This window comes from Haliotis rubra, unplaced genomic scaffold (genome assembly GCF_003918875.1).
Source record: "Haliotis rubra isolate DU_JTF1 unplaced genomic scaffold, ASM391887v1 Scf851, whole genome shotgun sequence".
Classification (NCBI taxonomy): Eukaryota; Metazoa; Mollusca; class Gastropoda; order Lepetellida; family Haliotidae; genus Haliotis; species Haliotis rubra.
The window spans coordinates 231,811-375,989 of record NW_025767581.1 but is presented as its reverse complement, the minus strand read 5'-3'; the positions used below and the strand labels follow the sequence as shown (position 1 = coordinate 375,989).

Below are 144,179 nucleotides of genomic sequence, written 5' to 3'. Positions count from 1 at the left end.
CTTGCGGATGTACATAGGTGTAGGCTTAGATGTACTCTAGGTGTGCTGTGGATGGGCTTGCGGATGTACATAGGTGTAGGCTTAGATGTACTCTAGGTGTGCTGTGGATGGGCGTGCGGATGTACATAGGTGTAGGCGTAGACATAATCTAGGTGTACTATGGATGGGCGTGCGGATGTACATAGGTGTAGGGTTAGATGTACTCTAGGTGTACTATGGATGGGCGTGCGGATGTACATAGGTGGAGACTTAGATGTACTCTAGGTGTACTGTGGATGGGCGTGCGGATGTACATAGGTGTAGGGTTAGATGTACTCTAGGTGTACCGTGGATGGACGTGCGGATGTACATAGGTGGAGGCTTAGACATAATCTAGGTGTACTATGGATGGGCGTGCGGATGTACATAGGTGTAGGGTTAGATGTACTCTAGGTGTACTGTGGATGGGCGTGCGGATGTACATAGGTGGAGACTTAGATGTACTCTAGGTGTACTGTGGATGGGCGTGCGGATGTACATAAGTATAGGCTTCTATGTACTCTAGGTGTCCTTTTGATGGGCGTGCGGATGTACATAAGTGTAGGCTTCTATGTACTCTGGGTGTACTGTGGATGGGCGTGCGGATGTTCATAGGTGGAGACTTAGATGTACTCTAGGTGTACTGTGGATGGGCGTGCGGATGTACATAAGTATAGGCTTCTATGTACTCTAGGTGTCCTTTTGATGGGCGTGCGGATGTTCATAGGTGTAGGCTTCTATGTACTCAGGGTGTACTGTGGATGGGCGTGCGGATGTACATAGGTGTAGGCTTCTATGTACCGTAGGTGTACTGTGGATGGGCGTGCGGATGTACATAAGTAGGCTTAGATGTACTGGAGATGTACTTTAGGTTTAATGTGGATGGACGTACGGGTGCATAGTACAGTACGGATGTACTGGAGATGGACGTGCGGATGTACATAAGTGTAGGCTTAGATGTACACTAGGTGTACTGTGGATGGACGTGCGGATGTACATAGGTGTAGGGTTAGATGTACTCTAGGTGTACTGTGGATGGGCGTGCGGATGCACATAGGTGTAGGCTTAGATGTACTCTAGGTGAACTGTGGATGGTCGTGCGGATGTACATAGGTGAAGGCTTAGATGTACTCTAGGTGTACTCTGGATGGACGTGCGGATGTACATAGGTGTAGGCTTAGATGTACTCTAGGTTTACTGTAGGTGTACTGCGGATGAACGTGCGGATGTAGGTGTTAGATGTACTCTATGTGTACCGTGGATGGACGTGTGGATGTACATAGGTGTAGGCTTAGATGTACTCTAAGTTTACTGTGGATGGACGTGCGGATATACATAAGTTTTAGGCTTAGATATACTCTAGGTTTACTGTGGATGGACGTACGGCTGTACATAGGTGTAGGCTTAGATGTACTGTAGGTGTACTGTAGGTATACTGTGGATGGACGTGTCGATGTACATAGGTGTAGGCTTAGATGTACTGTAGGTGCACTCTAGGTGTACTGTGGATGGACATGCAGATGTACATAGGTGTAGGCTTAGATGTACTCTAGGGGTAATGTAGGTGTACTGTGGATGTACATGCGGATATTCATAGGTGTAGTCTTAGATGGACTGTAGATGTACTCTAGGTGTACTGTGGATGGACATGCAGATGTACATAGGTGTAAGCTTAGATGTACTCTAGGGTATTGTAGGTGTACTGTGGAGGTACATGCGTATATTGATAGGTGTAGGCTTAGATGTACTCTAGGTGTACTGTAGGTGTACAGTGGATGGACATGCGGATATATATAGGAGTAGGCGTAGGTGTACTCTAGTTGTACTGTGGATGGACGTGCGGATGTACATAGGTGTAGGCTTAGATGTGATGAAGGTTAAAACACGGGCGTGGCTCTACTGTGGTATAACTGTGTACGAATGTGAAGGCGGACAATGAGTTTAGGTTAGATGTACTGCGTGTGTTGGTAAGATGTAGTGTGTTTAGGCTAGATGCTTCGTGGCTGTAGATTAGATGTACTGCGTATGTCGGTTAGGTGTATTATGGGTTTTGGTTAGATGTACTATGTACTAGAACGATATCAATCGAAACAGAAGAGCGATAGTACCTGGTCTAAAGAAATATATCAATCTGTTCAGAAGATTTAGGATGACTGTTCAGAATGTACAGGGAAAAGATATGACTTTTGTTACTGAATGTTTAATGACAAAGATTTTCTTCATACTACCAATTTATCAGTTTGTGTGAAAACTTGGTGTAAAACGGGAGTCAAATAATGACTGCTGTGACCTATTTGAACCGATGCCATTTGGAATAATTTCAAGCTATAAACCATTAAATTAGAACTGTCACTGATGTCTGGACCGGTTTGTAAACCTTCATCTCTTTCCATACAGTGTACGATGCAAACTACATAATAAATATGTGTCGATGAATCACTCTCAAATCGTGACGAGTCCAAGATGATGATGACTCAAATGCATGCAAAGCCAAGTCAACTGCCCACCTAACATATCGTACAATCGAAACGGAATAGAGGCCCACTCACAGAAAGTCCTGTAAAGTAACTTTCAGCAGAGTGTAATGCCCGAGTAACTGATCTCCATTCCTGAAAAGTAATGGAGCCCCAGCCCATTATGTTTAAGGAATGGTAAGTTGCGAGGATATTACCCTACTTAAATTACATTCAAAATATTGGTAATTTTAAAAGTCAAATGAAACGAACTATCAAAGTCTTACATTTGAAACTGGTACAGATCGCTCCATTCCTGAAAAATAATGGAGCGAGCAGACAATGGAATAACGTCACAAATGTAATTTTATGTCTGTTTCAGGTCGTTGGTCTTGCTCTTCTTGCCGTGGGGATTTGGGTCAGACTTGACCCGAATATAAACTTGTATTTGCGGGAAGAAGACATGGCTCACATTGTTGCCTACGGCTTCATCGCAGTCGGTATCATCATCACAGTTGTTGGCTTTTTCGGATGTTGTGGGGCACTCAGAGAGAGCCAGTGCCTGCTTGTGTCTGTGAGTAGATTCTGTGAGGATATATTGGTCGAAGGTTTTCTTTATCTAAATATACGTGGGAAAATGTATGTCATTGTCTCTTTGCCATCTTGACGCCTTTACTATATCAAAATATTATTATCAAAAGAACTAAACGTAATATTGCGACTCTCCGACAATTTGACCATTTCTCGTCTTTCAATAAGGTATTGAGGGAAATAAATATATGAAGTGAGGTGAAATTGGTTTTAACGTTGTGCTTGAGAATATTTCGCTCATATGACGACGTGCATGCGTGTGTGTATGTGTATGTGCGGCTGCTTGTACTAGCCCAGACTTAAGCTGGTTTTATAATGCCAGCCCACTGAGATACCACGCCGTAGCGAAGCATGAATACCCCACTCGGACACATTATACTGACTCCGAGCCGACCAGTCCTTGTTGTACCCATTAATGCCGAGCGCCAGGCAGGGACCAACAAGTACCATAGTTTAAGGTCTTTTGGTATGACGCGGTCGGGAATCGAACCCGCGACCTTCCGCTCTCCGGGCGGACGCTCTAACCACTACACCACGAAGGTGGTCATAAATAAATATATGAACAGAAGCTGAAGCGTTTCGTACTTATTATCAGCCTTTTACTGATATATAGTTTCACCTTTTTTACAAGAGTTTACAAGAGAAAGACCCCCGAGCTGTTTATTGTCACACAATGTGAGTTATTGTTCGAAAGATGCCGCAGGATGGAGGTGTAGAGCCATTTGACTGATATTGTTTTGGTTTAACGCGGTCTTGAGAGTGTGTGTGTGTAGGTGAGTGAGTGAGTGAGTGAGTGAGTATGGGCTTACACCGCTTTAAGGAATACTTCAGCTATATTGTGACGGGAGAATGAAATGGGCTTTCCACGTTGTACGCATTTGCGGAATCGAACATTCGACGTGTCTAAAGAAGAACGCTGTAACTACAAGGCTACCCCACCGCCCCCTATGAAAGGCATAGTGGAGCACGGGTATGGGGGAGAACGGGTGGAGCATGGGTTGGTGGAGCACGGGTATGGGGAAGAACAGGTGGTGCATGAGATTGGTGGAGCACGGGTATGGTGGAGAACGGGTGGAGCACGGGTTTGGTGGAGCACGGGTATGGTGGAGAACGGGTGGAGTACGGGTATTGGGGAGAACGGGTGGAGCATGGGATTGGTGGAGCATGGGTATGGGGGAGAACGGGTTGAGCATGTGATTGGTGGAGCACGGGTATGGTGGAGAACGGGTGGAGACACGGGTTTGGTGGTGCACGGGTATGGTGGAGAACGGGTGGAGCAGAGGGTTTGGTGGTGCACGGGTATGGTGGAGCATGGGTTTGGTGGAACACGGGTTTAAGGGAGCACGGGTATGAGGGAGCACGGGCAAAGGGGAACATGGTTATAAGGGAGCACGGGTATAAGGGAGCACGGGTCTAAGGGAGCACGGGCCTAAGGGAGCACGGGCCTAAGGGACCACGGGCCTAAGGGAGCAATGGTCTAAGGGAGCATGGGTCTAAGGGAGCAATGGTATAAGGGAGCACGGGTATAAGGGAGCACGGGTATAAGGGAGCAATGGTATAAAGGGAGCAATGGTATAAGGGGAGCACGGGTATAAGGGAGCACGGGTATAAGGGTGCACGGGTATAAGGGAGCACGGGAATAAGGGAGCACGGGAATAAGGGAGCACGGGTATAAGGGAGATTGGTATAATGGAGCATGGGTATGAGGGAGAATGGGTATAAGGGAGAATTGGTATAAGGGAGCAATGGTATAAGGGATCACGGGTATGAGGGACCACGGGTATAAGGGAGCAATGGTCTAAGGGAGCACGGGTATAAGGGAGCAATGGTATAAGGGAGCATGGGTATAAGGGAACATGGGTATAAGGGAGCACGGGTATAAGGGTGCACGGGTATAAGGGAGCAATGGTATAAGGGAGCAATGGTATAAGGGAGCACGGGTATAAGGGAGCACGGGTATAAGGGTGCACGGGTATAAGGGAGCAATGGTATAAGGGAGCATGGGAATAAGGGAGCACGGGTATGAGGGAGATTGGTATAATGGAGCATGGGTATAGAGGAGGATGGGTATAAGGGAACATGGGTATAGAGAAGGATGGGTATAAGGGAACATGGGTATAAGGGAGCAATGGTATAAGGGTGCACGGGTGTAAGGGAGCAATTGTATAAGGGAGGAATGGTATAAGGCAGCACGGGTATAAGGGAGCAATGGTATAAGGGAGCATGGGTATAAGGGAGCACGGGTATAAGGGAGCACGGGTATAAGGGAGCATGGGTATAGAGGAGGATGGGTATAAGGGAACATGGGTATGAGGGAGCATGGGTATAAGGAAGCAATGGTATAAAGGGAGCACGGGTATAAAGGGAACAATGGTATATGGAACAATGGTATAAAGAGAACACGGGTATAAAGAGAACACGGGTATAAGGGTTCACGGGTATAAGGGAAAAAAAAGGAGGGTAGAGCATGAGTATAAAGGGAGCAATGGTATAAGGAGCACGGGTATAAAGAGCTGGTGTATAAAGGGACAATGGTATAAGAACATGGGTATAAGGGTTCCACGGGTATAAAGGGGAAAAAGTAGGAGGGAGCATGAGTATAAAGGGAGCAATGGTATAAAGGGAGCACGGGTATAAGGGAGCTAGTGTATAAGGGAGCAATGGTATAAGGGAGCACGGGTATAAGGGAGCTAGTGTATAAGGGAGCAATGGTATAAGGAGCATGGGTATAAAGGAGCATGGGTATAAGGGAGCATGGGTATAAGGGAGCAATGGTATAAGGGAGCAATGGTATAAGGGAGCACGGGTATAAGGGAGCATGGGTATAAGGGTTCACGGGTATAAAGGAACAATAGTATAAGGGAACATGGGTATAAAGGGAACAATGGTATAAAGGAGCACGTGTATAAAGGGAGCACGTGTATAAAGGGAACAATGGTATAAGAACATGGGTATAAAGGGACATGGGTATAAAGGGGCATGGGTATAAGGAGCACGGGTATAAAAGGGAGCAATGGTATATGGGAGCAATGGTATAAGGGAGCACGGGTATAAGGGAGCACGGGTATAAGGGTTCACGGGTATAAGGGAAAAAAAGGAGGAGGGAGCATGGGTATAAGGGAGCAATGATATAAGGGAGCACGGGTATAAGGGAGCTAGTGTATAAGGGAGCAATGGTATAAGGAGCATGGGTATAAAGGAGCATGGGTATAAGGGAGCATGGGTATAAGGGAGCAATGGTATAAGGGAGCAATGGTATATGGGAGCAATGGTATAAGGGAGCACGGGTATAAGGGAGCACGGGAATAAGGGAACATGGGTATAAGGGAACATGGGTACAGAGGAGGAAGGGTATAAGGGAGCACGGGTATAAGGAAGCAATGGTATAAGGGAGCAATGGTATAAGGGAGCACGGGTATAAGGGAGCAAGGGTATTAAGGTTCACGGGTATAAGGGAGCAATAGTATAAGGGAGCATGGGTATAAGGGAGCACGGGTATAAGGGAGCACGGGTATAAGGGAGCAATGGTATAAGGGAGCAGGGGTATAAGGGAACACGGGTATAAGGGAGCATGGGTATAAGGGAGCACGGGTATAAGGGAGCAATGGTATAAGGGAGCACGGGTATAAGGGAGCAATGGTATAAGGGAGCACGGGTATGGTGAAGCACGGGTATAAGGGAGCACGGGTATAAGGGTGCACGGGTATAAGGGAGCAATGGTGTAAGGGAGGATGGGAATAAGGGGGCATGGGTATAAGGGAGCAATGGTATAATGGAGGATGGGTATAAGGGAGCACGGGTATAAGGGAGCAATGGTATAAGGGAGGATGGGAATAAGGGGGCATGGGTATAAGGGAGCAATGGTATAATGGAGGATGGGTATAAGGGAGCACGGGTATAAGGGAGCAATGGTATAAGGGAGCACGGGTATGAGGGAGCATGGGAATAAGGGAGAATGGGTATAAGGGAGCAATGGTATAAGGGAGGATGGGTATAAGGGAGCAATGGTATAAGGGAGCATGTGTATAAGGGAGCACTGGTATAAGGGAACATGGGTATAATGGAGCACGGGTATAAGGGAGCAATGGTATAAGGGAGCATGGGTATAAGGGAGCATGGGTATAAGGGAGCATGGGTATAAGGGAGCAATGGTATAAGGGAGCATGGGTACAAGGGAGCATGGGTATAGAGGAGGATGGGTATAAGGGAGCATGGGTGTAAGGGAGCAATGGTATAAGGGAGCATGGGTATAAAGGAGCAATAGTATAAGGGAGCACGGGTGTAAGGGAGCAATTGTATAAGGGAGGAATGGTATAAGGCAGCCCGGGTATAAGGGAGCAATGGTATAAGGGAGCACGGGTATAAGGGAGCAATGGTATAAGGGAGCACGGGTATAAGGGAACACGGGTATAAGGGAGCACGGGTATAAGGGAGCACGAGTATAAGGGAGCACGGGTATAAGGGTGCACAGGTATAAGGGAGCAATGGTATAAGGGAGCACGGGTATGGTGAAGCACGGGTATAAGGGAGCACGGGTATAAGGGAGCACGGGTATAAGGGAGCACGGAGTATAAGGGAGCACGGGTATAAGGGTGCACGGGTATAAGGGAGCAATGGTATAAGGGAGCATGGGAATAAGGGGGCATGGGTATAAGGGAGCAATGGTATAAGGGAGGATGGGTATAAGGGAGGAATGGTATAAGGGAGGATGGGTAAAAGGGAGCATGGGTAAAAGGGAGCATGGGTATAAGGGAGCACTGGTATAAGGGAACATCGGTATAAGGGAGCACGGGTATAAGGGAGCAATGGTATAAGGGAGCATGGGTGTAAGGGAGCATGGGTATAAGGGAGCATGGGTATAGAGGAGGATGGGTATAAGGGAGCATGGGTGTAAGGGAGCAATAATATAAGGGAGCGTGGGTATAAGGGAGCACGGGTATAAGGGAGCACGGGTATAAGGGAGCATGTGTATAAGGGAGCACAGGTATAAGGGAGCATGGGTATAAGGGGGCAATGGTATAAGGGAGCACGGGTATAAGGGAGCACGGTATAAGGGAGCACCTGGGTATAAGGGAGCACAGTATAGGGAGCACGGGTATAAAGGGAGCACGGGTATAAAAGGGAGCAATGGTATAAGGGAACACGGGTATGGTGAACTTGTACGGGTATAAGGGAGCACGGGTATAAAGGGAACACGGGTATAAGGGAGCACGATTATAAGGGGCACACGGGTATAAGGGTGCACGGGTATAAAGAGAACAATGGTATAAGGGCATGGGAATAAGGGGCATGGGTATAAAGGGGAGCAATGGGTATAAGGAGGATGGGTATAAGGGAGCAATGGTATAAGGGAGGATGGGTAAAAGGGAGCATGGGTATAAGGGAGCATGGGTATAAGGGAGCACTGGTATAAGGGAACATGGGTATAAGGGAGCACGGGTATAAGGTAGCAATGGTATAAGGGAGCATGGGTATAAGGGAGCACGGGTATAAGGGAGCACGGGTATAAGGGAGCACGGGTATAAGGGAGCACGGGTATAAGGGAGCATGTGTATAAGGGAGCAATGGTATAAGGAGCATGGGTATAAGGGAGCATGGGTATAAGGGAGCATGGGCATAAGGGAGCACAGGTATAAGGGAACAATGGTATATGGGAGGAATGGTATAAGGGAGCACGGGTAAAAGGGAGCACGGGTGTAAGGGTTCACGGGTATAAGGGAAAAAAACGTAGGAGGGAGCATGGGTATAAGGGAGCAATGGTATAAGGGAGCACGGGTATAAGGGAGCAATGGTATAAGGAGCATGGGTATAAAGGAGCATGGGTGTAAGGGAGCATGGGTATAAGGGAGCACGGGTATAAGGGAGCAATGGTATAAGGGAGCAATGGTATAAGGGAGCAATGGTATAAGGGAGCACGGGTATAAGGGAGCACGGGTATAAGAGAGCATGGGTACAGAGGAGGAAGGGTATAGTGGAGCACGGGTATAAGGGTGCACGGGTATAAGGGAGCAATGGTATAAGGGAGCATGGGTATAAGGGAGCAATGGTATAAGGGAGCAATGGTGTAAGGGAGCATGGGTATAAGGGAGCAATGGTATAAGGGAGCACGGGTATATGGGAGCATGGGTATAAGGGAACAATTATATAAGGGAGCAACGGTATAAGGGAGCACGGGTATAAGGGAGCATGGGTATAAGGGACCAATGGTATAAGGGACCAGTGGTTAAGGTAGCATGGGTATAAGGGAGCACGGGTCTAAGGAAGCAATGGTATAAGGGAGCAATGGTATAAGGGAGCAATGGTATAAGGGAGCACGGGTATAAGGGTTCACGGGTATAAGGGAGCAATAGTATAAGGGAGCATGGGTATAAGGGAGCACGGGTATAAGGGAGCACGGGTATAAGGGAGGAATGGTATAAGGGTTCACGGGTATAAGGGAGCAATAGTATAAGGGAGCGTGGGTATAAGGGAGCATGGGTATAAAGGAGCATGGGTATAAGGGAGCAATGGTATATGGGAACATGGGTATAAGGGAGCATGGGTATAAGGGGGCATGGGTATAAGGGAGCATGGGTTTGGGGAGCACGGGTATAAGGGAGCACGGGTAGAAGGGAGCACGGGTATAAGGGAGCATGGGTATAAGGGAGCATGGGTTTGGCGGAGCACGGGTATAAGGGAGCACGGGTATAAGGGAGCATGGTTACGATGTTGACAAACCTTGACGTCAAATTAGGAATAATCTTAGTTTCTTGCACGTGTAAGGGAAACAGGTCTTCGAATTGCGGCACCGGATACGTTGAATTATGTGTGTGAATGGTTTGCATTTAAGTCCGCTTTGGACAGTATTCCTTATAACGAGGTTTCAGCTTAATGTGGGAGGATTGTCCGAAACAGTGCTGGTCTAAAATGCTTAGCACTTTGGTGGGAAACCCCCAGCTCTTGTTAATCGATGGTTGTATTTCTCTTCTAGTTTTTCATCAGCCTGGCCCTCATCTTCATCTCTCTTGTTGGGCTTGCGGTTCGCCTGTTTTTGATGAAGGACATGGTGTCTGATGTGGTGAGCAGATAGTTTTCCGTGAGCTGTTATTGTGCACAATAACATTTAGTGAGTAGGTTGGCTTTAAGGCCATGAATATGTAACTCATTAATTATTTAATGAAACCAAACTATCAGTGAAAAATAACATATATTTTAATCATCAGGCCACTTATATGACACATGCAACACACTCTGTTTTGTTTGAGGTATTTCTTTAGGTAATTTAACACCTCCAAAGTTATTTTGGGTGCCAGAAAAGGCAATTGTACTTCACAATCAAAATCCGTATGTCTTATTTTTGTGGACCAATGAATGACTTGTTTCTTGTCGATTAGTCGTTGTAAGCCAGAACTGAACCACCGCCCCCGTCAGCTCCTTGTGTAGACAGGTGCCCAGTCAAAGCATTTATATAGTTCAAACATTAACGATAAGAATGTATTAAATATTTACTCCAACTTTCGTACGTCTTCAGTTCTATTTTATCCCTTCACAGGTTAAAAGCGCATTTCAAGCACTTCTTGACGAAAAGGTTGAGACGTACTCGACGGATAGACACTCAATGGAATTCATGGACTCCATTCAAAATGAGGTGACCAGTCATATCTCATCCATGTGGCTCCTTATTTCTTCTTTCACTCTGCATTATGATTATGGTAGCTTGCTGTTTTACATTTACACCGCACTCAGCAATCTTCCAGCTATATGACAGCGGTATGGAAATAATCGTGTCTGGACCAGACAATCCAGTGATTGACATATGAGCATCGATCTACGCAATTGGGATACGATGGAGGGGAGGGGAGGGGATGGGGAGGGGATGTAAGGGTACAGTTGTCTCCGGGTTGTTGTCCTGATACCATATATTTCTTGACTCCTAGTTGTTGATTTGTTGCAGCTGGACTGTTGCGGTTCATCAATGGGTGCTGGGGATTACATTATCAACATTCAAATCCCTTCCAGCTGCAGATTTCAAAACTACCAGACTGTAAGTATTCAAAACAGGGCAAATACAACATGTGACAGTGTTGTGATTAAATATAACAGTCAGTTGGGCACACACACAGGCACGCACGCACACCCAAATAACATTTACAAATATATATACAGTCTTGCTGTAGACTAAACTAACGATTCGTCCCTATATATGTAATATTGGTAGTAACAAATAAACCCATCTAAATTGAAACGGAGAACCAGTGGGTTAGGAAATTCAGATCCTGAGGAAATTTAGACTTGCTTTATTTAGGGCTTCAGCACTGCAGGGAGGGCGAGGCAGTAGGGGAAATAATGTGTTTCTGGGACTGTGAGACATAAACCATGGGTATAAATCTTTAAACATTGCCTCCTTAATGTCACATGTCATGTTCAGCTACTGTTTGATGTTTAATTCGTTCTTGTTACAGCCATGTCTGGACAAGATGGTCACGCCATCTTTAGCAACCTTGATAGTATTCATCCCGATAATATGTGCAATTCCTGTGGTGAGTATAAGTATTTTGAGTGCGGGAGTTTTTCATAGCTAAAAACCTTGCTTACGAAGGACAGTAAATGAACTGGTAGTACAATACAGATATGTGTTTAAAACCAGTGAGAAAACAACGCTGGGATTCAGTTATGATGCCATTTTTAACACATTAACTGACATTAATGATCCATCTGTATGGATTATCCAATGAGTAATCGTTTTACTAATGATAATACTGATAATACTGAAATAATAATAATAATACTGAAAATTTATATAGCGCTAATAGTCAATATAGGATAATTGAATACCGGTTCAACATGTTTCTTGAAACCTGCTAAAATCATCCTTTTCTCACCAATTGCTGTCGTACTTTATCAATGTAGAATAGCCACAGCGCATACACACATCTAATGAGGTCAAAAACTACAAGAAAGCCTTTGGTCTTTTTAGGTTATGCAGATCCCATGGGGCTAATCTACCCTTTATTTCCTGAAATGAGACCACATGCATGCCCATAGTAATATGGTATACCGAAGACAAAGGCTTTGATATACACGTATAGTGAGAGAGTGAGGTAGTTTGGTTTTACGCCGCTTACAGCAATATTTCAGCAATATCACGGCGGCGGGCATCAGATATGGGCGACACACATTGTACCCATACCGGGAATCCAAACCGGAATTCAACTCTTTAACCACTATGCTACCCCTCCAGCCTGGAATACTGAAAAACAAATCCAGAATACGTATATTGTTACAACTCCTGCTAATCACATTATAATATGTAATGTTGCTAAGGACATTTTCTATTCGTAATACCCACAGAAGTCTACGATAAATAATTATAACTTGTTTACTTGACAGATTGTGGGAATGGTGTTCGCGATGGTGCTGTGCTGTGCTATCAGAAAACAGGGGTAAGTCCAGATGATGCCTTGTTACCTTTGAATTGTCGAGAACTGTCTGCGGGCATACGCTTAGGGGTAGTTTCAACTGATAATGTTTTCTTATGGTTCCTTTAACTCTAAGAAAGTAATCTATCTTTGGTATATTTTTGTTCGCGTGTATGAATACATGACACGTTTTTATGGATGGCAACTTTCTTTTATTCTTTATACAACGTTCTAGAGCTTAATCTTGCTCCTTCACCAGGTGAATGCTGAGTCAGTGCACAGAGTGAATATATATCGATAAAACATGTTACACAACGCAAGGTTGGATATGATATAATCACGAAGCCAATTACGTTAAACTTGTAAATGCCTGTATGGTGTTATCGTAACAAAGGTGAGTGTCACAAATACACATGATTCTACAGAAAATGTGTTTCGTCAGAGACAGACCTCCCAAAAGACAGACCGTTTAAAATAACACATTTTATGGTTGATTGCATAAGGCTTTAAGCTGTACCCTTGATAATAATGGTATGTGCCCAGATAAAAAAGACAATATTAAGTATTAACTATAGTTTTAGCAATTCATGTAATGAATTATGATTTTTAAATTAAGACATATTGCATCAACATATATGCACATCAACATGTACTCGCCAGATCACATTTATTTGTGAATATTATCAAAAATAATAATATATATACATGAACCTATCAAACATATGAGACCAAGCACCATAATATTTTACATCACATGTTTTGTCAGTGCACAGATAACACTTATTAGAAAGTCACTTGAATATCATCATTTTCTCCTTTCACCTTGCTCTTTGCATACAGGTAGCCATCTTAGCTGAAACAAGTGATGGATTGCAAAAATCTTTGAATGTGTTTGACCAGTATTGTAAAGAATTGAAACATAATGTGAATTTAGATGTCAGTGATGAACTTCACTTTTTATTATACTGTCCAGCACTAAATGTCCAGTGTCTCTATATGTGATTTTTTAGAAAATATAATTTCGTTTCTGTTCTGTTCTGTTCAGTAAAAGGATTAGTAATATGATACTATACTCTGTAGTGACTCTGGGTCAGCTCATGAATTAAATAGGGGTGGACAGCATGGCTCAGCTAATTAGTGTAATTATTGAGTCTGTCTTATCGGTGATCTGTCTTTTGGGAGGTCTGTCTTTCTCCCCCCCCCCCACAAAAAAACAAACAACAACAACAACAACAACAACAAACTTTGAATCTTGTCATGGCTTTCACGTTAACCGACGTCTTTGTCCAAATCTCTCCTTCAAGTATCAACGTATCTCATCAACATTGACTCTATATTCATTCTTTCAGGTACTCCCCTTAATCCTCGGCTTTTCGTATGAAGATGTGCATTCTTCACAAAAGAGATTTCATGGACATCGTCGTGTTTCCAATGGCATTTGTAATCACCCGCGTAACTTCCGCATGCATATTTGTGTCTACTTTGCTGATAAAGGATATAACACGATCTAGTGTTGTTCGCCACCAGCCTCCTGTGCGCGTGCCAGAACGACACGATTGGTGACATTTGTCAGTAAACGTCAATGTCCCAATGGTTTTGATGGCATTAAATCGGGAACGTTGTATGAGATAACGTCAAAAATCATACTAGTCATTAGTGGGTAAGTGAGTGAATGAAAAGGTACACATTCTACACCTGGAGTTCAACAGTTCAGGTGTTGCAGATATGCGAATGGGTTACTACCAGATCGACTACTGGTCGGAACGCTGCCAAGACACGACTTGATCCGAATCGAAAGCCAACCGAAAGCGATCCTCTGGCCAACCGAAATCTACGACTGAGTCCATAATCTGTCGGTGATAAGTACAGTTGATGGTGAGACATCTTTACCCGAAGCAAGTATTTCATTGTTCACTAGCTTACGAAAACAGTGAAATTTAACAAGGAAATGTAGAGGAGCGTCAAATTCGTTAAGGTGATCTTTGTGAATTTATACCGTAATACAACGCTTTGTTGTCCGTTGTAATTTCCTAGTTTTTCATTACAAATAATTTCAGAAGTTATATTTTGTATCTGATGAATATTTTATTGGTGAACGATTACCGTTGCTGCTGTAACCCTGTCAACTTTTCGAAAGGAGTCTTTTACTCGTAGCGTATCTGTATCACATATGGGTACTTTGTGGGGAAGCTGCTTGTGCTTAGTTCTTGTTATGACCTCCATCCTTCAGGTATGACGTTATCATTAAATGACCTTCAGGTATGACGTCATCGTTGAATGACCTTTTAGGTATGACGTCATCGTTGAATGACCTTCAGCTGTGAGTAAACTCTATAACATTAAAGTTGTGTCAATTTCAACAGGTGAGGCCGACTGTTATACATCCTTTTTATCCGGGGAATTAGATAGCTATCTCTGATAAATAATTTTGATCCATTCGCCGCTTTGCGGAAGTGACGTCTCAACTCCAACAATCCTACTCCAAGAAGGGAGCCTCCCAGATTTCCTCTTGCTCAAGAGAGTAATGTGATTGTATGGCTGTTTTAAGTGTCTTATTTGCCTCAGTTATAAGCAATATTAGCAAATGGGTCCTAGTTATTTGTCAAAATAGAATATATGTATAGATACATTGATCGATGACATCTCTTATAGTTCTCATTTTGTGAGGACAGTGTCCTAATGGCAGTGATGTAAACATTGTACCTTAATTTTAAACATTGTGTTAAAGCAGAATCGTAACAGATTAAACAACATCAGAATAGGAACGCCTTAAGCACAATTACCCGTACAGTTTTGTTTGTTGAAATATATATGCTACCTGTACATCGATCAGTAGACTAATGCTTAGTCCCTGAATATATATAATTTTGATAGTGACAAACAAGCCCATATAAATTGAAAAGGAGACCCAGGGAGACCAGAGACTCAGACTTGCTTTATTTAGGGCTTTAGTACTGCAGAGTGGGCTTGGCAGTAGAGAAAATAATGTGGTTCAGGGACTGTGAGACAGACAAATCGATCAGTAGCATGCATGTTTGTCGTTTTCACACATGGACACAATTTCTACTCCAGTGGCCTGGGATTTTTTGTGGCCTTCGTAACGTAAAAAGCATTGCTTGAAATATTAACAACGGAACAAATATTAGCTGACATCCGTTTGTCTTGTTTTCATGAGCAGTGACCTAACGCGAGGGATGTAGTATTGCTCAGTATTCGGTGTTTATGATAAACTTCTTTCTGTTTACTGGGTTGATCATGAAACGATGTGTGTGGTGAATCAGATTCATATGCACTGAACTTTTCAACTTTTTGTACATACAGCGACCTGTATTTTTTTACCTAATCTTCATTTTTTAAAATATGCATTAAATATTGTGACTCTTCTTTACGTCTTGTTTTTCATATCACACATTTTACCCACAATGCTTGACTGACAAAACACACACAGCATAAAGTGACGGTGTTTTGTTTGGATACTTTGGGGATATAGGGCAGACAAACCTAAAACCGTAATCAAGGTTAAGGTCATATTCGAACACAGGTTAGGATAGAGGGTACGACAAATGGACACAGATCTTCACATCTAATTTCAAACACAACTTCAAAAAAAACTCCCACCTAACCCCAGCATAGTACGTACCATGCAGTTTCCATGTAGGACCCGATTCTGTTGATGGACGCACGCACGTGGCCATGCCTGTGTAGATAGGTGAGGGAGTTTCATTTCACGCCGCACTCAGCCATATTCCAGCTATATGACGGCGATCTGTGAATAGAGTCTGGACCAGAAAATCCAGTGATCAACATCATGAGCATCGATCTGCAAAATTGAAATACGATGACATGTGTCAACGAAGTCAGCGAGTCTGACCACCCATTCCTCTTACGACAAGCATGGGTTGCTAAAGACCAATTCTAACCCGGATCTTCACGGGACCCTGATTCTGTCCTGCTGGCCGTCATGTTGTTTATATATTGTCCACTGCGGCGTTAAACAACATTCATTGACGCTTTCACATTAGGGGAAATATTTTACGTGCCTGACGAGAGGAACCTGTCGTGCTCCGGTTATCCCTCTCTATTTTCAATTTTATCACTATATGTCATTTAGAATCTAACATGTGGAACAGTGAAGTCCGTGACCCTGGCATTGACATTGTTTCATCCACGTATCACATGCATATCATGCATAAGGCATATGTGGAGGGGATTACCATGAAGCTATACATCCTCTGGGTGTTGCCGAGATTGATGGCTAGACAGAGATTCCTGTATGGATACAAGTGGAGCTAATAGCCGCATACAGCGGGCGTAAAGTAAACACAGACATAACACACACAGACATGTACATAAATACATGCATGGCGAGTGCTTGGGTTAGGAGCGGGTGAGTGAGTGAATAAGCGAGTTAGGTGGGTGGGTGAGTGTTTAGGTGAATGAGTGAGTGAGTGCTTGGGTGGGTTGTTGAGTGTTTGAGGTGGGTGATTGAGTGTTTAGGTGGGTGAGTGAGAGAGTGGGTCGGTGAGTGATTATGTTAGTGACTTAGTGAGTGCTTGGGTGGGTGATTGAGTGTTTAGGTGGGTGAGTGAGAGAGTGGGTCGGTGAGTGATTATGTTAGTGACTCAGTGAGTGCTTGGGTGGGTGATTGAGTGTTTAGGTGGGTGAGTGAGTGCGTGGGTGAGTCAGTGATTGGGTGGGTGAGTGAGTGAGTGAGTGCCACTTGGTTAGTTGGATATAACTCTGCTTTTAACATTATTTCCGTTAGATGACAGCTTGTCAGCTTAGAAAGACTAAAGTGAAGACGTATACCACCCTGTATGAATCGACCAGTGTGAAAGCCTTGCGTATTTCAGAACATGTTCCCTTTGCGACACTTTTCTATGATATTGTTTCGTTTAGCTGTAATAGATCAGAAAGCTAGAAAATAGCACACACACATGCTCGTTTTTATTATTTAAAAACAACAAAACTTTTAAACGGTTTAAAAATGAATATTCCAGCTGTTTGTATACTTATATTGTTAATATGTCTTTTAAAAACAAAACAAAATAACGATAAAAGGTTTGATTATGAATATCCCAGCAGTTCGCATGTTTTATTACCCTCTCTATATAAATCTTTTTTTATCAAAACATATTACAATATGTTTAGGAGGTCTTTGTTGCCGTTCCGATAACAGGTTAAAAGAGCACAATGCAGTCAATCATTCCATGTTCAAAGTCAAATAGTATACGGTAAAGCCTCTCTTATCTGGTACCTGGTGAAATCAGGATTGGAAATCTGGATTGACACATTTCAGGACAAACGAAATCTTGGGTCCGAAGCAACATCCATCTGTGATACATCCTCAATCACCAAGGGACCCATATTCTGGTAAATACAATGTGACGTCTCCTCATGTGACGTCTCCGACATTATACTGTATCTGGTATATGTCCGATAATAGCCGGAGTGCCCCAAGGATCAGTCCTTGGACCTCTTTTATTCTTAATATACATAAACGACATAGTTGATGGAATCGAAAGTAATATACGCCTTTTCGCAGACGACACATCACTCTATGTAATAATCGACGATCCCCATACGAGTGCATTTATTCTTAACTCAGATTTACACAGAATATCTAAATGGGCGGAAACCTGGCAAGTAAAATTTAATCCAAACAAAACTGAAACTATCCAGTTTTCACACAAAACGAAACCTTCTACGAAACCTCCCCTCTCGATGAATGGTACCCCTATAAATGAAGTGCAGATTCATAAACACTTAGGCATTATTTTTCAGGAAAACCTCCTTTGGCATTCCCACATTAATGAAATGATAAGGAAAATTAGCCCTATGATTAATTGCCTTCGTAGTTTTAAATATAGACTATCACGCAAAATTCTCGAAACAATGTATAAATCCTTTATCTTACCTCTATTTGACTATTGCTGTCATCTCTGGGGCAATTGTACAAACGAACAGTCCTTGTCACTAGAAAACATTCACTTAGATGCCTTACGCACAATATGCGGTGCAGTTAGAGGTACGAGCCATGCGAAACTATATCATGAGACAAACCTGACTTCCTTATCGAAACGGAGAGAAACTTCAAATTAACATTATTTTACAAAATGGTAAACCATATGGTACCTGACTATCTTTGTGATCTTGCTTAAGGGAATGTTTCTGATAACAGTAACTACAATCTTAGGAACAATGAAAATTATCAGACTCTAAGATGCAAATCGACTAATTATGCCTAATCGTTTTTGCACGATACAATTAAACTGTGGAATGACCTACCTACAAATGCTACAAACGCTTCCTCCTTTGTACAATTTACAAATTCAATCACACCACAAGTTAATACCAACACAATGATCGATCTAAATTTCGGTAGCCGATTTTGTCAAATAATACACTGCCGCCTCAGGTTGGGATGCAGTGACTTAAACAGTGATAAGTATAATCGTTTCATTTCTGATAATGCTTCTTGTTCCTGCTCACAAGATTATGAGGATGTACTCCACTATTTTTTCATGTGTCCTAAATATAATACCATTCGATACGAATCGTATTTCTATGTGAAAGGTTTCTCCCTGCGGGATGTGCTAAATGGCAACAACTCAGCATCTCATCAGACGAATATGGATATTCTACGGTCAGTCCATCAATTCATTATTACATCAAAACGTTTTGATTCATAAAGTTTTGTAGTGTCTCTTTTTTTTAATTTGTATCAACTGGCCAAGAAACAAAACCAAGATAACTAGTTGATATCCACGATTGTTATCATTCAGAGATAACTTGATATAACTACTATAGATATGTACAACATTATGCACAAATGTGAACCTTCACATGTATTATGGAGCGGCATTAAAATAAGCCATTTAGGCTTGTTTGCCAATCCTTTTTTTACTTCTTGAATATAATAAAATATGTTTAAACCATATGTCTGTATTCTTTACTATCATCACAATCATCACCAGCAGCAGCAGCAACACAGAATGTCAGGGACGACATACATGCAAACGAGTTATTGTCGTAGGGACGAGAGCATTTAGGCACCTGTTTAGTTTCCTCTCTTCTGAGTGAGTGAGTGAGTGAGTTAAGTTTTGCGCCGATTTTAGCAATATTCCAGCTATATCACGGCGGGGGACACCAGAAATGGGCTTCACATATTGTACCCATGTGGGGAATCGAACCCGGGTCTTTGGCGTGACGAGCGAACGCTTTAACCACTACGCTACCCCACCGCCCCTCCTCTCTTCTGGATCTTACTCAGAGTTGGAATTGGTCTTTAGCAACTCGGGTGGTCAGGTTCGCTGACTTGGTTGACACATGTCATCGTATCCAAATTGAGTAGAACGATCCTTATGCTGTTGATCACTGGATTGTCTGGTCCAGACTCGATTATTAACAAACCGTCGTCATATAGCTGGAATACTGAGGAGTGCAACGTTGAAAAACAACCAAACTAAACCTGGATCTTACTCGTGCGCGTCAAACAATAAACAATCCATTTAATCCGAACATTATATATTGACATTCCGGATATTTTCTTTTGGGATTTCTTTACATAATTACTGGGCATTACCATGTACCCGTGATTTAGTAATCTGGAAAATTGGGAAAATTTAATGGGACAGATAACGGTTGCATCTGGAGTGATGAGGTTTAATTGTCTGTTTAGTTAGTGGGAGAAGACCGTGATTGTGCACAATACAATTCACCTGCTGTTGGACAACTACTTTATATCCCAAAGAACTGTTACATGCGGCCTAATTTACAAATTTACCACATTATCACTGAAGAACATATGCTCTATAACACTATTTAAATACAATGTTATGTAAAAGTGTCTAAGTCTCTTGATCGTATCATTTAGAACTTTATTGAATAGTTTTACCAGTAGTATGTGACCGCCTCCGTGGTGAAGTGGTTAGAGCGTCCGCCCAGGAGAGCGGAAGGTCGCGGGTTCGATCCCCGACCGCGTCATACCAAAAGACGTTAAAATATGGCACTTGTTGGTCCCTGCCTGGCGCTCGGCAGTTATGGGTACAACAAGGACTGGTCGGCTCGGAGTCAGTATAATGTGTCTGAGTGGGGTATTCATGCTTCACTGCGGCATGGTATCTCAGTGGGCTAGCACTATGAAACCAGCTTCAGTCTGGGCTAGTACAAGCAGCCGCACAAACACATACACACGCATGCATGTCGTCATATGAGCGAAATATTCTAAAGCACGACGTTAAACCCAATTCCACCAGTAGTATGTATATACATTGTGTGAACTGAAACAAGATGGACTGGTTGTTTGCCGCCGCACACGCGCTCTGTGAATTCCCGAGTCAACCAGAAGTCTAGACTAACTACTAGTCTCTGAAATGTACATATGTGTACAGAAAATAAACCCAGTTTATAAAAAAAATTAAACTATAACGAAAGGAGCCCTGAAACTGTGGAAATCTAGCATGGGTTTCCTTGGATATGTATGTTTCAGGGTCTGTATGACAGACTACCAGCAGCCCACCACACAATCCAGTGGATCATAGAGCCGGACCACCCATTACTCGTACTTTGAAACTCTCTCTTTCTCTCTCTCTCTCTCTCTCTCTCTCTCTCTCTCTCTCTCTCTCTCTCTCTCTCTCTCTCTCTCTCTCTCTCTCTCTCCGATTGCCTATCCCTCCGTCACTCATCCTCTCTACCTCCACCCCTCCGTTTCTCTCTCCGTTTCTCTCTCCATTTCTCTCTCACTCCCTCCGTTCTCTCTTTCTCTCTCTCTCTCTTAAGTAAACTGTATGCTAAATATCATATAGCTGGGCACATCTTTATACATCTGTGTGGTTCTTGTTGTCAAATACACATTCTTAATATTAATCTCTCATATAATTTTCTTTAAAGACAATATGACATTATTCAAAGACTAAATGACTAATGTTTGAAGACCTCTTTATATATATATATATATATATATATATATATATAATGTATATAATATCCCTTGGTTTATACTACTTGAGTGAATATTTCTGTGTGCGTCCGTGTGAATTTGTGTGTGTCACAACACTGGGATGGTTATCGGGCGAACACGTAAGGGACGTAACTCTTCGGGGACTAGTCAGGTTCTCCGGTTCAGTTCAACCATGTTCTATTTCAGATGAACCAAGCTGTTTGTTGCGGAACGTGAGTGACCATTGATTCAAGCTGCTGTCTTATGTCAGCACGATTCCATCACAGGTTTTATACCGTGTACAATGTACAACCACCCCATGTCACGAACGTGTCACCAATGCTTCTGTATAGCCTGACCATCCATTTGTCTGTAACGTCCATGTATCACCGTTAGCCAACACTCACGTAGGCAACTTACCTTTCTTGTTTTGTATATCCTAAATCAGGACCCAGCCCTAAACGAGCGACTACAGAGCCACAACCTGGTGTCTCTAGAGAGTATACGCTATGATGTTTCACTCCCCAAACCGCCCTTTCATTAAAGCAAGCTAGGTAAATTTGCAATATGGGACGGTAGGGCAGTTGTCATACTATGGCTCTGCCAGTGAGTGAGTGAGTGGGTGGGTGGGTGGGTGAGTGTGTGAGTGAGTGAGTGAGTGAGGTTTTACGCTGCTTTTCAGCAATATTCCAGCAATATAACATCACGGCGGGGGACACCAGAAATGGATTTCACACACTGTACCCATTTAGGGAATCGAACCCGATTCTCGGCGTGAACGTGTTAACAACTGGTCTACCCCACCGCCAAACAATTACAGGAAATATTCGTTTAATGTTATAGCGAAGTGATTACAAATGTTCCCGAAGCAACATGAATATCTCTAAGTCGTGTATAAAACTGATATCTTCCTTAAGTTGCATTTAGAAGCTGACATGAGGAAGAGGAACCACTTTTATGGATAGATAACTTCTTTATAGCAAGAGCTGCTACGTGTAGGTGTAGATGCTAACACCGTTATCAAGCAAGTGTTCCTCTTTAAAAATGATATGTTGAAGATATTTCCCCAATCTTGTCATGAGCTATCCGTGTAAACATTCGATACTCATGATATTTGACAAAAAGCCCACTGCTCTGACGTATCACCATAGATTAGGGCAGATAAAGTTATATCACTGATGGAGCTTTTATTTTCATAAATAGAGTTTCATCATAAATAAACAGTTCATGTATATATATAGAATTTTGTATCGTTTTGTGTCGCAAGAAATAGCTTATCTTTCAATGAGGGAATATTTCAATTACACCTCACAAAATTGAATTCGTTCTAAAAACCGTTATTCTTGGTGCTTGTGCATTCTTGTTACCGTTGTTTATGAAATTCCACGTAAAGGTTGTTAATTTCAAGGGAAATGTGCATCATATCAAGACGAGAGGCAGCAACTTTGACAGCTATTTGGACCGAACCTCGACAGGAGGGTGTGCAACATCTCCATTGTGCTTACATCGTCTATACCTATACGTTGTTCAACACAGACTCATGGCGGCCGGGAAGCCTTTGATATATGTCTGGCAGCCTAAATTACCTCACTTCCGTGAAATCAGCGATACAATAGTAGCGTATCTGAAACCTGCAACGTGTCGCTCATGACGTGAAGCGCGCACCATGACGTGGGTTGTGAACTCCAATACACGAGATACGTGCTCACGGCACGGTATTCATGACGTAAGATGGACAGTGTATGACGTGGATTGCGTATATTATGACGAAAAATGTGCTCTTCCTTCTTCACTCGTGCATGATCGAGTGAGTGAGTGACTATAAAATGCAAATCACCTCGGCAATATTTCATCCTTATTACGACAAGAAAAGTATATATAATTAAAGAAAACTGTATCAAAGTACTCATCATCACAGAATAATAACAATATGATTTGAAAGATGACCTTCAAATATACTGAGTCAAAAAAGAAACTTCACATTCTTTCTTCAGGGCACTATAAAAGAACAAGAGATTGTAAGATGGTTAAATTGTTATTATTTCATTGCTGAGATCTGTGTGATGTACTCGATACATTGACAGTGCCATAATCAGTTCCATTAGGCTACACCGCCGTTCCAAAACATGGGTATACAGAATGTCAAGTCACAAGAATAAAAATGCGAAATGTCTCAGTTCAGTATCGTGTATGGCCGCCCCGCTCATTCACCACTGCCAAGCACCGTCTCTTCATCGACTGCCTGATGATTGTCAACACGTGGTTGGGGATTCTGCGCCATTTCTCTTGCAAGGCAGCGCCAAGTTCCTGCAAATTCTGAGGTTGGTTCCTAAGACCACGAAGCCTTCTCCCAAGTGCATCCCAAACGTGCTCTATTGGATTAAGGTCAGGGGACCTCGATGGCCAGTCCATGACGTTGATTCCAGCGTTTTGAAGGAAATTTCGTGTCAACATCGCGGTATGCGACCGAGCATTATCATGCTGGAACTGTAGACCTGGGCCATGAGCCGCCATGAAAGGAACGAGTTCAGGGGTGAGCACCTGAACAGAAGTAGGGAACGGTTGTTCCCACAGAAGGCACCCCACACCATACAACTTCCGCCCCCGAATCTGTCGACTTCCTGTACACAACACTGGGCATACCGTTCACGACGTTGTCTCCAGACTCTATGCCTGCCGTCCGCGAATCTGAGGGTAAACCTGGATTCATCGCTAAAGACGACGGAGGTGACGTTGGGTCCAAGGCTGTACTGAATGCTAAGCCAATAGATACATAGTAAGTCTAGATGAGCGGAGAGGACTCCAGTCTGTAACAGGAATATTTATATTTCTTTAAAATTATCATTTGAACTATTAATTATTACCTTAGAGACTTGTGCAAGTCTACAGCTAAAGTTAGGCCACCATACTGGGGTCCGCCAGATATTACAATACCTATGGTGCTTGCGGGGTGCCCCAGCAGGAGTTACCTGCGGTTACTTGTGATAGTGAGCCAGTTTAGCCGAAAACTAGAACAAACCGTTCTTCGTGGGATCCTAATTTCAATAGAAGGTGTGTACTGTGTACACATGATGCATACATCGTGATACGGAATGCATAATTGATGGAAGCCGTACTCCATGGCTGATGCTTTCTGTATGGTGTGTGATATGTATGTCATGACGTGTCATGCTTTCTCTGTCACTCATGTCATTCTCTCTCTCCGGTGTACTTTCTTTTATACGTCGGTATTGATTAACAATACAGCACCACGCAAACACAGTACACACACAATGTATCAATAATCTATCTTTAACGTATGAATGAGTGAGCGAGTTTAGTTTGACGCCGACATTAGCAATAGTCTAGCAATATCACGACGGGGGACACCATTGTACCCATGTTTTGATTCGAACCCGGGTCTTCGGCGTGAAGAGCGAACGCTTTAACCATTTGGCTACCCCACCGCGTCTTTAACGTTTGACGGGACTGGGGATGGAACCACCAATTATTCGCTCTCGACTAGACAGTGGAGACGACGCACACTGTAGGAAATGACTACTAAACGAGAAAAAGACACAGTACGTTACATGTTATCTACACCATGACCTTCCCACGCAATATGCACCGTAACAATAGACCGTGAGAATGTGTATCAGGATAGCGTATCGATTCTCAAGCTGTTGACAGTACTGTGAGACATGGTGAAATATTAATGATAATTCATGCAACTTGATATGAAGGTTATACTTGCGTAGCGAACACTGTCAACGGTTGGCTGGATGTAAAATCGTTACCTCGAGTAAAGTATATATAGGCATGCCATGTAGACATAGATAACGGCTTGTTCCGTGAATATTAAACTAATTGGGGATTTTTTCTTGCTTACATTGTTACATCGTTGCATGGTTACATGAGATATGGTGGTATAGAATCAGTATAGATGAACACAATGAGATTTAAGGTGTCTCTTACTCATGCGCGCCATGCATCGATGCCAGATTCATGCCCGTACTTTGGTCTGTATATAGAAGATGTATTCTTTATTGCTAAGAAACCTTAATGCATGAAGTGCAAATAGTGACAGGTTCTAACCATGCAGGCTCTTATGAAAGCCAGATTAGTGGAATAGTTTATTTGTAACTATTTATTCATTGAAAGTGTCGGGGATATGGTCGACAAGTGGTAGAATGATTCCGGTTCGACTGCCCACATGGGTACGATGGTTAAGCCTACTCCGTGATGTTGTTGGAATACTGCGTAGAATTGTGGTCAGTTAATGCTGAAAGCACGGAGTGTGACTCACAGTTCTGGACGTCACACCATGGACACAATCAAATGGCATGTACAGACGACACATAATGAACACAATCAAATACCGTACACAGACGACACACCATGGACACAATAAAATGGCGTGCACAGACGTCACATCACCAAAACAATCAAATAGCGTGGACAGAAGACACATCACCAACACAATCAAATAGCGTGCACAGACGTCACACCATGAACATAATCAAATGGCGTGCACAGACGTCACATCACCAAAACAATCAAATAGCGTGGACAGAAGACACATCACCAACACAATCAAATAGCGTGCACAGACGTCACATCACCAAAACAATCAAATGGCGTGTACAGACGAAACATCACCAACACAATCAAATAGCGTGTAAAAACGTCACATCATGAACACAAAAAATGGCATGTAAAGACGTCACATCACGAACGGCGTGGACACGTCACACATTATAAATACGCCATGACATGGTATGCCTTGGTGATGACACAGACTGAACACTGACACACTGCAACAACCTACACACACGTGTTCAACCACCTGCATACACGTGTTCGACTACAACACAACGCAGTAACAGCATGTTCCCTATCTCTCGTTTGCTTAAAATCAATTGTTCGTCTCATTCTGCCTGTCCTCAACCTCATCATAGCGCCAATAGAAAACACATAAAAGCATGCTCGTTAGACTATTCCCATGTACCAATCAATGCTGAGAGAAGCATGTTGATTTCGCCCTCTCAATCACAACGTGGACAGTTAACGCGGGGCGTCGATAAAGGGAGATAACCGATAATGACAACAGGCATAAACATGCACACAACGTGCACTCTATTTATCCCCCAGGCCTATTGTCTCAGTGTTTGTCTGACATTGCTGTTAGCTGTTTGTTAATCTCCTCGTATGCATCAACATCATATACATCAAAAGACTTCACCTGCTGTGAACCTACAACCAGGAAGAAATCGAAATAACTATGCAAGTACAACACTGAACACATCTCTGCGGGATAGTTGTTATGGTAGGGACCAGACTGGGATATGCACATATACACATGTACTTCGTTTCAAAAGTTTAGTCTCATTAGTGTAAATATAGACACCTACTTCAGGCAACTGTTCTAAACTAAATTTTGCCAAATATTATATACTGATTAAAGGTACTGTTTACACATGAACTGATGTATTGTAAAACAAATTCGTAATGTTGAAAAGATTATTGCCATGAGTACAATAAATGATAAAAATCAGTGAAAATTGGCGAATTCTTAACAAAACTTTACACCAAAACGCAGCTGTTCACATGCACGATATTTGCACATGCTTTTCAGCAATTTGATGCATGATTCTCGTGCAATTCATCTGCATTAAGTTTGCAGTTGGTTCCCAAAAATTAGTGGAGAAATCAATCTACGATGATGATTTTAATGGGGGTGGGGTGGGTGGGGGTATCACCCATTTTGTTCTGGGGAGGTAGGTCACCTATTTTGTACACATGTACTAGGGGCGGGCGGAGAGGGTCAGCAATTTTGTACATAAGGATATTTAAAATTATGCTTTAAAATTAGGGGGTGGTGGGGGCATTGATTTTGTACATGACATGCAGAGTCAGTCACTTGCTTTGCACATTCACATTGTACATGCTACTCCATAAACATCATCATTATCCCATCTGATAATCTGTTAAACTTTACAACGCTGTTTTCCTTTCATTAGGTATTATAACAATGCATACTGTATATCGTGTATGACTGCCCACTCGGATAGTGTATCAAGTAGAGCATTAAACTGTTGCATTATATTGTGTACCTGGATATATATCGTGACTAATGTATTTTGTGTAGTTATTTTATATGTTTGCTGTTCCTGGCATACATGTACTTCTATAAATGATTGTAACGTGCTATAAAACGTGATTGTATTTATTTTAGAGAAAATTTATTTTACAAAATGACTCTGTGGTGGACTAATAACTCACGTTTCTTCCCTTGCGTCTTGTGTTGTGTGTGGGTTGGATGTGCAATGGTCTGATCTTGATGTATAGCCAAGTATGGTAAATACGACGACGCCATTCACACTGATGAACAAATATCACTAACATGTTGTACTTTTCAGGGAAACAATCTTAAAATAGGCATAACATTACAAAAATGAATATTAGGTGTCTCGCTTCATTTGACTCTTAGGGACGTTGGGGTAGCCTCGTGGTTAAAGCGTCCGCTCGTCACGCCGAAGATCCGGGTTCGATTCCTCACATGGGTACAGTGTGTGAAGCCCATTTCACGTTCCCCCGCCGTAATATTGCTAAAATCGGCGTAAACCAAACTCACTCACTCATTTGACTCCTAAATCAGCTGCGGTGGGACGGGAACAGTGTCACTACGTCAATGAATGAACGGGGGAATGAAATGTGAGAGTGGTATTGTGTTAGAACGTACCGCAACTTCTTACGGTCGACATGTCATTTTTTTATTTGTTCAGTTTTTAATTTGAATTGTGGAATTAAGTTGTATGAGAAACATACTACGTTCACTGAAACTATGCCTTGATGACAATGAAATGAACATCTCGACTGTTCCCTTTGGTTTTGGCTTACTGGATTTATCTGTGAATACCCTTAACAACCTTTTTAACAAAGCGCCGTTATTAGAAACAGTAACAGCTCTACAGTAAGGAGCAAAATTATATCTGACGTGGTATCATCGATAGAGACAAATTGTGTGGCGGGGTTTGACCATGCTTGCCTACTGTGTCGAATACGCTATATCCTTGCCGGCAATTTGTGGTTAATTTAATTAGTTCTGTATGCGTGTTGACGTGGAACAGGCCATTATTTCCAACAAGCAGGTGTTAAAATCAGATCAGGCTTAAAATATATAGGTATATGTTAACATAGAAGTGTGAGAAAAAGTAACGGAATCTGAGGTCATTGGTGTGAAAAGTCACCTTAAATATTTATGTGAACTGTGAGAGCGAGTGCTGCCACACGGGTGTCGCGAACACCTGGTGTCACCTGAGATGTTAAGTGATCCATTCATGTCATCTTCACTGTTGCCTTTTACCCCTAACGGAATCTGTGTCGTTAGATTATCGGTAGCAGCTGTTCTTTGGCGATGACGGTTTGCTTAAAATACTCAGCTGAAACGATAATCTTTGTAGCGATAACGATACATATTTCGATATTGACGTCACGATTCCTGAGATCTCGTTACTTGATACTGTGAGAATATACTTCCACAATTAAATGAAAAACATTTGATGTAAACCAGTTATTAAAGTGACGAGCTCGTCAGTAATGTCGTACAATATACGTTTACACAGTATGACGATGCATCAACCAATTATTACATCATTACATCCCTACAATACGTTCACACAGTATGACGATGCATCAACCAATTATTACATCATGACATCCCTACAATACGTTCACACAGTATGACGATGCATCAACAATTTATTACATCATTACATCTCTACAATACGTTCACACAGTATGACGATGCATCAACCAATTATTACATCATTACATCCCTACAATACGTTCAAACAGTATGACGATATATCAACCAGTTGTTACATCATTACATCCCTACAATACGTTCAAAGAGTATGACGATGCATCAACCAATTATGACATCATTACATCCCTACAATACGTTCTCACAGTATGACGATGAATCAACCAATTATTACATCATGACATCCCTACAATACGTTCACACAGTATGACGATGCATCAACCAATTGGTACATCATTACATCCATACAATACGATTACACAGTATGACGATGCATCAACCAATTATTACATCATTACATCCCTACAATACGTTCAAAGAGCATGACGATGCATCAACCAATTGGTACATCATTACATCCCTACAATACGTTCACACAGTATGACGATGCATCAACCAATTGGTACATCATTAGATCCCTACAATACGTTCACACAGTATGACGATGCATCAACCAATTATTACATCTTTACATCTCTACAATACGTTCACACAGTATGACGATGCATCAACCAGTTGGTACATCATTACATCCCTACAATACGTTCACACAGTATGACGATGAATCAACCAATTATTACATCATTACGTCCCTACAATACGTTCACACAGTATGACGATGCATCAACCAGTTGGTACAACATTACATCCCTACAATACGTTCACACAGTATGACGATGCATCAACCAGTTGGTACATCTTACATCCCTACAATACGTTCTCACAGTATGACGGTGCATCGACCAACTGGTACATCATTACATCCCTACAGTACGTTCACACAGTATGACGATGCATCAACCAGTTGGTACATCATTAGATCCCTACAATACGTTCACACAGTATGACGATGCATCAACCAATTATTACATCATTACGTCCCTACAATACGTTCACACATTATGACGATGCATCAACCAGTTGGTACATTATTCCATCCCTACAATACGTTCACACAGTATGACGATGCATCAACGAATTGGTACATCATGACGTTATGATTTAAATTCAAATAGTTCTTGTTACGAGAGTGCAAACCTATTGCAACCTTTTCTTCGCAAAATCTAAAATTTCTAACACGCCACAGTATCGATGCAATGGTATCTTTTCATGAAAGTAGCAAAATATAACCACTATATGGTTATGTTCTCGGATTCCACGTCAAATGATTTAGATTTAGCTACGTATGGATTGAGATACAGAAGTTATCTTAAAATCACAAAATAAGTCTTTTAGAACATGTTAAATTAAATTCTAATGAAATAGACAGAACCTTCAACGAACACCCAGGCCTACACATCAAGTATTTATATGTACACACGTGTGTAAATGTGCCACTCACAGTGACAGATAATCAATGGAGATATGTTTCTAGTCTGCTGTAGTTACTTCTCATCAATATACGCAGCCAAACGTGACAAAAACACATTCGACAGCGTCAGAATGTGTTTACTTGAGCGAAAAATCCATTTCAACCAGTATTTCAACAAAGGTTTTTTTCTACTATTTTGCGAAGGTCTGTTGGAGAAACCTACAAGGAAGAAAATATGACGTAGAATTTTTAAGACTAGAAATTTTTCATTTCGCTTTACACACCAATTCATTGTATATAAAGTGTCTAAATGGTAGAGATTTTCGAGTCTGGACCAGACAATCCAGTGCTTAACATCATGAGCAACGATGCATGCCGTCATGGAATGAACCAAGTCATTGATCTTGATATCTCAAGCCATAGACCAACGCTTAGTATCTGAATATGTATAATTTGGACAGAATAAAATAAAATTATCCTTTTAAACTGAATCGACCAAATGTGTGATAATTCAAGCCATCCCGTTATCTCTTATCAAAATTATATTGCTGCAAAGTTTTACTCTGTTCCGAGTTGCCTGTCGGGAGGATTTTTTAAAGTTTAAAATGGTCTGAGAACATTGGACTAACGCCGACATGTTAAAATTAAACAAGAACTTGGAAAAACATGTCGACATGAAGGTATTACGAGAAAGATGACTACGTTTGAGGTAAAATCGAGCATGGTTTTCTTATAAGATTTGAAAAAGCGTAACATGAGAATTCAATAGGTATTTGACCAAAAATTATGTTTGATGCCATTCCATGATTTTGACTTGTATCATATGCTAACGTCTTATTAGAGTGAGTTTAGTTTTACGCCGCTTCTAGCAATATTCAAGCAATATCACGGCTGGGGACACAAGAATGGGCTTCACACATTGTACCCATGTGGGGAATCGAACCCGGGTCTTCGGCGTGACGACCGAACGCTTTAACCACTAGGCTACCCCACCGCCCTGTCCTGTTAGAGAACAATTGAATCGCCTTTGCATGTGAATGGCAGGTGCCATCGAAGATTGGGTGTATGTCCACCCTTTGGCAAGAGTTTGGTATCACCATGCTCATCAACACTCGGCGTTTAGCAGAGAATGTGAGTATGGACAGAGGATCTCCTTTGTTCAACTTATAGGGACATTCACCTTATTATGTACGTGCTTGTGTGGATACTAAGTCTCGTATCAATCAGTACTAAAGCTGGTAAGACCCTTAGATGGATACCCAACTTAGACATATTGTACAAAACCAGACTCTCTTCCTTGGACCCCCTTAATGGTGAAAGCCAGGCACTGTAGCAATGACGCAGCCCGGGGTTCGAACCAACGACATTTAGTTCTCTTGGCAGACGCATCCACTGTGCCACGGAGTAGGCATAAATTGTGTGGAGGCATAAATTGTGTAGAGGCATAAATTGTGTAGAGGCATAAATTGTGCCAACCTTGGGTCAGCTCAAGAACAGTGTTCAGTCGGGAAAGAAAAAACATCGTAACTATGGCAGTTGTGGAAAATTCCAGAACAGAGCATGTGATTTACCAATGTTAATAAATCGCGAGAATGCTGCATAATTTGTGTTTTATTCAGTTTTATCAAGTTGCCGTCTGTCCAAACAGGAATCCTGTCTCTGAATTTGGCGACGGATAGGAAGTTGCTTAAAAGAACACATACAGCAAACTTTCGATAAGCTTCCAACTTTCCAACTGCCACATCCACAGAACAAAATTCAACACTTCTTCAAGCAGGCTCAGGAATATAAAATAACAGCGAATTATCAGTCTTGATTATTTATTATATATGACGACACCAGGTGTTCGAAACACGAGAGAGCATGTCCTGCCTCACCGATAAATTGCGTCACACACAATTTGTATCATGAAAAAGTTCTTCTCTAACCCTAATTCCCACAAACGCAGCCAGGCAGCGACTGTACATCATTGAACCGTTAGAAATAAAGGCACGTTGATAATATTGCAAAATTCAAATTTGTGACCTGTTTGAGTGAGTGAATGAGTTTAGTTGCACGCCGGTTTTAGCAACATTACGGCAATATCATGGCGGGGGGACACTAGAAAAGGGTTCCAAACATTGTACCCATGCGGGAATCGAACCCGGGTCCTCGGCGTGACGACCAAACGCTTTAACCACTAGACTACCCGATCGCGCCGTGACCTGTTGGAAATTAAATTACCCGTTAGTACAACTGCCTCTGTTACTAATAGCATGTGTGTATACATGTGTTTGTTTGTTGTTAAAAGCCGCATTCAGCAATATTTCAGCTGTAGGAACATCGATATACGATGACAACCACATCACAGAGCCTGGCTTACAGATCAATCAAGTTGCCCCATACGACCAGCATAGGTTCCTGATGATCAATCCTGGAATCCCCACGGACAGATTTCAATACAAACATTGTGTGTACCATGCATTCCATGTAGCTTTAACGGCCTTGTTTGTGTGCGCTAGCCTTGGAAATACGGATATCATAAACTAAAAAGAAACAAGGAAATAAATAAAATTTCCGTACTTTGTCTGTTATTAAAACAATTCGATTAAAAGTGAACAGACTGATGCTGTTTGTGCTTGCTCAACATTATGTCGTCGCTGCCATGACAACCCAGTGTAAACAAAGACAAACACGCTGAGATGAAAGAAGGAGATTTTCTGATGAAGCATTGATTGGCGGCCAATGATGTGCAGATATCGGCAATAAGTGCTGTGTACAAGCACGATTGGGTTAAACGAACTTTCCGCATGACAAGAAGCAGGTTAGCTCGGTGGTCAGCGGTCATGTTGGGATCAGTTGCTACGGATCTCGTATGATTAATGTAAATACAAATCGCCAGATGTTTTCGTATTCGTATGTGGAGATTTGTTTGACCCCACGGTGATCATGATACATCCTTCCTATGCGTAATTGTACTTATATATTACGTACATGTATATTTTAGTGAGGGAATACACACACACACACACACACACACACACACACACACACACACACATACATACATACATACATACATATATACATGTGTTTTTGTACGTGCGTGCGTGTGTGTGTGGATAGATATACACCACAATAACAAAAGAACGTTCTATTTACAAGAACAATCTCTTCCAAGACCTGTGTCCATTGTGCAGTTAAGACTACTAGTATATCATGAATGTGTCACAAACACATGCATAGGCATGGCATTTCTTCAACTAAAACACGGGAACATTTGGAACAAGTACATGTAGGGAATTGCATCGAACATACATTTTGTCGTATATGCCTCCATTTTGAAATGTCGGCATGTTCAGCATAAAATCTTAACTAAAGCCTTGAATGTTGAAAATGGTGTTTGGGAACTTCGCAGAAAGAACTGTGAAAGGTAGACACTAAAGACTGGAGCTGTGGTAGCACTGGCGTGTGTGAGTGAGTGAGTTTAGTTTTACGCCGCTTTTAGCAATAGTCCAACAATATCACGGGGGGAGACACCAGAAATGGGCTTCACACATTGTACCCATGTGGGGAATCGAACTCGGATCATCGGCGTGACGAACGGACAATTTAACCGCTAGAAAGTTTCATTCGTTCATCTTGTCAAACACTTTTGCGAAAAGTTATTTCCTGTTACCCTGCATCGTTATCCACATATGTTCATATGAAACAGGTGAGGAAGTTGTGCTGTCTTCGTACGTCCAGCTCAGGTGGGTATGTTGGTGGAATTAACTCGAATAATACATTACGTAACATATGAAAAGGATACAAATACAATTATGTTGAATAAAAACAAGATAATATTAATATGAGTGAGTGAGTGAGTGAGTGAGTGAATGAGTGAGTGAATATGGTTTTACGCCGCTTTAAGCAATATTCGAGCAATATTTATTTCTGGAGTCGGGGGACACCAGAAATGGGCTTCACATTAATATGAGTTACATTAGCTGGAACTATAAAAAGCGTCCACATAAAATGCAAACATACATAATACGAAACAGAAAATGTACAAATGTCTTAATGGTTGTCAGTTTCATTGACCGCCTCCGTGGTGTAGTGGTTAGAGCGTCCGCCCGGAGAGCGGAAGGTCGCGGGTTCGATCCCCGACCGCGTCATACCAAAAGACGTTAAAATATGGTACTTGTTGGTCCCTGCCAGGCACTCGGCATTAATGGGTACAACAAGGACTGGTCGGCTCGGAGTCAGTATAATGTGTCTGAGTGGTGTATTCATGCTTCACTGCGGCATGATATCTCAGTGGGCTAGCACTATAAAACCAGCTTAAGTCTGGGCTAGTACAAGCAGCCGCACAAACACATACACACGCATGCACGTCGTCATATGAGCGAAATATTCTCCACCACGACGTTAAACCAAATTTCACCTCACCTCACCACAGTTTCATTGCGCCCAGGGAGTGGCTGCACAAGGTGTGGGTGAGAGGTAGAGTTGTCTGCATCGTTGTTAGGTGGTGTTGCGGAAACAGATGACTCAGTCGAGTATGTGTGTCGCAATCACGGGATGAGGATTAACAAAGGGAACCAGGTGTACTGGTGATGCAGGGCGGTTACGTGTGAATCATTGTTCCTTCTTCGTTTAAGATGCACAATCGAACAGCACTCCTTGATTGGCAATCAAACGCCGCGGAATCAAATATATTTTACCTATTGAATTACACATTTAAAATTTCCACGCATGTCTTTGAATATACAGATGGAAACGAATAAGGGAACACATGAAAGTACAAGTGTTCCTTTATTCGTTTCCAGGTTTCTTCACAAGGTATGTATTGTACTTTGAGTGAAATTCTGGAAATAAAAAAAGGAACACTTGTACTTTCATGTGTTCCCTTATTCGTTTCCATGAGTATATTTATATATACACTGGTATAGAATTACTGGTAATGTTTTCGAGTCCTTGCCTGGTGATGGTCCCTGCAACACGGAGATGAGTTCTGATTTAATGCACAAGCTCGCATCTATCAATTCAGTTCTTTATTAACCTTAAGTTTTACAACTTATCGGTGGTTACATAAGGCATAAAATAATACCCGGATTAACCATCCAGCAAGCAATCTTCTCTGTCACAGTGAAATTCAAAGTGTTGAGAACAACTGTTAACTGGGGCCAGTTTATGTCCATTGATGACATACATGCGTTGTTTATCATGTGCGCGTTACAACGCACTACTTGATGGCTAAATATAGACGATATCTGCAAATTACCATTGTGTTTTATTGTAGGTTCTTATATTAAAGTGTATTTATGTTTGAGATGGTTATGACAGACAACTTGCCGTGATATTGCTGGAATATGGCTAAAAGCGACGAAATACCATACTCACTCACTCACGTTATAGTGCCACCCGGGGCGGTGGGGTCGCCTAGTTGTTAAAGCGTTTGCTCGTCACACAGAAGACCCGGGTTCGATTCCCCACATGGGTACAATTTGTGAAGCCCATTTCTGGTGTCTCCCGCCGGGATATTGCTGGAATATTGCTAAAGGCAGAGCAAAACCATACTCACTCACTCCCTGGTTATAATGCCACCCTGGTTAGAATGCCCTCAATCTTCCCGGACAAATGTTGGCGTTATGACCAGGGTAGACTATATTTTGGGGGTACATCTGAGGACCATATTGTTTCCAGCACATCCCCGGACTACCTCCCCATCATATCAAATTTACATAAATATATACCGGTACATGTGAGAGTTCCGCTGAGTTCAAGCTCCCGCCTTTGTTAGCGAGAACAATGCCGTAAGAAGAAGGAAGACAATTCCGACAGGATGCACTAATCGAGCGGCTCCGGAAACTGAATCGTGACAGAGAAAGTTAGGAAGTGCAGTCACACTTTCATGACTCTTAGTTTAACACGGGGTTAATGATAAATACACCAGACTTTCCCACGATGCTGTTTGAAACAATTGAGTGCGTGTATTTATATGGGGGGATGAGTGAGTGCGTGCGTGCGCGCGATTGAACGTGTGTATGTGCTTAGGGTAGATGGTTGCATAAGTGTGTGTGACGTGTGGAGTAAGTGAGTGGATTTACTTTTACGCCGCACACCAGCTATATGGCGGGGGTCTATAAATAATCGAGTCTGGACCAGACAATCCAGTGATCAAAGCACGAGCATCGGCCTGCGCAATTGGTGGTGCGTGGAGGGCAGTTGAGGCGTAACTGTGAGGGAGTGGATTTGGTGGTGAAAGAGTGAGTGAGTTTGTGTGTGGCAACAGTGGACGGGTGAATGAGTGTATTTATGTGTGTAGGTGAGACTGGGGATGTCTGAATGAGAGTTAATTTGTGGGTTTGGATTGGTGAATACAGACGTGAAGGTTGCTGAATGGGTTTGTGTGTGGATGAGTGAATGACTGAGTGAGTGAGTTTGGTTTTACGCCACTCATGGCAATTATTCCAGCAATATCACGGCGGGGAACACCAGAAATGGGCTTCACACATTGAACTTATGTATGGAATCGAACCCGGGTCTTTGGAGTGAATGACTGAGTTAGGATGTGTGTGGGGGTTGCTGAGGATTGATGGATGAGTGAGTGTATGTGGAGGAGAGTAGGTGGATGGCTGGATGAATGAGTGAGCATGTGAATGTGGTTGAGAGTGGAACTTTCAACGAGCAACGCCGCTCAAAACAATATCTAAGTTACAAGTCAAACTCTAACTTAGCGAGAATCCGCCTATATTCTCAGGACTCACACGTCCAACGTCAACCTGGTTCATTCCATTGCATTTTGCCTGTAGGGCAGTGTTAAGTAGTCGAGAGTGGTCGGTGGTTGCATCAGACCTAACCATCCACTCCAGAGCAGACTCCTACTCCAGACCGGACCACCCACTCCAGAACTGACCATTCACACCAGAGCTGACTCCTACTCCAGACCTGACCACCAACTCCAGACCTGACCATCCACTCCAGACCTGACCACCCACTCCAGAGCTGACCACCCACTCCAGACCTGGCCACCCACTCCAGACCTGACCACCCACTCCAGACCTGACCACCAACCCCAGACCTGACCACCCACTTCAGACCTGACTTCCCCAGACCTGACCACCTACACCAGAGCTGACCATTCACTCCAGACCTGACCACCAATTCCAGACCTGACCACCAACTCAAGACCTGACCACCCACTCCAGACCTGACTACCCCCAGGCCTGACCACCCACTCCAGAGCTGACTTCTACTCCAGACACGACCACCCACTCCAGACCTGACCATTCACACCAGACCTGACCACCCACTCCAGAGCTGACTTCTACTCCAGACCTGACCACCCAATCCAGACCTGACCACCCACTCCAGAGCTGACTTCTACTCCAGACCTGACCACCCAATCCAGACCTGACCACCCTCCCAGACCCGACCACCCAACTCTCAGACTGACTTCTACTCCAGACCTGACCACCCACTGACCTGACCACCCACTCCAGACACTGACCACCCACTCCAGACCTGACCACCCACCCAGACCTGACTTCACTCCAGACCTGACCACCCACTCCAGACCTGACTTCCCACTCCACTCCCACTCCACCTGACCACCCACTCCAGACCTGACCACCAACTCCAGACCTGACTTCTGACCAGAGACCTGACCACCTGACCACCCCTCCAGACCTGACCATTCACTCCAGACCTGACCACCACCCAGACCTGACCACCCACTCCAGACCTGACTTCCCCCAGACCTGACCAACCACTCCAGAGCTGACTTCTACTCCAGACACGACCACCTACTCCAGACCTGACCATTCACACCAGACCTGACCACCCACTCCAGAGCTGACTTCTACTCCAGACCTGACCACCCAATCCAGACCTGACCACCCACTCCAGACCCGACCACCAACTCCAGACCTGACTTCTACTCCAGACCTGACCACCCAATCCAGACCTGACCACCCACTCCAGAGCTGACTTCTACTCCAGACCTGACCACCCAATCCAGACCTGACCACCAACCCCAGACCTGACCACCCACTCCAGACCTGACCTGACCACCCAATCCAGACCTGACCACCAACAGACTCCCAGAGCTGACCATTCAGCTGACCAGACCTGACCACCCATTCCAGACCTGACCATCCAATCCAGACCTGACCACCCACTTTCTACTCCACCACCAGACTGACCATTCTACTCCAGACCTGACCACCCACTCCAGACCTGACCACCACCACTCCAGACCTGACCACTCTACTCCAGACGCGACCACCCACTCCAGACCTGACCACCAACTCCAGACCTGACCACCAACTCCAGACACGACCACCCACTCCAGACCTGACCATTCACACCAGACCTGACAACCCACTCCAGACCTGACTCCCCCCCGACCTGACCAACTACTCCAGAGCTGACTTCCACTCCAGACACGACCACCCACTCCAGACCTGACCATTCACACCAGACCTGACCACCCACTCCAGACCGGTAGACTTAACCATCCACTCCAGAGTTGACTTCTACTCCAGACACGACCACCCACTCCAGATCTGACCATTCACACCAGGCCTAACCATCCACTCCACACCTGCAGACCTAACCATCCACTCCAGAGCTGACCCCTACTCCAGACCCGACAACAAACTCCAGACCTGACCATCCACACCAGACCTGACCCCCCATTCCAGACCTGACCACACACTCCAGACCCGACCACCCATTCCAGACCTGACCACCCATTCCAGACCTGACCACCCACTCCAGACCTGACCATCCACTCCAAACCCGACCACCCACTCCAGACCTGACCATTCACAGCAGACCTGACCACCTATTCCAGATCTGAGCACCCATTCCAAATCTGACCACCCACTCCAGACCTGACCACCCACTCAAGACCTGACCACCCACTCAAGACCTGACCACCAACTCAAGACCTGAATCCCCAGAGACCAGACCACCCACTCCAGATCGGACCACCCACTCCAGACCTGACCATCCACACCAGACCTGACCATCAACACCAGACCTGACTACCCACTCCAGACCTGACCACCCACTCCTGACCATCCACTCCAGGCCTGACCATCCACTCCAAACCTGACCACCCACTCCAGACCTGCAGACCTGAACATACGCTCCAGACCTGCAGAGCTGACCACCCACTCCAGACCTGACCGACCACTCCAGACCTGATCACCCACTCCAGACCTGACCATCCGCTCCAGACCTGACCACCTACTCCAAACCTGCACACCTGACCACCCACTCCAAACCTGACCACAAAATAGACCTGACCACCAACTTCAGACCTGACCACCCATGTCAGACCTCACCACACACTCCAGACCCGTCCACCACTCGAGACCTGACCACCATCTCCGGAACCAACCACCCATTCCAGATCTGACCACCCATTCCAGACCTGACCACCCACTCCAGACCCGACCACCCACTCCAGACCTGCAGACCTAACCATCCTCTCCAGAGCTGACTTCTACTCCAGACACGACCACCCACTCCAGACCTAACCATCCACTCCAGACCTGACCACCCACACCAGACCTGACCACCCACTCCAGACCTGACCACCCACTCCAGACCTGACCATCCACACCAGATCTGACCACCCACTCTTGACCATCCACTCCAGGCCTGACCACCAACTTCATACCTGACCATCCACTCCAGACCTGACTCCCCCAGGCCTGACCACCCACTCCAGAGCTGACTTCTACTCCAGACACGACCACCCACTCCAGACCTGTCCATTCACACCAGACCTGACCACCCACTCCAGAGCTGACTTCTACTCCAGACCTGACCACCCAATCCAGACCTGACCACCCGCTCCAGAGCTGACTTCTACTCCAGACCTGACCACCCAATCCAGACCTGACCACCCACTCCAGACCCGACCACCAACTCCAGACCTGACTTCTACTCCAGACCTGACCACCCAATCCAAACCTGACCACAAAACAGACCTGACTACCCACTCCAGACCTGACCTCCTACTCCAGACCCGATTACCCACTCCAAACCCTGACCACAAAACAGACCTGACCACCCACTCCAGACCTGACCATCCACTCCAGACCTGACTACCCACTCCAGACCTGACCACCCACTCCAGACCTGACTACCCACTCCAGACCTGACTACCCACTCCAGACCATCCGCTCCAGGCCTGACCACCCGCTCCAGACCTGACCACCCACTCCAGACCCGACAACCCACTCCAGACCTGACTCCCCACAGACCTGGCCATCAACGCCAGACCTGACTACGTACTCCAGACCTGACCACCCACTCCAGACCTGACTACCCACTCCAGAACTGATCACCCACTCCAGACCTGACTGCCCACAGACCTGACCATCCACACCAGACCTGACTACCCACTCCAGACCTGACCACCCCCTCCTGACCATCCGCTCCAGGCCTGACCACCCGCTCCAGACCTGATCACCCACTCCAGACCCGACAACCCACTCCAGACCTGACTCCCCACAGACCTGACCATCAACACCAGACCTGACTACCCGCTCCAGACCTGACCACTCACTCCTGACCATCCACTCCAGGCCTGACCATCCACACCAAACCTGACCACCCACTCCAGACCTGCAGACCTGAACATCCGCTCCAGACCTGCAGAGCTGACCACCAACTCCAGAACCAACCGACCGCTCCAGACCGGATCACGAACTCCAGACCTATCCATCCCCTCCAGACCTGACCACCTACTCCAAAACTGCACACCTGACCACCCACTCCAAACCTGACCACAAAATAGACCTGACCACCAATTTCAGACCTGACCACCCATGTCAGACCTGACCACACACTCCAGACCCGTCCACCACTCCAGACCTGACCACCCACTCCAGACCTGACCACCACCTCCGGAACCAATCACCCATTCCAGACCTGACCACCAATTCAAGACCCGACCAACCACTCCAGACCCGACTCCCCAAAGACCTGACCATCCACACCAGACCTGACCACCCACTCCTGACCACCAACTCCAGACCTGACCATCCGCTCCTGACCATCCACACCAGACCTGATTACCCACTCCACACCTGACCACCCACTCCTGACCTGACCACCCACTCCTGACCACCTTCTCCAGACCTGACCACCCACTCCAGACCTGACCACCCACTCCCAGACCTGACCAGCTACTCCAGACCTGACCACGCACTCAGACCACCCACTCCAGACCTGACCACCCACTCCAGACCTGCACTCCTGACAGACTCCAGACGGGCAGCCAACCACCCTCAGACCTGACCACCCACTCCAGACCTGGACCACTCCTGACCACCAACTCCAGACCTGACCATCCAGGCCTGACCATCCACACCAGGCCTGACCACCCACTCCAGACCTGACCATCCACACCAGACCTGATTACCACTCCAGACCTGACCACCCACTCCAGACCCGACCACCCACTCCAGACTCTGACCATCTTCTCCAGACCCTGACCATCCACTCCAGACCTGACCACCTACTCCACACTGACAGACCTGACCACCCACTCCAAGACCTGACCACAAAATAGACCTGACCATCTTCTCCAGACCTGACCACCCACTCCAGACCTGACCACACCACACCAGACCTGACTACCACTCCAGACCTGACCACCCACTCCAGACCTTGACCACCACCTCACACCAGACCACCCACCCACTCCCAGACCACCCAGACCTGACCACCCACTCCAGACCTGACTCCCCTGACCTGACCATCCACACCAGACCTGACCACCCACTTCAGACCTGACCATCCACTGCAGACCTGCAGACCCGACCACCGACTCCAGAACTGACCACCACTACAGACCTGCAGACCTGACCATCCACTCCAGACCTGCAGACCTGACCACCAACTCCAGAACTGAACACCCACGCCAGACCTGACCATCCACTGCAGACCTGCAGACCCGACCACCGACTCCAGAACTGATCACCCACTGCAGACCTGACCATCCACACCAGACCTGACGACCCACTCCAGACCTGACCACCCGCTCCAGACCTGACCACCCACTCCAGACCTGACCAACTACACCAGACCTGACCACCCACTCCAGACCTGACCATCCACATCAGACCCGACCATCCACACCAGACCTGACCACCCACACCAGACCTGACCATCAACACCAGACCTGACCATCCACTCCAGACCTGACCAGCCACACCAGACCTGACCATCCACACCAGACCTGACCACCAACTCCAGACCCGACCGACCACTCCAGACCTGATCACCAACTCCAGACCTGACCATCCACTCCAGACCTGACCACCTACTCCAAACCTGCACACCTGACCACCCACTCCAAACCTGACCACAAAATAGACCTGACCACCAACTTCAGACCTGACCACCCATGCCAGACCTGACCACACACTCCAGACCCGTCCACCACTCCAGACCTGACCACCCACTCCAGACCTGACCACCACCTCCGGAACCAATCACCCATTCCAGACCTGACCACCAACTCAAGACCCGACCACCCACTCCAGACCCGACTCCCCAAAGACCTGACCATCCACACCAGACCTGACCACCCACTCCTGACCACCAACTCCAGACCTGACCATCCGCTCCTGACCATCCACACCAGGCCTGACCACCCACTCCACACCTGACCATCCACACCAGACCTGATTACCCACTCCACACCTGACCACCCACTCCTGACCTGACCACCCACTCCTGACCATCTTCTCCAGACCTGACCACCCACTCCAGACCTGACCATCCACACCAGACCTGACCAGCCACTCCAGACCTGACCACGCACTCCAGACTTGACAATCCATACCAGACCTGACCACCCACTCCAGACCTGCAGACCTGACAATCCACTCCAGACGGGCAGCCCTGACCACCCACTCCAGAACGGACCACCCACTCCAGACCTGACCATCCACTGCAGACCTGCAGACCCGACCACCGACTCCAGAACTGATCACCCACTGCAGACCTGCAGACCTGACCATCCACTCCAGACCCGCAGACCTGACCACCCATTACAGACAAGACTACCCACTTCAGCCATGGCCACTCACTCATCCACTAAAGAAACGACCACCCACTACAGACCAGTTCATTCAGACGGGAACAGGTGAGGTAGGATGGGTCTTAACGTCGTGTTGAGCATTCCGCGTACATACGTGTTTGAGTGAGTGAGTACGTACGAGTAGTCCTTCAACAAAGGCAGCACGACAAGGAGTAGTTTCGTTGACCTATTCTATTGTCCAACAAGATACGAGTCAAACACATGTACTTGTGTATACACAACATCTATGACAAGGAGTAGTTTCGCTGACCTATTCTATTGTACAACGAGATACGAGTCAAACACATGTACTTGTGTATACACAACATCTATGACAAGGAGTAGTTTCGCTGACCTATTCTATTGTACAACGAGATACGAGTCAAACACATGTACTTGTGTATACACAACATCTATGACAACGTCACGTAGCTACTGGTTTTTTAATCCACATAAGTTTTAAATTCCACATAATAATGCCAGAATGATTAATGCTACGTCATAATTTGGTTTGATTTATATTGGTTGTCCATTTCAAACGACCACTTAACGTTTACATCCGCAAACAAATCTGATTGTATTGCTAATACGCATGTTCCACTTACTCAACAAAGGACTAGGCGTTATAAACCTCAGAGCCATATCCCCCATGTGTATTTATAAGATCCCGTAATGTTATAGGGCAGTGACAGCAGGATTTTACACGGTATTTGCTCATGTCAAATACGACGTGCTGAAAGTGCAAGGAGGTGCATGTCATATCACTGCAAAGACGCCAACGCCCGAGGGTGAAGATGATGATGATTATTAGGAGATATAATGTGCGGGTTTTGATATGATCATGATATGCATTTCGCACCTAGGTTCGGGTTCTGAGCTGGGCACATTTGCGAAGTATATCCTTGGACAAGATACTTAGATCCACATTGCCTCAGTTCACCCAGCTGTAAAATGGGTACCTGTGATGAAGTGCTGGCAATGTGAGCGTTTAGTTCATTGCGTCTAACAGACAGCATGGCTGTATGATTCCCAGGGAGTTGAAAAGTATTGGAAAGTACGATAGTGTCCTATGACCGGGGATAGTAATGTACGTAGCGCCGTGAACAGGCAATGTGCCTGGATATGAGCGCCATATAAGGGGACTATTACACGGTCCAGTCATAAAAATTTAGTGTTAAGGGTGGTGTCAGCTTGCTGTCTATCTATTTGTCGAAACCAGGACTTAACCTTTTTTTCTTCTTTGTGTGTGTGTGTGTGTGTGTGTGTATGTGTGTGTGTGTAGCTTGTATTGATGGCTGAGGGAGTGAACGTACATATGTAGCCGAGTAAGTGGATGGCTGGATCAGTGAGAGAGCGTGACACTGTTGGTGAGTGTGGAAGGTTCTACGAGTCACGCAGCTTTGAACAATATTTCAGTTATAAGTTGAACTGATTCATATCGCGAAAATCCGCCTCTATTCTCAAGACAATCCTGGTCATGCTTGTCGTAAAAGGCGACTATGCTTGTCGTAAGAGGTGACTAACGGGATCGGGTGGTCAGGCTCGCTGACTTGGTTGACACATGTCATCGGTTCCCAGTTGCGCAGATCGATGCTCATGCTGTTGATCACTGGCTCGATTATTTACAGACCGCCGCCATATAGCTGGAATATTGCTGAGTGCGGCGTAAAACTCACTCACTCACTCACTCAAGACAATCCTGGACTCGTCTAACAACTGGGGTACCCTTGTCCCCAGTAAGTTCACAATTATCAATGAATCAATGTTTATCGTTTCACGGCCACTGATCCACAATACGTACAATCACTACAGTACGATGTTAGCGCGCATGCACACTTACATAATATCAAAATGTTAAGAAATTCTACGAGCATTCGTAATTGAATAGTCTATCGGTGTTTTCAGTTACAGATAATTACTTAATAACAACCCAATTACATAATGTAATTAATACATGGTACAACCTTTTGTGGAGGTAATCAATACATATCAGGCTTATTGCGTAATGTAATTAAAACAGGGTATGGCCGTATTACTTATGTAATTATGTCTGGGGTTGGCAAATCTTTATACAGGGATTTTCGACTGTCATTACAGTATGAATAATTTGTCTCGACATCTTCATTATTGCACGGATAGTTTCTAACATTTTGTAATCCTAGATAGTAAATATACTTTTCTTGAGAAGCAGCCTTTCTAAGTCCACCGTGGTTAGTATCGTGTAAACATGACTCACAAGAGTAGAACAAAACGGGCAAAAGTAGGAATTTCTATGATAAAGTTCTGAAGCAGGTTTTACTCAGAAACATAACAATTACTACTTTGCGTGTGTAGATGTGTATTATATCTTACCATAGTCTCCTCATATATTATTTCCATGTCATTATACCACATGATTTCTAAAATTGTTATAATGTACATCATTTATGTGTGAAATGTATCTATATTTCTTGTACCTACTGTGTAAATATTTGTAGCTTATAGAATATTGCCACTGTTTCTTCATGGAATGCTATGCAATAAATATCTTATCTTATCTTATCTTATTAATATAAAATGTACGTCAGAATACTGTATTCTGCTTTACTGTTATGAATGTGTTCAGATGTGTACATATTTCAAAGGTACAGAATGCAGTATTTTCATTATCGATGGGTGTGACACTGCAGCGCCCTCTTGCGGTCAGTCCACCACAGTATAAGCTGAAATCCTGTAACGGCCGAGGGACATCCCTCTGTTCATGGACCTCCCCTAGCAACTACTGTGCCACGTGTTAGAGAAGCCTTGTCACTGAATGTCTGTGTAAATATGTACCAACATATCCTGCACCCACTGTAATGTTCCATCTTGAAGACTTTTAGCTAGATTACATATACTACACAAAACACGTTTCAGAACATCAGATATTTTTATATTGCTTTTGTTCTTTAACATTGAAGTGACATCTTGCAAATATCAGTCATTCTGACCTCCAGTGCGATTTGTGAGTTTATTCTGTTTCTATGTTTTGAAGAAACATATAGTCTGTTTCAGGACATACAAATGAGTCTTATCCACGTTTTAGGCAAGATATTTTGTGGACGTACCGGTTGCTCTTAAAATACCATTCCGAGAAAATGACTCGTTCAACACAAATTTAAATATTGGCTTCATTTCGAGAATGACCTTGAGGTTCGGCTAAGTGTGTGATCTCTCGGCAATCTTCGAAATAAAAACACCCTGTCAAGACTGGGGGCACCTGCTTAGTTGGACGCGGTATTTGTTCCTTAATTTGTAATAGAAATATATAGCCTTCCTCTTGATTTCAAAATCATTTGCACTCATTCCTACAAATCCGGTTTGATTAACCATGTACCGAAGTTGTTGGATCCACTTTGTGCCATCTTTATCACAGGGATCTGCCGGCTTCAAACGAATACCACACATAGCAACAAGCCTGAAGCCGAACTGGACCAACCTGCTATTTTTAGACTTCAAGCGTATCACTACGGGCTGACATTACACATTTGCGCAACTGGGAAAGTCGCATGTTCACGCTGACCTCACACAACGCTCAGTTATAACAGTGAAACAGAAAACTCCCATTGTTAATATTTATCTATGTTAGATGACTCGAGTTTTTCAAAGATTTCCCCGTGCGATTCACTGCGGCGCGCCTCGTGACGTCACATCCGTATAATCTGAAGGGCTCTCTCCAGCTCAGTCTGAACAATCGATAGCTCTGTTCAACAAGCCTACATCGGATATACTCGCTGGATCTGTATTTTGTCCTTCGTCTGGATTAAGGATTAACTAATCATGGGTTTAGGAAGCTGTTACACCTGCATCAAGTATTTGATGTTTGCATTCAACTTTTTGTTTTGGGTAAGTGATCAATTTTGCTGACTTGTCTGTGCCCACTAACGAATAACAGTGGTCTTTTTGCTTTGCGACTTTGTGTTCAACTCCGATCGTCTCCTCCGTCACATTGTAACTATGTACAGCGCTTCACGCCGGGCTCTTCTTACAGTCATTCGTGGCAAGTGCGTTTAACTGGATATATTCATCTACGGTGCTAAATTTAACCCACACACTGACTTGCAGCCTTTCAAGGTATCGCGCGACCCACTTTACTCAACAGCCCTTGCCCGGAGATTGTTGTTGTGAAAACGGATCCCATCTTTGCACAGACGATGTCTATCGCAGTTTCGTTTTCACTTACTGGGGTGTGATAGTAGGTCGTGTATTTTGTCACACTGGAAACTATCATTTTCACTTGATAAAAACACTCGCTGGCCTCCATTCGAGATATTACTCACTTTCAAGCAGACAGCTGCGGACGGTTTTGAATGCAAGGCATGTCGTCTGCTTCGACCCGAGTCTATATACAGCACGATAACCATACGGACATCGTGCAGCTCGTGCATTTTGAAAGCAGGTTAGAATTTACAACGGTCGGGATTATTACGGAATTTGTCCTGCGGCAACGCGCGTAGCATTGTGAAAAAGGAGACAGGTTTTTAACGCATGGGTGCTCAAACCTGCCCTGTGTATGCCCGCCATTCGCCGCCCACCTGTGTTCAAAGGCTCCCCTCCCGCCTACAATGGGGGCTCGTTGACGCCGGGTGCCCTGTGGTGAGAGGATGGGGGATAAATCCATGTTGCGTTTAATTAGGCGATCGTTGTTTTATTGGCATTCTTAACTATGACCGCAGCAGTTTTGTTATCTTGAAGTGCGTAACTAGGCTTATGAAATTCTGAGCTGATCGTGGTCTGCTGTTCGCACCTGTATGTAAGCCGGATGCGTTTCTATTTAGTGATCAATACGTGCTTTCAAATTTGAAAAGGAAGTTCTGTCACACTCTAAATGGGTTGTACAATTACAACGGCAATGGTGTTAGTCTAATTATTGATATTAAAGTTTAAGAGAGACATAAAATGATGCTAAAAGTCAGACTGTATTTAGAACGGACTTTCAACCACAGTCCGCACTAGAAACTACGATAAATTCAAAACAAAGGCAAAAATGTGTGAAATTCCACCCTTCCAAGTGAAAAGCGTACATCGACATTCAGACAGTTGTATTCAACTGATACTACTGGTAGCACACGTTGAAATCTACTAAGTGTTTGAAATAAAACTAGCTGTATCAGTTTGAATTTACATTTGATTTACGACAACTGTCGTGTTTACGTTTCTTCAAGTAGTGTATGGTTTGTTTATCCGTGTGGGAATCTAGACTGACATCTGATAGTTCCACTTAGAATACACCTGAGTCTGAACAACCTTATCTTTCGCCCCAGAGACATATGACAGCCGCGCAAGTGATGATGGTATTATTGTCAAGGAAGCAGTTAAGAATGAATTATTGACACCCTTCACATATTTTCATCAGGGAAATGTTTAAGTATGCACATGGGTAGTTTCGAAGTATTTCGAAAGAATACACTGTTTCTGTTTTAATCTATTTTCCACCAGAATGTACATTTTGGAATTTGATTGTGGAAGAAGAAACTAATTTTAATGCACATTTGTCAGAAAGTTAAAGAGCTATAAGTTTCAAAATACTAGTAGTTAAAAAAGGTGAAGCTACCTTGATCATTTTCACATTTGGATTGTTTCACCAACAATTGGAGAATTAACTTGATCAAAACTGGTTAAGAACGAGCGTATTGTCCGATTGTTTTGGAGAAGTATCTGTTCGCAATATATTAATATGAATATGGATAGCAATATATTTATTCCTATTCTGCAAAACGTCATCACTTGCAAGTCAGGGGAGGACATATGGCTCACTGCTGGCCATCCACGCTCACACTAGAGGGTCGGGTGGTCAAGCTTTCTATAAGGCGTGGATGATTGTACGTGTTTTCTGTCACTGGTGTATTTGGTCCAGAGGATAATTGTTATAAAGTATAAAATAATATACTTTTTTGATTGATTGAAACATATTTTATTCAATTAAGAAACGGATTGGGCACAAATTATCCAACTTGAATAAGCCCTCTCCACATAGTTACAAGTGTATATTACAAACAAGTTCAACAAGAGGCAGACAAAGGGTATAGATATGTACAGACAGAGTTATTTAAATCGTTTAGTGTTATGGATGTAGATATGTACACTTTTAAAAACATTCTGATTTTCACTAAGCGAGAGACCTGCATTGCCATTTAAGATGAGATTAATATCAATACATGCTCTATTATTCACTATATTTTCTAAAGATGTTAACATTTGTTCTCTTCGAATTATATATAATGGACATTCAAGAAAATAATGAAAAGCATTTTTACAATTATGGCCACACTGACAAAGTGCATCATTTCTAACATTAATTCTGAATAAATCTTAATTAAGTGTACTTGTCATATATATACTTTTTTGAGCAAGAGAAACTAACAGGTGTGGGTCCCAAGTCCTTATAATGACAGCATGCATGTTCAAATGGCACATTTCCAGTCGTTCTTATGATACATAGGATAGCTTGGCAATGACTATAGGACTAGTGCCAGGTTCTGATTCATTCGACCTGATGGCATAACCCCGAGGTTGGACGTAGAGGTAAACGTCATTATTTCCCAAGGAAATCTGCCAACGCAATGTCGCGCGAGAGCATGTGTAAACTCTATCATGTGAATACGTTGCAAGTGTATCCGGGTCACTATGACTCGCTCGAATTACTGCTGGTGCATTGTGAGCAGGGATAACCATAGACCCACCTTGTACAACGATTCCCCAATGCTATATCGGGATCATGGTCACCTTGATGTAGACGTCTCAGCAATAGTAGTTCGTCTTGTCATAGTTTCGTCTGTCCTGTGGGTTGTTATAATAATTCTAATAATGGTTTGTTGACTGTGAATCCTTTCACGAAGCAACCTTTACTAAGGTTAACATTAACTCCCAGTCTTTAGCATTGCACTAAGGTTACCATAGTGACTTAGTGCTTTGTAAAGGAGGCCCAGTGCGTTTAGACAATAACTTCAAAAGTCTGGAATGAGTCGATGACATCATGATTGACAGGTGAAATGACACCCATAATCTGCCTCCTTGTGCAGTGGGTGCAATGAATGTTATTGTGGGACCCTTGGGAAGTTGTATGTATTGTTTGTTCTGTGGCTATTCTCTACAAGTTTGCCTAGGGTAGCCTCGTGGTTAAAGCGTTCGCTCATCACGCAGAAGGCAGGGGTTCGATTCTCCACATGGGTACACAGAATATTCTGCACTACAGTAGCACAGAACGGCTTCGTACAATATACATGACTACATGTACATTTTAATCAGTTAAAATATATGATAACCATCACATGGTGTTTACGTGTAAAAGAGCCAGGTTTTCATAGCTTTGTTAAGGCACGGGGATCTATTCACTATTCACCCTTGTTTTATGAATTTAAGGAGACAGTAGTAACTATTCATGGGATTAAAGCATCACTAGAGATTGTCATAGAGCGTAATTAGCAGACGAAGGCCTGACAGGAGACAGATTGTAATGTGTAATTACATAATGTTATCAGAATACGGGCGTTACAGAAATTGCATTCTTCTAACCCGGGGTTTGCGGTTACGCCAAAATAAAGTTGTTTAAAAACAAGGTCATCACATAGCCCGGGCGTTTGGCACATTCCACGATGGTGGTACGTACAAGATGAAGTTATGTCAACTTGAATTGCGAATCTCTGCACACAAAGATATTTAGTTAGTGTTGAAATCGAAGATGGTAAATAACATTTTTGAATGTTAGTATCAAATAAGACTGAATAAAGTCATCGCTACAAATTTGACAGAATGTTCGATGAAGGCGTGTAGGCCAAGGGTGTATGTTATGGTAATTAAACACTAGTTTGCGAGTCAGGAAGTGCACACGAGACGGTCTGGTGCGCGTCTATATAAAACTGACAGACCCACAGCTTGTCTCTTTCTGCTTGTTATAAATAGCCAGTCTCATCCTCACACCCTTTACAGTAATGATCAACAGGAAGCGTGCATTCCGGATAGTCAGCCAGTGTTGATATTTATTCCCACAAAACGGAAAACGAAAACATATGCTATATATTTGGAGTCACAGTCGTGGCCATTGAGGCAGTTGCAGTGTGTTGAGGTTGATGTAATAGCAATATTTTAGTCGGTTGTATTCATGTGAAAGCATGAAGCAAATGTTTCCTTTACGTCTCTTGATTAACGCTGCACTCATCAATATTCCTGAAGAATAACGTCGTTCTGGAAACAAAACGAGCCATGACCAGACTACGTGGAGTCCCAGAATATAGAAGATTTTATGGAAACAAACAATTCCATTTAAACTAGAAAAGTAGCCCAGTGAGATGGGAGATTCAGAACCCGGGGAAATCTATCCTTGCTTCATTTAGGACTTTATAGCTTTGCAGAAAGGGCTGGGCAGTAGGGAAAGTAATGTGGTTCAGGGTCTCGATCCACTAAGCGTTCGTAACGTTACGACCTGTCGTAACTCTATAGTTTACCATAGGCCGACTGTCGTAGCGGTACGAAGGTTTTGTGGATCGAGACCCAGGAACTGTGAGACAGACTATAATAATCCAACTATTGACGCCTCTCAAGGCAAGCATTCGTTGCTGAAGACAAATTCTGAACCGGAATTTTAGGGGTCACGTGTTCTTTATGGATAGATACAGGAAGATAATTTAAGGGCAGCTTACATATGTAGAAATCCGAACTGTGACAGGTCAAGCTGCAATACTCATGGGACATGGCGTGTTGAGCATCCTGTTCAGGAAATGTTAAGTTTCTAGTAATTGTTTCGTTTGTTATACAATGAGTAATACATGTACAACCTGGTTTCTGAAACAGATGTGTTTGCAGAGAACTGGGTCAGGTGAGGTGAGGTGAAATTGGGTTTTACGTCGTACTTGAGAATATTTCGCTCATATGACGACGTGCATGCGTGTGTATGTGTATGTGCGGCTGCTTGTGCTAGCCCAGACTGAAGCTGGTTTTATAGTGCTAGCCCACTGAGATACCATGCCGCAGTGAAGCATGAATATCCCACTCAGACACATTATACTGACTCCGAGCCGACCAGTCCTTGTTGTACCCATTAATGCCGAGCGCCAGGCAGGGACCAACAAGTACCATATTTTAACGTCTTTTGGTATGACGCGGTCGGGGATCGAACTGGGTCAGCTTCATCAAGAATTTAAGGAATGCTGAAATCCCGGTGGTCGAAAGGTGTCGGCAATTGCATGGAATAGATATGCGCCAGAACCCAAAGTCGCTGGTTCGAATCCGGTTCGCCTTGAGTATGATTCACTAGTCGTTGTTTTCACTACATAACTGAACGTGTAAAAGCTGCGTCCCTTCATACTTTTAAGTCTGACGCGCTCTGAAATAACTTGGATTTTGAAAGGTAGTGTTAACTCACTCGCTTGAGAATTGGGACAAGATTAAATCGCACTTCAACAGAATGTGATGGGCCACTAAGACGTCCAGCCTTATGTGCCAGGTCCTTAATAATCTAGATTGACCGTGAGTACGATCGTGTCTTTGTGGTAATGATGCACCGTCCTGTGTTTTTCAGGCCACACTGACAGCTATAAAACGGAAAAACTATACAAAACTCACACACGCACATGAAGTGTCAATTAGAAGGGCCGTTACTGCGCTAAAAACAAATTGTTATTGATGAGAAAATGTACTGATGTCGACTCAAGTTCCCGAACGGTGCTGTCTAACAATTCAATTCAAGAAACATCCCCGACAAACTACAACGACATTGAGGCATAGCTACAACACTTGAATAATGTAAATAATTGTTCTTCATATCGATATTCAGTTTACATTACGACAAAAATAGAAACCCACAAAAGAGAGGTCTTACGATCAATACCTTTAGTGTGCGTATCGATTGACCTTGGCGGGACTTGTGGTTCATCCACGTATGACGGGATATCACGCTTATGTGTGATACATCATTTTTCGAACTATATGAGACAGCTGTTGTAATTTCAACAAAGAATAATGCCGCAGGCTTGTGATGTCTCAATGCGCAACAGTGCAAGTCGGATCTAAACTTAACTTAATAAGGTAGTTCCATGATACCATTAAGATACTGACAGTTTGTTGATTTATTTATTGCAGATTTCGAAAGCGATATTCTGCTGGTAATTCTGAGTAAATATTTCAGCATGTAGGTTTAATTTTAATTAGCTTAATGTTCGTTCGACCTTTATGTTATGATTAACATACCGTATCCGGGTATACTGTGTATATTAGGTGCAGTTTTATCTACAACTGTGAGGTATATGTTTGAAATGCTTGTCCTCGTTATAACGCCCTCCAATGTGACTAATAAGCTTAAAGTATGCGGAATCTTGACAAGCATTCATGATGGACGCCCAACCGAACTATTTATGGTTATGGTGTTTGTGCATTATCTCATGACAGGTCATATCGGGCTTGTTCTCTGCGCTGTTGGAATCGTTTCTTACAGATTACTAACTTTCTTGGTCGTTTTATTTGCCTGGTCAGATATATATTACTTTCTTCCTGCAAATTGTATGAGTTGCGGGGTCTCGGTAGGGCATTACATGATTGCCCTTTTCGCTAACACTTTGTGTTACCACGTTTTTCAGTGATCCATACATACATTTTCCGTTGGTATTTTACCTCCTGCGCCAAATGGAATCTGTTTTATCGGATAATGGGGACTGGCTATTCTCTGATGTTGACGTTTTACAGTTTAATGAATAAAGGGGCGCAGTATTGAATATTTTGACGTTGCAAATGGACGCAGTGACGCCAACGCCGACACTGAAGTGCATGCAGGGCACATACCCAAGTTTTACCAGCCCTGATTTAAATCCAAACCTTATCGACAGAGTGCAGTGTTTCAGTAACAGCATGTTCAACACATTAGATGCCTCGAAAACAACTTGAAATAAAAATAAACTATCCATAAATACTCGTGTCATCGGTTAATGTGGTGTAGAATGTGTTCGTCAACGTGTTCTACAATTACAGGATTGAAAGGCTAATCACTGGCGACACTTCCAAGTGTCAGGAGTGTTTTACACGTCGCGCATGCTTTGGACCGAAGAACGTCAGTACCTAATGTGTTGGGCATTATGCAAGGTCACGTCCGACGCTTTGATCCGGGTCAGTTAAAACCCGGGCATTCATCCTCTACAGGCATGTATGGGGATTCAGAATGCCTAGAAACCCATGAGAGGACGTAGGAATGACGATCACACCTTCTTGAGGCTATAAAACAGCATCAAGTCCGTATGCCCTTTGGCTGCGGACTAATCTTCCGAGCCAGTGCGATGAAACCAAGGTTGAAAATTATGCTTGTTAAGCGTGAGGTGACCAAGACTTGGGCGAATTATCAATATGAATCATTTAGGTCGGACCTCGCGGGTTTGAATTCCTAAAATTCACTGTTTAGTACTTGCAACAATATCTTCATGACTTCCGAGCATTAACGTGACTTGCCTATCATAAAAAAAACTGTTGTATCGCCTGTGGGGTAGGGTTAGGTTTGGAAGAGGACGGGGTCAAAAGAATATTTTGACCAACTTCTTCGGGCCTCTCGCTCCTGACAGGCACAGAAGTGAAGTCTGGTATTGGTGAAGGTGGTATCAGCAATATTGGGATGAATGAATGGCTATGATATATTGAAGCATTTCTGGATTTTCCAAGGAAATAAATTCGTTCATCACGCCGAAGATTCAGGTTCCATTCACAACATTGGTATAATGTGTAAGGGGCGGTGGGGTAGCCTGGTCGTTAAAGCATTCGCTCGTCACGTCGAAGACCAGGGTTCGATTCCCCACATGGGTACAATGTGTGAAGCCCATTTCTGGTGTCCCTCGCCCTGCAGATTAGTGTTGGGAATTGGTTGAAATATCACAATCGATGATTGCTTCATTACCAACGAACAATCATCGAAAAGAATTGGTTAGCGTCATTTTTCAGATTTTCCTATCCAGGTTGTTATTGCACATATGTATAACATGATGCAACTCGCTACTTTAAAGTGATGACTTATATATCTTGAACATAAACTTCCTGGGGTCTTCAAGAAGTATTCAGTCATGGCTTTTCAGTTAGTGAAGTGAGTTTTTTATGAATTAAACACGTTTTCAGGCACTGACAACTTCAACGATATGTTCCATTGTCAAGTTTTTCAAAGACTAAAACAGTAGTTCAAAAATCGTTTATGTTCGATTATGAGAAAATGTGATCGATTGCTTGGTCGTTTGGTCACTGCGACCAATCTTCGATTATTTCAATTAATCGGAACACCACTACTTCAGATATTGCTGGAATATTGCAATAAGCCATACTTTTAATGTGTGAAGCCTATTCCAGGTGTCACCCACCGTGACATTGCTGGAATGTTCCTAAAACGGCATGAAACCATACTCACTCACTCATCTGTGGACCTGCTCGTCCCTGTGTGCAGATATACCGCTTCTAAATATGCGAGGGTTATTTCATGAAATTATATGGAACCGTAACCCAACGATGGTTTCGGTTTCACACTGCATTGATATATGTTGCATCAATTGCCACTTCATCTCTGTAATTGATGTATGGTTGGGCATGATCACTTGTAAGTGTTTTTTTCTAAGTGTGTAATGCAATCTATTGTAACGTTTCATCTCGGTGTTTTGTTCACTCTGTCGGTTCTGGCTATCGATGTGCACCAAGCCCTGGCATTATTGCCGTGCGTGCGAAAGCGTTGAAACAGTCAATACGTACATGAAGAAAGCGCAATTATCGTACGTAATTCATTGCGTCCCCAAGGTCGTTGATAGTAGCTTATCGCGAGAACTGTTGGGATTGCAGTCTTGATGTATATTGCTGATCTATCTTGACATATATGATCGATACAGTTTGATCCTTTCCACTGCAAAACAACTTTAGAGAATGTATTAATGGGTCCCCGCTTCTGATGGTTAACGTCACAATAGACGGTTAGTCTCCCTCACAATAGACGGTTACTCTACCTCACAATAGATGGTTAGTTACCCTCACAATAGACGGTTACTCTCCCTCACAATAGACGGTTACTCTACCTCACAATAGATGGTTAGTCTCCCTCACAATAGACGGTTACTCTACCTCACGATAGACGGTTACTCTCCCTCACGATAGACGGTTACTCTCCCTCACAATAGATGGTTACTCTCCCTCACAATAGATGGTTAGTCACCCTCACAATAGACGGGTACTCTCCCTCACAATAGACGGTTACTCTCCCTCACAATAGACGGTTACTCTCCCTCACAATAGACGGTTAGACGGTTAGTCTCCCTCACAATAGACGGTTACTTTCCCTCACAATAGTTACTCTCCCTTAGACGGTTACTCTCCTCACAATAGACGGTTACTCTCCCCTCACAATAGACTGTTACTCTCCCTCACAATAGATGGTTACTCTCCCTCACAATAGACGGTTACTTTCCCTCAAAATAGATGGTTACTCTCCCTCACAATAGACGGTTACTCTCCCTCACAATAGACGGTTACTCTCCCTCACAATAGACGGTTACTGTCCCCACAATAGATGGTTAGTCTCCCTCACAATAGACGGTTACTCTCCCCCACAATAGACGGTTACTTTCCCTCACAATAGATGGTTACTCTCCCTCACAATAGACGGTTACTTTCCCTCAAAATAGATGGTTACTCTCCCTCACAATAGACGGTTACTCTCCCTCACAATAGACGGTTACTGTCCCCCACAACAGATGGTTAGTCTCCCTCACAATAGACGGTTACTCTGCCCCACAATAGATGGTTAGTCTCCCTCACAATAGATGGTTACTCTCCCTCACAATAGACAGTTACCCTCCCCCACAATAGATGGCTTCTCTTCCTCCCATCAGTGGCTGATGATGTTAGGATATTCCTGCTTGCAAGCTATACTGTGTAGGGTAACGATTATGTTTCCGCTGGTGCTGCGTTGTACATAAAGGATTGGTCCTTCATTTTGGGACTTTTGTGTTGACATTGAGGGTGATGTTTCAAGGGCGTGAGTGATTGTGTGTTCAACTCCACATATGATGACAGGGGACACCAGCAATGCAATTACCATATTGTTCCCATTGGGAATCGAACTTCTGTCCTCGGTGATTCGAGTGAACGCACTAACCTCAAGGCTCACTCAGTACCCAATTTCAAGGATGAACATTCAGAAATAGAAGAAAACATGTTATTCTGTAATGTATGGCTGAATTATTGGGGAGAAAGTATGTTTCGTGTTTATTCCCGGCGTGACAGAGAAGTTATTGTTTGTTCTGCAACAACATTTACTTCGCGTACATTCCCTGACACTTCCAGGAGCTGTTGCCATGGTGACAGCATCGAGATGTTATCAAGAATATTTTTGTCTCCCAATCAACATTAATCCCCTGTAGGCATCGATCAGTCCATTGATGACTCGGATGATGGTAGCGCCATTAACACATCTTGCATACTTTCTCAGATGTGAAATGACAGGTTTATCACGGGCACAGATTCTGTCCACATTACTTGGGTTGGTTTATGCAGCACTACATAGGTCAAGTCGACACAGTGTTTATATTTCTGACTTTTGTTTCTTCGTTACAGAAAGAAAAGTGTGGTTTTATGATTTTCCCAACGACATGATGCACAGAAAAGAATATGTTGTGCATCCAACAACCGTTTGGTTCATCATGGCTGATGATATCTGATGGTCAGGCTCGCTGACTTGGTTTATACATGCCATCATACCGCGTGTATATGCTCTTGATGTCAACCTCAGGGTTATTAGTTCCAGACCCGATTATATACGGGCCTCTATCATACTACTGTAAGTGTTGAATGCTACGTTTATATGAACACAAACGCACCGGGTGGAGCCATACATGTGTGTGAATGTTTTCCAACGCAGTCAGTAGTACTGGTCTTGCAAAACCCAATACTGTTAAAGGCTGTTAAAGGCGATAGTGAGCAAACTTCCCCTGTAGGTGAGAAGCTGTTATTGATCGAGTCTGAGCAAGACAAACCAGTGGTAGATATAGGAAGCAACTTCCGACGTCGTCGGGGCACAATTACTTACCGAACAAGTCATCGTACCCATCAATCAGATTTTTTGACATGCCATCATCCGGGTTATCGGGACCAATTCTCCTCAACCTGGAATTTCTACAGCGAAGCTGGGGCGGTGGGGTACCTAATGGACAAAGCGTTTCCTCGTCACGCTGATGAGGAGGGGGTGGATTCCGCACATTAGATTCTGTGCATGAAGCCGATTTCTGGTATCCTTCGCTGGGATGTTCCTATAGTCAGCGCGACACTTATTTATATATACTCTCTTACTCTACAGAAGCAGTATTGCCGATGTGACGTTAAATAATAACTCGCTCACTCACTACAGAAGCAGATATGTGTTGGATGGTAAGGTTATGGATAGTCCACTCAGGGAAATGCATGTATTTCGGTCATAATAATTTCTCACCACCCGCTGTTTTCCGTTGTTCGCTGGGGATTTAGGGTCTCTGCTTGTTGTTCACGGGAAGAGAACAGGCTTGATCGAGGACCGACGTACACAACGTGTGACCTGTTGAAGTCTGTCATCGTATCTCTACGACGTTGTCGTCGTCGTTGTTCATGCTGTCATCAGCTCTGTATCCGCTGAGCTGCTGCTCTGATAATTTGCACAATAAATAAATATATTTGATAATTTGGTATAGATGGAATGTTCCTGATAGCGTCTTCATCCCTCGCTGAATCCTTTCACTTGATTCTCACCAGGAATTCCACGGAACGGTTAGTTCACTAAGACCCCTTTCGCCATCTTTTTAGACCAACAATTAATGTCTGAAATAAAACTATTTCCCAGAACAAAAAACAGTTGTAAATTACCCTCATAACAAAAGAGAAAACAGATAACAACCCAGAAACTGTTCATTTTCAGAAACTCCTTTTGCATGAGATGTAGCGGATATGTTCGTGTCATTCTCTTATGCCGACCTACCACTTGTATTCCATGACTAATATGTACCAACGTTTCCTGTTGAAAACAAATGTCAATTCACTTCGCTCATTGTCTCTATTTGCGTGGAAGAGAAAGCGCCAGCGCCTACGCACAGATATAAAACATGTCGAGTGTGTCTGTATCAGTTACACTACAGATGTTCTCGTATGTCTCAGATAAAGCGCTTCAGTTGCGTTACATCTGACTCACCTCAAGAACGAACTTCGGTTCGTTTGGAAAAAATCACTACGCTGTAATTGATTAGTTGATTCTGCGTGTTTGTACAGTTAAGCAGGTTCTCTATGATATTTGAGGAAACTTGATATAAAGTGTCACGCGTAAAAGGCGACTAACGGGATCGGGTGGTCAGGCCCGCTGACTTGGTTGACACATGTCATCGGTTCCCAATTGCGCAGATCGATGCTCATGCTGTTGATCACTGGATTGTCTGGTCCAGACTCGATTATTTACAGACCGCCGCCATATAGCTGGAATATTGCTGAGTGCGGCGTAAAACTAAACTCACTCACTCACTCGTTACGAGAATACCTGTTACGTATACATAACTTAACCTTACTCGTGTTTGAGGGTTGCCTTACCTTACCATTGTCAAACCTGTAAACATAATCCTTATCAAACACGTATTAGTTACCTTCTCTTGTGATAACAATAGAATGGATCGCGGATGTACACTGGATTATCGAGGATAGCTTGAATGTCGTCATATTTGTTGGGAAGGCGAGTGCCCATTTCCATAAATGTTTTGAATTGCAGTTAAGCACTAAATCATTATAAGGGTATTTACAAAACTGAATTGAATTTTGGCTAGACTTGCTCCTCAACAACCAAGTAAGTGGCGCCCAAGTGGATCGGATGGTGAAGCTCTGAGACATGGTTGCCAAGGGTGTGGCTCATATCGCATGAGATCAATCGCTGGTTTGTCTCGTCCAGATTATTTACAGGCTGACGTCAGGGGCGGTGGGGTAGCCTAGTGGTGAAAGCGTTCGCTCGACACGCCGAAGACCCGGGTTCGATTCCACCCATGGGTACAATGTGTGAAGCCCATTTCTGGTGTCCCCGCCGTGATGTCGCTGGAATATTGCTAAAAGCGGCGTATAAACATGCTCGCTCACTACAGGCACCGTTATCAAGAAGGTGTTCCTACACCGAAACGTCGAACTCATCGCAATAAAGACGTTGGGGAATCGAACCTGGGTCTTTGGCGTGACGAGCGAACGCTTCAATCACTAGGCTACCCGTCCACCCACAAAAAAGCTGACCCTTGATATAGCAGAAATAATGTTAAAGGGTCAATAAACCAGTCTAACTTATGTTTATTACTACCTTGGTGAAATCGGGTCTTTACATTTAATCTGCTTTGTAATGTGTTCAACAAGGCGAATGTAGCTGGCCTTCAACGGTACACAGTTTAGTATCGCATATTGAGCATAATCTCGATCACTCGGTGACTTCAAACACATTTTCGACATAACACCTTTATCACTATGTGGAACAAGCCATTTTATCACGCTTTCAAATGTGATTATGATAATCTTATTTGATATACTTCATTTGCCAGGTTGTTCTTTGTTCCGAGTTGGAGAGTATTAGAAATAATAGGGAGTAAGCCCAACCTGCAGCGTTAATAGCATTACAGTGTTATTCACGTCCTCAGTTTCCCAGTGACCTCCTCCATTCAGTATACGTAACCAGTGCTGTGATAACGTGACTACAGAAGTAGACTATACCACGTGGCTACTTAAACGTTAAGCCCAACCGATTGCATTGTTAATTATGGCATTGTTACACATGGGCGTTGCCGTTGGATACGACCTTGACCGCCGACGTGCAACGTAGACTAATACGTTGAATCGACATTATGTAGCTATCAGAAAGCATTTAAACATCGGACTCTGTCACTGGACAGTCACAAAGTACTGTTCTCTCGACATGTTCATGAGTAATGGCAGGATGTCTACCCCCTGAAGCTTTCTGAATCATTTACAGTTGACACTGATCTCATTTCCATAGCTTCATGTCTGGACAATTGTCAGTGCGGCGTAAAGCAAAACAATCCGTTGTTTCTATTTGATAACCAACAATACGAAAACATGGGAAAATGAACAGGATATGTTGTTTGGATGGATACAAGGATTTGTTACAATCATGTAATAGTGAGTGAGTTAGTTTAGTTTTACGCCGCACTCAGCAATATCCCAGCTATATGGCGGCGGTCTGTAAATAAACGAGTCTGGACCAGACAATCCAGTGATCAACAGCATGAGCATCGATCTGCGCAATTGGGAACCGATGACATGTGTCAACCAAGTCAGCGAAACTGACCACCCAATCCCGTTAGTCGCCACTTACGACAAGCATAGTCGCCTTTTATGGCAAGCATGGGTTGCTGAAGACCTATTCTACAAACATGAATTGGTGATTAAATAACGAGTGCCATGGTCTGTGATTGGGTGGTTGGTTTGTTGCACTCCGCAATATTCCAACTGTATGGAGGCGGTCTGTAAATAAACGAGTCTGGTCCAGACAATCCAGTGATCAACAGCATGAATATCAATCTACGCGATTGGGATACGATGACATGTGTCAACCAAGTCAGCAAGCTCTGACCACCCGATCCCGTTAGTCGCCTCTTACGACAGGCAAGGGTTGCTGAAGATCAATTCTAACCCGGATAGTCACCGGTCAAAAGACCGTTATCAATCCACCCTGGTTACTGTCTCCTCTGGCGATAGTGTAGAAGGTAACAGACGCTTTGCTGGTGTTTATAACAGCACCTGATGATATTCACGCGCGCTTCCAGGCCGGATTACCTCAAGGAAATAGACTGGTTCTGGCAAACAAACCCAAACGTTTTCCGTTTATTCAGCTTTCCTCGAAAAACGAGTTCGTTGTTCACTTGACCCGTGAAGATCCGGGTTAGAATAGGTCTTCAGCAACCCATGCTTGCCACAAAAGGCGACTGTGCTTGTCGGAAAAGGCGACTAACGGGATCGGGTGGTCAGGCTCGCTGACTTGGTTGACACATGTCATCGGTTCCCAATTGCGCAGATCGATGCTCATGCTGTTGATCACTGGATTGTCTGGTCCAGACTCGATTATTTACAGACCGCCGCCATATAGCTGGAATATTGCTGAGTGCGGCGTAAAACTAAACTCACTCACTCACTCGTTTACTTCAAGAGCTATCTTGCCCTATGCATTAATCCTATGCATTAATGAGCTAGGTTTTCGCACCATTACGACGTCTCTGGAGATTGCTAGGTCTGTTTTCAGTCATCAGTTGAAATCATCGCATGAACTTCCTCACCGAATTATTTTCGGTCTACGCAAACGGTTTACCTTTACAGTTATGTGTTTAGTAAAGAAGTAATCTTCTAATATTCACCTGACCATATTTGGTGGTATGTACCAGTAGATATAAAGTTAACTGAACTACGTGTACCAGCAGGTCGACGTCCATATTTAAATGTACATGTCACCAAAGAGGTTGTCAGGGAACTCTCTGACTTGTATCAAAGAGTCTTCGTCTCATTAATCCTACTAAAAACAGATACATTTTATTCGTTTTTCAGCTTCTTCAGTATTACGGAAGTCTCAAAATTGACATTTCTCTCCTGCAGCTGAACAAATCTCAGATGCTGTGAATGTACAGTGGCACTCTCACTGATGAATACTTTTTGCTCCTGAATTTTATCCCGCCTTTGTAAGCATTGCGGAAGTGTACAATGTACTTTTAAGTCAAATCAACCACATCTTCAGGATTAACCCATTTCGGGATTCTAATAAAGAATAAATGAAACGGAATAATGCTCCTTTGTACATGACCAGAACTCCCCAAATTCCAGTGCAGGCGATACAGGTTAACGTGGGTTGGTTCTATCTAGATAGATGAATAGGCCTATACACATGACCAGTTACTGTGTGTGCATAAGGTCAGGTGCAACTGTTTGTGGGGAAACTTGCGGGATCGCCCACAGCAAGCACTGGGAGAACAGTGCACGAATATTGTGCAATGGTATTACGTCATTTTGCTATGGTGTCGTGGACGCCCTAGAAACGGATGGGCTTTTCTTCCTGTAACGCGTTACCTACATGCAGCATGTATAGGGAACATTCACAGTGTGACGGCTTGTATTTATAGGCTTGTCTCCTGTTTATTATGTATTTGTTCCTTGGAAACCGAAAAGCCGTCATATTTGTAGGAAATACATTTTGTAACTCTGAAAGTAAGAGGTAAACTCGTTTGTTTGATGTCTCGGGCGATGCATCTTCGTATACAGAGTTCTGTCCCTTACTCTTACCAGGATCCACTCACATATTGACGGAATTGTGAACACAGTGGTCTCGGGCAGTGCTGGCTTTGCTCTCATATTAAGAGTTTTAAGACCAGTTGCGTATATCGGTGCTCGTAATGTCGGTCACTTGTTTGTCTGGTCCATTCTCGGATTTTACAGACTTCTGGAATATTGCTGAATGCGACGTTAAACAAGAAGTACATGATACATCCGTTTATACGCACCCAGTGGAAACGCCTAATTATTCAAAAGGTTGCATTTATTTTCGGATCAATATGGATATTATCTAATTCTTTTGATATTAAATTGATTCCATCTGGTTCTAATCAGTAATATTATCGACTGGATCCCCATCTCACAATTATCTCTTTGTATTCAGTGAACTGTCTGAGTAAAAGCTCAACAGAAAGATCGTGATTTACGGAAATGAAGTCAATCCGAACACGACATCGAGGTATTTGTTAATATTTACCTTGATTAAATGGCGAGAATCAGTTTCATGTTGCTACATCCTTGACAGAGTAATGTAACCATCAATTTATGTTCAGCCTCCGCAATTAAATATCCCAGCCTATTGAATCTGCCACGTTCCATATTATATGACTAACAATATGTGAACAGCTGTATCACAGGCATCGCGAGTCACATACCTTTGTGTTGAGATTTGTTGTGTTACATTCGTAGTAACGTGAATATCTCGTCGCGTGTTTGCTTCGACGCGTGCACTGAACGGAACTTGCGCGCTTGTGTATGTGTATGTTTTCCTTTTGCGCGGGGAATAGATCAATTGATTTTTTCAATGGAGGGATCAAAGTTATATAAACTATATACCAGCAAATTACTGGAACTGAGGTTGCCATTTAGCTTTGCATAATCCCGTCCGGCAGTTTGACTGCCAGATCGTCATTCGTATTTCTAGGTTTCTAAGCACCGTATGCGTACTCCTGAGTAGCAGTGAAGTGCTTAACGTTTCTGGCACATCCTCCACGCAGTGATATGATATACACAACCTTGAACACAGCTAATTCCCCTATTGCTTGTGTGCCAGGGAACTGTGTCACTGAGCCCAAGGTAGTGCCAGAGAACAGGTGTCACTGAGCCCAAGGTAGTACCAGAGAACATGTGTCACTGAGCTCAAGGTAGTGCCACTTAGGGTTTCACGTTGGTTCCCCACGACAAAATATTTATCTTTTTTGTTTTAAATTCAACGTGATTATGGAGAACTATCTGTCAAAAGCTGAAATCCTCGAAAACCGCTGGTTATATTTGTCTCCTAGACACTGGACCATTTCTTGATTTGTTAGAAACACAATTTCTCCGACAGCAAGGTGCTCGTCAGGTATTTATGTAGACAAACATCGCTGTTCTGTCCTTTATATTCGTCATGCCGAAGACCCGGCCGGGTTCGATTCCCTACATGGGTACAATGTTTGAAGCCCATTTCTGGTGTCCCCCACTGTGATATTGCTTGAATATTGCTAAAAGCGATGCAAACGTTAGTCTTTAACGTTTTTGTGTATACCAGATTTAGAGATCTAGAGAACTCCTGGTTGAAATACTGGGGCAGACAAATTCTTGACTGCCTTTGCTGGGGTGTTAATCTGGCAGATTTAATGTGACGATGGAGTCTGGTTGCCTGAAGTGTTGAACGACATTTGTACTGTTCGAACACCTAAAGGATGGTACGCTGGACGTTCGTTCACATCTGTGACCGAAACACACATCTGTGACATGTATATCTGAAATCCATATGACTCATCACTCGTCACAATGACTGACATTTGAGTGCATTGGACTGCATCGCTGTGTTTACAGAAGTCACGGTCCCAGCTGACAGTGAACAATGCTCTGCCAGACATACGGGATAACTAAACTCCAGCTATAGATTTCAATCCATCTGTTTCCCTTCATCAAGGGCGCCGCCAGTCGTGTTGCATCCCTGAGGCGCATCTGAGATCTGTCTTCACGGTTTCGGGGCGGTGGGGTAGCCTAATGGTTAAAGCGTTCGCTCGTCAAGCCGAACACCCGGGTTCGATTTCCCACATGGGTACAATGTGTGAAACTCATTCCTGGTGGCCCCCGCCGTGATATGGCTGGAATATTGCTAAAAGCGGCGTAAAACTAAACTCACTCCCTCACTGTTCACGGTTTCGAATCCAGGTTCGCGCAGAGTATGTTTTAGGTTTATTACACTCTTCCGCGATCGAAGGGTTCACCAAATCCATAAACGTCTGAGGCTTACATCACTTCGCGATTTCTTGCGTCATCATCCCGGAAGGCTGTGATACAACCGAACTACAGTTCAAAGCGGTGTTAAGCCAAACCCATTCACTTTAGTTCATTCACTGTATTCACCCTGTGAATGTTCCGTTGAGTTTCGATGGGGTGGCCTTGTGGTTAAAGCGCGGGCTTGTTGGCAAGGTGTAAATTCGGTTAAGCCTACATCAACATCTGATGGTTATTTAACGGTTGAATGTCTCTGAGAGTATGCCACACGGTCCACGCTCGGACCATCACATATGTCAGAAGTCACACATTTGTTAGAAAAATATGTTTTATGTATTCACTTATTGCTTTCGGTGGGGTAGCCAAGTGGTGAAAGCGCTCGCTCTTCACGCCGAAGATCCGGGTTCGATTCCTTACACATGTACGTCCGTCGTGATTTAGAATAGTTCTAAAGTGGCGTAAAACCATACTCACTCAATTGTTGAAAGTAACTAACTGACGGGATCCAAATAAGCATACCTTAAATGCCCAAATATCGGTGCCTAAAGTGGATGATAGCATGTGATTAAATGCTCATTAACTAAAATGTTTAGCTGTTGCCAACATATTCTGACTTGAAATCTCCAGCGCGGTTGACTCGAAGAAGCTAGAGGATAAAGCAACTCAAAGCTCAAAGCGGACAACTTGTGGATCTGTGAGCATTCTTTCCAGATCAGTTGTGTCACGAAGGATCCAAGATGGCCCACATTATGATTATTGTCCGACATAAAAGGAATTTGTGACATACTCCTTAACAGTCACATACGTATTCACTTATCACCTTGCTGAACTGTTACCCTGGTAACGGTGGATGGTTTCAATTAGTTTCTTTGAATTTACCTACAGAAACAAACTGGCCTTGTTCACCAAGTATGATTTGTTTTCTATTCAGCTTAGCGTGTGGTTGTCAGTTGTGAAAGCCTCCAGGTTGCGCTGAGCCAAAGCCTCAGTGAATTAAGTCAGTGTTTGGGCAATAACTTTGTCGTTGAAAAATGTTAATGTCTATTATATATTGTGAAACAGCGGTTGGACTGGATGACTGCAGCAGCGGAACATCATTTCATGTCGCGCAGTCGTGTATGTAATGGGTATAAGGAGGGTATCTCGTTGAAAATATCTAAGAGGCGAAGGTTATCCAATATGCGAGGAGTCCCCGCAGCGGTGTTGGGGGAGGATTCGGATGACGTCGTAAACGTCGCTCCATTTCATCCCAGACTACGATACTACGATTTCTGATTACGATACGGCTGTACATCTCGAGCAACGTCTGATCTTGCATTTTTGTGTTCGAACGTGACTCCAGGTTCGTTCAGTTACGAAACGGTGTAGCTGCCATGTGCAAAATCCCGTCTGGGCAGCTCACAGCATTTAAGTTCCCCTCAATCACAACATTTCCCGTCCTCTCCTCACCTACCATCGCATTCAGATCATTTCTATATGGGAAGAATATACCCGTGAAACATGATGACAACGCCACTCTCTCTCCTGTGATATTTCGAAAATCACTATGACAAATGGCAGCATGCTTTATAACGATTCAGATGCCTCATGTGCATCGCCATTACGCAGCTCCTTCATCCGTGAGCACATGCAAACTATACCAGATATACAGGGGACGTAACGCCATATTTCACCGCACCTTCCACCCTTGAACGTGCGGCAGTCGCTGTTTTTAAGCAACCAATCAGTGCCTGGCTTCAACGAGATGGAAGCCAACATGTGTTCTGACCAATGAGAAGTAAGATTACATCAGACGATTATGGGTTCCACTTGACTTAAAGTACAAATTGTTTGTAGATTTGAAAGGTGCGGGTAGCCTAATGGTTAAAGCGGGTTAAAGACCCGGGTTCAATTCCCTACATGGTTACAATATGGTGAAGCCAGTTTCTGGTGTCCCCAGTCGTGATTTCGCTGGAATATTGCTAAAAGCGGCGCAAAACAACATAAACTCACTACTAGATTTAAACAGATTCTTATAAGATATAACAGTACGGAGCCCAAATGTCAGCCTTTTAACTGAACTTTCACTGGAACTTGTACAGCAAAAAGGAGACACTTTCTTGGCAATTCTATCAGGTCATTAAGTACCGCTACTTATGTGATCTTACCACATGAAAAGGGATCGTAAGATTCAGTCATTAAACTCCGTCGCGTCGGCCCGCTTCCAGATTCCTCAAGGAATTAGGGATGAATAAATGAATCACAGTCTATAAATAGCTGTCGGAGTGTGGAAGAATGGAACGTATTCAGCACAGCATCGTCCAGCCACACCAAGCACCTGTTGCCTGAACGTCACTGACTGCACTGATGTGTTTGCTCTCCTGAGTATTACGTATTAGAAGAGACTATATATAGGATGGTCTACTGCGTGGTGTAGTCTGTCATACAGACCAAGAAAGCCCATGCAAGTCTAGAAAATGTGGCAAGTCTAGACTTCCACAGCTTATGAAGAAGGTCTCGGGGCTACTTTTCATTATATTTTTTTTTTCACTTTGAGCTTTTTATCTGTAAAATATGTTCATTTCAGAGACTAGTTGTTAGTCTAGCGTGGTCTCTGGTATTTGTGAAAAAATACTTTTCTGTATAAGAATCTGGTTGTGGAAATTACAGTATTTGTGTCTGTTCAGGTTTGCTGAGTAAGCACATTTCGGTATAAATGTGTTATATTTTTGTCACATATGCCAACCGTGTCTTGCATAGACATGTTTGGTTTTGTTAATGTGATGTGTGTGAACTAAAAAACGGAATCATCCCTCCGAGCCAGTCTAGACTTCTTTTGAAAATGAAGAGATTCTCTGCAAAATCGTAAACGGTTTTCATTTAGCAATTTATCAACATGTCGCAGATACAGTCGGAGGCCTGTTTGAAGATTCAATCTGCGTCAAATTCAGGCCAGTCTCCATGTCGTTTTTCAAATGCCCAACATATACTTTTATCGCCTTGAGATTGTTTATCTATAAATCATGATAACAATTGATAAAGCAACACAGCGAATGGACGTCACTGCTTGTGAAACAGACGAAGAAACCTTCCCAAGGAGTACCACCCCACAGTCCCGTTATCAGCCCATGGCGGTTTATGCTCTGGTCGACCTTTTAACCTGTGTGGGGCGTCAGACAAGGTTGAACTTATGTCCACTGATATATCAATTTCCGCGCCATGGGAAGCGTTGGTTGGAACAGGTCCCTAGCTGCCTATCCTGCTCGTAATAGCCGACCACGGGGATCGGGTGTCTCGCAGTATCAATCACTAGATTGTCTGGTCCAGGCTATATTACAGGATACCTGCCCTAAGCTTTATTATTGCCTGGTGCGAAAGACAACAAACATAAATCGATGCGTGTCCCACATTAACTATCACCCCGCAACTATGTTAACATGCATATATTCAAGTCGTCTCTTCGCCGAGAATGCACAGTAAAAACATCTTGCCAAACACGTTTGGTAAGCCTAGGGTTTTATTACTAGGCTGTTATTCGAGTTTACAAGCACTCAGTGGCCCCGTTCTTCCCCTGGTGTATCCGGCATGGAGCAGATCCCCAGCTACCAACGTATGCTTGTCTAAGAGGCTGCAGAACGGGTCGCTGGGCAGTATCAATCACATAGCATCATACACAAACGGTAGCTGGAGACGTTCTCGGACTTGCTCCTTTTGGTCTGATTCAGACTGATTACTTGCAGGCCGTAGTCATATAGTTTGTGCCAAGGGAGACATGTTCAGCCACATTCGATTATCCAGTGTACTAAGTCTACATTCTAGTATGATAAGTATAACCGATGGAACCATGCAATCGACTGGAACCTCATTCGAATGACACCTCACCCAATTATACCGTGTACTACGTCCATGTGTGAGAAGAACTATCGGGGTGAGGGGGTCACTTTATGGTGTCGATTGGTCAGGGTAGACTGATTGTGATAGAAATGGATAATATACTCTGAATAATATGCCTTTCATGCAGACATTGAAACAGAAAATACCAGGACATTTCAGGGATGTTTTCGGTGCTTTCACAAGCCTCAATTTTCTCTGTGTGAGACATGGCGTGATTCTGTGGGATGTCAGTGTTATGATAGATTCAGGCACACACTTAAATTTCCGCCGGCTTCAAGCCATGGGTAGGACAGAGCAGGTCCCACAGTAGACTAACGCTTAGTCCCTGAATATATATATAATGTTGATAGCAACAAAAAAGCCCATATAAATTGAAAAGGAGACCCAGTCAGATCTGAAATTAAGAACCTGAGGAAGTCTAGACTTGCATCATTTATGGACCGTTCATAATTCATGACAGGTGGGCTAGTGTTTGACGATTTTTATGGAGAAGCATGTACAATGTAAATGACACCCCTTACAAGTTATGTACAAAGTAAGTGACGCACACGCGCGCACGCACGAACACACACACATATATATTAGGAACGGTCCCTTAGGGCTTTATAGCATTGCAGGGAGGGCTGGACCAGGGCTTGGAACATTAGTCCCTTAGACCTGTAATTGTTTCAAGGCAAGCAGATTGCATGCATACTTCATGCGCATGTACATCCTGTTACTGCTGTCACTGGCACACCTTTCAAGGACGATGACTATGACAACGGACACAAACGCCTGCCTCTTACCGGCGGTGATTGTTTAGCACAGCCATGTTGTCGCATGTTTGGTTATCTTTCTGTTGTGGGTCTCGGCGTGAAGGGCTCTTTTGTCTCCCCTGACCGATACAGGTCTGGGGTTTGACCAGCTGGACGTTCACCGACCTTGAGCTTCAGATAATACGCCAACAGTGTAGTGTTGCATGTGTGTTTGTATTGTATAAACATGCGGTCGTCAGACTGGGCTGTTCTGTAATCATACAATCCGAGAAGGTAAATGAACGCTAAACTGCACCTTCTTATTCGTTGTTCATAGTTTGAAATGTCGGTGTGGTTCGCTGACTCCTCATCCAAGGCAAACAGCGTCAAACAACTGTCATATTTACATATTCATACACCAAGCCCAGATGGACTCTCTCCCCAAACAGGGACTGTAGGCTATGCCAGTGGTTAAAGCGCTCGCTCGTCACGCCGTAGTTCCGGGTTCGATTCCCCACATGGGTACACTGCGTGAAGCCCATTTCTGATGCCCCCCACCGTGATATTGCTGGAATATTGCTAAAAACCAAACTCACTCACTCACTCTTCCAAAGTCCAGCCTGACAACAAGACATCCAATAATTTGGATGACTGACTGACTGACTGAGTATGGTTTTACGCTTCTTTTAGCAATATTCCAGCAACATCACGGCGGGGGACACTAGAAATGGGCTTCACACATTGTACCCATGTGGGGATTCGAACCCGGGTCTTCGGCGTGACGAGCCAACGCTTTAACCACTAGGCTACCCCACCGCCCCTAATTTGGACTAGGATCATCTTACAGCAACACCAGGGAACTTTGCTCTGATTTCCAATGACTGTTTTTTTGTCCAAATTTAGTTACTCACTTTCCACATGGATACGTTTCTGATTTGACCCGCGAAGATCCGGGGTAGAATTGATCTTCAGCAACCCATGCTTATCGTAAGAAGCGACTAACCGGATCGGGTGGTCACATGTCATCGTCTCCCAGTTACGTAGATCGATGCTGTTGATCACTGGACTGTCTGGTTCAGACTCGATTATTTACAGACCGCCGCCATAAAGCTGGAATATTGCTGAGTGTGGCGTAAAACTAAACTCACTCACTCGCTGACGTTTCTGATTGCGCCGTCACGAAACATTTGCTCGCTATTACATTAGTAATAAACGTTGTACGAACGGCGGACGCACTTGTTGAGAACCCTTAAAACTGTCTACGCAAATATGACTCCGTACCGGTTTGATAAGGGTTATTATGTATGTCCGTGTATTTGCATAACTCTGTGCACATGTCGCTCTCAACGGTAATTTACGAAGAGGTTAAACGTCTGCATTTCATAGTTTATTTCCTAATGACAACATGGCCATGTCGGAGCATACGTCAGTATGTCTGATTGCCATATATTCTGTCATGCAGTTTTATTCTGATGGCGTTGACGTGTGGCATGGCATTGAAATCAAAACACTACATCACAGTCTTTCGTGTTTGACTTTGTTCAATGGACATGGTGTGAAAAGTTTATTGATTTGTAAAGGCTGAGCAAAATAGCCGTCATGCAGTGTTTGCAAGAACTGACTGATAATTAGATTGTTAGCTGTATAACTGGGCCAGTTTCACGAACGAGTACCCGCCGAGTAAATAATGAACCGCAGCATGTCGTTATGTGTCTATTGAAGGTGTGGAATGATTGCTAATATCCATTGACAGAAGCTGAACGAATGATCTCCATCATATGCCAGGGTTAAAACTGTGCACTTCAAAAACAAGATTGGCTTGCGTATCTCTAGCGAACAAATACTACCGCTTATCTTATCGGTCGAGTTTGGACTCCGAGTTTGGACGGATTGTTTGCCGTATCGACTAATCGCTGACCTTGTCGGCGTCACTACTGACCTTGTATGGTGGATGGATTAGGAAGTGAGCATGTCAAGGCACCTTTTTTAGACAGGGCGTACAAACAGAGGCCATGTTTGTATGTCCGCAAGAAGAAATTTGTGTTCGTTCTTTCTTACAGACATGAAACAAAATGTGAAAACATGTACATTTCTTCTATTACAAGACGGGACGGCGGGTTAGAGTAACGGTTAAGGCGTTCGCTCGTCACGCTGAAGACCCGGGTTCGATTCCCCATATGGGTACAATGTGTGAAGCCCATTTCTGTTGTGACCTGTGAAGATCCGGGGTAGAATAGGTCTTCAGCAACCCATGCTTGCCACAAAAGGCGACTATGCTTGTCGTAAGAGGCGAATAACGGGATCGGGTGGTCAGGCTCGCTGACTTGGTTGACACATGTAATCGGTTCCCAATTGCGCAGATCGATGCTCATGCTGTTGATCACTGGCTTGTCTGGTCCAGACTCGATTATTAACAGACCGCCGCCATATAGCTGGAATATTGCTGAGTGCGGCGTAAAACTAAACTCACTCACTCATAACGTACGTACGCGCATATATATATATATTCCCCAGTAATAATAAAGAACCGAACTCAAAAGTATTTTTATATTTCCATTTCGAAGACTCCATGTCAGCCGAGGCTCTTAGTCAAGACGGGCGGTCAATTCATGTAAAGGATATTCATGAAGGACCACCTGTATGTCAGCAGAATGTAAGGAAATCGACATGAGGCTCATCTGTTGCTAAAGGCTGCGAATTTGATATTCCGCGCCTATTCACATGCTGATCACATCGTTCGTGATATTCATGACGTGAATGTGCATGGGGTATTGTTGTTTCGCCAACGCAAGCTGTTGTATAAGGTCATTTGGTCAGGAGAGATGAGCGTTAGGTCAGTAACATGGCAGACAAGATGTAATTCGCTCTCTTTAATAATGGATAGCACCTATACTTGTGAATAAGACGTATTCAGTTTTCTTCGCATCGTCAACTGATGGCTATCGGGGACGATACTGATCTTTATAGCATGACCCAGTGACAACTTCGCTGGATTGGGCCTGGGGTTTGTGTGACACATAATGAGGTCTGTAACGGCCACGCAACTGCCGGTATGACAGGGAGCCACCATTTGGGGAATTCGTTTTTACGACAGAATATTATTTTCTGCTGATTTTGTAAAACATCTTACCCTAACGTCACGGATCATTCCTCAATCACTTGATTGTCTAGTCCAGACTACAGGCCAAATTGCTGAATGCGGCGTTTAACAATAACCTGCAAGATATATGATTTCGCTCTCTGTCTTTCAGCCCCATCCCTCTATCCAAACGGCTCTCACTTATTACAGTATGAAGTCTATTTGTGTATCACCTGGTGCGAATCCCGCTATTACAACGTTTCACACATGAGCCCCACTTGCTGGGCGTGAGGCCATCCTGGTGATAGGTGTGTTGTGTTATATACAACAACGTAGGTGTGTTGCACATGACAGTGACGTTCCTGGCATTTCGCGGGTCAGGCGTGGCGCATATCACACTATTGTTACACGTATATGCACCGATACTGTGGAGGTTAGCCTGAAAACACCGGCTAGACCTGTCAGTACATATTTGAAGTGAGTGTAAGTGTTATCACACGTCTAGCTATAGACTAAGGCTTAGTCTCTGAATATATATAATTTTGATAGTAACAAACAAGCCCATTTATATTGAAAAGGAGCCCTAGGGAGACCAGAGATTCAGAACCTGGGGAAATCTAGACCTGCTTCATTTAGGGCTTTAGCACTGCAGAGAGGGCTTGGCAGTGGGGAAAATAATGTGGTTCAGGGACTGTGAGACAGACTAGTTTAGCTACACCCATGCTTGCTGCCGACATAACCGGAACTTCCCTTTCCCGAAGTTCGCGCAGTGTGCGACCTCTACATGTTTTACAGACTCAGGGGGTGGTGGGGTATCCTAACGGTTAAAGCGTCCCCTCATCACACCGAAGTCCCGGGTTCGACTCCCCACATGGGAACAATGTGTGGAGCCCATTTCTGGTGTCCCTCGCTGTGCTATTGCTGGAATATTGCTAAAAGCAGCGTAAAACCATACTCACTCACTCTTACAAGCTCAGGACTCACGAAATGTACCTAGTCGAATGTTTCCCGCATCTCGAAGCCGCAGGCACGTCGTAAAATGTGTCTGAAAATTTGTCATTGCAAGACTCCTCTCCCTCGAATATTTAGCCACCTCAAATCTCCGTGTCGTCTCGGAATCCCAACTATTTTCAACTCTTCTTCTTCTATTGAATAGATCTGTATCATTTACAGAAGTTCAATGTGTCGAACCCCTGCTGTGTCCAGATACCTGTCATCTCGAACCGTGCCATGTGTCGACAAGCCCTGTCGCTGTATGAAGAGAAAGCATGAACTATTGTTACCTGTACTCCATTTCAAGATAAGGGGCGGTGGGGTAGCCTTGTGGTTAAAGCCTTTGCTCGTCACACCAAAGACCTGAGTTCAATTCCCCGCATGATTACTGTGTGTGTGAACCCCATTTCTGGTGTCCCCAGTCATGATATTGTTGGAATATTGCTGAAAGCGGCGTAAAACCATAGTCACTCACTCCGACACATACGTGGATGTTAATGGGATTAGAACTAAAAACATCGCAACGAACATATCGATATAGAGACTTCTTTCAACAAATCTTCCTGGCGTGTGCAACACTTAGAGACACAACCAGAGTTACGACAGTTCCTAAACAGATTCCTTCAGGCATTGCAAACTCCAGACACTCTCTGGCTCCGAAATGCATCAATACTAAATTCGTTTGGCCGAAGTCGACCAAGGCGTAATTAAGACTCGCGTGGCGATACCCTATTTGATCAGATGCAGCCGTTCAGTGACAATAACAATCGAAAAGCCAAAGTATTGATGTACCAATGAACGGTATGCAACGACTTTTTGCAATGTATAGGTACTGTCGTATGATCTCCAGATAAGTCCATCAAATGTCTTGCAGGAGATCCATTAACTTTCCCTAGCGAGTGGCGTATACCAGAAAATGCAAATTCCTAAAAACAACACTCTTATCAGTTGCAGTTTGAACGTGAAGTAAAAATGATTATGAATACAATACATAATCTTCGTCTAATCAAGAATTCGCATGAAAGAACTCCTCCCAGAAGAGTCTGTCCAGATGCATAGTTCGTGAGTACTGGCGACAAGAAGACAACGTTTCTCTGACCCGACGGAACATTGGCTCATGAAGGCCCTGACATCGTTATTACTAACTCACGAACTGTCGTTCTGTGTCCTTGTACGTCTCAAACTGAGACCGAAATCGGGTAATGACAAATCGTGATGATCGTATACCATCGATGGTATAAATCGATTCTCTCAACCTCTTCCTACCCGATCTCCGATTTATGAAGCGTTTGTTGCGATGATCCGGGGTTAGAATACAAGTTCCGGGTACTTTATGCTTGTCGAAGGAGCCGAAAGAATTCGGTGGTCAGGCTCCATGACTTTTATGTCATCATTTCATGAATATCTACATCAATGCTTATGCAATGTTGTTGAAATGAGTACAACCTGAACCAAACGAATCCATTCAATCGTAATGCTACTAACGCTTTGTGTTTTGATTCCCTGGTTTGTCTGAAACAGACTCGATAACCTCACACCACGACAGTGACGTACACGCCTCACTTCCGGTAAACCATAACGCTGTTTCCCCCCTTGTGTTTGTGGGCTTACAGAGGCGGCTTTGGATTATGTGTTCGTACCAATGGGGCTTAAAGTGTGGTACTCACTTACAGTTTTAATCCCCGCGTCACCGTTTTGTTTAGAAAGTCACTGACCATCTTGCTCGTATCTTTATACGCAACGTTTAAGTCTAACTAATGTCCCGACAGCCTTGTGTGTGTCTTGTAATTCTCCCTGTTGACACAGAGTCGAGGGGTTGGGGGGACACGCAAGTCGTGTAAATAAGATCTCAATGCGCTACTGTATACCTGCTGTAGGAGGACGGCATTGTCAAGGTTATGGGCTTGGTTCTGACGCGCAGTTTCAAGCAGATCAAGGTGTGACGTACATTAGTCTTTGCATCGCATACCACATTTCAAGACAAACCAGTTCGCTTACACTCTGTTATCTTGTATTACTCGACCAACGACTGTAGAACCCTATTTCGTCAAGAGTTCAAATATTTTGACAAATATCAAAGGGTAGTTGCATTCTGTATGTTCTAGGAACGTGTATGCGACTGATGGGGATGTGTTCGTTGGGGTTCACACCAGAGGTTAAAGCATGCACTGTAAATCCCTTTCTTCGTGTATTTCCTAGACTAATGCTTAGTCTCTGAATATATATAAATTTTGATAGTAACAAACAAGCACATTTGAATTGAAAAAGAGCACCAAGGAGACCAGAGGAAATCTAGACTTGCTTTATTTAGGGCTTTAGCACTGCAGATGGGGCTTGGCGGTAGGGTAAATAATGTGGTTCAGGGACTTTGAGACAGACTATGGTATTTCCGTACCAGACATTGTGGGTGGACGCAATTTTAGAGTAAATTACGATTGGTACCTTATTTTAGTAATATTGTTGCGTTTCAGTTTCATTTTGTCCTGATGACAGAGCGACGTCCACATGAAAGTCTGTAGCTCGATCCCCGTGTCGCGTCAAACCAAGAGACGTTAAAATGTAATATATTTTATTGCCTGTCTTGTGTTCGGCATTAAAGGGGTTAAAAAGAGCGGTCGGTTTGACGCTTGTACGCTGCATCGGAAGGTATCTATGTTAAAACTGCTGCCCGCTATCTTCGTGGGACCATCCAGATATTTAATGTGTTGTACTCCTGATACCTTCTCATTCACCTCACCTCGTCGGGTGTGGAGGGAACACGGAGTGATGCAGATTTTAGAATAACCTAGGGACATAATTAAATTGAATTTTGGATTTGAATCAGGGTTTTGACACCCCAGAGGTACATTTGTCAGACACGTTATCTCCAGAGAATGTATGTAATGAAAACTGATGCCAACGTCTTCAGCACTGGACAACCATATGGGACAATGCATCTTCACAATGATCCTGCGTTCATTCGACGCGGTGATGTGAAAGTGGGTCGAATATTCGCACAATTGTCTTCATTTATACAAGACAAGTTGAAGATGGAAGCCCAAAATCAATATGTCTAGCCAATAGATGGATATATCATTTGGATATCAGTTACATTGATTGATTGGAAATAGCGGTTCCTGAATGCCGCCCCCGCATTCAGCCCGGAACAAAAAAAGGTACCCAATTAGCTACGCTCGCCATAAGGGACAAATGAAATGAAAATCGAAGGAGCACCATCATGGTAGGACCCTATTTACTGTGTCACCGTGCCCATTTGGCCGTGGACCCGTGCAGATTCAGGGTTAGAATTGATCTTTAGTAACCCATGCTTGTCGTAAGAGGCGACTAACGGGATCGGGTGGTCAGGCTTGCTGACTTGGTTGACACATGTCATCGGTTCCCAGATGCGTACATCGAGGTTCATGCTGTTGATCACTGGATTGCCTGGTCAATACTCGATTATTTACATACAGCCGTCATATACATGTCACTGGCATGTTGCTGTGTACGGCGTTAAACAAACAAACCAACCGATTATTTGGTCATAGCTTGTAAAGGGCTGACTGCCGCGTAAAACAATATTCACCGATTCCACAGCAACCGTGCAACGTCAAGTCTTCTTGTTGAAGGTTACCAGCTTCTTCACTTCGCAAACGAATTCAGATTACCTCACTGATATTTTATTAAATACAACCCCAAAAGAATCCAGATAGATGTTCTGCAGTCATACATGGACAATTAATCTTACTCAGGAGTGTTTATGGTTGTCCCAAGTCACGTGAACTGTTCCACTCGGCTGAGTCCCGGAAATGTTGCCTGGGTCGGACACATAAATGTGTTCACTCAGCAGACAAGGGGACAGCTATGTCGACAATCCTTTTGAAACATTCCTGAAAACAAGGCCCTGTTTTGGCCTTGCAAATAAGGCCAATGGAAGTGTATTCTTGTGATCTTCCCGACCTATCTATCCTTTTCTTGCTAACTCTATTTTTACGATATACTTCTAAACAAAAGTTTCCTTTAATTAAACTATACAGTCATGAACGTTTTGATTTGCTTTACGTTTTCACATTAGTTAGTCTGTATTTTGGAATTCTTTTGTTGGTCTGGTTACATTTTTGTCTTGACAAACATTTCTGCTGGTAGCTTTGTCTCTAATGATTGAAAAAAATGAATCTGGAACAAATACGAAACTTGCTTTGACATTTTGTTATCTTGAACACTGCTTGACAAAACAAGACGACTCGGTTTTAGTAGGGGTCGCAACGGCCATGAGAAGCAAGACATTTATGACGACTATTATGCCCATGAGCCTTGAACACTGGAACAAATCTGCTTGTCAGTGGCCATATAGGTTTTCCCTTACATGCTTTAGGTCTACAATATCACTGTCATAAATCCTTGGGTCCCGTCAAAGGAGCTACATTCCTTGTCGCTGTATCGGCAGGGGGCGAGATTCCAAAGGTTTCGGACCTTCAACAAAAATGCAGCCCCCTTCTTACGCTGTTGTTGTTTTTCATGCTGAATAAGTATCTCTATATATTTGTTGCAAGACGTGAGGCGTTGTGTTTCAGTGTCAAGGTAGAAACCTGCAGGACGCGCTGAATAATGGCGGGACGACCATGAAAAAGAGTTGTTTCCCTTGGCAAGGAGTATTAACTTTAAATATTGACCGTCCATTTACACTTAAATGTGTCATTGGAACTACACAGAACCTGTCGGGTTTTGTTTCATTTCAATAAGCTGTTGGCAAGAGAAGTACAAATCATAAAAAGGTATTTGGTGTCCTAAGATAGTGGCATATCCCCAAAACAAACCAGTGTCAAGGTCAGTGTGTTTTGTAGTTAAGCTGTAAAGGTGCAACCAGCACTGTGTGTTTGTTGTTAAAACCAGCACGACAAACAAAGGTCATAAACACGGAGGAAAGGTGTTAATAAGGAAACATTTCAAAATCTGCTTCCCATATCATATACTACTAGAAAAATGATGAGGAACACTCTATTCTGTCACATTACTATAAGTAACTCCCTTGTCATACCCGTTTATCCAAACACGGCTTAACGTAGTAGTGTACTGTGATGGCCTATTTGTACCTAACAATGGCGTCATTCATGCGCTGGGATCTGGTGGAATTTGCTCAGGTTAACACCCATGACTCCAGTGTATAGACTTACATATTCCCCATTATCTGAATCTCCGAATACCGTCCGCGGTATTTGCCATGCCTTCATATGTTCAGTGAAGGAACACAGATACACTCCGACAACACACATAACAGAATGCCTAGCTTCATATTTAAAGAGGAGTGCCGCGTTTTGTCCATGTATTTACCGTATTTACAGCTCTAAGCTATTAACCCACTCTCTTTGAAACGGTGCCCTACATTGTGAACGTCAACGTGTTCGACTTGCAGTGGGCAGAGTTGATGTAATTTAACATGGTGGTTCACGGATCCGTGTCGTGTGTTCAGTTATAACTAGCATTTAAATGTGTACTGGGTGGTCGAATTATCGGATTTAAAATATTTTAAGTCGCCCGACAATAATGTTTTTAACGTGTGCTTAACAGATGTGAAAGTGTATTCGTTTGAATATATGTTTTGACATATTTTCTTGATAATTATGTACACGTGATTAAATTGTTTTGGACCTGAGGCGATGCCTAAGAAGTATCGGTTTTTAATTTGAAATATTCCGATTTGCAAATGCTGTATTTGTGATTGAATGAATATGTCTGAACGCTATGAAATGTTAATTTGACAGTAATGTTTAGTTTATATGTGAATACAAGCTTCTTTAACGAGACTAACAGTTCTGGTAATTATAATCAATAAGCGTAAACGTTAACACGGAATTGCAATTTCATATCTGCTTATATATTCATAGAAAAGCTTTCTTTGTGCGTTTTTCTGAGTGGTGGGTGTATAAATTATGGATGCTGGGACAATCAATTACTTGTAGACTATGTAGATACATGTTAATGGAACGACCGTTCCTTACCGCCCACTGTAGCCATGGCAGGTGTGGGGTCACGGACGATCCCATCTACAGTGGTTTCATGTAGATTTCACGAAGTCGTGTGTACATTTCAGTCATGTGTCTCAGGGTGTTCGCCATCGCAGGAACACGATAGTCACAGAATTATATAGTTACTTAAACTGTACGTACTTTGAGTCACGACTGTCATACCCCACCGATGGCTTCGTGAACGGACCTAGGATGTCATAACGTGACATGGCTGATAAGACGAAAGCGTTTACAGTTGTTCACGCTATCAACCACTGTATTGTATGATCAAGCATGCCTTGGGTACAGGGGCGGTGGGTAGCCTCATGGTTAAAGCGTTCGCTCGTTGCGCTGAAGACCCGTGTTCGATTCCCCACATGGGTACAATATGTGAAGCCCATTTCTGGTGTCCCCGCCGTGATATTGCTGGAATATTGCTTAAATCGGCGTAAGACCACACTCACTCACCCTTCAATACAGGTTGCCGTCACTTGACTTAGATATCCTTCGCTGCCAAAAGAAGGATTCTAACGATCGTCATCCTGAAACTAAGCTGGTGAAGTAGATTTTGCGTTTGATAGCAATATTCGCGACTGAGATTGCGCGAGGTTATCACATCAAACGTTCGCTACTATATGAAAGAGTATCTGGGTCTTGAAATCTTGTCTCAATCAAAGGAAACTGAAAATAACTAAAACGGTTCTCCTAAGAAAATATTTTTCTTGATCAGTTGACGCAATTCATATCGATTTAGCTACGTGTAGGCGGAACGAACTGGATCACTTACTACATATCGCTTCCAAGTACTTCGGCACCAAGTGTGTGTGGGTGGGATTAGACAGGGAAACCATTTACAACGTGTTTCTCTTCTTTGGGGTTGAATAGGGGATGATTAAGTAACATTAAGGAAATATTGCAGACCTGGATCTTGTTCCACAAAGGAATCTATGCACTACCACAGTGGATTGAGTAGAAACGTCATACAGACCCTGAAACAAACATATGCAATACAGACCATGGAGGGCGGTGGGGTGGCCTAGTGGTTGAAGTGTTCGCTCGTCACGCTGAAGACCCGGGTTCGATACCCCACATGGGCACAATGTGTGAAGCCCATTTCTGGTGTCCCCCCGCCGTGATGTTGCTGGAATATTGCTAAAAGCGGCGTAAAAATAAACTCACGTGTTGGTGAATCTGAGACGATTCTGGGAGCGGTGGGGTAGCCTAGTGGTTAAAGCGTTGGTTCGTCATGAAAACCCCCAGGTTCGATTCCCCATATGGGTACAATGTGTGAATCCATTTCCGGTGTCCCCCGCCGTGAATTTGCTGGAATATTGCTAAAAGTGGCGTAAAATTAAACTCACTCACTCACTGAGACCATCCATCGGTATTTTAACTCGAATCATCTAATTTTGTTGTAAATATCGTGTTGTGAAACCAAACGTGATGAAACATCTGTTTTCATCAAAACTTGAATCCAAAAAATGTTCAGTGAAAACCTCTCACGGCCGATCAAGACACCATCATCCATCATCCGCTTGTCAATTACAACATGTGGGTCACCTGCAAGCTGCTCACCTCCAGAGGTCGCCCGTCGTCAAGCATTGGTTGTTGACACGTTGCCCAGCAACAGCTTCTACGAACGTCTTTGCAATCTCAGAGCTTTTCGCGTGAATAACCAGTGATGTTAGTGACTGGTGTATAAATAGATTTGTAATGCAGGATTAATATGACAGGCATTGGCAGCCTGACACTTACATTGTTTTGATCGATCGAAATAAACATCGAATCAGTAGTAAGATTCAGTAATACTGATGAAGATGAGAGTATTTTGAAGGATGATTCCAAACATTTTAGGATTATGGTTTCAAAGGCAGCTCTTCATCACAGTGAGACGTATAACTGCTTGATTAAATTGTTTCTGCGTTTATCCTAACATCACTGTGGACTGTCTTTTGAAGAGTGAGACTGATAAATATTGTCCTCACTTAACGCAACATTCATACCTCGCTAGTAGTGTGTTAACAGGAATGGTCTTTCAACCACTGTCCGAAATCGAACTAGGGATTTGAGCTCGACGTACTATCCTTGGTTAATGCACTATCGTTATAAAAGAATGAAATAATAGTCTTCCCTGTGATAGTTGTTAGATAATGACAGCCTCTCGTAGCTGAGTGGATATAGTGCGTCTGCCATGTGAACGGGAGAATGTTTTGCCGCAATACAAATTTTTGAAGACGTCCAGGGCCACGGGCAAACTTATTGTTTTGCCTTGTATAACCAGAGTCGAATTGTTTTCCCCGACTATTTTCTAGTACAACTTATTTTTCCGAAAAACATCCAAGGCCTCGCCACCACCAGCATCTCGAACATCAAATTGTTGCTCCCAAGGTGTGGTCGTGATTATCTGACTTCGTTTGATGTTGTAGGTTCCTCTAATCTCCAGAGAACAATTCTAATTCAGGTGTCAAATATATCTTGTATCGGAGAAGTAGGTTAACGACCAATTGCACTTTGTAACAGCCCGTCTTTCATATTGTATTTCGGGCGTTATCTCACTGCTGCAGAGATGGGAGTTTACACGAGTTTGAATAGACCTAAGGGACGGTTTACCCAAATGAAATATTAACCGCGCGCTCAACGGGAATGTACTTGCGTCTTGGTGTGTTCTTTGATCTCGTAATGACGTTCCGCTGTTTAATAAAGATTATTGGCGTCCTTCGTACGTCCCAGTAAGCCAGCTGAAGAAAGGAGCGGTGTTGTGTTGTTCCACACGATGCGATGCTCATCCTCAGTGATAAGGGTGATATGATTTCCTGGTGTTGTTTACTGGCGATGGGGTATCTTAGTGGTTAAAGCGTCACGCCGGGTTCGATTTCCAACTTGGGTACAGTGTGTGAAGCCCATTTCTGGTGTCCCCCGCCGTGATGTGATATTGCTTGAACATATCTAAAAGCGGCGTAAAACTAAACTCACTCTCTCTCACTCGCTCACTTGTGATGAATACATGTCTGGGGATCAATGCTCTACCATAATATTCTGTTGACTGCGATTGGATAGACAAGTCAATGTTTGATTGCGACATTGCAACAGGTCTATTGACAGATATAGCTAAGTATAACGTAACAAGGCCAAATGAAAAAAATATTTGAGATTATAAAGTTGTGTAACGCCGTACTAAATTCAATACTCAAACTATATGACGGAGTCCTGTAAGTAATCTAGCCTGCACAAATCCAGTGATTGATGTTATGAACAATGATCAACGATGAAACAAGTCACGAACCTGGGTCGCGATCCACAACGCATTCGTAACGTTACGACTTATAGTTTTATCACAGGCTTAAGAATGTCGTAGTACTACGAACGTTTTGTGGATCGGGACCCTGAAGAGCAGCGATCCTTTAAATGACTCTAACCAACTGCATGTGTGACTTAACCAGTTATTACATGGTACTCCACGTAGGGGTGTATGTCCTATGTTGTCAACTGTCACCTGTAACTAGCGGTATGTATACAGGCTCAGCAATATATACAAATATTCCCACACTGCAATGTCTCATCAGCTTTCCACCCTCAATGTGTTCTAGCAGAAATATTTCAACAGACAACCACATCATTATTCACCAACACGGCACAACCTGTAAGGTGCGATTGTGTAGACGTCTTGTAATCTTACTCAGACTATTGGGCCGTGAGCGTGTCTGATTGTCTTGTGATAGAGTGGCGCGGGTCAATCCTGGTGACCTTGACCTTGAGTATATGGGGATCAGGCTATGTTATTCAAGTGTAGACAAGCAAAGTCACGTTCATTTCCTGTTGAATGTGTCGCTAGATATATTAATCACAGTGTTAACATTGTGCCTTGGTTCGTGAACAAACCTTGTACAATGCAGAGTTGGGCATGTGAGACAAATCCGCAGGTCGTTGCACTAAATTCCTGACTGAGTCAGTCGATGGCACAAGCGTCTTTTCTTTTCATTTGTTTCCGTTGCATGGTTGTTTCCCTTTGTCGTGTCCGAATCTTGAGCTGATAGTTCAAACTCCAGATTCACCATGTTAGTGATAACGGATTTCTTCAGCACCACACCCATGCCCGTCGTTGTATACATCGATCTGACCGCCTCCGTGGTGTAGTGGTTAGAGCGTCCGCCCGGAGAGCGGAAGGTCGCGCGTTCGATCCCCGACCGCGTCATACCAAAAGACGTTAAAATATGGTACTTGTTGGTCCCTGCCTGGCGCTAGGTATTATTGGGTACAACAAATGACTGGTCGGCTCGGAGTCAGTTTAATGTGTCTGAGTGGGGTATTCATGCTTCACTGCGGCATGGTATCTCAGTGGGCTGGCACTATAAAACCAGCTTAGGTCTGGGCTAGTACAAGCAGCCGCACATACACATACACACGCATGCACGTCGTCATATGAGCGAAATATTCTCAAGCACGACGTTAAACCCAATTTCACCTCACCTCACCTCATACATCGATCTACTTTACATTGGCTTTCCTTCGACAATTAGCAGAAACATGAACTAATTTAACATAAATTTCACCCCAAACGGCGTTAAAGGATGGCGTTGACTTACTCGCACACAGTCCGACATATCTCGGCACGCAATGGTGAAAGTCAAGCCTTTTACCCTGGATTATGTTGTACTGGACTGTAGATATGTCCATATCCATTACCAGTTCTTATCGTGCCCGTGAAACATTCTCTGAGCCATGTATATTCGGGACCATTCATTCAGTGATTATCTTCAATGGCGAGCCCTGCTGTTAAATGTATCTGCGAAGAAATCGGATTCGTGTGGTCAAAAGGACAATGTTTACTCGACAGGAAATACGCCTGCAGATCTGGTGACGTTATCGGCTCCAAGACCCATGCTGTTGCGGACAGTGTCAATTGAGTTGAAAACAGACACGAAATAATACGTTTGGTGTGAACGGCCTCTGCGCATGTCACTTCGACACACCATCTCATCTCCGCACGCTTTTATACTGCTCAAAAGCAGCGTGAGGAGTCCTTGGAGGGCACGACATGGGAACCGACTGGTGTGAGGTGTTGAGTGGCTAACACAGCGTTCGATTCAGATCTTGCTTTCGATGGAGGAAAATTCCACCATTCTCTGTGCAGAATTCCACCATTCTGTGTGCAGAATTATATAATTCTCTGTGCAGAATTCCATCATTCTCTGTGCAGAATTCCATCATTCTCTGTGCAGAATTCCACCATCCTCTGCGGTGAACTGCACCATTCTCTGCTCAGAATTCCATCATTCTCTGTGCAGAATTCCACCATCCTCTGCGCAGAATTCCATGATTCTCTGCACAGAATTCCACCATTCTCTGCGCAGAATTCCATCACTTGGACGTGACACGAACTTGTTGTTATTTGTTCGAATCCCGAACCGCGACTACATTTCTAGGTTTGTCATCATCATGTCCGTGGTCTAGTCCCCCCTCCATCCAGACTACTGTAATGCACAAACCCCTAATGAAGCAAGTCTAGATTTTCCACAGTTTCAGTTTCCCCCACCTCACAGGCCATCTTTCCAATGTAATTGGACTTCCTTGTTTCTATCAAGATTGTTTATTTTCAGACTACTTTGTTTACCGTTAGTTTACCATGTAACCCTCTTTTTATGATCTTTTGACCCTTCTGACCTCTAACTATATTATCAGACAAAAACGTCATCCAGTCGAACTTACATACCTAACGCAGGAATGAAGATGTGTAGACTTCAAGAGGGATATTTGGCGGTATATTGAGGGTGATCATAACACTATTGTTATGTAAACCGCGAGAAGCTCAGTGACTTGTACATCTTGGTGGTATAACGGGGGCGATAAACTAGTCTGTTATAATGGTGCAATGTCATAGAGGATCAAGATAAAGATACGTTGAAGGAATTCAAGAAGTGCCAAAATAAGATGGTCATTGCAGTTCCAACGCGGAGATGGGGCGGTGGGGTAGCCTAATGGTTAAAGCGTTCGCTCGTCACGCCGAAGACCCGGGTTCGAATCCCACATGGGTACAATTTGTGAAGCCAATTTCTGGTGATTTCCCCCGCCGTGATGTTGCTGGAATATTGCTAAAAGCGGCGTAAAACCAAACTCAGTCAGTCAGTCAGTCCAACGCGGAGATAATGCTTAAAGGATAAACTAATCGAAACCTGTGGCATATACTATCAATACTCCTGTTGGTGGTATAGCGGGGGAGATGTCAATTTACTAGACACACACACTCATGCCGTCAACAAATAATCTTTTCCAAACCGCACCGCTGATGTCCGAGCGAAATACTTGTCCGACCGGCATGATTGGCTTACTGGTCAGTGGTCACGTTAGGTAAATGCCCAGTTCTCTTATCTCACTTGACCCTAGACGTTTCTTAATCGATAACCGCCAAACCTTTGCCAACACCGATTCTTCTTAATCCCAGCACTTCTTCGTGTTCAATTTAATCAGAATAGAACCTTCCAATTCTAGCTGATGTGGCTAAGCAGCATTTCCGGAAACGATTACAGCTTGGGGCGAGGGCTTTCATGATGTGGCGCGTCAGTACTGGATCCTCCTTACCTCCTGCGCTGGCGCAGTTGACTATTATTACTACATAATTATTATTGACATTGTTGGAGTCCTGGATAAAAACATCTTCATCATCACCATCATCATCTGGGTATAATGTGTGGCGCATTTCAAATGTCGTCATCATGAAGGCAGCGTTGGTGCCCCCATCCTCTATGGCGTCATATTTTGCTGTACAGACCTGAGTACCTTGTCAGTGGCAGAAACCTGGGTTCGAATGTTCTTGAATAATTATGCTTTTAGGTTTCTCAGTTCCAAAATGGAAAGCTTCTTAACGCTGCACGACGTTGCATTGTCCTTCCACCAAATTGACAAAAGGGCCTGTATATGAAAAACGTTTCAAAGTGGCGTTAATCCCAATTCTGTTTCTCAACATCATCAACATTATGATCCGATTTGAATCATGATAAATGTCAGCATTGACTTTATTTCACCGGTTTAGGCTAAGTAAGCTGGATGACAATTTCGATGTTTTCGGATGAAAAGATAATATGTAAACGTCTTGGTATGCTGAAGGCTTCTCCTGTCGCTGACAACAAACCGCGCGAGTTGGAATGAATGAAGAAGATATATTATCTGAAGCAGAACCTTCAGTAAAGGTCCCACCCACAAGATGAAGTGGGCACCATCAACTGACCAGATGTACCAGGGCACTACCGCGTATACATGACACGCTGCACATACGTGACACAACGCCTTGAGACAGTACCCATCAACGTGACACATTCCAGAACTGACCCTTGACATTGTTCAGCTCCTCATCACAGATGACATCAACATGTTTGGCATACCGTACGGATGACCCGTCGAAGGGAATGAGTTTATGATTCCAAGATAAAGAGATAATTATTTTGGATGTCAAATTATTGAGGAAATCATGACGTTCAACCAATCATCTGCTATGATAGCCTTGAGTGTAGTCTTTGTTCTTAGTTCGTCGAGCTTCGAGGAATGTCTGATATGGTAATTGATGCCGTTTCTGGAGTTAATTATGAACATGTGCTGATTTGTATGTAGATTTTCATAATTGGCATTGTCATTCGAGAATCAGGGATGAGAATCATGCATGCATGTTCTTCCGAGCCGCTGACTATGGATGGTGCATTGCACTATCTGATATCGCAATGAAGAAATGAGTCTCACAGAAGTGCACAGTTTTCCTTGCTGTGAATATTAGTGTCACCAAGAAAAACAAGCCGGATGTGTTAGTATCGTTTCAGTATTGACCCTAAACGGCATGAAACTGAAACAAAATGCACTATATACGTTTATTGCATGAATTGGCTGTTCCGGGTACAGATTACTTGACAAGCTAGTTTCAGGTATTGGTCAGTCTGGGTTTGTTATTAACGATCACAATGTCCATAAATATACATGTACATAAATCGTTTAGACCTCTTTCCTGGAAGTTTTAAATTCGAGTGCTACGGATACAATAAATTGTCAACCCAAATAGCCAAGTGGTTCAGTTCCCAAATGGTGTGGCATCTCCCTCACCGAAGACTGGGTTCACTTCCCAATTGGCACTACATGAATAACACAGGAGGTAGTCATTCTCCCAGGAACGGCTAGGTAACCAGGTGGCTGAAGCCTCAGTTGGTAAAGCTGGTTTGAAACTAGACACGCCCGTGAACTGGTTCTACACCTGAGGGGTAGGACGTTCGATTCCCAATTTTGATGTATTTTGTGACGTCTTATCCCCTTCCCCCCCCTCCACACACACACCTACCACCCCACCTACCCCATTTCCAATCACTCAATCTATCGCTAACACAACTAGGCCGACTCTAAGCCATACTGATGACCACAAACGTGAAGTGGACAAAAAGGATAATGAAGTGGACACAAAAGTGGAAGCAAAAGAGGCTATGGAACTTCAATGCTACTTTGTCGTCATCGCTCAGGTTACCACATGTCTGCTCAGAAACCACGCTCATTCAGTGTCAGTCGTTTGTGCTAGTCGCGTAAATAGTCCTCAACCTTCCACGTTGTATTCGTAGTAGTTTCATTGAGATAATTATCAGGCTGTTCTCTCATTTCCTGGATGATTGTTTGATCGATCTGCCGATCGGGAGGTGCTACCATGGCTCACAAACCTTTGGGAAATCAATGAAGAAATCTCGCGATGAGGGGTCTCAGCTGTACGATGGTGCAAGTGCTCTCACAAACCAGTCTTTCATGACTGCTACGAGTACGAAGCGTCAGATAGTGTTTTTGTTAAGGGCTGATATAGATCTACCTGCTCTTAACCCATTATGAGATGATGGTTTTAGAGGACTAGCAATCGTGAAGCTTTAGACATGATGGTTCGACCCTTTGCCATCAAGTTTGGGCGTGTGTGTTGTGGTAGCGCATATAGTTGAGATAAAGTGGCAGTTACATGCGGGTTCTTTCAGCTGTTGACAGTTATACTTTTGTCGACGCAGGGTGGGGTAGCATCGTGGTGAAATCTCTGGCTCGTCAGACCGAAGATCCGTTTTCGATACTACTCCAAACGTCATTAAAACCAAACTCCTCACTCAGTGAAACAATTTACAAATCAGACAGCTATAAAATCTGCGTGTGTAGTCAGACAGGCGATATCATGCATTTCCATTCAAGCATGTATGGGGTGGACAAAAGCTCATGAATGTCTCGATACAAACTCAGAGTTTATGACAGAGTGCAAGACGTTGATGGAACAAGTGTACCATCAAATATACGTGAACTGATCATCTTCTATCAGCTGGTCATGTCCTTGCCCAATAGAATTGCCGAAGCATACATACAGAATGTGTATAACGTAGATGGACAATGTGTACATTGATTTAATATTTTACCAGTATTCAGTATGGCATGTTTCTGTTCTGGAAGGACATTAATACAACTGCTATGAGACTAGTGATTCCGATATTTTGTTATGTTATTTTATGCCCTCAAAAAAAATTTGCAGTTATTACTACTTTTCTGTATCTGTTGTATGGAAACGTGTTGGTACATACAGCTCTACAGGTGCTCGCTCGTCACCCCAGAGAGGGCGGTGGGGTAGCCTAGTGGTTAAAGTGCTCGCTCGTCACTCCAGAGAGGGCGGTGGGGTAGCCAAGTAGCTAAAGCACCGAAGACCTGGGTTCGATTCCCCACATGGGTACAATGTGTGAAGCCCATTTCTGATGTCTCCCGCCGTGATATTGTTGGAATATTGCTAAAAGCCCCGTAAAAAACATACTGACTCATTCACTCACTCATCCCAGAGACTATGCTTATCGTAAGTGGATCGGGTCGTCATTACACTCCTTTATCAGTATTTAGACAATGGAGTACTGCTTAGTGCGGCGTAAAACAAACAGAAATAACCCGATAGCAAAACGCATAATGCTGATGGTATTTCTAATTAAATGCTCTGTTCCCTCTTGTACTGGGCTGAAGTCTTGCGACAGTGCAACGTTAATATATGCAGACCCAGTTTAAATTCAAATATTACACGATGACGCATTGTACATACATACACACACACACAAAAAGGAAAAAAAACCAAAAGACATATTTAATTCAAGTGTTACTCCTTTTACTGTGTTTATTCGTGCTGCTACATGATCCATTTTTACCCTTTCTTCACAACATTATGAAGCTCAACCAATATTAGATCGATAATCAATTAATCATTCATAATCCCCAATCTTTGAAAGCAGTGTAGCATGCGCGTCTCTCATCTTGTAGAACACTATTGGAAAAGCCTGTCCATTACCAAAACACCCTCTGCTTCAGTTGTCCCTTTCTATCAACGAAGCTGTCACCGAGAGCCGCTGCAAATCCCCTTACCATTCTCACCTCTAAGAGTACGCGACACTCCGATCGTCTCTGACGGTATCAACCCACCATCCTGCATTGGTCAACGGCTCAGGGTTGAGTTTCGATGGTCAGCCTTTCTCGCATGTCAGTATTTGCCCACGGTCAGTTCTCCCAGAATGGCCTAATGTCCCCGATCAATGGAGTTTGCAGGTTACTTATCGCTTGCCTGCGAGCTTGTGTTGAAAAATAGCCTGTTATGTTCCCTCGGCTAAGAAATAAGTTTCTTTGATTAGAGCTTGTGCTTTCTGCTGGGAAAATAGACAAGAAATAATGGAATTGGTCTCGTTTGTTTAGAAGAGTCGGAATTTAACTTCAGTTGTACAACACTTATGTGTGTCTATTGTCTGATTTTGAAGATCAAATGCATTCTTCAGGAAACACACTGCCATGTTAACAGTAGTGATGGTATTGGTAACGATTGTTGGGAGGATTCGAAATATGATTTACATCAACACAGGTCTGATCGTTACTTGTCCCTGTTCTTTGTGATTTTAAAGTGTGTTTTGAAGGTTGGATACATTCTCTGGTATTTATGATGCGTGGTATTATATATGCGTGTACGTAACACATTATCCAAATGTGATAAATAATCGGCAAATTATCAACTAACGGCGTCATCACGGTAAATGGTGTTTGTGTATTGTATATACTTGTGTCTAAATGTCATCTGTATGTTGGTTACTGAGTGTATGTATGCCTATAATAATTGCCTCTTTTCTGTTTAGCGCTAAAAATGGTTTGTAAGTAACAATATCACACTTCAGACTAGAAAACGTAATAACCCCCAAAGCTTTACCTCTTCCAAACACGCCCTTCCCCCAGCCACGAAATCGGCAGCCAAGTATTAGAATCGGACTTGGTAATAGCCTTTTTATTGCAAATATCTTTACGAACGCGAGTATTTGGACAGGCTTTGGGCTATATTCCGACAATAGCATTAAAGCAGATTATGTCGACAAAATCGCGTCCCTCAGTATGGCATGATGAGATAGTATCAGAAGCCTTGTCAGCTCTGCCCGTGGGTATCGATCTTTCCACTACCGGGTTTGACAGTGAATTCCAATGTAAGCCCCCCTTATTAGAAACCACTGATTAAGAGTCGCTCGACGCTGCGATGTTCAGTGATATTTCGTTTTTGTACACTGTCTGGTTATAATATGCTTTGCAGTTTCACACTTCCTCCATGCTGTTGGCGTTTCATCTTATTGCCACCTAAACCGGATTACGTGTAAATGGAAACTAAAGACATTTTGAGCGAGAGTAGATGTTGTACTAAGTATTCAGTTATCTATGTGAAGGTCGGGGGTCGCCTCAGAGGTGGCATTGTAGCCTCATGGTTATAATGTTTACTGGAAAGCCCAAATCTTGGGTTTGTTTTAAATTTACATTTGAAGTACGACAGTGCTCAAAAAAAGGAGTTTCTTGCAAAGAGCAACAGGGCCTTGTGCAGGTGAAAGAGTTCCTTGTGCAGGTGAAAGAGTTCCTTGTGCAGGTGAAAGAGATCCTTGTGCAGGTGAAAGAGTTCCATGTACAGGTGAAACAGTTCCTTGTGCATGTGAAACAGATCCATGTACAGGTGAAACAGTTCCTTTTGCAGGTGAAACAGTTCCATGTACAAGTGAAACAGTTCCCCGAGCAGGTGAAACAGTTCCTTGTACAGGTGGAAGAGTTCCTTGTGCAGGTGAAACAGCTCCATGTACAAGTGAAACAGTTCCTTGTGCAGGTGAAACAGTTCCTTGTACAGGTGGAACATTGACCTGCACAGGTTGAATCTGAAGCCTTGTACTGGTGAAACAGAGCCTTGTACATGTAGAACACGCGTCTTGTATACTTGATACTTTGATTTGTACAGTGCTTTTTGATAACAGTGCTTTTTACCGTTAAAACAGTTCCTTCAAAGGTTAAAACGAGACGTGTACACATGTCGTATTATACACGTGGAACAATGCGCTATACAGGTGAAAAAGTTCCTTGTTCCGGGTTTTCCTCAGTCTTGAAAGGTGTTACACAGCCTTGTACAAGCGTAAAACCCTTATGTAGATAGACGTATTGAAACCTGTACAGGAAGGACACCACTGGAGAGTGGGAACTCTGAAAGGTTGGTGAAGTGTGGCCCAGTATCACATATGGCCACAAGATTGTGTTGATCCAGTAGCGCTGTTGACGGGTATAACCTTTACTGACTCCAACCACCTGCATCTATAATCATAAAATAGGGTCAAAGGTCGAACACGTTTGATCGTCTCTCTGAACCTGAAGCTAAGACCAATACGTGATAGGGCTATCTAAGTGAGTGAGTAGGGTTTTACGTCGTTTTTACCAATATTCCACCAATATCACGGCGGGGCACAAGAAATGCTTCACACATTGTACCCATGTGGGGAATCGAACCCGGGCCTTCGGCGTGACGAGGGGACGCTTGAACTATTAGGCTACTCCACCGCCTAAAGGCTATTTAAAAAAAATTGCGAAATAATTTGGTATTTATATAAAGGATTGATGTGTGACAAGGTTTCTCGGTCCTTTCCATAAGAAGATGTAGCACTACATACGTGTGGAACCAGTGCAGTCCCGTAGAAGAGAAGAAATAACATTAACCTCATAGCGCTAGTGTTGTTTTACGCCGCTTTATGACAGAACACCCAATCCTCATTATTTGATATGTGATAAGCATGGGATACAAGTACCTTAAATAAGGGGAACTGCAGCAGAAAAAGTGAAAGTTGCACAATGACGAAAAGGCGAACACATTTAACAAATATTCATAGCAATATATTTTGGAAACTGGTCTGTTTCGGTTATATAGCCGATTTAAGAGGAGCTCTTTCGGGTTCTGGATAACGTTGCAGGTGATCATTTCGTGTATGTTTGCGACCACGTTCAGGACATAATGCGTTTCAAAGTAGATTCACTGATTCCAGTCTAAACATACAGCCATTTGCTGCTACCACAGTTGCACCTTACTCTTATTCTGGATATATTTGGAACAGCAGATTTGGGATCGCCTGTAGGTTTGGTTTCAGTATTTTCCGATTTGAAGAGTATTTCCTTTTTATCACCGTGTATTGACTTCATGTTTGTTGACGAACCAAGTAACAAGAAAGTCGGGACTCGAAACAAGGCTGGGTTGCACGTGTCTTCTCATGACGTATATGGTTGTACGACCGAGTGAGTGGTAAAATGGCGGTTTGTGCGTTCGACGAAGGTCCTCCGCCGCAATGTTGGTGGCAGCGGCCTAGAACTCACTCACTCACTCGGGGCGGTGGGGTAGCCCAGTGGTTAAAGCGTTGGCTCGTCACGCCGAAGACCCGGGTTCGAATCCCCACAAGGGTACAATTTGTGAAGCCCATTTCTGGTGTCCCCCGCCGTGATGTTACTGGAATATTGCTAAAAGCGGCGTAAAACCAAATTCATTCAGTCAGTCACTCACTCACTCTTGTAGAAACGTGAACTGTTGTGCTGAGAGCAATTACAGACCAAACGCTGTTCCATTGTGGTGGGTTGGAATCCCAGAGTTGCAAGTGACATACACACAAAGTGCACGTCAGAAAATGTCTGTAAGACACCATTACTTCCAGCATGGAGTGATATAACCGAAATACTGTTCAAAGTAGCGTGACACTCACTCACTCACTCACCCACTGGCGTTTGTTTTACCGCTGAGGGTGTCATGTCTCATTCATAGACACGTGGCCGTTGCAGTTATAGCGTAACCAGCTGCCACACGTGTTGACGCTATGGCAGAAGGTCAAGGTCACGGCCGCAAATAGGAAAGACTGAAAATACCAGCACACTGGCTTGCTGATGAGAAACACCCGGTGCTAATATGTGAACAGGATGCCCGTCAATACGAAATTGATTTAATATAGACGTGGGAATTTCCGGCGTTTTCTTAGCAACTGAAACAAACGATCGATCGCTGATAAGTTGAGGCATGGTTCGCAGACAAAAACATATTCAATAGGAGTGTTTGTGATAATGAGGATACTAAATCCTAGGATGATAAGGACGGTGTTTTAAGTATTCCCACATTGTAGGTGGGGTTGGTAGCCCGGTGGTCAAAGCGTTGACCCGTCACTCCGCAAACCCAGGTTCGATTTCTCACGTGTATCATGCGATCTGTCACTAAGGTGCCTGTCGTGATATTGTCGATTGATATCTGGAATCGATCGCAACCCCCTCACTCACTCTGTCCATTCTTGTAAAATCCTGTGTGAAAACTATGACTCTGCAAGTTGAGGTCCACCAAACCAGAATCTTGGAGTTGGTTTCACAAATTAAATAGTACTTAATATAAAAGTTTATAAATTAAGCGCCCTTTCCTTATCCTCCCTCAGTTGCACGTTGTGAACAGACAAATCGTTTCTCCCATAGCAATATTTAGCACTATGACGTCAAACGCGTTATTGATAACCGGAATCTCGATTCAATACCAGGACGAGGGCGGCGAAATGTCATCCGATAGACACGGTTATCTGTGGGGGTACGTTGTGTAATGAACAACAGTCCGTCAATCACTGTGAGGGCGGACAGACTTGTGGGAACTAACGAACGATCTCTTTCTTTTGTTGGAGACAAACCTCTAAATGAAGACACATCCGTTTATCCGCGGTATTAGTTATCAAATCGGCTCTGACAAATACCATGGATCCACTCGCTCTCACTGCTTGGTTTCAGAACTGACCACCACCTACATTGTATCCAATCACAGAGGTTTTTTCGCCAATAAGATCAATTTGATTGAACGGCTACTTTTAGTTCAGTCGGGGCCGGAACGAGGTTATGGATCCAGGCCATTACATGATGTTACACTGGATAAGCGAGATGATGGAGGCGGTGCAATTAACAGGTTAACTATAGAACGAACCAGTGGTCTTGTATTTCTTTGAAGTAGTGTAGTTCTACCTATATATTTATGTACCTCAAATAGACCACGTACAAGTCAGCTGTGAATATTATTCTACTACTTGCTGTCCCCTCTTTATGCTTTTAGTAATTTGTATTCATTCTGTAGAACCGTTGCAATAATTGTCACCCACGAAATCCTGCTAGGGTTTCAGTGAAAACCCTCACAAATAACAATTTGTCAGTTGCCATCTCAAATAATGACTGTCTAACACCATATCTTGAATTCATATAAGTTGTTTTTTGCAATTCAAGGTGCAAAAAATCAGAACGCGCTCGTCAAACGTCAACCACTCTTACCAATGTCGTTGCCGGTAGCGATGACAACAACAGTTGTTTCAGCAGCGTTCACCAAGTATAACCATACAACATGACCCCCTTTGCACGCCAGGCGATGCGGAATCCGGCCAAAGGAGATATACGTTGCCTTTGCACGCCAGGGGATGCCGAATCCTGCCTTGCAATCGGCGTGACTGAATGACAATCAGTCACCTTAATATCCCCGGAGAGATATAGCCTGCTATAAATAGTCCTCTCGTTATGTCAAGGCTCCAAGGCAGTACCTGCCCAGAAGACCATGTTCTGTACCCACACTCCAGAAATAGGTCGAGCATTGAGGAGACTGATGTGATTAGGTTTCCAGTCGTTGGGTTCATGCCGCAGTGTTAATCACTATTCATTTGAGGCGGGAGGGGATGAAACGTATTCTTTTCATGAAAAATGATGAAGACAAATATTCATGTTTATGAGCACTGTTCACGTGTTTGGGCCGGTAAAAATCTGCTTCATTTCGGATTTTCCTCCCATACGAAGCTGATATATTGGTATATTATAAAGAACTCCCATTTGTTCAGAGGATGGTGTTGTGATGCTGATGCTGGTGGTGATGCTGTTGTGTCAGATCGTACAACGTTATTACGCTGATGATTGTAACGACATAGTTTCATGATTGGTTTGCCTCGCATCCCCTGAGACCCGTGAAGATCCGAGTTAAAATTGGTATTCAGCAATCCATGCGTGTCATATCGCATGACTAACGGGATTTGTGGTCAGGCGAGCTGACCAACACAAGTCAGTATATCAAAGTTGCGTAAATCGATGCTCATGCTGTTGACCACTGGAATGTCTGGGTCAGACTAAATTATATCAGGCTGGAATGTTGCAAGTGCGACGGTCTGTGAATAATCGAATCTGGACCAGACAACCCAGTGATCAACAGCATGAGCATCGATTTACGCAACTTGGACACGATGGCATGTGTCAACAAAGTCAGCGAGCCTGACCACTGGATCCCGTTAGTCGCCTCTTATGACAAGCATTTGATCTTCTCGGGTTGAGATATTTGAAATATCAAAGCAAAAACCCCGGATAACAAAACGCTATTGTCAGGCTTGAGTAATACAACCACTATTGTCCACCAAAGCACGATTCCATCACAGACGTCCCTTTCTCCTTGAACCAAATGCCTTGACATATGTCACGTCAGTGCAGGCGTGCCCTTGGATGTTTACTATATATCTAAAGTGATCCAGATAACTAAGAAAACATACCTATTTGCTGAAGAGCGTTTGGTTGATCTCGTGGTTTCCACGCTCATCACGTTTACAAGCTATCGCCTTGAGAACATATGTCATATTTCGTGTTCTCTTCGCTGTAATTGTACGTGATGATTTCTGATATCAAATCTGATGCTTTTAGCTTTGAAGGAGTCACGATTTGACAAAGAGACTATTAAGGTCTCATCTGACGTCAGTGGATTATGGTCTTCAACTGTTTTTGGTATTTAGGGCCGTGTTTTCTGTTGCCTTTAGGAATGCCTAGAAATGGCTTGAGAATTCGATATCTATATCTGATCACGTGATGTAATATACTGTCAAGTAGATCATAACTGTACAAGCGTTACAAGAAAGATATGTGAGCGGAACTGAAGTCACCTATTATCTGAGTGAGTAGGTTGGTATTAACGGCGATCTGAAATATATTTCAATTGCACGAATGCGTGCCAGCCTCTCGTGTGTGTGTGTGTGTGTGTGTGTGTGTGTGTGTGTGTGTGTGTGTGTGCCCTAGTGGTTAAAGCGTTGGCTCGTCACGCCGAAGGCCCGGGTTCGATTCCCCACATGGGCACAATGTGTGAAGCCTATTTCTGGTGTCCCCCGCCGTGATATTGCTGGAATATTGCTAAAAGCGGCGTAAAACTAAACTCAGTCAGTCAGTCATGTTTGGGGACAATCACACATGTAAATCACGTGTAGTGCTGACGCAATAATTATCATACATTATCCTGATTTGCCTCACAAACATATCTCTTCTGGAAAATGTAAAGAAACAGTACAAGAAAGGTTCAAAGCCATATACTTTACTGAGACCGACCAACATCCTTCCACTAAACAACGTGCAATCAGACGCGTAGGGGGAAATTGGATACAAATTGGAAAATAAACACTATCTAAAAGTGACCACCTCATTAGCACGCCACAAGATTGTTACAAGGTTGAGACTTTCAAGTTGAAAGACGAGACACCCAAGCACTCGAACAACAGAAAGAATAAGTACTGTCTGTAATACTACCGGAAGATAGAAAACACATTCTGTTCTCTACAAAGATTCAAGACCGGAACTTGGCCACCTTAGTACTCACTGTCATTTAATATACTTCTAAATGTCCCCTTCTAAATCCACCTGCGTCTTATTCCGAAACTTTTCCTATTTCATTTACGAAACGTTTATGCAAAGAAAATATGCTTCGTCTCTCATGACATGCAACATTACGGTTTCTGCAGATTGCGTATTGGACGCTGGGGTAGCCTAGTGGTTAAAGCGTTCGCTCGTCACACCGAATACTCGGGTTCGATTTCCCACATGGGTACAATGTGTGAGCCCATTCCAGGTGTCACCCGACGTGATATTGCTGGAATATTGCTAAAAGCAGCGCAAAACCGTACTCACTCACTCACATTGCGTATGTCAGACTGTAAGTCAGTCCTCCAAAACCATGTCCGTGCTTGTAGCCTGCGTCATGTGCAAGAAACCTTGTATCATTGGAGAAATAGGCATCGGAACGTAACAACGGTATCACAGTCCCTGAACCACATTATTTCCCTCCTGCCTAGCCCTCCCTGCAATGCTAAAAACCGTAGATGTAGCAAGTCTAGATATCCTCGGGTTCTGAATTGCCCATCTGTCTGGGTCTCCTTTTCAATTTAAATGGGTTTATTTGTTACTATCAAAATTATAATTATTTATATATGATGATACTATGCGTTTGTCAACTACGGTACCTAGTACGACTGGGTCACATGTAGGGGTGGGTATTGCAGAGAATTTTCATATTACGATATATTGCGATGCGAAAGCATGTATTGCGATATGAATTGCACTATATCGCATGAAGTATTTTTAAACAAAAAACTACTTATAATCGAGTTAATGCTTGATTTATAGAGCAAAAACACAACCAAATCACTATGCTTGATTAAGCTTCAATAACAACTTTTCATCATGATAAAATATAAATGTGAATTATATTTGGCACAAATGAAACAAGGAAATATCCGAAGATTCCGAGTGTTACGAAGTTTTCCGAATGCAAGTCAAAATACCGGTTTTCGATCAGCGTATCGCAATACGTATCGTTTTCATGTCTGAACCGGTAAATACCGGTAAACCGGTTAAATTGCGCAGCCCTAGTCACATGTGTCTCTAGCATATATTCAGTTTCGGCGTCATATTTCGCTTTTACGATAGCCTCTTGACAAGATCCGTGTATAATTAAACTAATTACCTTCATGCCAGTCGGTTCCGGCACGGCCATATTTGTCTCCTCGTGGGACAAGCCCTGTCATTTTACATATTTGTTATTGTGATAATAGCTGTAGATGGAATCCTAACGGTTTAAACAGGCGCAACTTGTCGGGTAATGAGTGCAGACAGCGATACGAGAAACAAATGGTTCCTCATTTGCTGGAAATAGCGTTCTGTGAGGACTCGTTGAGTCAATTACTGAGAGATAGTGTTATCATTTCCAGCAACAAGTCAGGCGATTAGGAAAATTAAGTGTTAGATTATATTTCCCGAGGGATTGCTGTGATGTTTTATGAGTATATATAATCATGTTTCTTTTCTTGACGTGCGACTGTTTCATACACTTAAGACGCGATGTTTGTAGAACTGTTACATGAAGACTGACTGTATAAGTTTCAAGACGTTATGTTATCTGATGTAAAGATGTACGTTACGTTTTAACAAGATATTCTGTCTGTCATACCTTCTATCCATGTGTCTATCACTTTCTCTCTTCTTACTAAAAATGTGACCGCCATATAGCTGGAATATTGACGAATGTGGTTTCAAACAACAGACAAACCAAATAAGAACATTCTCTCCCTCTCACTCTCTCCCGCTGTTCGCTCGGGCAGCAATATTTTACGAGCGCTTTAACGAGTCTTCACCACAGCTGACTTCACTCCTCGTGTGTACATATACCTTCCTCGTTATTCCAGGGTGTGATAACTCCATTATTGTGTGACGATCGATATCAATCACATGATTGTCTGATCCGGACTCGATTATTTGCATGCTTTCGTTATATAGGTGGAATGTCAACCACTGAGCATTGCGTTTTGAGTACTTCTATTCGAAAATGAAATGTCAATGTATGCAGTTTACAAAGTTTGCAACTCAATTCAGACGTCTATGCTTCAGGGGATTCCAAATATACATTATATCCATACATTCTATATTTTCTATGCATGTAGCACGCAGGATTCTGCTCTGGTAACATCGAATGATTACTAATTTCGTCCATATTCTATTCTTTCAGTTGCTGGGTATGGCAATTCTGGCCATCGGCATATGGGTTCGCGTTGATCCCAACTTCAGCCAGTTCATGGACCAGACAGTAAGCAGCAACCCAACGTATGTAGTAGCGTACCTCTTCATCGCCATCGGCTGCATCGTAGTTGTCATTGGGTTCTTCGGATGCTGTGGAGCCATCAGAGAGAGCCAGTGCCTGCTAGGTTTGGTGAGTGGAAGTTTCTGTTCTGACCTGTTAGGCGAGGGTCGTCTCCGCGGCGGCCATATAGACCGGGTTGTCGTCGGTGACCTTTGGTCATTGTATGTCATCGTACCACAATGTTGTAGAATAATGTCAACCATTGGTTTGTCCAGGCCAAACGCGAACGTGTGTGGCGTTAAACAATAACCAATAATACATTGATACTGATTAATATATGCTACGCAAAAGAGGTTTAAAGAACATCAGACCCGTGAACATCCGGGGTAGAATTGGTCTTCAGCAACCCATGCTTGCCACAAAAGGCGACTATGCTTGTCGTAAGAGGCGACTAACGGGATCGGGTGGTCAGGCTCGCTGACTTGGTTGACACATGTCATCGGTTCCCAATTGCGCAGATCGATGCTCATGCTGTTAATCACTGGATTGTCTGGTCCAGACTCGATTATTTACAGACTGTCGCCATATAGCTGGAATATTGCTGAGTGCAGCGTAAAACTAAACTGACTCACTCACTTAAAGAACATCAGAATCTTTCAAATGATTACGGATTATTCACGCTATATAGAAGACTCTTGTTCTTTAATAAAATATATCAATGTCACTTACTCAGTCCCGATGAGCTTCTGTCGTGCTATCCTGTTGCACCGTCGAGACGTTTCAGATTTACTCACTCAATATTTACAGCCTAAATATGATAGGCAGTAAGGACGCCTTGGATGAGGGGTGGCTCCTTGAGGTTCATGGCCAGAGTTGATACCCACGAGTGAGGGCGTTGGGGTAGAACAGTGGTTAAAGCGTTCGCTTGTCTCGCTGAAGAACAGGTTCGACTCCCCTCATGGGTACAAATGTGTGATGCTCCTTTCTGGTGTCCCCCGCCGTAATATTGCTGGAATATTGCTAAAAGCGGCGTAAAACTAAACTCACTCACTCATTCCCCACGAGTGAAATGTGTGAAGCTGATTCCGGCTTTTCCTCGCTGCATTATTGGAATGCTGTTGAATACTTAACACATGTACCGGCTTAAATGATGGTCTGTGTGGTTGTCCATCGTTTAAGGTGTTTGCTTGTCAGGCCAAAGGCCCTGGTTCGATCCCCTTCATGAGTAAAATGTGTTAAGTCCCCCACCGTAATATTGACGGAATATTGGTGAAACTTGTGTAAAACCTTCCTCACTCCTCACATGATGATGCTTTCCATTTCAGTTCTTCATCAGTTTGTTCATCATCTTCTGTGTTCTCCTCGGCGCTGGCATCTACTGTGTGGTTCAGAAGGACAGTGTAAGTCTTATATTTGCCATCATCCCGGGAGGGATCCTATGCTTGTTGTTAGAGCTGACTGTATGGATCCCGTTGTCAGGCATGATCATATAGATAGTTACTGGATTGCTCCGTGAAAGAACTGAGATATGCACCCTCATTTTCTTATCATTTACTCCTGTGGAGTGCAAACCTATTGCAAGCATGATCTTCCCACAATTCTGGGATTGTGGGATAGCCCGGTGGTTAAAGCGTTCGATCGTGACGCCGAAGACCCGGGGTTCGATTCCCCACATGGGTACAATGTGCGAAGCTAATTTCTGGTGTCCTCCGCCGTGATATTGATGTAATATTGGTAAAAGCGGCGTAAAACTAAACGCACTTACTCTCACAATTTAGGCGAGGGCAGTGGTACAGTCTCATGACATAGCGTTTCTTCTCGCCGGAAGGACGTTAGATCTAGCTGTTCACACTGCCTCAATGTGCCTAGTTCAATGTGCCTAGTGTTACGATAATCGTTTACCTGATGTAACGGGAAACATTATAACAATATTCATTGAACATAAGGAAAGGGTGCTGTCCTTCCACCGAGTTTTGGGGCGGTGGGGTAGCCTAGTGGTTAAAGCATTGCTCGTCACGCCGAAGGTCAAAGCGGTGACCATACCAGCTGGACCTCCCGCTATCCTCCTATTGTCACGGCTTGATGTATCACTTCAGAGTCCAACGAGTATTGATGCTGGCAACTGGTCAAAGCGGTGGCCATACCATGTATTTGTTGTTATTATTATTGTGTTGTTTGTGTAGATCAAAGGCGTGGTTGGCGACTTCCTCCAAGAGTCAGTGAATGATTACGGGAATCGACAGGAGGCCAAGGATGCAATGGACAAGATACAGAAAGAGGTAGGTTTTCGCTATTGTAATGTCAGTGGTGGAATTGTCCTTCTTTTGCCCCTACCTGTGTCCAGACTCACTGACTTGGTTCGGCGTATCCGATTATGATGTCAATCATTGGACTTCTTGTTCAACAACAGACAAATTTTGAAAACGTTTTGAAATCAGAACCATGGCCCAAATTACGATAAATGGGATTCCCCGAAGTGGTGAACGTTTTACACACTGTCATCACTTTGGATTTTGTTCCACCAAACTGGCACACCCAGAAATAACTCAATGTGTGAAACCCATTCTTGGTGTTCCCCGCCGTGATATTGCTGGAATATTGCTAAAAGAGGCGTATAACCATACTCCATCAGTCACTCACTCGTGGTTTCGGACAACTCTTCACCCATATTATTGTTCTAGTCGTGTTAGCACTATACACGTGATTGTTTGCTCCACCATGGTGGTGAACCTGCAATATGTCGGGCTTTCTTCACATAATCAGCTGACGTGTGTGTGTGTGTGTGTGTGTGTGTGTGTGTGTGTGTGTGTGTGTGTGTGTGTGTGTGTGTGTGTTAGCCTAATGGTTGAAGTGTCCGCTCCTCACACTGAAGTTCTGTGTTCGATTCCCCAAATGGATACCATGTGTGAAGCCCATACCACTAAAGTACTGTTCAAGCAGCGCTCAAACTCACTCTCTCACTAACTCACTTGTGTGTTAATATTTCCCACCATGTGTTGGTCTTAACATGTACGAGCCGCATGTGGATATATTTTATGCCCAAATGACCCAATCAACTTCGAATAAACAACGAATAATTACAGGTTAAGACTGACAATGGAATTCAATGTGTGTAGACTGTTTTGAAGAAAAAGCAGTTTGGAATTTATAAGTTCTAATAGATTTATATCCACACGAAATGGCCGGAACTATGTTCGTGGCTTAGGAACAGTATTGGAATACCTTAATATCTTACAATCACCAAATACGATAGAAGGTGGTCAAACATTATCAATGGTGTGATTCCTAGATTCTCCTTGATTATACTTCGAGGATTGTCAGCACAATCCTGCCGAGTGAGAACTGGTCATCAGCAAATGTCAATCCATGCTTCTCGAAAGGGCGACAAGCGGGATCTGGTGATCAGGTGCGCTGGCTTGGTTGATGTATGTCATCATACGCCAAGTGGGTAGATCAAGATCATGATGCCAGTCACTGAGGTGCCTTGTCCAGACGACCAATGCAGGTCCGGGTTAGAAATGTTTTTTAGTAACCCATGCTTGTCGTAAGAGGCGAAAAACGAGAGCGTTGGTCCGGCTCAATGACTTGGTTGACACATGTCATTGCATCCCAATTGCGTAGGTCGATGCTCATGTTGTTGATCACTAGATTGTCTGGTCCAAACTAGATTATTTACAGACCACTGGGCCATATAGTTGGAATATTGCTGAGTGCAGCGTTAAACAACAACCAAACTTGTCCAGACACGGTTATATACCTTACGCCCTCATATACAAATAGGGGCGGTGGGGTAGCCGAGTGGTTAAGGCGTTCGCTCGTCACGCCGAAGACCCTGGTTCGATTCCCCACATGGGTACAATGTGTTAAGCCCATTTCTGGTGTCCCCCGCCGTGATATTGCTGGAATATTGCTAAAAGCGGCGTAAAACCAAACTCACTCACTCACTCATATACAAATAAGACCTGTTTCTATTAGTTGTTTTTCCTGCATGAGGTGAACGCGAATCAATTACATGTAAACACAAATACTGTTCAGCCAGGCTTGGAACCCAACTCATACACTAACCCATAGGCGGATCCAGAAGGGGGGTGCAGGGGTGCGCACCCCCCCTTTTTGTTCTGAATTTTTTTTTGATAACCATTGAAACTCGGGTGAAAATGAAATGTGCACCCTCCCTTTTCTCAATAGTATGCAACCCCCCTTTCTAAAAATGCTGTATCCGCCCCTGTCACCCATGCTGTTTGTGTAGTCTTGTACAACACTGATGGCGCTCATGCTGTCGACCACGTTTATCTTCACCAGGCATGATTTATAACAGGCTTGAGCGTTGTTTCTCCTTTCAGCAACATTACCTTACGCATTTAGCATGTAGCATTTCTTTCATGTTAAAGATGCTAATCAGACAAGGGACTCTTGATATTTCTCATCAATATTCATGAGGAAATCGAAAACGAGGCCAAGGCCGTCTCTCACCGGAAGCGCGAAGCATGTTCGTTTTTATTTGCTAGCCTACGAAAGTGCCGTCAGTTACGTTTTCGGTTTTGGAAAGTTATGGTGAAAGGTCACAGTAAGAATTCTGGGAACTGATGAAGCGCTTCACGTGTTGAAGGATGTCATGTTGACACTTACAGTGAGTATTTTTGTCTAAAGGCTATATTATAAGCAGATGTATCATTGCTGTATGATTAACGTATATTGTTGCATTTAATAAGATGTTATGGTCATCGTATGTTTCAACATGTCTACATATATCCGACCGTAAGCTCACTACATGTAAGCCCGAACCTGCCTTTATTATGTAGGGGTGAAACGATATAGTGAGGTATTAGTAGAACCGGGATATTTTGCCTTCGGTTCGGTATACCGTAATGCAATCCAAAAATCTGTATTTTCGGATTTTGTAGTCATTTTATTAACTTTATAATTTTTTTCTAAAATGTCTAGAAATCGAATTATTTTGTCAAAATCTATGCAGTTCTTTTCTTTTCTGCATTGTGATCATATCTCATATACCGGTGAGGTGAGGTGAAATTGGGTTTAACGTCGTGCTTGAGAATATTTCGCTCATATGACGACGTGCATGCGCGTGTGTGTGTATGTGCGGCTGCTTGTACTAGCCCAGACTTAAGCTGTTTTTTTATAGTGCTAGCCCACTGAGATACCATGCCGCAATGAAGCATGAATACCCCACTCAGACACATTATACTGACTCCGAGCCGACCAGTCCTTGTTGTACCCATTAATGCCGAGCGCCAGGCAGGGACCAACAAGTACCATATTTTAACGTCTTTTGGTATGACGCGGTCGGGGATCGAACCCGGGCGGACGCTCTAACCACTACACCACGGAGGCGGTCTCATATACCGGACCGAACCGAAGGCCCTGTACACAATACTTACCGTACCGTGGTAGGAGCGTACCGTTTCACCCCTAGCATTAAGACGATAGACTAACATATGGTGAAATTTACTTATCTGCGTTATACGGTCTTATTCTGACATGTACCATGAATTGTCCTTCCTAATCTCTCGGTATGTAAAGTTTCTACATTCACGAGGTTGTGTTGGTTGATGAATGGATACCGGTGGGCCAATCCGTCAGACAGGCACCGTTGCTTACAGCAATACAAAGCGGCCATCGTTATTAGCGTGACCTCGGTCAGAGGCGGCCTGAACCTCCAGAATATATGGAATAATATCAAGAGTCCCATGTATGTAGATATTAAAATGACTAAATCTTCTCTAAGCAGTGCTCACTCCTTTTCTCACTGTTATCAGCTGGACTGCTGTGGGTCCTCACAGGGAGCTGATGATTATCCCATCACAGGCCAAATCCCACCTTCATGCAAAACAGAGAATTACCAACGGGTAAGTCGTGTTCAGTGGTTACCATGGTTACAGCTAGCGACCAGTAGGATTACTGAAACAATGATAAAGGTGCTGCAAGATGCTCTCCCTGTCTCAGCCCACCTTGTTCTGGATTATTCTTACATTTTGGATTTTGTTTGGGAATTGGACATTTTTACAGATACTGCTCAGATAATTTAAACACTAAAACAATGATGAGCTACAATTTGTGTACGTCTTTTGCATACCTGCTCCTTTCTCTTCAACAGTTTAAACGTTTTCTCGTGGACAATCAGTTTCTTCCGATATAATCCCTGGAACGCGTCCCCCTATCTTCTCAAATTTGGTAGTCAGTCCTATCAATAAACCACGTACTGATAATATAACTGCAATATTGTAATGTTTCAAAACAAATATCATATTTTCATAAATTTTTTGCTCATATAATGATATTGTTATGTTTTTGTAAGTTTACAATTTTATCATTTACAATGATATTACTTGTAACTTTCAGCCCTGCGTTGATGAACTGTTCTCCAAGTTGTCGTCTCACCTCATCATAGTTGCTGGAGTTGCTATCGGCGTTGCTCTAATCATGGTGGGTGGAGAGTCACAGACGTTGGCCATTTTTCTACCGTTTTTCTCTGACCGGTTATAGTAGCCTAATACCGAAGTAATACTTCATCAGTAGTACTCAAACTCGATCTAAACGGCCTTTAAAACTTGCGTATAAATATACAATAATTTCAGGCTGGAGAATATGTTCTTTATGGGTCTTTAACCATTTGTTCCTGTTTGATATGCGAATATGGGGAAACTGTCCTACCCCTTTTGTTAAAGTGCTGGTTCGTTGTAGTGATAGTTTAGCCTAGTGGTTAAAGCGTTCCCTCGTCACGCCGAATATTCGGGTTCGATTCTCCACATTGGTACAATGAGTGAAGCACATGTCTGGTGTTCCCCGCCGTGATATTGCTGTAATATTGCTAAAAGCGGCGTAAAACTAAACTCAGTCAGTCAGTAAAGTGCTGGTTCGTTGTAGTGATAGTTTAGCCTAGTGGTTAAAGCGTTCCCTCGTCACGCCGAATATTCGGGTTCGATTCTCCACATTGGTACAATGAGTGAAGCACATGTCTGGTGTTCCCCGCCGTGATATTGCTGTAATATTGCTAAAAGCGGCGTAAAACTATACTTACTCATTCAATTGTTGTAATGAAGAGGTAACACGGTGGCCTAAAGGTCTTATTCGCTGCGCAGAGTTGCGTCCCTTGGGGACAGCAGGAGCCTGTAATTGTGGTTTCGGATGTTCGGATTATGTCTCCAGGTTTGTCAGCCGTGTACTCTTGGACTGAGAAATATCTGAGATGTGCATCACTTTGTGTTGACTTCCCTCATTGTGATGACACGATTTCTGGAATTGTGTTACATCAAAATGACCGAATTGGTGACCTAAAGCGATTAAAGTTCCTTTATATTCATTCACCTGTGACTGGAAATACTTGCTAATATCTTCATGTTCGTTTTCAGATTTTGGGAATGATCTTCTCGATGGTATTGTGTTGCGCCATCAGAGACGTAAAGTAAGTCAACAACCAGAATATTACAAAAGAAATAATATGATTTTGATAATAATGTGAATATGTGTTCTAGTCTCTTTTTTGATCAGTTTAGAAGTATTATCAGGGGTGGAAATAACTTTAAAATTGCTAGTGTACTCCGGTACAGTGGCACATGTAAAATCACTTGCCCTGATAATTTTTCCACTATACCGGCCGTTTTCTTGTTGATTTTTTAAATAAACAACATAATTAACATTGGAAAGTCAACTGGACACCGGTACAGTGTGATATACAAATTTACTTGCCCGACAGAAAAAAAACACTGGACTCGGACGTCGGGCAATGGGTTATTTCCACCCCTGAGTTTCCATTTTAAAGAAATATCTGATTATTTCTCAGCGTGACTTCCATTAATTGTTTGATCGGCATTCCTGAAGTTAGTGAAATTAATAAATCATACGACTTTATGCATAACAACGTCTTGTCTATTTCATAAAGCGTTTCGATGTACAGAGTCGTGCAAATAGTATTCGGACACTTGACGTAATTTATATGGACTTACATGTCAATTTGGTGTAGCATAAATAATTTTCTTGAATTTAATTTTCGTAAGATCCAAGTCAAATGCACATTTGTGGGGAATCATTTTACCTATACTACCCATCAAAAGTTTAGACTCACCTAAAGCACTCACTATATGTTATGTATATATATATGGTTACATCGAAGATGAATTTTGCCACTAAATTGGGGGAACCAACTGCAAGCTTTATGCAGATGAATTGTATGAGGATCATGCATCAAATTGCTAAAGAGCATGTGTAAATATCGTTCATGTGAACAGCTGCGTTTTGATGTAAAGTTTTGTTAAGAATTCGCCAATTTTCACTGATTTTCATCATTCACTGAACTCATGACAATAATCTTTTCAACGTTACGAATTTGTTTTACAATACATTAGTTCATGTGTAAACAGTACCTTTAAACTGAATGGAATATTTTGCAAATCAAGTTTAGAACAGTTGACTGAAGTAAGTTGCCACATTTACACTAGTGAGTCTAAACCTTTGATGGGTAGTATACAATCACATCATTTCTGTTTAATTTTCCGTTGCTTATTTATCGAAGGGCAACAATTTAATCAACATATGTACAGTGTCGTGAACTACTTTAACATGGCGGCCTGTGGGATTAATATTGTGCATTGTGGAACCATACGTAAGTTGATAAATGTGATGTCATTAGTTAAATAGTGGTCGGTGAATTGAACTGAAATAATGGTCGCAGGGCAGAGATGATTTCAGATTTGCCTGTCAAATTTGGCAAAGATCGATCCTAAACTCACTTCATGAAAATTATTTATGCTACACTAAAATAACATGTAAGTCTATGGAAATGACGTCAAGTGTCCGAATATTTTTTTGCGCGACTCTGTAGATTCATACACCATTTTCAAGATGAAAATGCTTGAAATGGTGTAAGAATCTACACCGAAACACCCCCTCTGTGCAATAAACAAGATGTTATTATCCATAAAGTCGTATGCCTTATTAGTGACTTCAGTTGTTCAGAGGGGCGGTGGGGTAGCCTAATGGTTAAAGCGTTGGCTCGTCACGCCGAAGACCCGGGTTCGAATCCCCACATGGGTACAATGTGTGAAGCCCATTTCTGGTGTTTCCCGCCGTGATGTTGCTGGAATATTGCTAAAAGCGGGGTAAAACCAAACTCAGTCAGTCAGTCAATTGTTCAGAACAGAATCACTCCAACATACATTACTGACATTTAAGTTACCTTCACAGAATGTCAGACAATATTTTAAGACACTATTCTAAAATATCATTTCTCCTTTTCAGTGCGTGAGCATCGATCAGCTGGGGAGAATAAAGAGTTACTTTTCTATTTTGAGTGCTTGGTTCTGTCATAGAATGAATTAGTTAAGATAACGAACCTAAACACTCTGGAAAGTGATTTAGGTCCTAATCGCTCTTAAGAGAACTGTTAGATCAACTAGTTATGCTTGTAAGTGTTTTACAAAGGAGGTTTTGTTTTGTTGTTTGAGATTCCGGGCATTTCAGTGTAGTCAGAAGAAGATGATTGCTTTTGGACATATTATATGTAGTTCCATTATTTTTTAATAAGGAAGTGTCTGTGTATATAAATTGTAAAGTTAGTGTTCCTATGCCAGCAGCAACGTACGTCTATATATATATCCTTCAGCATCCATCGCTTGGGGTATTTTGATCAGGAAAAGAACATCTTTTTGACCTCATCTCATCAATGATCTAGTTTTGACCTTGACCTCGACCTGTTTGTCAAGGGTTATTGTACATTTTGACATGTACCACAGCATGCGTTATACAGTAATTTTACCTGTATTTATTATCCCATCATTTGCCAATATATTCATCCCGCTTGTGTAAATTTTCTGTATTTAGTATCAAAATCTTTAACTGAAATCAAAATATTTAATATTTTCATGCTTTTATTTGGCAGTTTTACTTTTCGAGACAAGGAGCTTTGATCTTTGTTGTGTCTTTTCAAATAAGTAACTACCCTACAGTAACTATTTGTAGGTTGAAGTCTAATACGTTTCTAAAAGCTCATTTCCATACCCCATCCCAGTAGGACAACGAAGATCGCGTAAGAATATTTTCCATAGGGTACGGAATGATAAAAACGTATGGTGTGGTTGAACAAATGAACAATTTCAAGTCATTCAACCGTGTGAACACTGTGTATTACCTCAAATCAGTATACGATCTGACAGGGAAGTAGGCTCGATTTACGTTGTCGATAAAGGGAGATAACTCGAACTGGCTTCCTCAAGATATGGTGACACCCCAGACCGAGAAGTTACAGAACTGAAGGATGTTAGATATTGGCATAGAGACGATAACAGAAGAGTGACGATATGGTTTTAGAAATGACTAGTGGCCATTACAACGTTGTAATGGAAGGCAGCATGTTGTTAGTTCTTGTATATTGTTGTGTACAGAGTTTGTTGTGCTTATAAGACTTGTCTTGGCTCAGCTGGGTGGACATCTTTTTATATTTGAAAAACCTGATAGCAAAAATATCTTTTAATACCAATTGGTATTGCTTACAAATTATTCAGTGGGATTGTTGTCAATTCCTCCTTTTCTAAATCTAATACTTGTATTTGTGATGTATTTCAACTGACAGTTTCTACTAAACAACAGGGGGAGAGTTTCTGTGTGTTCAATCCTCAACCACGTCATATATACTCAACAACAAAAGTTACGGAACACCCCCATAGTTCATATTATGATTCATATTATACTTAAATACGGAATATTGGGGTGGTTCGTCACTTTTTTTTAGTGTGTGTGGTTTTACATGTACCACGTGACTGTAAGACTCATTGGTTAATGAGAAATATACACCTGCAATGGACGTGATGAGTCTGGCGGTGGTTTTCAGTGTGGAGGTTTAAGATATACATGTGAGTCATGGAGAATATTGTCAAGCTGCTGGACACAACAAACTGTTTCATTCTTTTCTTATACATTAACTGAAGCCGTTATCATGTGTGAATTGCTCAGAATCCGCAATCCATTGAACGCATTCACGACAAAATCCCATCACCGGAACAAAATTAATTTATTGAGCGGTAACTGGTTGCCTTACTACGGTCTATACGTATTTTAATTGAAATCGAATTCCTTATTGCACTCTTATCAATTGTATTATTTCGATTTAACCTTCAGTGACATCCGGGTATGTTTTGTTTCAAAGGTTACTGCTAGGGTTTTAGAAATTACAGCGATGTATTTTGCATTCATTTTGCCAATGTTTTCATCGTGTGCGAAACAATATAATCCACCTACCCTGAGACCTGTCTAAACATCCTATAACCGTTGTATCATCTTTGTATCATTCTATCACTATTTGTATCCTAGATAGACAGTAAAACTGTAATTTCGGCAGGTACTACAAACATCTCTATGTCAGTACCCAATGTTGTCGCCAACATCTAGTTTTCCTGCAGCGGCGCAGTGTCTAGTGTGCAATATCCAATTATGTGTTGAAGACAAATATCCGAAAGAATCTTATCTTAAGTCGACGAAATCGTATCACCATTTGAAGTTAGATGTAAATTACGATTTTAAACTAATTTTTCTTTTTGTGTTTTGGTTTCGTCACTATTTTAGACTACAGTGTAGACACTGACTTTTGAAACTTTCTTTTAAAAAATCGACATACCATGGTGTCATTTCCTTGTGTTGGTTATGATAAATCACCCAATGGGCTGGCATATAAGTTTTGACGGAAATAATGTTCACTTGCGTATAATTGGTAAGTTTTGGCAATAATTTAGAAATCAATTAAAACTGTCTCCCAACAACAATGTGTATATGTTGGTTATCTGTAGTACGTGTCTTCTGAACAAGCGCTTTGTGCGCATGCGCTGTCTGAACAAGGTGTTGTGAATTTTAAAGATATTTTCAGCTTGTCAATATGCCATGTTTTCTATTAAAATATCTCTCAAATGACTTGGTTTGTTCTTTATTCGTTTACTTATCCGTCTTGCGAACATTCCCTGGACAGAAGATTGTGTTTGCTGTCCACTTTCAACACCCTGGATGGATACAACTTACGAAGCATTTTGTGCCCGGCTGTTACCGATGAACTTGTACCCACACAACAAGAAAAATTGTTTTGGGCACTGGAAGTAAACGTCTTATGGAGCTTGCCTTCAAGATTAAGAGGATTAAGTCGAAGGCGATGTAATGCATTCTGTGTAAAGTTGCGTCCGTTGTCGGTGTGGTGTATCGGGATCCCAGTTTGGTCTGTTAGCATCACGGGGCGGTGGGGTGGCCTTGTGGTTAAAGCGTTCGCTCGTCATGCTGAAGATCCGGGTTCGATTCCTCACATGGGTACATTGTGTGAAGCCCATTTCTGGTGTCCCCCGCCGTGATATTGCTGGAATATTGCTAAAAGCGGCGTAAAACCAAACTCACTGTTGGCATCACACACGTGCTCTTGGGTTTCGCCGAACTTTCTCACTGTGTTATCCGAACTGTTTTATGTTTTTACGTCCGTCCCTTTTAATCCTGGGGCGACGGAGTAGCCCAGTGGTTAAAGCGTTCGCTCGTCGCGCTGCATACCGGGTTCGATTCCCCACATGGGTACAGTGTGTTAAGCCCATTGTTGGTGTCCCCCGTCCTCATATTGCTGGAATATTGCTAAAAGCGGCGCCAAACCTTACTCCCTCACTCACCCATATCACTGGAATACTGCTGACAGCGGCGATGCATCCAGCTCACACAACTCATTCACAAAACACAGACCGGATATGTACATTCCAATACACAGGACACCGCTTTGTTTGTTTTGTTTTTTATTTAACGCCGCACTCAGTTTTCCAACTATATGACTGCGGTCTGGACACAATCGAGTCTGGTCGAGACGGTCCAGTGATTGACATCATGAGCATCGATCTACGTACTTGGGATACGATGACGTGCCAACCAAGTCAGTTAGTCTGACCACAGCTTCATGTTAGGCTTAATGAAACAGTAAAACTACACTTGTTTTAGTAGAGTCTGCGACACGTTTCACATAGTTTATCACGATTATATGCGATAGTTGAAATAGGCCCTCAGTACCGTTGGCATGTCAGAGCTAACTACAAATAGTTTGTGAACTAAGCCGATTCTCTGTCGTTGGAACACAAAGGCGTGACGTATTGCACCAGTTATAAATATGAACCACCTTATTGTGTCAGCCAGGCCCTATTATGTGCTACAGTGATAATGTGTTTAAAGTGCAATCAACCATCGCCCTTCATCATGAACCGGTTGACCAAATGTCTGGTTGTTTGACGTGATAAAGATAAAACTAATATATACTCCCCATCAAAAGTTTAGAATCACTAGTGTAAATGTAGCCACTTACTTCAGTCAACTGTTCTGAACTAGATTTTGTAAAATAATCCGTACAGTTTAAAAGTACTGTTTACACATGAGCTGATGTTTTGTAAAACAAATTCGTGACGTTGAAAATTTTATTGTCATGTGTTCAATAAATGATGAAACTCGATGAGAAATGGCGATTTATTTATCAAAACTTTACACCAAAACGCAGCTGTTTACATACACGATATTTACACATGCTTTTCAGCAATTTGATGTATGATCCTCGTGCAATTAATCTGCATAAGGTTTGCAGATGTTTCCCCTAAGTGGAGAAATTCATCTTCGTTGTAACCATATGTACATACATAAGTTATAGTGATTGATTTAAGCGAGTCTAAACTTTTGATGGGTAGTATATATTTGAAAAGGCAAACATACTACGAAGCATTACATTTTCGTTCATGTAATCTTTTCGGGGCGGTGGGGTAGCCTAGTGGTTAAAGCGTTGGCTCGTCATGCCGAAGACCCGGGTTCGAATCCCCACATGGGTGCAATGTGTGAAGCCCATTTCTGGTGTTCCCCGCCGTGATGTTGCTGGAATATTGCTAAAAGCGGCGTAAAACCAAACTCAGTCAGTCATGTAATCTTTTCAGCTTGAGTGCTGTGGATCCAAAACAGGATCTGGAGATTATCCCGTCGATGTTGGAATTCCCAGTACCTGCAAACCACAAAACTACAAGAGGGTAAGTTGAGAGATACTCAGAAAGGATCATGTGGAGATCATATACACACAGAACTTAGTTAAGCACCCCCTGACATATCGGTCGTCGTGTGCAACGAAGGGATCCTCCTGTACAGAATCTGGTCCAGTTGGAAGCTGCTTTACACGAGAAATGGCGTAGACTGCCGTTTCATCGGATCAAGAGGCTGAAAGGGGGTATGAGGAGGAGAGTGATGGCTGTCATACAGTGGAGGTTACACTCGGTATTGACCTTGAATCGTGTAAGACACGCCAAATGACATTTTGAAATGAATGTTCACATTCACCAATTAATTCAACATTAAACATTCCAGGGCCATACTTGTAGAGACATGGTTTTGTATGGAAATCAGTGGGGTTTTTAATGAAATGAGCAATTATCATTATATAATCAACATGGATTCCAGTCATGTTGTCGTTTTTTGATGAGTCGAAGAATCATACGGGTGAGAAACACTCATGTCATTCCATCGTGGTTACCACGAGAAGGGGGCGGTGGGGTAACCTAGTGGTTAAAGCGTTGGCTCGTCACGCCGAAGACTCGGGTTCGAATCCCCACATGGGTACAATGAGTGAAGCCCATTTCTGGTGTCTCCCGCCGTGATATTGCTCGAATATTGCTGAAAGCGGCGTAAAACCAAACTCAGTCAGTCAGTCAGTCACCACGAGAAGTTTTATGTACGTGTTGAAAACCTATCATTGCAAAAATACAGGGGGTGCTTAATTTAGCTCTTTGTGTATAGATAATGCATCAAATGTTAGCTATGACATGTTAGAGTACGTGCACCATTCCTCGGTGGCGTGACCAGTTGCTCTCGCTGTCGGCCACTAGATTCTGTGTCGGACTAGTTACATGCTGACCTAACGCACCTCGAATAATGTACAGGTCATCATACGACACTTTTTATTGATATATTCGAATTAATTGGTTCTCTGTTGCTATGGTGTATTAGGAATTTTCTGGCATGTTTTAATCAGATATATTGTATTTTCAGCCCTGCGTTGACGAACTTTTCAAGCAGCTGTCGTCTCACCTTATCATTGTTGCAGGAGTTGCCATCGGTGTCGCTCTCATCATGGTGGGTGCACATACAACAGAGCTCGTTATGCTTGCATGTTGCTAGTATTTCTCAATTGTCGGCAGTTCATCCTATAAATGCGGCCAAATTGTCTTTTATTCTGAGCTGGAACTTTTTCGATCGCGCCTCTAAAGCTGCCGACCAGGTAAAAACAAATAAGAATATGCGGTTATGTCCCTTGGAAATACGGACGTCCATTTTGTAATCTACCGGAAGTAAAGACATATTGAAAGTTTCAGGAAAATCATCAGGATTTTAATCAGCCTGATGATTGCGTTTGTGAGAAACAGCTGTAACATACGAGTGACATACGAAGACATATTCGATATCCGTGTCCCCAATATGTTAGGGGTAGTGGAGTCGTATTATCCTCGTATAGTGGTTCGAACAATAGCTTGTCATGCCCAGGGCCTGGGTACAGAGTGAAGCGTGGTTTGATGTGAAGTATAAACTGTTGTGAAACGCTGGAAGTCCCATTCGCCTGTGAGTGAGTGAGTGAGTGAGTGAGTATGGTTTTATTCGGCGTTTAGCAATGTTCCAGCAGTTTTACAGAATTCACCAGAATCTGGCTTCAAACATTCTAACCAGGTAATGAATCAAACCCGGGTCTTTGGCGTGACGAGTGAACGATTTAACCACTAGGCTGACCCACCGCCCCTATTTACCTTTGAATGGAAATATTTTATATTATCTTCATGTTCGTTTTCAGATTTTGGGAATGATCTTCTCCATGGTGTTGTGTTGCGCCATCAGAGACGTGAAGTAAGTCAACAACAAGAATATTATGTTTGTGATAACCGGTTTATTCTTGATAATAAACAATTCTCACCGTTTTTATATGACTGGGCAAACTGAATACAGTATATTCTGAACAGAAGCACGGTCTTTCGTCTATATGTCCGATTACTTTCTCAACTTGACGTCCATTGTTAAGTATCAAGGCTTTGATCTGTCATGACATGTCATGTCACTTATATATACTCATGCCAATAATGGTTGTCACCCCCTCCCACCCTAACCCCCACACCTCACACCCCACCCCACACCCCTCTCCAATTAAAACAATTGAAGGGGGTGACAACCATTATTGGCATGAGTATAGTATTTCCTTGATAATAGGCTATGAAAATAATTCCATGAAAACATGATGTTTGTAAGATTCGACCTTTTTTATATTTCAGTGCTTGAGCATCCTGCTGATGTGGCGAACAAAGGGTTACTTTTCAATGTTGAGTGCCTGGTTCAGCCATAGAAGGAATTAGTTACAGATAAACCAGAACACGTTGGAAATTGATTCAGGGCCTAAACGATCTTTATGAGAACTACTATATGACTTAATGTTGCTTGTAAGTGTTTTACAAAGGAGGTTTTGTTTTGTTGTTTGAGATTCCAGGCATCTGAGTGAAATCAATATTAAGACGACTACTCTAAATGTGCGATATCGTTCACGTATGCTTCAATAAGGAAATGTATCTGTATATGATTGTTAATTTTAGTTTCTGTATCAGAACAACCGATTTCTTTATATATGAATTGCTTCACTGATGACATCAGTAACCTGGAAGTGACCTTGACCTTGACCTTTGTGGTTGTCAGTGTCCTGTTGTACGTTTCACATGTATCCAAGCATGCCTAAAGAAATTATTTTATATATTTTATCATCCCGTAACTTGTCGGTATATTCATATAGATATACTTATTTTCTTTATTCTATATCTACATCAACTGATTTAAAATGTGAATTATTCGCATGCTTCTTCATAATAGGTCGTCAGCTAAGTGACATTTTTGTTTACGTCGGGAGATGAATGATTGTAGGCTGAATTGGAATAGGATTTTGAACTAAAAGATCACAGCATACTCAGCTATGATCGTGTATTTGCCAAAGTATTCTATATCGCGAACCGAACAATATATCTCACATCTGATTTGGTTGAACAAATGGACAATGAAATATTTTGATATGAATGGTTTGCTAAAGGACCATTAGTAAGGGACATAACTCGAGTTGGCTTCTTGTGAAGATTTCTCTGTCGTTGCACAAAATTAATCTTGGGAGTAGGTAGGATTTTCTAAAATGAGTGTGTAAGTATGGTTTTACGCCGCTTTTAGCAATATTCCAGCAATATCACGGCGGGGGACACCAGAAAAGGGCTTCACACATTGTGCCCATGTGGGGTTCAGAAATGATTACAGAGACGAAACAATTTTGTAATGGAAGGCAGCATGTTGTTTGTTTGTGTTTATTGTTGTGTACAGAGTGTGTAGTGCATATGGGATTAGACAATGCTTAGGGGTGGACAACTGATGTTATGTTTTTAGTATTACAGACAAATTTTCTTTACAAACAATTGATATTTTAAGATAATTGTCCTATGCGATTCTCAATTTATTGTTAGTGAATGGTTTTAAAAACTATACTTAACAAAGCCAAATGCTTTTTGTTTTACAGTTGTAGTTGCATTTACTTGTGTTTTATGTTTTCTGGTACGGCATGTTACACCACGTGACTTTATGACTCATCAAGGTAAAATATACACCTGAAATCGACGCGATGAGGTGTGGCGGTGGTTTGGCAGTGTGAAGGCTTAGCATATGTATGATTGATGGAGAATATTGTCATGCTGCAGAACACGAGAAACTGTTTCATTTTATTCTTGTACATTAACTGATGCCGCCATCATATATGAACAGCTCAGAATCCGCAAACCCCTGAATGCATTTAGGTCACTTTCTCATAACCAGGAACCAAAATAACGCTTCACCGTAACAGCTTAGCTATATTTCAGTGATACATTTTCCAATTTATACGATGTTTCCCATATTCCAATTCGTCAACTGTAATAACTCTCTATATATATGGTATATATTTTGTGTCTTCCCTGTACATTGCATTTCAAAGGAAAGAACCCGATTGAAAAAAGTAGGGGCATATTTTTGTTCACCAGTCAAATGTTGCAGCACGTCTGTTGCCATCTTTACCATCCTGTAGAATATAATACATATAATCCACCTATCGTCAAACCTGCCTCAGCAGCATTTATTATGAATGTGTCATCTTTGTCATCATTCATCTCTGTATTGTATGAAGACAGTCACGATGGACAATTTGACAGGTACTACAAAATCTGCATTTAATACCAGGGCTACAGCTGGTTGTTGTCTATATATGTATCTGGTGCAATATCAAATTATGTATCAACAATAATATTTTATTATTATGTAATACGTTCATAAAACTGTTATTATTTTAGAATTGGATCTTGATATATGAATCAAAGCTTGCCGACAATTTCTGTTTTTCCTGTCGTACCTATTTTAGATATCACGCTAGAGACCAAAGTTTCCTGTTGTGGTTTTCGTTAGGTCGACATATAATCAAAACTGATGCGGACTGGTTCGCTACACGCATTAAATAGTTCATGAAATTATGTTAATCACAGTGACTTTGTATTGTCTGGCAATAATCAAGGAATCAGAACTGAATGTGTATATATATCAGTCATTGGAAGTTTCCTATCTCTTGAGAAAGAGCTTTGTGCGCATATACTGTCTGAAACATCTACAAGATGTGAATTGTGAACATATTTTGAACTTGTCAAAATGCGATGTATTTCTAATAAAATATCTTTCACATGGTGTGGTATGCTATTTATTTATTTATTTTGATCATTCGTGTTCATACCATTCCGTGCCGAAGACCCGGGTTCGATTCCCCACATGGGCACAATGTGTGAAGGCCATTTCTGGTGTCCCCCGCTGTGATATTGCTGGAATATTGCTAAAAGCGGCGTAAAACTAAACTGACTCACTCATACTATTCCGTAGACAGATGGTAGACTGCTTTTCCTGTGAACGTTCGACATCGTGCTGTAGAACACCTGGCGAAACAAGACGTGTCTGTAAAACAACAATCCATGCTTGTCGTAAGAAGCGACCATTCTACATTTAAGGTCACAACAGGCGACTAACGGGATCGGGTGGTCAGGCTCACTGACTTGGTGGACACATGTCATCGGTTCCCAATTGCGTAGATTGATACTCATGACAATCACTGGATTGTCTGGTCTGGACTCGATTAATTACAGACCGCTGCCATATGTCCGGAATATTGCTGAGTGAAGTGGTAAACACTATACAAAGAAAAAACACTGTAAAACAAGTTGGCCATATCCTCATCACGTTCTCAGACGGTCAACAGATGTGCAAGGAACGTGGAAATGTCTTCGACAAGAATTTGTCTTTCATACAACAACGAGATTCTGGAATGATCGTACAACAAATACACCACTAAACGATATCTGCGAACATATGTAACAGCGACGAAGCCATTACAATCTCCGTCAAAATCATAACCTGCAGTACAAACAGTACCATTCAGACCGTATCGTGAGCATGTGCCACCTGATGACGTCGGGGGTTACAAAGCTTGTGTCAGCCGGGTTCAGTCGGCAAATTCTGATTGCATAGTAAACATAACATTTCCAGCAACAGTGGTGTAATGTATGATCACATGTAACCAACACTTAGCTCTCCATGGTGTGTAACATGAAGTTTATAGAAAATTGTATTAAAGAAATTAGGAAAGCGCATTGCATATAATTACTCATCTATTGTGTAATAGATTAAAGTTGTCCATTTGAAAATAATCCTTTTGTCAACGTGTGTGCACACTAGAGATATATCTAGAAAATGCAAATTTAAAAAACAGAGAATTTATTTAATGGGTAAGCTCCTGCTTGTCACTTTTTATTCATCATACATCTGACACTGAATCTTTGTTACGGGTGTCAAATGTGTTGACTGCACATGTTGGATATCTCAAGTGCGTTAACGACATATTTTAGTCCTTACAACGCGGTTCCATGGGAATTTCAAAATTAAACGAGAACCAACCGAAACATGAGTCTCATTAACCTATTTAGACAATGACCTACTTTTAAGCCGATCCGAATTTTCTCTTGTGAAAGTGAAAACAGACACCACAAACAACTATGGTTACGATGAAATCCAATTTCTTGGTTCATAAGAAAATGGTATTTACAGTTAAATTTAAATTTTAATCATTAATAACATCGTTTTTCTATATTTAATGGCCAGGTGTTGGCAGCATGATCTTAACTAAGACATCACAGACTGTCCCTGTTTGATGAGGTCGTGAAATGATTCACAATTCATCTGGCTCACTGGTTACACGACACTTGTTATGTGTTCTTTGTGCTTATCCAGTGTATTTTTGTAACGCACAATGTAATTGATATAATAAAAAGTCTGTACCAGACCGCCAAACCTTTCTAGCGGCAGAGCCTCGTTTTGAGATTTCGACGATTTCCAGATTTCCGTTTGTCAGAGCACGCTGTACGACAGAGCACGCTGCACAACTTGTTTGCAAGTATTAGAAGGAGCGTGAAGTGGTAAACACTATACAAAGAAAAAACACTGTAAAACAAGTTGTCCATATCCTCATCACGTTCTCAGACGGTCAACAGATGTGCAAGGAACGTGGAAATGTCTTCGACAAGAATTTGTCTTTCATACAACAACGAGATTCTGGAATGATCGTACAACAAATACACCACTAAACGATATCTGCGAACATATGTAACAGCGACGAAGCCATTACAATCTCCGTCAAAATCATAACCTGCAGTACAAACAGTACCATTCAGACCGTATCGTGAGCATGTGCCACCTGATGACGTCGGGGGTTACAAAGCTTGTGTCAGCCGGGTTCAGTCGGCAAATTCTGATTGCATAGTAAACATAACATTTCCAGCAACAGTGGTGTAATGTATGATCACATGTAACCAACACTTAGCTCTCCATGGTGTGTAACATGAAGTTTATAGAAAATTGTATTAAAGAAATTAGGAAAGCGCATTGCATATAATTACTCATCTATTGTGTAATAGATTAAAGTTGTCCATTTGAAAATAATCCTTTTGTCAACGTGTGTGCACACTAGAGATATATCTAGAAAATGCAAATTTAAAAAACAGAGAATTTATTTAATGGGTAAGCTCCTGCTTGTCACTTTTATTCATCATACATCTGACACTGAATCTTTGTTACGGGTGTCAAATGTGTTGACTGCACATGTTGGATATCTCAAGTGCGTTAACGACATATTTTAGTCCTTACAACGCGGTTCCATGGGAATTTCAAAATTAAACGAGAACCAACCGAAACATGAGTCTCATTAACCTATTTAGACAATGACCTACTTTTAAGCCGATCCGAATTTTCTCTTGTGAAAGTGAAAACAGACACCACAAACAACTATGGTTACGATGAAATCCAATTTCTTGGTTCATAAGAAAATGGTATTTACAGTTAAATTTAAATTTTAATCATTAATAACATCGTATTTCTATATTTAATGGCCAGGTGTTGGCAGCATGATCTTAACTAAGACATCACAGACTGTCCCTGTTTGATGAGGTCGTGAAATGATTCACAATTCATCTGGCTCACTGGTTACACGACACTTGTTATGTGTTCTTTGTGCTTATCCAGTGTATTTTTGTAACGCACAATGTAATTGATATAATAAAAAGTCTGTACCAGACCGCCAAACCTTTCTAGCGGCAGAGCCTCGTTTTGAGATTTCGACGATTTCCAGATTTCCGTTTGTCAGAGCACGCTGTACGACAGAGCACGCTGCACAACTTGTTTGCAAGTATTAGAAGGAGCGTGAAGTGGTAAACACTATACAAAGAAAAACACTGTAAAACAAGTTGTCCATATCCTCATCACGTTCTCAGACGGTCAACAGATGTGCAAGGAACGTGGAAATGTCTTCGACAAGAATTTGTCTTTCATACAACAACGAGATTCTGGAATGATCGTACAACAAATACACCACTAAACGATATCTGCGAACATATGTAACAGCGACGAAGCCATTACAATCTCCGTCAAAATCATAACCTGCAGTACAAACAGTACCATTCAGACCGTATCGTGAGCATGTGCCACCTGATGACGTCGGGGGTTACAAAGCTTGTGTCAGCCGGGTTCAGTCGGCAAATTCTGATTGCATAGTAAACATAACATTTCCAGCAACAGTGGTGTAATGTATGATCACATGTAACCAACACTTAGCTCTCCATGGTGTGTAACATGAAGTTTATAGAAAATTGTATTAAAGAAATTAGGAAAGCACATTGCATATTATTACATATGTTGGTCTTCCTTTCATCTATTGTGTAATAGATTAAAGTTGTCCATTTGAAAATAATCCTTTTGTCAACGTGTGTGCACACTAGAGATATATATATCAAATACAAGTTAAAAATACAAAGAATGTATTTAATGGGTAAGCTCCTGCTTGTCACTTTTATTCATCATACATCTGACACTGAATCTTTGTTACGGGTGTCAATTGTGTTGACTGCACATGTTGGATATCTCACGTGCGTTAACGACATATTTTAGTCCTTACAACGCGGTTCCATGGGAATTTCAAAATTAAACGAGAACCAACCGAAACATGAGTCTCATTAACCTATTTAGACAATGACCTTCTTTTAAGCCGATCCGAATTTTCTCGTGTGAAAGTGAAAACAGACACCACAAACAACTATGGTTACGATGAAATCCAATTTCTTGGTTCATAAGAAAATGGTACTTACAGTTAAATTTAAATTTTAATCATTAATAACATCGTATTTCTATATTTAATGGCCAGGTGTTGGCAGCATGATCTTAACTAAGACATCACAGACTGTCCCTGTTTGATGAGGTCGTGAAATGATTCACAATTCATCTGGCTCACTGGTTACACGACACTTGTTATGTGTTCTTTGTGCTTATCCAGTGTATTTTTGTAACGCACAATGTAATTGATATAATAAAAAGTCTGTACCAGACCGCCAAACCTTTCTAGCGGCAGAGCCTCGTTTTGAGATTTCGACGATTTCCAGATTTCCGTTTGTCAGAGCACGCTGTACGACAGAGCACGCTGCACAACGTGTTTGCAAGTATTAGAAGGAGCGTAGTGTTGCAATATACAAGTGGTTAGATGTATCAAATAATCCTGATTAATATTTATGTATTCAGTTGAATGAATTGGTCTCAAAATTCTGGACTGGTTATTGTACTAAGTTGCGCAATAGGACGGAACCCAGTCAGCAGGAAACGAGACCGTTGTGTAATCAATGTTTTGACTTGTAAGTTGAAGTTTTTATTCCGCCGACCAATGGAGTACTGATGGAGTACGTGAGATGTACGCATGCGCTGTATGACCAGTCTTTAATTTAGAAATAGGATTCCTTACAAATGCTAAACCCCCAGGGTTGGGAGCGGAGGATACTTAATCCCTCAGTACATCATAGGTCGGTGGAAACAAACTTACAGGTAAATCTCATTTAATTTTTAAATACCATCTCCCTATTCCGTACTTTCGGAATCCCATGTGAGATTTCAAAATAGCAAATATAAATCAAAACAGAATTAATTGAGACAAGACTTTACTTTTAAAACAAAAGGGTTACATTACTGACCTCATATACATAGAAAGCCGGTATTATAGCATCTTCTTAATATTTTTTGTACATCAAAGCATATTAAGTCTTCGTGGAAGCTTTATCAACTTCATGGAGCTACATAAAATGTGATGAAACTAGACTCCCAATGAGGATTATAGTGACTATCCTGCTATAGCTATACTATTCACTTCATTAGAGTGAGCATAACTATTTGCAAGTATTGCATCACGAAATTATCCTTGACAAATAACAGGCTTACAAAATTGTCCAAAAACACATCCACTACTCCAACCTGTGCACTTGTGGAGGCTGTCCCTCGAGCAGTAGATTCCGCCTGTACATTACACACACCAGGCAAGTGCGGTGCTGGTGGCCATATCTGCTTGCCAATGCACCACTCCTAATTTGTCTGATAATATTGTTACACAGTAATTGTAAGCCATCCATGTGATTGATACACATCACTGCAGTGGTGTTGTCTGGGGCGGTGGGGTAGCCTAGTGGTTAAAGCGTTGGCTCGTCACGCCGAAGACCCGGGTTCGATTCCCCACATGGGCACAATATGTGAAGCCCATTTCTGGTGTCCCCCACCGTGATATTGCTGGAATATTGCTAAAAGCGGCGTAAAACTAAACTCAGTCAGTCAGTCAGTGGTGTTGTCTAACAGCAGTCTAATATGAGTAATCCTTTCGGTGTCATTATGCTGTGCGGTTTGAAGATTGTCATTGAACACCTGTCGCCCACAACATTGCTTTAACCCACCGAGCAGTAGTGCCATTCGAGGCTTATCTCTGAGGTTTATGGGTTGTGACGAATAATGCAGACTCATTTCCTCTAAGTTCCTTTGTGGTTCCTAGGTACAACCGAAACACACAACTACACACAATTCTTGTTCTGGATAATTCCTAAATATTTTTCACTCTGATGAAAACTAGGTCGTGTCTGCTTCAACAAGCCTCCAAACCCGATGTTTACATGTATGTCTTCTATGTCAATATTTCTGAAGTGAAAAAGATGCATTGATTGGATTCTTTGCTCAGAAATAAGGAGTAACAGAGTATGAAGTTTTATTGGTAGTTGCTTAAGGTTTTCACTGACATCACAATGTTTTATAATCTAGAACTGGTCAGACATTCCAAGTATCATTATATCTGGGCAAGCTGATCGAAGGTTAAATACCCTTCATAAATCTCACATCCTATATTCTAACAACTGGTGATATAGCTGATCTAGCAGAATCTTTTGCAGATTAATTCCATACGTCCTTGTATAAGTGTGTCAGAAAATCCAAACCTTGTCTGAGAGATTGCGAAATTGGTTCAACATTCCTTTGACTGCAAAACAACATTCACTTTTGGAGATATATCTCCTATATTGTTTGTGGATAGAATGTCGCCATGACTGCAGGGTGGTGCTTGTAGACTCTGTTGATATCCCTTCACCAACGTTCCTGATAATGTGGCGGCTACAAGTCTCAGCTTGTGATGTGCCTGGTCGATTCACTAGTGATGGGAGGGGGTGGCAACTTCGGCAGCTGAAGTCTGTGAACAAGCGCACAAGCTTTGCGAACCAATGCTGTGTTGCCCAGAGAGGTACCGCGATCAGACTATCCGCTTTATTCCATTGTACCTTCTGCAGAACATTCGGAATCAAGCTGAAAGAGCAGGTAATATGTTCATACAGTTGTCTTTGATACACAGAAAAGGCATCTACAGCTTCACCATCTGGGCCAGGGCACCACAACGTATATCGGCAAGCTGGTGATTAAGTGTATTTGCAAACAGATCACGACATGGTGTATTGAAGACAGACACAGTTCAATTATTTCACTCTTTGTCATCAGATTCATCTAATGAATGATAATCTAATGATACATTGTTTTACAGTAATTTTACGCCTTCCACGTGATTGATATACGTCATTGTAGTGGGGTTGTCTAACAACAAGTTAATATGAGTATCAGTTTGGTGTGAGCACACAGATTTCTACACAAGCCAAGCACTTCAGAGTTCAAGGTAGTTGATATGCATTGCACTTTCCTCAAAGGATCATTGTCCTGAATCACTGTCCCGATTCACTATTCCTCCCCAACTCCCCATAGGCCGACATTGTCTATAGCGGACTGTAAATGTTCCAGACACACACTGTTTAACTTTACTTCACCATCATAGGCCACCTTTTGTAAAATAAGGTATTTGTTTTGGTGATTTCTTAATGTTTGTAATATACTGGTCCGAACTTAACCCTCGATGAACAAGCACTCAACTGTTCTATCACAGCTGACAGTTCTCTGATAGTTAAGTTGTCCTTATGATGTACACTAGCACAGGTCTGTTTTATCCAGTGAATCGTGTCTGCTGTAAGATTTCCTGTCATAAGGTGACTATCTATCACAAACCCTAGATATGTAATACACTGCGTACCCTCCATTACTGCCCTCCCTGTCAATGTTTCCTCCCGCCGTTAATATTTCCTGTTCTGATTTTCCTTGGTACTGTTTTCTGCTCTGAAGATTATGTCTTCCGCGTCCTTTACCCGCTTGTCTTGGTTGGAAGGTCCTGGAGGACTTGCCTCTGACTCGCCGATATAACTAAATTTGCGGCTATATAACCACCGGTATACGTCCCCAATTCGTCAAACACAGTACAGTTATCCCCTAAATATAACACAAAGAACTTAGTTAAACATCCAATGACATATCTCACGATTGAATGAACCCCGATCTTAACCTTTTGGGGCATATCTGGGACATGATCGGTCGTCGTGCGCAATAAAGGAATCATCCTGTACAGAACCTGGACCAATTGGAAGCTGCTTTACACGATGAATGGTGTAGATTGCCCCTTCAGAGGATCAGGAGGCTGACACGAGGTATGAGGAGGAGCGTGCTGGCTGTCACACAGTCACATGGAGGTTACACTCGATATTGACCTTGAATCCAGTGAGACACGCAAAATGACATTTTGAATGTTCACATTCACCAATAAATTCAAAATTAAACAATCCAGGGCATACTTCTAGAGACATGGTTTTGTATGAAAATCAGTAGCGATTTCATCAGAAAAGCAACATAGATTCCAATCACTTTGTCGGGTTGTTTTATGTCAAAGGATCATACGAGTCAGAAAATGTTTTTCCATCATGGTCACTTGAGAAGTTTCATGTACTTGTTGGAAACCAATCATTGCAAAAATACTGGATGTCCTTGCTCAAGTTAGTTATGCATATTATTACGTAAATTTGTCAAATATAAAATTCAATTCAAATATGGATTCTTTCAAATGTTGACCGCGATGTAATTAATGGTTGACCCGCTTGGAGAGCAAATACCAACTGGAAGATGCCAATCGCGTTCTGTTGAGAAAGGGGGTGTTCACACTTCATTTTTACCCGTTTTCGTGGGTCCTTTAACAAACTTTCAGGACAAAGGAGGGCGCGCACGCACACACACACACACACACACACACACACACACACACACACACACACACACACACACACACACACACACCGATCCGCCTATGCTTGGAAACAAATGCAGGTACCTGACTGACAGCATCACGTACCATGACTCAAGGGGCGTCCTACTCGCTCGGGACCTTCTCAACAGTGTAAGTTTCCCGACATGTTGTTTTAAGCCTCAGCATCAATAACCGCCAGGTGTGATCCTCGATTTAGACACACACTCACCGTGGTGACCCGGGTAGAATTGGTTTTCTCAAACTTTTAAGCTTGGATTCTGGGACCCACAGGATCTGGTGGTCAGGCTCTCTGACTCAGTTTGGGCATGTTATTGTATCCCTGTTGCATGCAGTCTATGCTCATGACTCGAGTAGTTACAGTCCGCTGCCACATTCCTGGGTACAGCATTAAAAAAATCACCCCCACAAAAAAATTACACATGACAGCATTTTCATTCTAATTTAATGCTCTCTTAACACAAAACGTCAGACATAGACTACAGTTTGCAGATAACTGTCGCCGTCCCTCAGGTCTGCCGGGTATGTTTTGGACTAAGTGACCTTTCATAATTTATGGCTATGGGCTTCAAAAAATTGGAGGGGGGGGGGTCCATTGACTTTGTACATGACAGGCAGGTGTGTGTGTGTGTGGGGAGGGGTCCACTTGCTTTGTACATCAATTTTAGGGGGTGGTCATTGACATTGTACATACTTCTCCATATATATCAGCATCATCACCTCGCCACCCCTACCCACCCCACCCCCAGTCATAACTGATGCGGTGTTTTCTGTCTCATCCCTAACCTGATTGAGAACAGTACGTTATTATGTTCAACCACTGACGCCTACTTTCAAGTTTCTAATAACAGGCCAGTACGACAATGCATTAATCTTCCCACAGAAGCTTTGCATAATGGTACATAGAGTCTCATCCATGCGTGAACTTCTTCTGACCTTATTTTAGCTGTAAAATGGCGGCGTCTAAGCAATCGAACCCGGGACAGATACGACAACTGTAGTCAACCATGCATGACCACCCAATCCTTTGGTCGCAGAGTCCAATTAACGATTTAACTAACTAACGATTTGTCTAACTGTATCTATATCGCTTTTATAATGTTTTTAGATTCCTGAAATGGGGTCAATGTACCAACGCCTCAGTATTGAAACTCAAACTATGTCTCATTGCCGCAAGATCTACAATGTGCTACAAAGCGTTAACATCAGCGACAGCCCGACGTTTCACATTTCACTGTACAAAGGACACTATACTGCAGGCAACCTGTTCTGATCCGTTACCCCACACAGGTCAGTGAGTGAGTTTAGTTTAGTTTAGTTTAGTTTTGGTTTTAGTTTTACGCCACACTCAGCAATATTCCAGCTATATGGTGGCGGTCTGTAAATAATCGAGTCTGGACCAGACAATCCAGTGATCAACAGCATAAGCATCGATCTGCGCAATTGGGAACCGATGACATGTGTTAACCCAGTCAGTGAGCCTGACTCACTCACTCACTCAAACCATATGAAATATACTCACGTACAATGAAAGTATATCCCTGGCGCCTTCCGAGAGGTTTTTTTTCTTCCAAAAACAACGTAAGTAATTTGGAAAGTGTTTTGATTGTGAATTACAAGTCACAGATATTGTGCACGTGTTGCCAAAACGCCATACTAACCCAGTTGCGATGTTGTCAGTGCCTCAAGTTCCTCGCATTTTAAAAAATAATCCCAAAATACCAGGTGTGAACTTTCTTTTCTACCTCAGTTAATGTTGGAAAAATATTGGACCATATTGGACTAAATTTATCACTTCCTGTAGAAGGCATACCCGCAGGATCTGTGAACAAATCAGAGCTCGTTAACCTGGTCAAAGGCTGCTCATTACATTGGCCAGGGATAGCTCTTGTGAACTGTCTGGACCATACTATCGAGCCATTGGCAACATCGATCGTGTCAGTTGAGATGACCTACAATTTCCAGGTCAGCCGACCCAATTTCCAATGCATCGATTTGATTATGGACCATTAACACAATGTATGTAGTTCCTTACATCGCGAAATGTAAAATATTCAATAGTCCATCGTCAAGTTACCTGTAATCACATCAGCTATTCAATACACGCATAGACGATGGTGTTACATGCGCCAGAAATAGCCTTTGTGTGGAGAACTGTTTCCACATAGAGGTGAATCGGGTCACGATGGCCCAACCTGACCAGTCAGGTGGAACTGGCGCTGAGGTAAATATCGCCGTTGACAAGAAGGTTTTAAGTTATGTCGCAATCAGGCTGTGAGTGTGTGACAGTCGGTGTATGTATGTCTGTACGTACGTACGTACGTATGAGAGAGAGATCGAGACACAGAGAGAGAGAGAGAGAGAGAGAAAGAGAGAGAGAGAGAGAGAGAGAGAGAGAGAGCGAGAGAGAGACAGAGAGAGACAGAGACGAGAGAGTATATAACAAGTTTTATGGATAACAACTTCTTTATTTTCGTGAGTGCGACGTTTCGATACAGATTCTTGTACCGTTGACAAGCAAGAGTGATACATGAAGTGTAGGAGCTGCATATATATACTGTATATAACAATGAAACAACATAATAGACAAAGGAAACAACATAATTGCCATGATTGGCTAAGCAGTAAGCTGATGAAGCCAGTAAGTACATAAAGGATGGTGAATGGAAGCCAGAGATGTAGTTACAATGAGATGTTTATACAATGGATGCGATGTTTATACAATAGACTGGGCTTGGTGGAGGAGTGGATCATAAGCAGATGGAATGAAGTATCCTTGGTCACGGTTGATGGTAGGCTTGTGGCGTTTGATGTGAATGGCTTCTGTGAGCTTGCGTTTAGTGAAGTCCGTTTGGTTGTTGGCGAGAATGGTGATGTCGGACCACTCTATTTGATGATTGGGGTTGGCTTTGATGTGGTCAGAGATAGCTGATTTGGTGTCGGAATTAGCAACAGAGGTGCGATGTTCTTTGACTCGGGTGTTGATGGGTCGGGATGTTTCACCTATGTAGCATTGTCCACAATCACAGTCTATTTTGTAAATAACACATTTCGGGTTGTTGTTGTTGACGGTGGGTTGTTTTCTTCCGTTGGCATGGAGGAGGTTGTTGAGGCTGGAGGACGCTGAGAAGGTAGTGTCTATTCCTGCCTGTTGTTTCAGGAGTCGGCTGATTTGGTGTGATGGTTTACCAATGTAGGGAATGGATATCTTGATGGGGGCTGATTCTGGTTTAGACCTTTTGGCAGGAGGTGAAAGCGTTGCTTCGATGGTTCTGTTGACTATTTCGGGTGGGTAGTGGTTGCGTTCCACAAAGACTTTCCTCAGGTGTTCAATTTCTTCCTGTAGGTTTGTTGAGCAGATGTTTTTGGCTCTTCTGGTCAATGTAGAGATGACGCCGGTCTTGACTTTAGGTGGGTGGTTGGAGTTGTAGTGGATGTATTGATCCGTATGAGTTGGTTTTCTCTGTACACGGAGGTCTGGAGTTGGTTGCAGGAGGTGCGGGACACAAGGACATCAAGGAAAGGTAGTTGGTTGTTCTGCTCTGTTTCAATGGTGAATTTGATGCGGGGATGTTGGCTGTTGAGATGGGCGAGGAGCTGCTTTGGATCTTGCTGAGGTTGGAGGACGACGAAGGTGTCATCCACTTTGCGGTACCAGCAGGACGGTTTGAAGGGTGCAGTTTCTAGGGCCTTCTCTTCCAGGTCGGCCATGTAAACTGCAGGATGGGGGATAGTGGGGAGCCCTTCAAACCCGTGGATCCTGCTGGTACCGCAAAGTGGATGACACCTTCGTCGTCCTCCAACCTCAGCAAGATCCAAAGCAGCTCCTCGCCCATCTCAACAGCCAACATCCCCGCATCAAATTCACCATTGAAACAGAGCAGAACAACCAACTACCTTTCCTTGATGTCCTTGTGTCCCGCACCTCCTGCAACCAACTCCAGACCTCCGTGTACAGAAAACCAACTCATACGGATCAATACATCCACTACAACTCCAACCACCCACCTAAAGTCAAGACCGGCGTCATCTCTACATTGACCAGAAGAGCCAAAACATCTGCTCAACAAACCTACAGGAAGAAATTGAACACCTGAGGAAAGTCTTTGTGGAACGCAACCACTACCCACCTGAAATAGTCAACAGAACCATCGAAGCAACGCTTTCACCTCCTGCCAAAAGGTCTAAACCAGAATCAGCCCCCATCAAGATATCCATTCCCTACATTGGTAAACCATCACACCAAATCAGCCGACTCCTGAAACAACAGGCAGGAATAGACACTACCTTCTCAGCGTCCTCCAGCCTCAACAACCTCCTCCATGCCAACGGAAGAAAACAACCCACCGTCAACAACAACAACCCGAAATGTGTTATTTACAAAATAGACTGTGATTGTGGACAATGCTACATAGGTGAAACATCCCGACCCATCAACACCCGAGTCAAAGAACATCGCACCTCTGTTGCTAATTCCGACACCAAATCAGCTATCTCTGACCACATCAAAGCCAACCCCAATCATCAAATAGAGTGGTCCGACATCACCATTCTCGCCAACAACCAAACGGACTTCACTAAACGCAAGCTCACAGAAGCCATTCACATCAAACGCCACAAGCCTACCATCAACCGTGACCAAGGATACTTCATTCCATCTGCTTATGATCCACTCCTCCACCAAGCCCAGTCTATTGTATAAACATCGCATCCATTGTATAAACATCTCATTGTAACTACATCTCTGGCTTCCATTCACCATCCTTTATGTACTTACTGGCTTCATCAGCTTACTGCTTAGCCAATCATGGCAATTATGTTGTTTCCTTTGTCTATTATGTTGTTTCATTGTTATATACAGTATATATATGCAGCTCCTACACTTCATGTATCACTCTTGCTTGTCAACGGTACAAGAATCTGTATCGAAACGTCGCACTCACGAAAATAAAGAAGTTGTTATCCATAAAACTTGTTATATAGAGTATATACGTGTTTGTGTGTTAGTATGTGTGTATATGTTACAGAGAATGTGTGAAACCAGGAATGTGTGAAACGTAGTGAATGTTTTAAAGTGGGGCTGAAATGTAATAGCTGGTGTCTTGTCCCAACAAAGGAATTTTATCAGCATATACTCTGTACTCGCATTATAAATTCTATGTTCTCTACTTCAGTAAAGACTGGCAGAAGTTTCATGACCCATCCCATTAACATGTATGCCTGGGTAGTTCATGGACATTAAAAGCCTCATTTACCCCAATCACTACCATCACAATCACCACCATTACAATCACCACCATCACAATCACCACCATTACAATCATCACCATCACAATCACCACCATCACAATCACCACCATTACAATCACCACCATTACAATCACTACCATTACTCCCTCTCCATGTTCTGGTGTACCACTTACCTAAGGATCTGTTATCAGTTTTGATACTATCACAAACACCATATATTCCAAACGTCTGGAATTCTATAGACATGTTGTATGACAAACAAACATTCCAAACACAGTTCAATACCATTATGAATACACGTTAAGAGTTCCTTGTATGAGCACACATTCCACACATTATGTGGCTCATAAAGATAAAATTGCACATAGTTGATGTCGCCAAAAGGCATTGAATGCAACAATTCCAAATTATAATCAAAACACGAGGGCACACGTGTTTTAGTTTCGCTTTGGTGTTTTATCCATAACAAAAGCCGTGTTAAGCCGTATAACGCAATTCTTATTGATCTGTCAGAGAAAATCAAATTAGTGTTACGCTTCTCTGACTGAAACGATATTGGACGAGCTGATCACCGCGGAACTAAAGTTTGCAAAACAATAGTACCTCATTGGCGGTCGACGTTGAAAATATATATGTACAAGTATTGGTTGCAGTCGTTAAAGGTGCTAAAATGCTGTCGGAAATGCTAGAAAAATACCTTTTGCCCTTTTGACAGAATGTTCCACAGATTGTTGTTTTTGAAATATCCATTAACTTTCGATCTACCAAACTGTGGCTTAACGTATTTCAGTCACAAGCTGCCCTATCGACAATTTTACAGAAGAATAATTCGACCCGACAACAGGTTCAGATAATTATGTCCAACAATGGACGTTTTAGAAAATAACACAATGACGCTGCTTTTGTCGATACTGCACGAGGTACATGCATATTTACACGTGCACAGACATAGCCTTGGTGCACTACATGGAATATGGACACGAACTTATTATACTTGAGAGGAATATTGGAAAGCAACTTATTAGGTTACGTAGGGTGTACTATCGAAATGTCCACGTTCCGATGCTTTCATACCAAGAGTGAGTGAGTTTAGTTTTACGTCGCACTTAGCAATATTGCAGCTATATGGCAGTGGTCTTCCATACTAAGAAGCTCACGGGGTGATGAATAAAATCATGCAGATGGGAGCAGGACATGACCTTAGACAGCAATGGAGTAGGTTTAGACGGCATAGACGTAGGTTTAGACAGTATTGACGTAGGTTTAAACAGTATTTACGTAGGTTTAGACAATATTGACGTAGGTTTAGACAGAACTGGTTTAGGTTTAGACGGCATAGACGTGGGTTTAGACAGTATTGATGTAGGTTTAGACAGTATTTACGTAGGTTTAGACAGTATTGACGTAGGTTTAGACAGCATTGGCGTATTTTTAGACAGCACTGACGTAAGTTTAGACGGAATTGACGTAGATGTAGACAGTATTGGCATAGGTTTAGACAGTATTGACGTAGGTTTAGACAGCTTTGGCATAGGTTTAGACAGCATTGACGTATGTTTAGACAGCAATGACGTAGGTTTAGACAACACTGACGTAGGTTTAGACAGTATTGGCGTCGGTTTAGACAGTATTGACGTAGGTTTGGACAGCATTGACGTAGGTTTAGAGAGTATTGACGTAGGTTTAGACAGCAATGACGTAAGTTTAGACAGAACTGACGTAGGTGTAGACAGATTTGGCATAGGTTTAGACAGTATTGACGTAGGTTTATACAGCATTGACGTAGGTTTAGACAGTATTGACGTAGGTTTAGACAGTATGGACGTGAGTTTAGACAGCATTGGCGTAGGTTTAGACACCATTGACGTAAGTTTGGACAGCACTGTTGTATGTTTAGACAGTATTGACGTAGGTTTAGACAGCACTGGAGTAAGATTAGAGAGCGTTGACGTAGGTTTGGACAGCATAGACTTAGGTTTAAACAGAATTGGCCTAGGTTTGGACAGTATTGACGTAAGTTTGGACAGCATAGACTTAGGTTTAGACAGAATTGGCGTAGGTTTAGAGAGCATTGACGTAGGTTTAAACAGAATTGGCGTAGGTTTAGACAGCACTGACGTAGGTTTAGAAAGCATTAGCATAGGTTTGACATTATTGACGTAACTGTAGACAGCATTGGCGTAGGTTTAGACTTACAGTGTATAGACTTTTTAAGCAGAATCCGAGGCTTGTAATCGAATTTAGGAGAAAATCAAAAATACAATTAATGTATCCTAGACAACATAAATTATTGGTCTCCACAACATGAGGTTTAGATACACATGGCGATGACCGTTTATTGGTCTCCACAACATGAGGTTTAGATACACATGGCGATGACCGTTTATTGGTCTCCACAAAATGAGGTTTAGATACACATGGCGATGACCGTTTATTGGTCTCCACAACATGAGGTTTAGATACACATGGCGATGACCGTGTATTGGTCTCCACAACATGAGGTTTAGATACACATGGCGATGACCGATCTGGTTTCAACGGAAGGTAGTCCGTCCTGTCAATGAAGACACATATTCACCATTCATTACTATCGCAGTCAGGGCAGTTTATTTACCTCGATGTAACCTGAGTGAATAGAAAGCATTCCTATGACTACATGTACCATGGTACAACCGGATACAGATAATCGTACCACTGGTTTGCACGCCGGAACTCACAATCTGGGGTTTAATGATTGACGTCAGCTGGTTTTCGAGGCAAAACTTGGTGATAATAAGGAAATTCGTACTGATGTGTTCATTGTTGGATGGAACATCAGCTAATGCCAATTCTAAACAGTCCCGATATCACAGTGATCATAACGATCCGGAAATATGTCGCGCTAAGCAAGAATATTCTGACGGCGACCATGCAGGGATTTGTGACACCTTGCAATATTGATTTCTGGCAAACACAAAACGAAAGGTCAACTCAGGTTAAGAATATCGACTGAATAAGAATCCAGTGTAAAACAGCTGTTCTGGCAGTACAACGGGGTCACGTTGTTTTACATACGCTCGTCACTGGGAACACAACACGATCACATTGTTTCACATACGCTTGTCATTGGGAACGTAACTCGATCACGTTGTTTCACATACGCTCGTCATTGGGAACGTAACTCGATCACGTTGTTTCACATACGCTCGTCATTGGGAACGTAACTCGATCACGTTGTTTCACATACGCTCGTCATTGGGAGCGTAACTTGATCACACTGTTTCACATACGCTCGTCACTGGGAACGAAACTCGATCACGTTGTTTTACATACGCTCGTCATTGGGAGCGTAACTTGATCACACTGTTTCACATACGCTCGTCACTGGGAACGAAACTCGATCACGTTGTTTTACATACGCTCGTCATTGGGAACGTAACACGATCACATTGTTTCACATACGCTCGTCATTGGGAACGTAACTCGATCACGTTGTTTTACATACGCTCGTCATTGGGAACGTAACTCGATCACGTTGTTTCACATACGCTCGTCATTGGGAGCGTAACTTGATCACATTGTTTCACATACGCTCGTCATTGGGAGCGTAACTCGATTAGGCTGGGCTAAATGGAAAGAGTTCGTGGAACAAGACTTAAGATTACATTCAAACTTACATTTGCCGAAGAGTTGATTAATGCAGCCTTTGTGAGAATTACACCATGTGTACGACAAAAGGTTGAAGGTCCTGTTCGTGAAACAAAGCGTAAGAACGCCTACATGACGGTCTAGATATTAGCCTTGTTGCAACGATTATTACCATTAGATTGAGAAACGTCACCACATGCAGGATAAAGAAATCAGCAATAGAAAACCTACTCCTGTTTGATTAAATTGCCCATTCTTCAAATACACAACCCGTTTCATACCTTTTAAGTATTCCGTTGTTTTCCACCAGGCCAATATTACGCAGTACATATCTTAGTTCGTGAACGCGTATGTAGGTTAAGTCCAATAATAGCAATATTTGTGAGGCCAACTCAGGTGACTTGAGCACCTGTGGGAATGCACGGGTCGGTGTGACGGCATCACCCTGGGGCAGGTGTAATCACTTGAAACATGCATGACAACACATGAATATTGTCATTTTACCTGCAAAAGTACCCTTGTCAGCTAATCACAGCATCAGATAGGATAGGCTATATTACGTAGAGACGCGTTATCTTGATATATGCTTACCTCACAGCCCTGCCCTTTGTATATGTTTATGAACCCGGAAAAGCATTTTTCTAGCATTTTTCACCAAAAAACGTTAGTGTTGGTAGGATGCGGGTATCAAGTCAGACATTGTAACACAACAGGGGAATCCCGTGTTCTTCCCTGAAAGTCAATCAAAGGATCTCTTGACCCTGACGTATTGTTTGTCGTGTATATGTTCATCAGGCGGTCACAATGACCCACGTGACATTGGAAATGGTGACGTGTACGTTGACCTCAATTCTGAGGGCGTGTACTGCTAGTCGTAGTATAAGCCGATTGGACTGCGCTAAGGCGATCAGCTACATGCACCTCTGATTGATATTGTTTCAGTTGACGTAGAGCAAGTTTGCGTGTCGTTGGGTGTGCTTACTACAATTTTGGGGAATTAGCAGTAGCAGAGCGGTCAAGACATTTTCGGGAGAGATTGACTACAACTATCTACTGGATGTTTTGGATTAGGATTGGGAATGGGTTTACTAGCACTGGCTGATGTTCTGGACTTGGGGGGTTTACGGGTTAAAGGAGACTCTTTCTTGTAGCGACTGACCTCAGAGGAACTCTGCAAATCAGGCTCGACTTCCTATTGTTGTTGATTCACCTTAGCGAATAGAGCAGACATGAAGAGGGAACGGGGTTTTCTGCCACAGAATTCACATTGAGGTCTAAAATGTACGATCTTGAAATTAACGTCTGCAGCCATTGCATCTACGTTGAGGTTTGTCATGAAGAGAATTTGACTGGTACTTGGGTTTATTGAAACGAGTTGGGAGGTTTGGTTGATAAGAATGGGGCGGAAGGTTGGGGGAGTTTGACAGGCTAGGGGGGGGCTGCTTGTACATGGTTGGGCTGGTAATGGTGAAACTGCCTATTTTGCTGGTAAGGAATGGGTCGTTGTTGGTATTGCCGATAATTCAATGGCCGTTGCGATCTCTTCCTTTGTGCTGGTATAGTAGTAGGGGCTGCGGCAGCTACTGTCTGTTCATATCTGACTTCCAAAGGGGATTTCACAAGACTAGACACCTTGTCAGCTTGATCCATCATGTTGAACACCCGCTGCTTGAGTGATGATAGCAGTCCGTTAACTGTGATGGTTACCATTAGTAGTGCAGGAATGTCTGTTTGTAGCGTGGCCTGTTGCACCCCGCTGAGGTAAATTTCCACACTCTCTGTTGTTCTTTCGCTGATGGACAAAACTGTCGGGTCAAAATGACCGGATCGGCTTATACGTTGGAGAAATTCTTGCTTGACTTCCCTCAGGTCAGACTTGTGATCATCTGACAGAGCCTGGTGCCAATGTTTTCCTGGGCCTTAAAGGAGGAAGGGAGGCATCAGGTAAGCAATTTGGTCTGAGGCTTGTTGCACCTTTGTCCAGGATTCGAAGTCTGCCCACCAAGTAGTGGCATCTTGTGTTCCTGACTAGCGTGGTAACTGTAGATGGGACATGGCTGATGTTGCAGGAGTGTTGGTTTAGGCTGGTGTTGAAAAGGTTGAAAACTAGTTGATGTTCCTATCTTGGCCGATGATGTAGCTGTTGTTGATGATGATGTTGGATAATCAGGTTCTAATGGTTTTTGTATCGTGTATATATTTGAAGGTTCACCATTGACCTCACCTTGATAGTTTCGGAGCCTCTCTGTAGTTCTTTGGTGTTCTCTCTGTAATTGACCTGGTTCAGGACGGATCCTCTCACCAGGTGACGTAGGGCTAGTTGACGTAGCAAATGTGAGTGTCTTTTGGTGTGCTTACTACAATTTGGGGGAATTAGCAGTAGCAGAGCGGTCAAGACTGGCTATCACCTTAACGAACAGAGAAGGTTGTGAGTTGTCGACGTTTATTCAGCGGAGGCAGGGTGAGACAGCCTTTTACAGCCGTATATATACAGCTCAAGCCTCCATTAATTTCATAACCCAAAAGTTGTGACTTTCAATCTTACACAACATTCCAGGGTGTCAGCCGTTTATCGGCAGCCACCCTGGTTGGCTGTGTCGTTATTTAAAAATTACATTCAAGCAGGTTGTTATCTTGCCTAACTGACCCTTAGCGCACAGTCGGACTGAACATGTGTCGACCCTTTGACGCAAGGTTAACACACGTATCGGCGGTACCCAGAGAAATCAGCCCGACAAGATAGAGTTGCCTAAAGGCCTCAGGCTTGTATGTGGCGGTCGGGTAGTTCAATTTCAATCCTGATTAGTTAATACTAATTCGCAATATACGTAGTTTTAAGATACATTTCAGAACAAGAAATCGGTATTTTAAGGCAGCTAGGACACAGCGATGGTTTCTATATGGGAATAACTGGTTATGCAATGCTAGTACTTTGTATGAATCTAACTGTACAGATATCTGGGCGACAAAAACACCTCGTCAGCCCGTACTGTAGGGCCCCAGTGAAATCGCCCGGATTGAACAGAACCTATTTACACTCTGACCTTGAGCCACGGCACAATCAAGGTTACAATATACATACAAGACCTGCGGACAGAGTAGCCATTGGCTGCAGCAGCTACAGAAATACGGACATATTGAACTGTGGACTTAAGTTGTCTTAAAATACAATTGCGATTTTTACCTGTAATAGAGAGGACAGGGCTTCAGTACATGCGGATGATGAGTGAGGCTTGTTGGCAGTTATCTAACGCTTTTGCTAGTGAAAATATGCAGAAAAATATATAGAGGATTCCGTGTAATACCAATTTTATTAAACGAGTTACTAAATCTTTCAAGAGTTTAATATAAATGGTATTTCGCGGAAGCGAGTTTAGTATTCTGATATAACTCTCCAACATAAATTGATAGAAACTGCCTACAGTGTGATGACTCTCATATCAATTTCTCCGCGAGTCAAGCAAGGTCTAATACCATTGTGGTATTAGCATTGTGACGTCATAAATGTAACCATTATGACGTCATATGTCTAGCGGCATTACACTAGTTTAACATTGTCGTAAAAATATTACACTGCATTATAGCTAAAATACATGGAATTATCATGAAACGGCCCTCCCATTATCAGAAATTTGCGGTCCGCTGCAAATGATATTGGACCGCTCAACCTTAACGACGGGCCACTATCAGTTCTGTTGTCAAGTGACGTCATAGTTCGACATTAATTTGCTTTCGACTGACAGATATTCTGGGTCAAACAAGTCAAAGCAACCCAAATTCCCGCTTCAAATAGCGGTAATATTGGCTTTCTTGCTGGTGCTAACCTTAACAATTGCACTATTAAGACTGTTGATGGACCAAAACCGAACACTGTCTTAGTTTGACATGCTGCAGGCTATGGTCTTGTCAAAGGCCAAGGTCGAATATCGTCACTTTCTGTTGTGACGTCACTTGAATTGTTCGATGACGTAATTGCATTCGGGCAGTCAGGCCCGTCAGAAGTTGATTTTGGTAAACTTACAGTCAAATTCCTTCATTGTTTCCTTTTCTTTTCAACACAAATTCCATGTATTTTAGTTAATAACGGTAATGCTATTTTTGAGGGCATTATCATTTGCAGAAGCCCTCGGTCTTTTTCAACTGCCCTCCTTCGTCGGGCAGTTAATGGAAGACCTCGGGCTTCTGCAAATGATAATGCCCTCAAAAATAGCATTACCCTTATATTATAGCTAAAATACATGGAATTATCATGAAACGGCCCTCCAATTATCAGAAATTTGCGGTCCGCTGCAAATGATATCGGACCGCTCAACCTTAACGACGGGCCACTATCAGTTCTGTTGTCAAGTGACGTCATAGTGGGTGCGTGGGCTTACGGTTCATTCGACATTAATTGGCTTTCGACTGACAGATATTCTGGGTCAAACAAGTCAAAGGAACCCGAATTCCCGCTTTAAATAGCGGTAATATTGGCTTTCTTGTTGGTGCTAACCTTAACAATTTCACTATTAAGGCAGTTGAAGGACCAAAACCGAACACTGACATAGTTTGACATGTTGCAGGCTATGGTCTTGTCAAAGGCCAAGGTCGAATATCGTCACTTTCTGTTGTGACGTCACTTGAATTGTTCGATGACGTAATTGCATTCGGGCAGTCGACCCCGCCAGAAGTTGATTTGGGTAAACTTACAGTCAAATTCCTTCATTGTTGCCTTTTTCCTTTCAACACAAATTCCATGTATTTTAGCAATAATAACGGTAATGCTATTTGTGAGGGCATTATCATTTGCAGAAGCCCTCGGTCTTTTTCAACTGCCCTCCTTCGTCGGGCAGTTAATGGAAGACCTCGGGCTTCTGCAAATGATAATGCCCTCTCAAATACCATTACCCTTATAGTATCTTCCACGGGCGAGTAATATATAGAGAATACTACACGAGGTCTCATTACATACGAATCATACGAAACGAGTGTCCTTCCTATGGTATCTGACCGAGCGAAAGCGAGGTCAGATAACATAGGAAGATCACGAGTTTCGTATAATTCGTATGTAATGAACCGAGTGTGGTATTTTATTTATTACCCACGTCTTACATGCATTTAAATTGACAAAATAGCGTATTTTGTTATGTTTTGGTTTCAAACCGAAACCGGTTTCATAAAGAGGTTGCGGAAGAGTTTTGTACTATAGTACAATATTTGCATGACGTCACACTAATGACGTCACTGCCATGGTAACCGACGTCACGATGCATGTCAGTTGTCATCGCCTCGTACAGCCTCGTACAGTAAACTACTCCGTTGCACCTCGTTTCTTGGTTTCCAGTTGCTTCATTCGGCTAACATCACTGGTGGAAACATTGCGTTTATGTTTTTCGACAGATATAATGTCTCAGTTCGAATCACAATTAAACAGCGACACGGCAACGTTCGCAATGTTTACATTCCCACAATGCATTTAAGTTGTAGAATGAATGAATTCACGTGTTTGTTATGAATGAAAAAATAGTTACGTCAGAATGTGACCTAATTGAGAGGTCATCGGTTATCCAATCAAATCGTTAGAATTTCAGGTCAAGTCGTTACGACACAGGTCAACGCGATACGACACTCGTGTGACGTACGAGATTAATATGCAACTACCCATACGTTGACCACGTGGGTAATAAATAGAGAATACTACACGAGGTCTCATTACATACGAATTATACGAAACGAGTGTCCTTCCTATGGTATCTGACCGAGCGAAAGCGAGGTTAGATAACATAGGAAGGTCACGAGTTTCGTATAATTCGTATGTAATGAGACCGAGTGTGGTATTTTATTTATTACCCACGTCTTACATGCATTAAATTGACAAAATAGCGTATTTTGGTTATTTTTTGGTTTCAAACAGAAACCGGTTTTATAAAGAGGTTGCGGAAGAGTTTTGTACTGTAGTGCAATATTTGCATGACGTCACACTGTAATGACGTCACTGCAACGTTCGCAATGTTTACATTCCCACAATGCATTTAAGTTATAGAATGAATGAATTCACGTTTTCGTTATGAATGAAAAAATAGTTACGTCAGAATGTGACCTAATTGAGAGGTCATCGGTTATCCAATCAAATCGTTAGAATCTCAGGTCAAGTCGTTACGACACAGGTCAACGCGATACGACACTCGTGTGACGTACGAGATTAGTATGCAACTACACATACGTTGACCACGTTGGTAATAAATATTGTCACGTCACATTAGGAACACCATTCTAGACACTCTCCTACCCAGAGTTCCATATGTTAAGTCATCGCTGTGCCGGAGTGTGCATTCTAGAGCGATAAGGCTAAAGCTTACAATGGTTTAACATTGGTTTGAACTTATCTATGAAGTATTCTACCATAAGCTAATTCGTATCGTATTGATTACAGAAAGGTCAGCTTCTTTCACACAATGGCATATTGTTACTACTACATATCAAATTCGCCACTCCCACACACTGACTCACTCATTCAAGTATTCCCTTAACCTGACTTCAATCCATACCTGTCAAATTATGCAGGTTGATCGTTTCGCTGTTATTCGCTAATACACAAGCAACATTAAACGTGTGGTTTGAGTTGTTAGGGAGCTGTGAATTTCCTTTAATCATTCCCAGCCGGTCCTCTTAACGTAAAAACTTCAACGTTTATAAAAAAGAACATAACACGTCGACATTTAACAAACGGGGCAGTGTGATCGTTTTTATTTTTCGAGGGTTTCCCATAAAGATCATGGCCTGATTAGCCATATTTCCATCTTCGAGAATCTAATTAAGTTTACGTTTGGTGGGAATAACGACAGACGCGGGAGGCATGCGATCATATTGAATTTCACCCGAAACGAAACGTGTGACCTGAGGGATAAACCGAACAGTTATCATTTTGGGTCGTTTGAAAAGTTCACAAAGTCTTCCTTGTGTGTGATTTTTCAATGTCACAAAACCTTGACCTTTTAGATAACGGCATATATGATACTGGTGTTTAACAGTTCCTGTTAAAAATGGCGACAGAAGGTGACAAGGACTCATTTATGTGATACGGCTTAAAGGTGGAGTTGTATATGTTGCTGTGGAGGCTGGGGATGTGCGACGTTCCCTCACGAACTCACATGCAGGTGGAACTGGCGCTGAGGTAAATGTCGCCGTTGAAGGTTTTAAGTTCTGTCGCAATCAGGCTGTGAGTGTGTGACAGTCGGTGTATCTATGTCTGTACGTGCGTACGTATG

The 144,179-nt window shown here is 42.9% G+C and overlaps 2 protein-coding genes across 4 annotated transcripts in view; both read left to right on the top strand.

Annotated features, from left to right (window-relative positions):
* The window catches only part of LOC124262741 (CD9 antigen-like), a 17,766-nt gene extending 3,911 nt beyond the window's left edge, over positions 1-13,855 (top strand). The window contains exons 2-8 of the mRNA XM_046697288.1: positions 2,854-3,045; positions 10,033-10,119; positions 10,594-10,689; positions 10,996-11,085; positions 11,504-11,581; positions 12,432-12,484; positions 13,810-13,855. Of these exons, the coding sequence (XP_046553244.1) occupies positions 2,854-3,045; positions 10,033-10,119; positions 10,594-10,689; positions 10,996-11,085; positions 11,504-11,581; positions 12,432-12,484; positions 13,810-13,822 (609 nt within the window). The 3' untranslated portion in view covers positions 13,823-13,855. The remainder of the gene's footprint in view (positions 1-2,853; positions 3,046-10,032; positions 10,120-10,593; positions 10,690-10,995; positions 11,086-11,503; positions 11,582-12,431; positions 12,485-13,809) is intronic.
* A 33,395-nt stretch (positions 13,856-47,250) lies between these two features.
* Positions 47,251-119,726, top strand: LOC124262745 (CD9 antigen-like). 3 transcript variants are annotated; one of them, XM_046697293.1, is made up of 8 exons: positions 47,251-47,453; positions 100,896-101,096; positions 102,293-102,367; positions 103,151-103,246; positions 114,902-114,991; positions 116,004-116,087; positions 116,797-116,849; positions 117,269-119,726. In XM_046697293.1, the coding sequence occupies exons 1-8, from the start codon at positions 47,388-47,390 to the stop codon at positions 117,273-117,275; spliced, it is 672 nt and encodes a 223-aa protein (XP_046553249.1). In that variant the 5' UTR covers positions 47,251-47,387; the 3' UTR covers positions 117,276-119,726. The 3 variants fall into 3 exon arrangements, with proteins under 3 accessions (XP_046553249.1, XP_046553250.1, XP_046553248.1); XM_046697294.1 differs by lacking the exons at positions 114,902-114,991; positions 116,004-116,087 and adding exons at positions 106,745-106,834; positions 107,328-107,411; XM_046697292.1 differs by lacking the exons at positions 114,902-114,991; positions 116,004-116,087; positions 116,797-116,849; positions 117,269-119,726 and adding exons at positions 106,745-106,834; positions 107,328-107,411; positions 108,338-108,390; positions 110,223-112,883.
* The last annotated feature ends 24,453 nt before the right edge of the window (positions 119,727-144,179 follow it).

Excerpts from the sequence above, each read along its gene's own strand:
- LOC124262745 (XM_046697293.1), top strand. The coding sequence starts at position 47,388 with ATGGGTTTAGGAAGCTGTTACACCTGCATCAAGTATTTGATGTTTGCA. Across the intron at positions 101,097-102,292 it reads GCCAGTGCCTGCTAGGTTTG|TTCTTCATCAGTTTGTTCAT; the intron begins GTGAGTGGAAGT and ends TTTCCATTTCAG. Across the intron at positions 103,247-114,901 it reads TGGACAAGATACAGAAAGAG|CTTGAGTGCTGTGGATCCAA; the intron begins GTAGGTTTTCGC and ends TAATCTTTTCAG.